Source organism: Oncorhynchus clarkii, chromosome 9 (genome assembly GCF_045791955.1).
Source record: "Oncorhynchus clarkii lewisi isolate Uvic-CL-2024 chromosome 9, UVic_Ocla_1.0, whole genome shotgun sequence".
Classification (NCBI taxonomy): Eukaryota; Metazoa; Chordata; class Actinopteri; order Salmoniformes; family Salmonidae; genus Oncorhynchus; species Oncorhynchus clarkii.
Genome location: NC_092155.1, coordinates 50,695,144 through 50,811,109, shown reverse-complemented (window position 1 = coordinate 50,811,109; position 115,966 = coordinate 50,695,144). Strand labels below are relative to the sequence as shown.

The window sequence follows — 115,966 nt, the reverse complement described above, 5'->3', positions numbered from 1 at the left end:
GGTTGTAAGCAAACCACAATATCCAGAATTCATATCAGAACGTACTACCACCCCTGTCGAGGTGGATCCAGTTGAGGATGGGTGTCAGCAGGTAGCTAATGTTACTGAACAAGCCACTCGGTCATAGAACATCAGCTTGAGAATAACTATTTATTTTCGTGTCAACAACAACTGTAAAGTTCTGTCATGGTGTGGTGCTCAGTACCTGGATGTGCAAACAACAAGCAAGAACAGTATGATGGTGTAACATTGCTTTGGTTACCTTACTAAAGAAGTCAAGCAGAGGTAGCGTAACTAACTTAGCTACAGTAGCTAGCGAACTACATTTGTTTTATCTAAACCAAATTCTAGCTAGCTTTCATAATATGCTGGCTAGATTTCCCAAAGCAAATCAATGTAATTAGCCAGCTGCTATGTATATGGCGATGTGATTTGTAACTTTGCAAGCTAACATTACATTAGCAAGCTAACTACCGCAGAGGCTAACATGACTAGCCTTTGTGTTCCCGTTCAACATATGCAGCGGCATCAACATCAAGCTCAGCACCAGGTACTAGTGTAAGTCACCTTTTCCTTCATTGACTCCATGAGCAAAAAAATTAACTGGAGCTTGGGATAAACATGGTCTGTGTCTAGCTGTTATAGTTGGTTTGTTTATAAGTAGGCAACAACTTTTCTCTGTATTATGGAGACTTTGTTTATGCAAAACTTGAAGTCTAAATTGGAGAAAAACATGAGTTATTAGTAAGGAGGGGATGGTGTGGGTGACTGACTGGTGTCTGTTGGGGGTGTGTATTGTGTGTGACAGTTAGTATGCATTATCTATTAACATGAGGAGGATAGGGAGATATAGTACCTTGTTCAAGTGTGTATTGATGGGGACAAAGTAGTGAAATGTTGGCTAATCACTGACTAGTGTGTGTTCTAAAGACTCATCCTGCAGCTGATGATCTTGACACCAGCTTTAGTAGTACAGATCCTATAGACCCATTGGATGAGAGCTTTCAGCCGTGAACATGCTCAAGCTCAACTTCATCTGACTCGGAAGAAGAAAAGACTGCACGGATCTGGCAAGAGCTCATGAAGTTCAGTCAGACCAGCTGCCATTGCCCAACACAAGACAAGGTTTACCAGATTAAGAACATTCAGGACCCTGCCTGGAACATTCAACCAACACAACATCCATATTCAGTTAGAGTGATGTTGAGTATAATATAGAATGCCTAGTATGCTCACAACTGCATTGTGATATAGATATTGCTAGCTCTTGTACAGTAGATAAACTCAGCAAAAAAAGAAAAATCTTCTCACTAACTGCGTATATTTTCAGCAACTTAACATGTGTAAATATGTGTATGAACATGACAAGATTCAACAACTGAGACATAAACTGAACAAGTTTCACAGACATGTGACTAACAGAAATGGAAAAATGTGTCCCTGAACAAAGGGGGGGTGGATCAAAATCAAAAGTAACAGTCAGTATCTGGTGTGGCAACCAGCTGCAGTGCATCTCCTCCTCATGGACTGCACCAGATTTGACAGATCTTACTGTGAGATGTTACCCCACTCTTCCACCAAGGCACCAGCAAGTTACCGGACATTCCTGGGGGGAATGGCCCTCACTCTCCGATCCAACAGGTCCCAGACATGCTCAATGGGATTGAGATCTGGACTCTTCGCTGGCCATGGAAAAACCCTGACATTCCAGTCTTGCAGGAACTCACACACAGAACGAGCAGTATGGCTGGTGGCATTGTCATGCTGGAAGGTCATGTCAGGGTGAGCCTGCAGGAAGGGTACCACATGAGGGAGGAGGATGTCTTCCCTGTAACTCACAGCGTTGAGATGGCCTGCAATGACAACAAGCTCAGTCCGATGATGCTGTGACACACCGCCCCAGACCATGACGGACCCTCCACCTTCAAATCGATCCCGCTCCAGAGTACAGGCTCGGGTGTAACGCTCATTCCTTTGATGATAAACGCACATCCGACCATCATCCCCGGTGAGACAAAACTGCGACTCGTCAGTGAAGAGCACTTTTTGCCAGTCCTGTCTGGGTTTGTGCCCATAGGCGACCTTGTTGCAGATGATGTCTGGCGAGGACCTGCCTTACAACGGGCCTACAAGCCCTCAATCCAGCGTCTCTTAGCCAATTGCGGACAGTCTGAGCACTGATGGAGGGATTTTATTTAACCTTTTTTACCTAGGCAAGTCAGTTAAGAACAAATTCTTATTTACAATGAAGGCCTAGGAACAGTGGGTTAACTGCCTTGTTCATGGGCAGAACGACAGATTTCTTTTTACCTTGTCAGCTTGGGGATTCGATCTAGAAACCTTTCGGTTACTGGCCCAACACTCTAACCACTAGGCTACCTGCCGCCATCCTGTACCTGTCCCGCAGGTGTGATATTCGGATGTACCGATCCTGTGCAGGTGTTGTTACACGTGGTCTGCCACTGCGAGTATGATCAGCTGTCCGTCCTGTCTCCCTGTAGCGCTGTCTTAGGCGTCTCACAGTAGAAACACTGCAATTTATTGCCCCGGCCACATCTGCAGTCTTCATGCCTCCTTGCAGCATGCCTAAGGCACGTTCACACAGATGAGCAGGGACCCTGGGCATCTTTCTTTTGGTGTTTTTCCAGAGTCAGTAGAAAGGCCTTTTTAGTGTCCTAAGTTTTCATAACTATGACCTTAATTGCCTACCGTCTGTAAGCTGTTAGTGTCTTAACGACCGTCCCACAGGTGTATGTTCTTTAATTGTTTATGCTTCATTGAACAAGCATGGGAAACGGTGTTTAAACCCTTTACAATGACGATCTGTGAAGTTTTCTGATTTTTACAAATTATCTTTGAAAGACAGGGTCCTGAAAAAGGGACGTTTCTTTTTTTGCTGAGTTTATGTATATAATGGAGTTTGATCAAATGTTTTATATAATATGTTTTACATGAGTACTGACAAGTGACTAAATGATTCCAGCTGCATCAGAAACCAATAAAGTGTTGACTTCTGGATCAATTCATTATGATATTCATTAACTAGCTACAATCTTACTGCTAAAAAAAATGCAGGGAGTTGCTGCATCATTTCAAATATAATTTGTTTAGAATTAAACATGTTTTAATAAAACAATAGAATAGTCTGTCAATGTGGCAAATAAGTAGACAGGGCTTTTATTCCAGACAAAGTTTAATTGCTCTGGAGACCAAGGTGAGTTTACACAGCAGTATGCAGGAACAGTTATGGCAATGTACTGTATGACATTTATACAGTAGAAGAAAAATATACTACTAACACAATAAATACTACAGTTCTACAATGGGAATACTTGCATATGGCCTGTTTGGGAGGTGCAGTGAGGTGTTCACTTTGATACAAGGGGAGATTGTTGTTATGGACCTTACAAATAAGTTGCTGACTCAAGAGGAGAGTGTATCTAACATACTGTCCGCTGTGTGAGGGATACATTGCTAATATGGCTCCAACAACACATGCAGGCAAGGGGATTCAGTGCCCTCTGCCTAGCTTCTCCCATGTAGAACAAACTCCCAGAATAATCTGTAGGCCACCAAGAGGTATTGTCTGTAAGAGAATGACAAAAACACTATTAGACTTTCATGGGCAATTGTTGTGTACTGTCTGTATTCCTACTGAAGCAGCACGATGCAGAATATTTCACATCTCACAGACGCACATTAGCTAGCTAGCTACTGAGGCTAGCTAGCAAACATTAGCTATCTAGCAAGCTACATTAGGCTACAGTACATTTTGGGTATAGCAAACAGAGCTAGTTAGCTTAACTTCGCTTGTGGTATTAGCAAGCCCTGTTATGGCCGAATCGATCACAAAACTATACTGTGCGGGACAACGATCACAAAATTATACTGTACTGAAAAAAACTGCCTCATGTGAAAAGAGAACTTAGCTAGCTACCGACAGCAAAATAACTTACTTGTTTGTCATTTGCCCTCCTGGTCCAGCTAGTCTAGGCTGCCTCCGCCAGTTGATCTTGAAGTTTCTGAAGAACGTCTCAGGCACACCAAAATCCATATGCGAGTCGAACCTTTAATGGTCTGTCACATACACATGATCCATGGAGTCTGCAGTGACCTCCTCCAGCAAGCGAATTTGTTGCAGCACAGACATTCCTCTTCTGCTGGCATGGCTGGACAGCACCCGCATAGGTGCCAGCAGTCGGAGTCTGACCGTGGCTCCCCATCGTTGCTTGCTGGTCTCGCAATTCTTGTTCTCGCTGTCTCAACTCGGCTTCAGTGTATTCCGGCTCAAATGAATAGGGCAGTGTGTCCCTGTGTTAGTATGTAAAAGAACGTCAAAAAACTTTCGTCGTCAAGCTCTTCTTGGAAAGCGGAATTATCAGAAGCAGCCATTGTAATTATTTAGCCATCTTGGATAGACAGTGCATGGTAACATAGCTCCCATTAACGTGTAGAAACTAGTACCGGCGCCATTTTGAAAAGCAAAGTAGGGCTCCTGTCAGGCTGTAGTCTTTACAAAGCCAGGGAAAATTAGTCAGCCTAGGTATCCTGCAATGTCGTGGCAGATAGGAACATCGTTGAGACCAGTCCAATGAGACTGAACAAGGCCAACCATAACTACTCGCTGCTAGCATGTATGTGTAATTGGCAAAACACAAAGGCCACAATAATTGCTACAAAACATGACTCCGTTCATTTTTAGATCAGACAGTAGGCTCAATCAAACAATGATGTCATTGGTTGAACTCTCTCGGCGTGAAAATAAAACAAAATACTGCTATGGTGCATAATTATGTCTGAAACACCTCTCACTCATAATTATGTCTGAAACACCGCTCATCACTCATAATTATGTCCGAAACACCGCTCATCACTCATAATTATGTCTGAAACACCTCTCATCACTCATAATTATGTCTGAAACACCGCTCATCACTCATAATTATGTCTGAAACACCGCTCATCATTCATAATTATGTCTGAAACACCGCTCATCATTCATAATTATGTCTGAAACACCGCTCATCACTCATAATTATGTCTGAAACACCTCTCATCACTCATAATTATGCAGGGAACTGGAAAAACTCCCCAAATATTGTCTAGTGGTGAAGTTTCCATTTACGATTTTCTATTTAAAAACACACTTCCCAATTTCTCTCTTTCCATTGCTCTCTTTTTACGACGCCACCTAAGGATTATCTGAAATAAACACACTTTCTGAGCATGCACTTTGTCCTGCCTTCAGTTCATATGTCGTTCATTGCAAAGCTCTTGAGGTAAAATATATACGTATATTTTTCTCTTAAAAAGGGAAATGTTGCTTAATGCCAAAGCACTCTTATCTCTGGATGCTACAGTACAGGGATTGGCCTGGCCATTCTAGAGGTGGTATTCATGGTGTGTGGGATTTGAACATCATGTGTATAGCTGTGCTATATTCACACACACCTGGCTGTGAAGGTACCAAAACAGACAAATACCCCAATGTTATATCCTAAACTCTCTGCTTTTTTAAAGGTGATAGAAAAGTGTTTTAACAAGCCAATGCAGCCTGACTGTTGTAGTGAAACAGATATGGCCCGTAGTTCCTTTAGTTTCCAGAAAAGTACCCTGCTTTTTTCCAGAAAAATGCTGTACTGTTCAAAGGCGTCTTTTGTGTAGTGTGTCTATGCGTCTGTGGTGTTGTTTTTTGCTTATTTATTTGACTCCTCTTATGACTCTAAGATGTAGAAATGTATTTGTTTCTCCATTGAAAGAAACAGGTGTCAGGGTCACTGTACTTGATCCTGCCCACCAACTGCAAGGTTCAAAGGCAAAAACAAAGTCTGTATGAGTGTCCATCACCTGCACACATTGAATTTGCTTGCATTGAGTCCTTTGTCTGTCTCTGTGTGCGTGTGTGTCACACAGTCTCTCTGAGACAAAGAGCCTCCACGGCGTTGCTGGGTCCCTGGGCCACGCCCCCGATGAGAAACAGCATGTTGGGGGTCTGCAGGGGTGAACAGGAGCAGCGGGGACTGGGCATGGGGGCAGCGTACTCCCAACTCCGCTTCACAGGATTGTAGCTCTCAACCGACGACAGGGGTGACGGCTGGTTACCTGGACACACACACACCGATGAGATCATGAACACCAATTTACAAATTGTTTGCCCCCTAAAATAAGGACACAGATGGATCTTCCCTGAAAAATAACAGCTATTCCCTTAACATGAAAATGTGACCGTCAATATTTTACAGTTGAGCTAACATTATAGAGAGAGCAGTAGAACACAGGATTGAAGCTTCACAAATGGCTCTGTGTTAGTCAGTGCCTGGCGTAATAGAGGAGCACAAAGGCATGTCCGGTGTGTATCCCCCTCACAGCCACATCATTAGTGTGCCTCCAAGCTACTCCATCACTCTGACCTGTCTGGGGCCGGGACTGCTGCACCCTCTCCCCCCCCCCCCCAAATGTCACATTGACGCACACACACCACAGGAGACAGGCAGACCTGTTCATCACTCTCTCCCTCTCACACACACACACACACCAGAGAAGAAGCTATAGGAGGACAGTTTCATTGTAATGGCTGGAATGGGATACATGGAAGGAAGTCTAACATGTAGAGCTTGGTCCTCTGACATACACACATGATCAAACTAACACAACCCTACTACCTACTGTTGAACAATGTGAAACACACTCAACCTATTTTACTCTGTCACACATGAGCACACACAAAAACACACTTACGGGATTACACACAAAAACTAAAAGAGAAATAGGCATGTAAGTGCTATTCTAAATAAAGGCATTTTTAATTCCACCCTCCAGTAAGGTTATATACTCAATGATAAGACAGAAATTGATGATAAGAAAAACGTGTCTAAGACTAGGGCCCCGCGAGATAGCTGTGTTGTCGTCTTGAACTGGAGGGGGGGGTACGTCTGTCTAGTTTAGCAATGGGATCTGCCTCTCAGTCTGAGCCACAGGTGGAATTATGCAGCATGTTGCATCCATCCAGATGGCTGGGGGAGTAGACTGTAGTCTGTAAAAAAAACATGTAAATGCACTAGGAGAGATTGTAAGAAGCAAATTAAAACTTGAACTTAACTAAAAAACAAAGCACATACAGTGCCTAGTGAAAGTCTACACACCCCTTGAACAGTTGTCACATTTCGATGCATTAAAATGTCATCTAAAATGGGATTACATTAGAATTTCCCCCAACAGATCTCTACAGCCTTCTCCACTATCAAAGTGAAAGAAAAAGTACATAACATTTTCTAAATGAATAAAGAATTAAAAACAATATGTCTTCACACCCCAAGAGTTAATATTTAGTGGAAGCACCTTTGGCAGCAATTACAGCTGTAAATATTTGTGACTCTTAGGGCAACATCGCCATTGTTTTTGTCAAAATTGCTCATGCTCAGTAAATTTGGTTGGAAGTATTGATGGACATCAATATTCAAACATCATTTGCTCTCACACACACGCAGTAATATGCACATACATTTATACTGACTAAACACACACCCACTCACATACAATCATCATATACGCTGCTGCTACTCCATTTATCATATATCCTGATGCCTAGTCACCTTACATATCTACCTCTATCACTCCAGTATCCCTGCACATGGTAAATATGGTACTGGAACTTGACCCTGTATATAGATAGTGTTTAATTACTTCATATTCTATTCAACACAACAATGGGCCTCAGGACCTCAGAATGATCTGTTACTGATCCAATGTTACAGCTGGTTTAGTAACCGCATCAACAACATTTTCTGTAACCTTTTAAAAACAACTGCCATTTTGACCACTATCCTCAACAAGTCAGACAAAAACTTAGAGCATATGAAATCTTCCTCTAATTTTCAAATCTGAAAACAGAACAGGAATAGCTTCTACCAATCAAGAGGTAGAGCTGTAACCCATCAACTGCTTTCATTAACCTTTTCACCATGTGTGTTCCGCCTCCTAATTAATTCACATAGAAGTAGACCATTTCACTGTTGAGGACAACTTGAGGCTTGATTGAACCAGACAAGCACATCTCCAGTGTTTCCCCAGATCAAGTATGCAGACATTTGCGCAGTCTAGCACGAACTGAGGCACATTTTCTGTCTGGCGCTCGCATTGCCTTCATTGTTGTTTTCCTTACAAATGATAACTTTGGACATGTGTGCATTCCAATCAGTCCCTTATTTTCTGTAAACCGTGTGGTCGTTTCTACTGTAGCATATCGTATGTATGTATGGAGCATTGTGTATTCACTGTTTTATTCACGTTTTCAAGTTCTGGTGACATATCATGCATTCTAATTCTTGCATAGATTGTAATGATGTTTTTTTTTAAGGTTGTACTGATTATGATGAGCTAATGCTAAGCCATCTGCCAGCTACAGTGCCTTGCGAAAGTATTCGGCCCCCTTGAACTTTGCGACCTTTTGCCACATTTCAGGCTTCAAACATAAAGATATAAAACTGTATTTTTTTGTGAAGAATCAACAACAAGTGGGACACAATCATGAAGTGGAACGACATTTATTGGATATTTCAAACTTTTTTAACAAATCAAAAACGGAAAAATTGGGCGTGCAAAATTATTCAGCCCCTTTACTTTCAGTGCAGCAAACTCTCTCCAGAAGTTCAGTGAGGATCTCTGAATGATCCAATGTTGACCTAAATGACTAATGATGATAAATACAATCCACCTGTGTGTAATCAAGTCTCCGTATAAATGCACCTGCACTGTGATAGTCTCAGAGGTCCGTTAAAAGCACAGAGAGCATCATGAAGAACAACGAACACACCAGGCAGGTCCGAGATACTGTTGTGAAGAAGTTTAAAGCCGGATTTGGATACAAAAAGATTTCCCAAGCTTTAAACATCCCAAGGAGCACTGTGCAAGTGACTGTACCAAGACCTGGCCGTCCCTCTAAACTTTCAGCTCATACAAGGAGAAGACTGATCAGAGATGCAGCCAAGAGGCCCATGATCACTCTGGATGAACTGCAGAGATCTACAGCTGAGGTGGGAGACTGTCCATAGGACAACAATCAGTCGTATATTGCACAAATCTGGCCTTTATGGAAGAGTGGCAAGAAGAAAGACATTTCTTAAAGATATCCATAAAAAGTGTCGGTTAAAGTTTGCCACAAGCCACCTGGGAGACACACCAAACGTGGAAGAAGGTGCTCTGGTCAGATGAAACCAAAATTGAACTTTTTGGCAACAATGCAAAACGTTATGTTTGGCGTAAAAGCAACACACCATCCCCACTGTCAAACATGGTGGTGGCAGCATCATGGTTTGGGCCTGCTTTTCTTCAGCAGGGACAGGGAAGATGGTTAAAATTGATGGGAAGATGGATGGAGCCAAATACAGGACCATTCTGGAAGAAAACCTGATGGAGTCTGCAAAAGACCTGAGACTGGGACGGAGATTTGTCTTCCAACAAGACAATGATCCAAAACATAAAGCAAAATCTACAATGGAATGGTTCAAAAATAAACACATCCAGGTGTTAGAATGGCCAAGTCAAAGTCCAGACCTGAATCCAATCGAGAATCTGTGGAAAGAACTGAAAACTGCTGTTCACAAATGCTCTCCATCCAACCTCACTGAGCTCGAGCTGTTTTGCAAGGAGGAATGGGAAAAAATGTCAGTCTCTCGATGTGCAAAACTGATAGAGACATACCCCAAGCGACTTACAGCTGTAATCGCAGCTAAGTTCCCTTTCCTTGCTTTGTTTAACAACACTGTCGTGATTTGACTTTAACATTAATCTGAAGACAGTTAATTAGAGAAATAACAATGTTTAATTGTGACAATTATATTAATAATGTAACAATTAACTAATTAGGATCTGGGGCACCACGAGAGCGGTTCTTTAAAGAGTTACCATCTCCCGAATTAAACTCTAAGGGTGGGTTGCACCAAGATGAATTAACTCTTAAACTGGGTTAAATCAAAGTTTATCTATTAATCTTGTTGGACCAAATTTTAAACCTAGTTTTAAATTATTCCTAGTTAAAGTAAATCCTTCCTCTCATCTAAATTTAGTTTTCACTTTAAACCTAGATTCATTTTAAGCATATTGCTCAATGGTTCTACGCAACTGGATGTTTCCAGATGGTGGATGGGAACCTTTCTGGACTCCACAAGTCAACCGTCTGCAGGATTTTAGTCAGTGTCCAGTGCTATTGCCAGTCTGAAGAATCAGTACATAAGGTTCAAGCCTACAGAGGAAACAGCAGCTGGATTTTACAGGAGAGCTAGATTCCAAGGTGTACTAGGGGCAATAGACTATGCACACATTCCTAATCCCAACCCTGGAATGGAGAACTATTCCATAATCGGAAAGGTTACCACTCCATCAACGTGCAGGCTGTCTGTTATGACAAAGGTCAGCTCACCAACATTGTAGCTAGATGGCCAGGATCCACCCATGACAGCAGAATCTTTTGGACAATAGTCGTCTGTGTGCAATGCTGGAACAAGGGGCCTAGTAGGTGACAAATATCAATATCATTGTCTTGGTGACAATGGATATGCCTGTAGTGGGTACCTTATGACCCCCCCTTTTAAACCCACAGACACAGAAGAGAAAGCATACAACACCTCTCATATCCTGGCAAGAGGTCTCAGTGAGTTTTTGGAGTGTGAAAAAAATAATGATTCCCTTACCTAAAGGAGGGGCTCTGCACGAAGATGGACACTACACTGACAATCATTATTGCAGTGCCGGTTCTGTGTAACTTGGAGACAAGGAGACAAGCTACCTGAGGAGGCCCTACCTGAGGAGAATGTAGAAGATGGCCAGGTGCAACATGCTGAGGGAAGAACCATCCGAGCATTCTGTACTAACAATAGCAATCAAGCACCCAAGTTAACTTGCTAGCTACTTCCAAACACAAATGAGAGAACAGCTGAACATTACTCGCCCTAGCAAAGCTGGTTAGGCTGTTTTCTTACCCAGAGCGTTGGTTTCTGCAACTGTGCTGTCAGATTGTCCATTTGTAAATTCAGAGCTTTTCGCTCTCAGAGCACACACTGGCCGATGTGCGCTCACAACGCTAGCTAGGTAGACAATAAACCATAATCCCAACTGTTACTACCCTGCATGAATCTGCTATCCAACCAGGTTCAATGTTAGCTAGCTAACATTAGGCTATAGCTAGCCAAGAAAATGGCTCTGAGATACGAATAATAAGATCAAACATGTAACGTTAGCTAGCGAGCCAGCAAGTTAACGTTAGCTAGCTAGCTAACAGTACACTTTAACTTGAAAGGAAAAGACTGAATTTCTAAATTAAAAACGTGTAATATCTGAAAATGTAGCTTGCTAGACTATCTTACCCATATACATCATGGATGGATGCGTCTCCTATCGGATGCCATGGTTGCCCTTAGTTTGAAGATGTAATCCGGAGACGTGTTTTTTCCATCTCCTTAGCTACCACACTCAAATTCCACTGATTTCAAAACTCATTCCTGCAGAAAGTGGAGCGCAACACTTATGCAGTTTTACTACACGATACATTAAAAAAGCTGTGTTAGACAGGATTACCTACACATACTGACCAGCTCAAATAGACAGAAGCATGCTATATGGCAGACCAATCCAAACTCTTCTCTCAGCATATCCAGGCCACTCATTATCTCAGCCAATCATGGCTAACGGGAAGGGTGCTGGCTTTAACTGTGGCTAAACCAACTAGGCTTGTAATTTAACACTTTTATTTGTATTTACAGATGGCATAAAAGTTCGTTATTAAGGCACATGGCAAAAAAACACATTTAGATTTAAAATAAATCTCTCCTGTGAAGTCGTGACCCACGACATACGCCGTTTCCTGAAACGGGTCACAAATAACGTTAGTGTTCTATAGATCACCTCTGACCATTCCCCACGTTCTATACTATAAATATTGTTCCAGTATATGCTTTTGAACGTGTTAGAGTTTCAGCGGGAAAAAGGTCTGTTGAGACAAAGCACATTCCTTTGGTGAATCTGGAGAGCGCAGGCCTGGATCTTCTCCCTTGATTTACAACAGGAAGTGATTTGTTAATCCCTACTAGTTCTTTCCTTCCCCCTCTACGGGTGAGAGGGGGTCTGATTGAAGTTATTCATTGCAAACCTGATCTGACCAATTTGGATTCTCATGGACAGTCATAACAACGCTATAATGAATCTAGCAAAGAAGAGTTCTGGGTCAGAGTGCAGTATTGATTTAGCTTCATAGCACACACGTTTGTTAGCATGTTTTTCACACTGGCTTTAGCCATGGAGTGAGCAGGCCTGCCATAGCTACATGATTTGCGAATCTATTTCGAACCGAACAGCTTGCGCGACAGATAAAATGGCTTTGAAAAAATACAATTTCAGTTAATAAGGAGAGTTATCTACCAAAATAACTACATTATGGCATGACCTGGAACGATACAGAGAAGATTTCTAATGCTTCCCAGGTCTGGACGACCTGGAACAATACAGGGAAGATTTCTAATACTGGCCTTCTCAGGATCGTGGACCGTGCTCTAAATAACTAAACTGGCTATTTTGCCTGTCTGTAAAGAGAAGGGTGGACTGTACGTTGATCCTGCTGCTCTAATTGGATCGAGCGAAAAGGTCTCCCTTCACTTACTTCCTATTTCGCCCGATCACTTCTCATCACACTTATTTCAGTTCTCACACGCAACTATTGTGGTTTAGACACTGAACACAAAGACCGACCACAACTACTGACCTCAACCACACAACTACTGACCACAACAACTGAACTAAACACCGACCTACCAAAACTACTGACCACAACTACTGACCAAACATCTACTGAACCACAAAACGAATGACCACAACCACACAACTACTGACTACAGCTACTGACCACACAACTACTAACCACAACTACTGAACCACACAAGTACTTACCAAAACTACTGATCAAACCACAAAACTACTGACCAAAACTACTGACCAAAACTACTGACCAAAACTACTGACCACATAACTATTGAATCACACAACTTGGGACCACAACAGCACAAATACTGACCACATCCGTATGTAGGGCCCAAAGAACCTGCAACACAACTACTTACCACAACTACTGATCTGGTCTGCACTAGCTCTAGTCCAGCTCTGGTCCTGGGCGTAGTTAATTAGCTCGGGTTCGCACTAGCTCTGGTCTGAAATGTACATTATAGAGTGGCAAGAAAAAGTATGTGAACCCTTTCTGCTAAATTGGTCATCAAATTTGATCTGATCTTCATCTACATCACAACAATAGACAAGCATAGTGTGCTTAAACTAATAACACACAAATTATTGTATTTTTCTATATTATATTGAATGCATCATTTAAACATTCACAGTGTAGGTTGGGAAAGTATGTGAACCTCTAGGCTAATGACTTCTCCAAAAGCAAATTGGAGTCAGGAGTCAGCTAACCTGGAGTCCAATCAATGAGACCAGATTGGAGATGTTGGTTAGAGCTGCCTTGCCCTATAAAAAAACACAACATTTGAGTTTGTTATTCACAAGAAACATTGCCTGACGTGAACATGCCTTGAACAAAATATTAAGAATTGTTGATTTGCATAAAGCTGGAAAGGGCCACAAAAGTATCTCTAAAACCCTTGATGTTCATCAGTCCACGGTAAGACAAACTGTCTATAAATGGAGAAAGTTCAGCACTGTCGCTAATCCCCCTAGGAGTGGCCGTCCTGCAAAGAAGACTGCAAGAGCAGAATGCTCAATGAGGTTAGAGTGAGGCTAGATTGTCAGCTAAAGACTTACAGAAATCTCTGGAACATGCTAACATCTCTGTTGATGAGTCTACGATACGTAAAACACTAAATAAGAATGGTGTTCATGGGAGGACAACACGGAAGAGACCACTGCTGTCCAAAAAAAACATTGCTCCACATCTAAAGTTTGCAAAAGTGCAACTGGATGTTCCACAGCGCATCTGGCAAAATATTCTGTGGACAGATGAAACTACAGTTGAAAGGAACATACAACACCATGTGTGGAGAAGAAAAAGGCACAGCACAGCACACCAACATCAAAACCTCATCCCAACTGCAAAGTATGGTGGAGAGAGTATCATGGTTTGGGGCTGCTTTGCTGCCTCAGGGCCTGAAGAGCTCTCTATCATCAGAAAAATGAATTCCCAAGTTTATCAAGACATTTTGCAGGAGAATGTCAGGCTATCTGTCCGCCAATTGAAGCTCAGATGTTGGGTGATGCAACAGGACAATGACCCAAAACACAGAAGTAAATTAAAAACAGATTGGCTTCAACAGAAGAAAATATGCCTTCCGGAATGGCCCAGTCAGAGTCCTGACCTCAACCCGATTGAGATGCTATGGCATGACCTCAACAGTGCAGTTCACACCAGAGACCAAGAATTTTGCTGAACTGAAACAGTTCTATAAAGAGGAATGGTCCAAAATTCCTCCTGACCGTTGTGCAGGTCTGATCCGCAACTACAGAAAGCGTTTGGTTGAGGTTATTGCTGCCAAAGGAGGGTCAACCAGTTATTAAATCCAAGGGTTCACAAACTTTTCCCACCCTGCACTATGAATGTTTACACAACGTGTTCAATAAAAACATGAAACGTATAATTGTTTGTGTGTTATTAGTTTAAGCAGACTGTGTTTGTCCATTGTTGTGTCCTAGATGAAGAAAGATTATGACCCATTTATGCAGAAATCCAGGTATTTACAAAGGGTTCACATACTTTTTCTTGCCACTGTAGCTACTTAAATGTGCATAAATTACCATATAATAACAACCAACAATTACTGTAATTCTTGAACCGTTCACAACTTTCACATGTTCAAGTGTATCTTATCCTATCAGCCAACCAATCAATTAATATTTTCATCCACCTACTTTTTCAACTGGTGACATTAATAAGGGATCATAGCTTTCACCTGTTCAGTCTATGTCATGGAAAAAGCAGTTGTTCTCAATGTTTGTTACACTTAGTGTACATCCTCCACAATCACACATCTTATTCTCCCTCCACCACACACACAGCAATATCTCATATCTTTAGGAGGGTCAGTCAAAGTGAGTTCTCTCCTCAAGCCTCAGGATTTGGGCTCCTATCCGTGTCATTATACGCCACCAGCTGCTGCCAAGTTTTTCTGGTTTCCATGGAGACACTCGATGAGCTACAGATGATATGGACTGGTCGGTGGGGGTTAGGCTACTGTTGTTCTCATAATTTCTGGGGAGAACAAAGTGCCCGAGCTGAATCGTCTTTTCATGGTAATCAGAGTACTGCTCAGACCTGCTCCTTTTTTATCTTCACAGGAACACACTCCGCCATAGCGCTGTACGGGAAGGACCGCTCCTCCGCTCTTCTCGGGGCTCAAAGCTTCCTGTCACACCTTTGATTTCCTAACACCTAACCTACATCTCCCCCACTCTGCTACTAGATGTTTGTTTCCCCAAGGGGGATGTTTTTACTAAATTGGATTTGACCACATATTCTGTTCTGTGTCAAATGGACCAAGATCATTTTGAAAAAAGTTTTCATTTTAGTCTTTTAGCAGACACTTTTATCCAGTGACTTACAGGAGCAATTAGGGTTAAGTGCCTTGCTCAAGGGCATATCGACAGATTTTTCACCTAGTCGGCTCAGGGATTCAAACCAGCAACCTTTCAGTTGCTGGCCCAACACTCTTCATCGCTAGGCTACCTACCACCCTATTTGGATTGGCCTCAGCAGCATGGGGGTTCTAGCAGAAGGGGATTAGGCACATTAGGACCACTTGCCTGCAATAGATTTTAGGACAGAACTGGACAACGGCACAAAGAAATGTGAGGTCACCGACCTAAAAGCAGCTAAAGAGGGTTAAGCTTTGGTGACTAAATATCACGCCTGAAATAAGCAAATCCCTGAAATGACCAAAAGACATTTAAATCATTAGACCTCTTAGGATTTGTTAGGATGTGTGTGTGTGTACACACGAGTGACATTCTATTGGGCTGTGCACATAATTGCATATCATCCACCTTCACACAGCCATCTCTTCAAAGTTAATTCAAATATTCTCTATTCATACATATATCAATGTGTCTTCTATATGTGATAAGGGGAGAGAGTGACAGTGAGGGGAGGTCAAGAGAGAAATTAAAACATTTGAGAGAAAAAGTGAAGATACTCAGAATTGTTTGGGAGACAGATGAAGAGAGAATACAGAGTTGGAGGAGGAGGCTCCAGCTTTTCAATGGCAATCTGATGTCACCCTGAAAAGCAGCCCTTTGGCTTCCACACATCCAACACTATGAATAATAAATAGGTGCTTCATCCAGCCTCAAAAGAAAAAGACAGAGACAATTCTCCCAGCTGGCTGTTAAACTAAGAGCAGATCCCTCATTTACCAGCTTTTGACAACAGTCAGAGGAAAGGGAAATATGCCATATAACATATGTGAATCAGAATCCAAAAAGATCCTTCTTGGATTAAAATGATCATGCCCAGACTGTTGACATTTCTGAGTGTAACATTTCCTAATTCTTTCTCTCCTCACGTCTCTCTGTACCAGCCCCCCCCCCCCCCCCCTCAAACTGTATTCTCTCCCTCTGCATCCTCTCTTCCCTGTGTCTTTCCTTTCTCTACATCTCTCACTCAAACTCAATGTCCCTCCCTCTCTACCTCTTGCACAGAGACAGTGGGAGCAGTTCTTTTGACAGATTCTAAGCTCGCTTCATTGTCTCCTTAAACTGTGACATGGAGACCCAAATGAACAAATAAATTAACCAAATTACACAGAATGTGTACAAAGACAGAGAATAGAATGAATTCCCACACTGTCTCATTATGAGGTAAACTCTGCTCTATATCCTACTGAGCCACGGCTATAACTGTAAACTGCTTACAATCACGCAGTGGAGGAAACCCTAACCCTCTGATTACTCATTCTAAACATGATTCATTGTTTTTTTTCACAGTATATTTATGATGCAATTCAATCAAGGGGAAAATTAGAAAGCAATGGGAACTTCATTTGCCTAAATTAACATGATTACTTCTCATGGTGTGACTGTCACACTGTGTTACTAAGATTAATGCGCAGGTGTTTTGTTTGTTCACATGAACTAGACCTTGAGGTTGTTTTAGTGTTAGGACCTGACCTTGTTGTTAGTGCTGTAAGTGGTGTTATTTGTCAGGGTCAAGTAGTTTATTGGTTCTGGGGTATTTTGCAACCCAAGCATCTATTTGGGCAGTAAAGTGCTCACCTAGTCCACCAGCAACGATGACCCTTCCACCGAGACATCCGGCCACAAAGTCTGCTCTCTTAACCCTCATCCTGGAGGTTCGGGTTGGTTTCATCCAGATACCTGCAACACACAGGGGTCAGAGGTCAAATGTCAGAGAGGAGACTAACATCAAACACTGTTTGACATAAATATTCCAAAATCCCTTTCCAAGCATCATTAACTACATGTATCCAACATACATATCTATTACAACGCAGATGGTTGACCTATTTACAGTGTGGGGGAAAACAGCACCGCTACTCTAAATCTATATCTGTTTTATGTCTTTCTCTCCTCTCGAACCCCCTCTCCTTGCCCTCTACTCTGCCTGGGTCTTACTCACCACCTCAGTGTTTCCATCATTCCCTGACACTCACTTAATATGCCATACCCTCTCTCTCTATTTGCCCCAAAATCTTTCCTCTCTCTCTATCCTCGTTCGCTCCATTTCTCACTCTGCCCCATTTTATCTCCCCCTCTCTGATCTCTCCCTCTCTTTCAGGTAGATAATGTAGATGAAGACAAACGATACTATAGATAGGGAGGCTGCCTATGCTAAGCCTGAGGGAGCTCCATGAATCACTCAGCGCAAAGAGGCCATCCCAGGTGCACTCTGCTCTGGCTATGTCTGGCGACATGTCTGCCCCACAGCAGATTACATTTTCTAAATTTGGGACAGCGTACCCTCATTCCCTCTCCACCCTCCCCTTTTCCTCCTCTCTCCTGCACTGCCGACTAAAAGCCTGACTTCAAGCGCTCCATCTTCTCTCCGTGCCAGGTCTGTCCAGTCAGGGAGAGGACAGCACTGTTCAGGTGGATGAGACACCATTTACTTCAGTGGTTTAGTCACAGCAGCAAAGTCTGTGACCTCAGGCAACTCCTGAACTTTCCCTGATAGCTCAGCAGCTCACAATAGGAGGCAAAGAGAAAACCCAACACCCTCTCTATGTGACAAATCAAGCTCTCTGTATGTGAGAGACCAGAACACTCCAAGGTCCAGACAACTCAAATGACTGTTACCAGAGTGTATGCAGCCCAATCATAACTGTCATAAAAAAAAGCGATATAATTAAACAACACCGGATTTGGAATAATAGATCGAAAGAAAATGTGTCACTAATGTTATTATTTATTATATTCCAGAATGTACAGTTCAGATTCTTTCCCTCTAAAGCCATTGCTCCAAAGCACACCCTGTGAGCTTAGAACAGACACTGTTGTTGCGAATTTGCGTTCTCCAAAACAAATTGAACACTCTTAATGAGCCTTCAGCACTTGGAGGAGTAGCCAACAAAAACAACTAGGTCAATAAAGGATGATACTAAGGTAGGGAGCAAGGAGGGTAGGAATAAGGGAGGAGGTAGATAACAAGAGAGAACATGGGTCGTGTTGATGAGGGAGGAAGAGAGAAGGAGAAATATGCATTGAGTGTACACCTTCCTAATATTGAGTTGCACCCCGTTGCCCTCAGAACAGCCTCAGTTCGTCAGGGCATGGACTCGACAATGTGTCAAACATTCCACCGGGATGCTGGCTCATGTTGACTCCAACGCTTCCCACATTTGTGTCAAGTTGGATGGATGTCCTTTATGTGGTGGACCATTCTTGATACACACGGTAAACTGCTGAGCTTGAAAAACCCAGCAGCGTTGCAGTTCTTGACACAGTCAAACCGGTGCGCCTGGCACCTACTACCTACATACCCTGTACCCTGTTCAAAGGCACTTAAATCTTTTGTCTTTCCCATTCACCCTCTGAATGGCACACATACACAATCCATGTCTCAAGTCTTTAAAATCCTTCTTTAACCTCTTTCCTCCCCTTCATCTACACTGATTGAAGTGGATTTAACAAGTGGCATCAATAAGAGATCTTAGCTTCACCTGGATTCACCTGGTCAGTCTACAATACATCAGCAAAAGTATGTGGACGCCTGTCTATGTCATGGAAAGGGCAGGTGTTCCTAATGTTATGTTACACTCAGTGTTTTTTTAGGGAGGTAGAAATTGCCACATGCAGAGAGACACACGCACGAACACACAAACGCACACACACATATATATGCACACTACCGGTCAAAAGCTTTAGAACACCTACTCATTCTAGGGTTTTTCTTTATTTTGACTATTTTCTACATTGTAGAATAGTAGTGAAGACATGAAACTGAAACCTTGAGATGAAACTGAAAATAAACTTTTGACCGGTAGTGCACACCTCTATCTACAACCTTCACCTTCTCTTGGTTGGATCCATCACGTCTCTAGTGCGCGCGCGCGCACGCACGCACGCACGCACACACACACACACAGCAGGCTGTACAGTCTAATGGAAGAGGGCAGTCACAGAGTGGCCAGAGCAATTTCCGCCCCAGAGGGGGAGAAGCAGAGGGGCCAGAGCCTCAGTAACAGATAAGCTTATTGGAACAGATTGGTTTTTCAGCACAGGCAAATGGAGGCAAGATAACATGTAAAAATAGACAGAGGGAAAAAAGTGAGGCAGTTTAGGAAGCAGGCACAACTTCCCCTGCTATCTGCAGATAAATTGCCATGGCCATTTCTTCTCCCACACAGTGTTTCTGTGCCCAGGGCTCTCTTAGAAGATCTGTCTGCCGCTCTACTGCTCCTCTACTGTTATGATGTATAGGATGATAGCTACAGCACAGAGGCTGGCCAAGGACATACTGGAACTATCTGCCAGTGGACTCGGTCTCTGTTTAAAACTTACTGACACACATTGATGGTTTGCGGTTCTAATTCAATCAAGTACAGGCTCCTTGTTGGTTTGACAATCTTAAGCCCTGAGACTTTGTTTCTGGTGTGTTGTTGCCTTTATTTATTTATATTTAAATATATATGTACATTGGGGCAAAAAAGTATTTAGTCAGCCACCAATTGTGCAAGTTCTCCCACTTAAAAAGATGAGAGAGGCCTGTAATTTTCATCATAGCTACACTTCAACTATGACAGACAAAATTAGAAGAAAATCCAGAAAATCACATTGTAGGATATTTAATGAATTTATTTGCAAATTATGGTGGAAAATAAGTATTTGGTCAATAATAAAAGTTTCCCATCATAATTTGCAAATAAATTCATTAAAAAAATCCTACAATGTGATTTTCTGGATTTTTTTTCTTCATTTTGTCTGTCATAGTTGAAGTGTACCTATGATGAAAATTACAGGCCTCTCATCTTTTTAAGTGGGAGAACTTGCACAATTGGTGGCTGACTAAATACTTTTTTGCACCACTGTATATACAAACACACACACAGTGTGTTGACTGACAGGTGAGTTAGGCAGAGAACAGTGCCCCAGCTGGAATATAGAAGCCGTGTGTTTATTTAAAGCCCAGAATCAATCCTCTCTCTCTTTCACACACTACCACTTCTGACTCCAATCACCTCGCTCAATAACCCACAGCCTACCTCTCTCTCTCTTACCCACCGCAGCATCTCCTGCCACATACTCTGACATCTCCCCAACGGGAGGATGCAATATTCCTCTCCACTACATTTCCAATGACATCAAGCGGCCGGGAGTGGAAAGGAAAATATATAGCCTAGTAAATGCAATCCCTCCATGTGGTTCCATTCACTGAGTCTCTGGAGGAGCAGAATGTGCTGTCAGAGGAATTATGGGAAAAGGATCCCTATCTTGTTCGAGATGTGAAAATGAAGCTTATTACTGAGCAGAACAGTACTTTGTGACATACGGTGGGCGATATGGCATTGAGGTCCACGTTGGTCTCCTTTGTGCCATCCATTCTCCAGATTGTCTGCTCCATCGACTGACTGACAGGAGTGTATTCATGATGGCATACAGTACAGCCAGGCCCTCATTAAAAATACACATCGATCTATGCAGTCATGTTTGAATCTCAGGTCCTCCCTCCGATACGCCTGATGGATAAATATAGCCTGTTAATCAGGTCCACTCTCACACACAAACACAGCCAGGGTCTCAGGTTTGATTAATTGCATTCTGAGATTAATTACAAAGATCAATGCGATAATCCACAGGTCTCATGAGGCGAGAGGGACTGTACCCACTCCACATGCCATTTTCACACGCTGCCACGCTTAGCTTCCTACTGTATGTGTGTAGTAGATGTACTGTATGTGTGTGCCTGTGTAGCATATGTACTGTATGTGTGTGGCTGAAATCACCCTCTTCCACTTTACACTGCAGGCAGACAGGCAGGGAGACAGGCAGGGAGACAGGCAGGGAGACAGGCAGGGAGACAGGCAGGGAGACATGGAGAGGGATTCAAGTTCATGGGGTTTGAGGTGAGATGAAAGGTAAAGAGAAGGATAATTGTTTGACAGAAGAAGAGAGGAGGAGATGGCTAAGAGGGGTGGCATCAGTGGAGTGGTGAGAGAGCGGCGAGGTGTTACTGACAAAATGTGAATGTATTTGATGGCATCATTGGACACAGCCGTAACATGCTTTTACAATACAAAGAGTGTGTCAGTGGTTGAATACAGCACAAAGGAAACAAGTTGTGTATGAACAGTACTATTACAGAGACAGCCGGGGCATAATATCTAAATAAACAGGGGTGAAAACACATATCCAAACACACTAGGTTGCACTCCCAAAGTCTGTCAGTGGACATGATCAACTCTAATACGGGCAATTAGATTTGGAAATGAGGCCTGCTGTTTGATTCTGCAGTGCTTTGTCATTAGGCTGAATAGTGAAATAAGGCACAGACACACGCGCTAGGGAGGTAGTGTAGGAATAAAACCCACAGAAAGCTTACTTACAGCTGGCCTCCTGCCCGTGAAACACACCCCATAATCTACTGTACAGTCCCTGTTCAATACCCTGAGCCCCAGAGAAACCATATCAAATCTGCCTCGCTGGCTGATTCTACAGACGAAAATTAAGACAAATAGGTAGTTTAATACGAGAGATAGACTTCTAGAAGTGCCCTAGCTTTACACACAAACGTATTTATTTCAAATTTCGTGCACAAATTTGTTTACATCCCTGTTAGTGAGCATTTCTCCATTGCCAAGATAATCCATCCACCTGACAGGTATGGCATATCAACAAGCAGATTAAACAGCATGATCATTACACAGGTGCACCTTGTGCTGGGGAAAATAAAAGGCCACTCTAAAATGTGCAGTTGTGTCACACAACACAATGCCACAGATGTCTCAAGTTGAGGGAGCGTGCAAATGGCATGCTGACTGCAGGAATGTCCACCAGAGCTGTTGCCAGAAAATTTAAAGTTAATTTCTCAACCACAAGCTGCCTCCAACGTTGTTTTAGAGAATTTGGCAGTACGTCCAAATTGGCCTCGCAACCGCAGACCACGTCAGCCCAGAACCTCTACATCCGGCTTCTTCATCTGCGGTATCATGTGAGACCAGCCACTTGGACAGCTGATGAAACTGTGGGTTTGCACAACCAAAGAATTTCTGCACAAACTGTCAGAAACCGTATCAAGGAAGCTCATCTGCATACTTGTCGTACTCCCCAGCGTCTTGACCCGCCTACAGTTCGGCCCCAAGTTGCAAGGACCTGTACACAATTCCTGGACTCTTAAAATGTCCCATGTCTTCCATGGCCTGCATACTCTACTCATCAGACATGTCACCCATTGAGCATGTTTGGGACACTCTGGATCGACGTGTACGACAGTGTGTTCCAGTTTCCACCAATATACAGCAACTTCGCACAGCCAATGAAGAGAATTGGGACAACATTCCACAGACCACAATCAACAGCCTGATCAACTCTATGTGAAGGAGATGTGTTGCACTGCATGAGGCACATTGTGGTCACACCAGATACTGACTAGATATCTGATCCACGCTCCTACCTTTTTTTTTACAGTATCTGTGACCAACAGATGCATATCTGTATTCTCAGTCATGTGAAATCCATAGATTAAGGCCTAATGAATTTATTTCAATTGACTGATTTGCTTATATGAACTGTAACTCAGTAAAATCTTTGAAATTGTTGCATGTTGCGTTTATAATTTTTATTCAGTGTATTTTATTAGTGGAGTGCTGGAGAATGGAGGATGTTGACAGACCTCTATCTACAACCTTGACCTTCTCTTGGTTGGATCCATCACGTCTCTACAGATGAAGAGAGAAGATGTAGAAGGAACCAGAGAATGACTGGTCTGAGCCCGTAGCCACAAAGCATCTCAGAGTAGAAGTGCTGATCTAGGAGCAGTTCTACCTTTTAAATCATAGTTTATAATATGACATGAACAGATCCAAGATCAGCTTTGATTGTGATTGCTGCAGAGTGAATGTTAACGTCAGCTAAATGAGACAGGGCCAGCTGTTACGGAGTCTAGTTGATAGGTAATCGACTAGCCGGACTGTTCCCCGGACTCCAGTTGTAGGGGTTTGTACAATGCACAAACAAGGCTATTGAACCTGACATTGGTGTCTGTCTTTATTCCTTTATTCAACATATCATACTGAAACATGGTATCAGAAGTGGCTCGGAAAACACACGTTTGTTAGTTTTGTAGCTAAGTAAAGTATAGGTGCAGTTACGTTCCATATGCGAACACACGCCGTTTCCACCTCACAACACTGATCAACTCGTTGTTAGCTGGCTAGCTAGCATCACTACCTACTTCGATGACTGAAGGCAAAGAAATCTCATATTCCATTGCTATGGCAGCGAACATTCCGCCACCAAATCCCATGGTTCTCACAGGGGACTGGAATACTAATTGGGACAACTTCAGGGATGAATTCGAGGACTATGCGCTGGCGACCGGTCTACATGAGAAACCCAACGAGGTACAAGCTGCAACTCTGAGGAGTTTAATGGGCAGCGAATGCAGGCATATCTACTGGCACAATCTCACCCTCACAGCACGACAACAGTGTGATGCAAAGGCTATATTGGATGCATTGGAGAATTACTTCAAACCCGCCAGAAACGTAATTTACGAGCGGTTCGTTTTCGGAAGCTGCAAACAGGAAGAGGGTGAGACAGTACACAACTTTGTAACCCGTTTGAGAGAGAAATCCGCCACTTGTGAATATGGGGGATTGAAGATGAATTGATTCGTGACAAAACAGTGCTGGGAATTGCAAATGAGGATACACGCCGGCGTCTACTGAGAGAGAGAGGCTTAACATTAGTAACTGCCATTGAAATGTGCCGCACTGCTGAAGTCACTGACATGAGAATGAGAGCAATGGAAATCGAAACCCCACGCACCGACGTTGATACTGTTCACGCTGTTGCTAGGCAGACATTCAGAATAAACCAATCGAGGCAGAGCAATTCACCACGAACGGTGAACACAGAGAGCCCCGTAGCATGTAAATACTGTGGGAATACACACACACACACACACACACGTGGCAAAGAGCACTGCCCTGCCTACGGAAAACCATGCAGAGCTTGTGGAACTAATAATCATTTTGCAAAAGTGTGTCTCAAAAGCAAAAGAAGGCTGAGTGAGGGCAAGATTCACTGTGTTGATGATGTCACTCAATGTTCAGAGCTGAACAGTGAAAGTGACATTTACATGCATGAATCCATTGGAGCTGTACACTCAAGAGGGAAGAAATGGTTTGTGACACTACGATTACACAACAAGCAACAACGTCAACTGGATTCTGGTGCTACATGCAACGTAATGAGCTACAAAGACAAAATCAATCTGGCACCTGACACACATCTATTGCCCAGCGATACTAGACTAAAGCTGTACTCAGGAGAGCTAATGAGCTCTATGGGCACCTTTGAGACCGAATGTGTTATTCGGGGACGCAAACACAAGCTGGAGTTTGAGATTGTAAAAACCAACATCCTCTCCTCTCAGGCTCTACATGCGAACGCCTGGGACTGATGCAGTTCACTGTACCAAATGACCTGCACATTGTGGATCATGTCCAGCATGGACCCCTGTCCAAACAACAACTACTCAGCAGATATGACAATGTATTCAACATGCCCGTTGAATCAGTGCCTGGGGAGGTACACTTTGAAGTGGATGAGAGCATCACTCCAGTCCAGTGTGCTCCTCGCAATGTGCCCATTGCAATGAAAGTGGCTGTGAAGGCCCAGCTGGACAAGTATGAGGCCGATGGCCACATGACATCTGTGACTGAACCAACTGACTGGATCAGCAATATGGTCATAGTGAAAAAAAACAGAGAAGCTGAGGGTCTGCATCGACCCAAAGCATCTGAACCAAGCACTGAAACGATCCCACTACATCATGCCGACACTAGAGGATGTCCTCTATAAGCATCCCAAGGCCAGGATTTTCACCTTGGTGGATGCCCGAGATGCATTCCTTCAATGCAAGCTGGATGAAGAAAGCAGCCTCATGACTACCTTCTGGACCCCCTGGGGTCAGAAACGCTGGCTCAAGCTCCCGTTTGGTGTCTCAGTGGCGCCTGAGATATACCAACGTAAGCAGCACGAGTTACTGGCTGGGCTCAAGGGCATTGAACCCATCGCCGATGATGTCCTGATCGTAGGCTGTGGTGACACAGACGAAGAAGCAGAACGCGACCACGATGTGAAGTTCCTGGCACTGATGGAGCGCTGCCGATCAGTTAAGCTTCGCCTTGGCCTGAAGAAGCTGCAGTTCAAGGTGAAAGACGTCCACTTCCATGGCCACATTCTCTCGGCAAAAGGCCTGAAGCCGGACCCAGACAAGGTCAGAGCGATCCTCGACATGCCAAACCCGTCTGATGCAAAATGAGTACAGCGTCTCATCGGCTTTGCAAACTATCTTGCAAAGTTCATGCCACACCTATCAGCAGTCTGTGAGCCTCTGCACTGGTTGCTAGACAAAGACACACCATGGCACTGGCTACCCAAGCACGAGGCCGCAGTGCAGGAGATGAAATCTCTGGCTTCATCCATGCCAGTGTTGCGCTACTACGACGTCATGAAGCCTGTCACAATCCAGAGCGACTCCAGCCAAAGGGGACTTGGATGCTGCCTTATGCAGGAAGACCAGCCAGTTGCGTTTGCCTCGAGAGCGCTCACCCCCACCGAACAAAACTATGCACAAATTGAGAAAGAGTGCCTCAGCATCGTCTTCTCCTGCCAGCGATTTCATCACTACTTATATGGGCGAGACCTGGTCACCGCTGAAACTGACCACAAACCACTCATTGCCATATTCAGTAAACCTCTCAACGCGCCCAAGAGGCTTCAAAGCATGCTCCTGACTCTGCAAAACTACAGCCTGAAGGTCATTTACAAGCCAGGACCAGAGATGTACATCAGCGACACACTGAGCAGGGCAACAACACAATGTACAGGCAGAGGCACTGTCTATGAGCGGCAGGCCATCTGTTCGCTACAGCAGGAACAACAAGATGTTAAACAGATCAATCAGGCAGACTACTTAAACGTCACAGATCACCGCCTAGCCCAGATAAGGCAACACACTGACAAGGACGAACACCTACAGTCACTGAAGTCCATGGCTCTCGCAGGTTGCCCATACCTGAAAGAGGAGACATCTTTCACAGTGAGAGAATACTGGACCTTTCGAGATGAGATCAGCGTGCAAAATGGCATCTTGTTCAGAGGTCAGAAGGTCATTATTCCCAAATCACTACGTCCAGAGATGCTTACCCGCATACACTCCAGTCACGTTGGAGGTGACGCATGCTACCACCAGGCTCGTGAAACATTATACTGCCCAAACATGCAAGCAGATATTAAAGACTTTGTCAGCAACTGTACCACATGCAACGAGTACGCTCATGAACAGCAAAAGGAAACCATGATGTCACACGAACTGCCCACAAGGGCCTGGCAAATCGTCAGCATGGACTTATTCAGCCACAGACAAAAGGACTCTCTTCTCATCGTTGATCACTACTCTGACTTTTGGGAAATTGAACTGCTCCCCGACTTGTCTGCAGAGACAGTCATAAAGCGCTGCAAGGCGCAGTTTGCAAGGCAAGGTCAGCCTGACAAGGTAATCACGGACAATGGCCCACAATTCACTGCACAGTTCAAGCGTTTCGCCTCAGAATGAGAGTTTGACCACGTGACCTCCTCGCCAAGACACCCAAAAGCAAATGGCAAGGCAGAATCAGCTGTCAAGATTGCAAAAAACCTGTTAAGCAAGGCCTTGCGCGACAGCAACAACCCATGGAAAGCGATCTTACAGTGGAGGAACACACCCACCGAAAACATGGACAGCAGCCCAGCACAACGCCTTCTGTCCAGACGTCTGAAGACTACCATCCCTGTAGCTAACAAGCTACTTGAGCCCTGCGCCATGGTTGGCGTCACGGACAAACAGCGTCACAGAAAGCAGCTCGCTAAGTGCTTCTACGACCGGACTGCTCGAGACTTACCAGAGCTGGAGGTGGGTGAAACGATAAGGATGAAACCGCTGCCGGGAGACCACACAGGACTTTGGAGGCTGGGCACATGCCTGCAGAGAGTTGCGCCACGTTCTTACCTGGTGGATGTTGGTGGCTCCCTCTATCATCGCAATCGGGTGGATCTGCGCGTAGCAGAGCAGACAAACCAGAACACGCCATACACTCACCTAGATGAGCTGGATCACAGTCCAGGCCTAAGGGTAAGGGGCGCAGAATTGAGACATGGGCCAACTGAAGGTGAGGTTTCTACCCCACCAAGCTCTCCAGCTCGTGCCCCTAATCCTACCCCTGTCAGAGCCAATACTTACTCACGGGTGGGTCGGCTGTGCAAGCCACCGGACAGGCTTACTCTGTAAGCAAGGGACTGTTAACTTGCCCTGGGTTAATTAAAATATATATTTTTTCTTAAATAATAAAATTAAAAAAGGAAGATGACAACTGAAGTAAAAAGAAAATGTTATGCTTTTTCTATTGTTATGACCTGACTTAAGAACTTAATGTTACGCCTTTATGTTTGCACTTTCTATTGAAAAGGATGATGTTACGGAGTCTAGTTGATAGGTAATCGACTAGCCGGACTGTTCCCCGGACTCCAGTTGTAGGGGTTTGTACAATGCACAAACAAGGCTATTGAACCTGACATTGGTGTCTGTCTTTATTCCTTTATTCAACATATCATACAGAAACACCAGCCAGACCCTGCTGCTGTTGACTCCAGTCAAACTGCTGTGGGCTCCTAGAATATAGTACAGGATGCATACCTCGCTACAGTAATTCAGAATGCTGTATACTGCCCAATTTGCTTTAGGAGGCCATTGGATTTAGCTGTACGGTAACATGATTTCTGACCCCTAGATAATGCTTCTGTAGTCTACACACATCACTGTTCTTTCACTCACCCCTACTTGCTTCAGTCATAGAAACATTTAACTGCCAGTGCAATGCTCTGTTTTGAATATAAATCAGGCCATCGGTTCTATTATCGTCATGGAGGAAGTAAATCCACGCTGCAGGGAGTATTTACCCTGTTTGGATGCAGCGTCCAACATCTCTGCGGCAGGTTTACTCGAGTCATTTACTTTTAAATCACAGGATTTTTCATTAAAGCAGTCAAATGACTTGTTAAACATGTATCAACGTAATTATTATTATCAAGAGGCACAAGGAGCATAGTTAATCATTTTAAATGAAATATAATTCCGTCCTAAACTACCTTGAGGAACTTCCACTGCCTTAAACTACCTTGAGGAACTTCCACTGCCTTAAACTACCTTGAGGAACTTCCACTGCCTTAAACTACTGAGGAATTTCCACTATTCAGTTGGTGAGAAAGAAATGGTTATAATAATCTGTGCAACTCTCACGTTCTATTTAAAATATGTTCTTAGGATTACAATCTCATTATCACCATTGGGAGTTAACCATGAGACTGAAAGCTGAATAACAAGCATTGATTTTTTTCCAGTGAAAATGTCAGACATTTTTCAATTTATTATTTTCACGTCCCATAATTCATTTCAGTTCATTAGTGTGTAATCTGTTTCTCTGTATTATCGGTGAATGGGCATCATGCCGGGAATACTATCAGTAGCAACAGATGGAAGGGAGAAATGGAAGGCTTTGGAATGTGATTGAGGTTATGTTCTTTGCAGGCCTTTATACACTACAAACACACAGTAGTCGGGAAAGAAAGAAAGGCAAAGTCAGTTTAAGAAGGGAGAAGAAGGTCCCTGGTGACATTAGGGTGTTTTCTGTTGGAAAATCAAAGAGGTTCCTCTCCATCCCTAGAGGGGTGACTTTGATTGACAGGTCATCTCTAGGAAACAGCTCTGTCTGAGGGTGGCACTACCCCATCTTGCACCACCAATTGAACTTTGAGAGTAAACGGTAACTGTGAGGAACCTTTGATTGATAGGAAGGAGACTGGTTCATTTTCTGATTGACAGAGGCATAGAGACAAGCTCCATTTTGATTTTTTTATTTTATTTTTATTTATTTCACCTTTATTTAACCAGGTAGGCTAGTTGAGAACAAGTTCTCATTTGCAACTGCGACCTGGCCAAGATAAGGCATAGCAGTGTGAACAGACAACACAGAGTTACACATGGAGTAAACAATTAACAAGTCAATAACACAGTAGAAAAAAGGGGAGTCTATATATACATTGTGTGCAAAAGGCATGAGAAGGTAGGCAAATAATTACAATTATGCAGATTAACACTGGAGTGATAAATGATCAGATGGTTATGTACAGGTAGAGATATTGGTGTGCAAAAGAGCAGAAAAATAAATAAATAAAAACAGTATGGGGATGAGGTAGGTGAAAATGGGTGGGCTATTTACCAATAGACTATGTACAGCTGCAGCGATCGGTTAGCTGCTCAGATAGCAGATGTTTGAAGTTGGTGAGGGAGATAAAAGTCTCCAACTTCAGCGATTTTTGCAATTCGTTCCAGTCACAGGCAGCAGAGAACTGGAACGAAAGGCGGCCAAATGAGGTGTTGGCTTTAGGGATGATCAGTGAGATACACCTGCTGGAGCGCGTGCTACGGATGGGTGTTGCCATCGTAACCAGTGAACTGAGATAAGGCGGAGCTTTACCTAGCATGGACTTGTAGATGACCTGGAGCCAGTGGGTCTGGCGACGAATATGTAGCGAGGGCCAGCCGACTAGAGCATACAAGTCGCAGTGGTGGGTGGTATAAGGTGCTTTAGTGACAAAACGGATGGCACTGTGATAAACTGCATCCATTTTGCTGAGTAGAGTGTTGGAAGCAATTTTGTAGATGACATCGCCGAAGTCGAGGATCGGTAGGATAGTCAGTTTTACTAGGGTAAGTTTGGCGGCGTGAGTGAAGGAGGCTTTGTTGCGGAATAGAAAGCCGACTCTTGATTTGATTTTCGATTGGAGATGTTTGATATGGGTCTGGAAGGAGAGTTTAGAGTCTAGCCAGACACCTAGGTACTTATAGATGTCCACATATTCAAGGTCGGAACCATCCAGGGTGGTGATGCTGGTCAGGCGTGCGGGTGCAGGCAGCGAACGGTTGAAAAGCATGCATTTGGTTTTACTAGCGTTTAAGAGCAGTTGGAGGCCACGGAAGGAGTGCTGTATGGCATTGAAGCTCGTTTGGAGGTTAGATAGCACAGTGTCCAAGGACGGGCCAGAAGTATATAGAATGGTGTCGTCTGCGTAGAGGTGGATCAGGGAATCGCCCGCAGCATGAGAATATATCATTGATATATACAGAGAAAAGAGTCGGCCCGAGAATTGAACCCTGTGGCACCCCCATAGAGACTGCCAGAGGACTTCTGCCCAGATCTAATCTCCTTATATTTCAGATAAACCTTTTCTTAACTGGAGGCTTTTAGCCGAATCAAACTAGTGGGGAATGCGGAGGTTAGAAACTAGTGTTTGATCATGAGGTACCACCTCAAAAGGCAGCCAGCATACAACAGAACATCCTATTTTCTACGATCTAGAACATAGAATCTATGTAGAGCAACCCCTCCCTCCATCGCATCCCATAAGCCCCCCCCCCAAAGCCTCTTCAGCCCCCACACAAACAGAAGTGTAGACTCACCAGGGACATAGTACAATTTGTGTAGGCCTCTAAGCCCTGTTTGCACCAAAGGCCTACTCTCATCCCCCTACTCTGCCCTAAGCACCATAACCTACACTAATCACATTAACAGCTGGCATTCAGTGAGAGAGGAGGGAAGGAAGTGCGTTAAGACAAATACAAACACAGAAAGTTACAGACCCAGATAGGGCATGATATTGAGTGGGATAGAGGGTGTACAGGGTATTACGCTGCTCTGGTAAAAGTTATTGATTGATAGCCAGTAGCCATTAAAGTTTGTCAGTACCTCTCCCCGATAACAGCAGAGTGAAAGGGAAGTGTGATGAAGTTGGCCGTTACCTCGTGCACATAAGGTTTCTTGAAATCAGAAACAGTTCCTCGACATTTTGAATTAGTCAATAAATAGATAAATACAGGTTAAAAATCTGAGCTAAAATGCTGAAACAACAATTAAAATATCATAAAATCTAGCAAAGATGCTTTCCTCTATCCTTGCTTCCAACTAACGCCTTTTTATTTAACAGCCGTTGGCATCCTATATGTTGCATTACCACCCCCAACTGAACTATAGTATAGATCCATTACACTGTGATATAAAAAGGAAACCAGGAAAAAAATATATATATACATATTTTTAATTACCCTACCAACTAACCCTATACTCATTAAAAAACTTTATTCCACTACTTTAACCCTCTCTGATCCAACCCCAGGCCGACGACCTGAGAGGACGGGACACTACCACTCAACACACCCTGTAACTCTTCTGAAGTCAAATCTCCTACCCCCAAGAACTTCTCTGCAGCTGCCACCACAACATCTATTTTCTGTGACTGTACGTTCCATCTCTGCGGTACAGTTGATAACCATTGCTATGAATGCTAAAAAGCCAACCTTAATGAAACATATCACTCATTAGCCAATCCCTCTGTTCTGTCACAAAACTACTATTCACAGGGATCCTCTCAGAATCACTCACCCTTCATCCCTCCTCTACCCTTCTTCACTACCTCATCATACGACACCTTCTGCACTACTCTGACCCTGGTCACCTCAACCTGCCTCTCTCGTACCGGACACTCCGTCTGCGTCACACCAAACGGCGGGCGTCACAAACACCAGGAACCTTCAACTGCTCCACCTCCACACTTAACGCTACCCCAGAAATCATTCCCTCCAACGGTGCCCTGTACCTAAGCGTAAAACAAGATACAGGTCTTTCCCCAAATTGCATCACACGGAGCGCCTGCTCCCTTCGACAGATTCACACCCATCCTCTGCCTCCCTCAGTCTTTTCAACCTCACCTCTCATTCCCTCCAATCCTCCTCCTTTGTCCAATTACCGACTTGACCTGACAATCTTCTACTTTTCAAGTCTAAATCTCTTATTTTTGCCTCATCAAGGGAAATCCTATGCCCTATACTCGACCTACAGTCGTCCACTATCCCCAGGTCCGTTCCATGATATAATGGAGGTCTGCAAACATACCTTTAAGGTGCATTTAAGGTCAATCACGGTTTACAACATTAGCTCCACATTACTAAATCCTCTTCCTCCTGAGGAAGAAAAAAAAAAAGAGCCCTACTAACTTCTAAAAGACCCCAAACACATATACACCTGTATTCAATCAACTCAAATTGGTGGGAGGGACCTATAATTACACAATTAGCCAATCCGTATTCTACACACATTACCCACACATTCAATTGACACTCTTAACTGCTGCAGGTGACATGGTGGGAAAACACGTTAACTATGGCAGAATATGAAATATGACTGAAAACAGGGCATTTTAACATCACTAACACAGTCACACACAAAATGGGGAATGTTCAATCTTTTAGTGAGGATGTGCCATCATTCTCAGAGAAACTATTAACCAGAGAGGCAGCCAGAGGATAAAAACTCACTCTCCACCCTCGGCCCTCTACAAACCAACCACCATAATGGCTTTTAACATGGCGCCTGAGGGGGTGCTTAAGAGGGAAGGATCTTAATATTGAGTCTTCAATAATAGCTCCTCCATGGGAACTCAAGATGATAATTCAGCCATTACCATTAAGCAGATGTGCAGTACTTAAAGTGAGACTGGGATGGGAATTCAAATGCGTGCATAATAATAGCTATAGAGCACCGGGTCAATTGGATCCCCTTCATATGGCTGAGTGGCATGTTCCCAGGCATGGCTGCTCCTTCGTATGGCTGAGTGGCATGTTTCCCAGGCATGGCTGCTCCTTCATATGGCTGAGTGGCATGTTTCCCAGGCATGGCTCCTCCTTCATATGGCTAAGTGGCATGTTTCCCAGGCTCCTTCATGCGGCTAAGTGGAAGGTTTCCCAGGCATGGCTGCTCCTTCGTCTGGCTGAGTGGCATGTTTCCCAGGCATGGCTGCTCCTTCATATGGCTAAGTGGCATGTTTCCCAGGCTCCTTCATGCGGCTAAGTGGCATGTTTCCCAGGCATGACTGCTCCTTCGTATGGCTGAGTGGCATGTTTCCCAGGCATGACTGCTCCTTCGTATGGCTGAGTGGCATGTTTCCCAGGCATGACTGCTCCTTCGTATGGCTGAGTGGCATGTTTCCTAGGCATGACTGCTCCTTCGTATGGCTAAGTGGCATGTTTCCCAGGCATGGCTGCTCCTTCGTATGGCTAAGTGGCATGTTTCCCAGGCATGGCTGCTCCTTCGTATGGCTAAGTGGCATGTTTCCCAGGCGTGGCTGCTCCTTCGTATGGCTAAGTGGCATGTTTCCCAGGCATGACTGCTCCTTCGTATGGCCGAGTGGCATGTTTCCCAGGCATGGCTGCTCCTTCGTATGGCTGAGTGGCATGTTTCCCAGGCATGGCTGCTCCTTCATGCGGCTGAGTGGCATGTTTCCCAGGCATGGCTGCTCCTTCGTATGGCCGAGTGGCATGTTTCCCAGGCATGGCTGCTCCTTCATGCGGCTGAGTGGCATGTTTCCCAGGCATGGCTCCTCCTTCATATGGCTAAGTGGCATGTTTCCCAGGCATGGCTGCTCCTTCGTATGGCTGAGTGGCATGTTTCCCAGGCATGGCTGCTCCTTCGTATGGCTGAGTGGCATGTTTCCCAGGCATGACTGCTCCTTCATATGGCTAAGTGGCATGTTTCCCAGGCATGACTGCTCCTTCGTATGGCTGACTGGCATGTTTCCCAGGCATGGCTGCTCCTTCATATGGCTAAGTGGCATGTTTCCCAGGCATGGCTGCTCCTTCATATGGCTAAGTGGCATGTTTCCCAGGCATGACTGCTCCTTCGTATGGCTGAGAGGCATGTTTCCCAGGCATGGCTGCTCCTTCGTATGGCTGAGTGGCATGTTTCCCAGGCTCCTTCATATGGCTAAGTGGCATGTTTCCCAGGCATGGCTGCTCCTTCATATGGCTAAGTGGCATGTTTCCCAGGCATGACTGCTCCTTCGTATGGCTGAGAGGCATGTTTCCCAGGCATGACTGCTCCTTCGTATGGCTGAGTGGCATGTTTCCCAGGCATGACTGCTCCTTCGTATGGCTAAGTGGCATGTTTCCCAGGCATGACTGCTCCTTCGTATGGCTGAGTGGCATGTTTCCCAGGCATGACTGCTCCTTCGTATGGCTGAGTGGCATGTTTCCCAGGCTCCTTCATATGGCTAAGTGGCATGTTTCCCAGGCATGACTGCTCCTTCGTATGGCTGAGTGGCATGTTTCCCAGGCATGACTGCTCCTTCGTATGGCTGAGTGGCATGTTTCCCAGGCATGACTGCTCCTTCGTATGGCTGAGTGGCGTCTCACACGTCCCTCCCTTCAATTCATGGTTCGGTTTGATGGAAACTAAAAGGTTTTCTCCAAAAATAAATTCAACTGAAAGAGTAAGTCAAATATTCCGTTCAACAGTGAAATCCTAAAGACATGAATACTCCGTTTAAGCACATGGTCGATAGCCAGTATTGATTGAGGTAAACACTGTGTAGTCAAGAAGGTGTATGGTAAGAGTCAGAGTGGTGGGACTAGTCCCTCTGTCTGTTCCTTCTTCTTCACCCTATTAGGCTCATAATCACACATGCTGTCACCCACCAACACACCCACAGGTTTCCTCAGCTCAGTGCTACACAGTTGTAAAGGGGCAGATAAGAGATGTGTAATTGAGGATATGGCCTGTAAACTGTGTGCTGGTGATTACTGTACATAAAACATACTGCACATAAAACATACAGTATATAAAACATACTGTATTATCTCCAGGCTGCACAGTAATAGGTGAGGTGATAATGGAATTATGGCCACCTCGCTCTCTCTCCCGCTCTCTTACACACACACATACACGTACACAACCCACACAGAGGGGGCACACTATGTTCCATTAACTGGGCATGCTGTTCTGCCTTGTGCAGCCATTCATTTTCATGATTGGACATTTACTTGCAAACTGTCTTGATTAAAACATTTGAGGATGTAAAAATGAACCGGTTACAACCTGCATAACCCTCTTGCTTCATGTAACCAGCCCTAATGTATTAGACTCAAATATATTACATTGCAGCACAGTACAATGGAATTTTCTTCACGACAGGCCTATCTTTCATAGCCTGGCTGACGCAACTCACGTGACTCACAGCCCAGGGAGAGCTGAGACACACTGGTCTGGACAGGAGGCTATTGTAAATGCAGTATTCGCTCAGAAATTGAGCGGACGCATTGATTGGTTCTCTCAAAAGTTGCATCGATTGGTTCTCTCAAAAGTAACTTTTGAGAGAACCAATCAATGCATCCGCTCAATTTCTGAGCGATTTGAAAATCCAACAGTTATAATGGAAGGGGGCAGTGCTCAGGGCTGTGTGCGGCTGTCCATGTGGGTGTTTGTGTGAGAAAGACATAAAGGAAAACCAACCAGGAAAAGCACAGCCCCCTTCATTATCCATGCATCATACCGACAACATCAAGACAGCCTTTCCAGACTCTGAAGTCAGGAGGACTTTGAGTTAGGTGTTAGCCAGACTACATCTTCATGCATTCCCCTACAAAAGAGAAACTCCATGACATGTGTAACAATTGCATTGACACCAGTAGGAAGCGTTTAAAAATCCATCAGTTCTATTTCTTTACAACAAGTTTCTCTTTCTACTATTCACTGCATCGGAATAGACACTTCTAAGATGGAATTTCATGACTATCCTACGAGGCAGAGGGAGATTGAATATAAATGCACTTCTTTGACTGGGCCTGTTTTTGAGCTGCTATTCTATTATCGGTCTGAGGCGATTGCCTGGCCACCGTGCCTTGAGTTTACCCCTGGGTCCTAGCAGGGACGCAATGAATGGAAAGGAATTGAGAGGGAGACAGAGCACACTAACCACAAAATCGCTCACCCATTAAGGACACACACACACACACACACACACACACACACACACACACACACACACACACAGGAGGTCACCTTTTCACCGTGAAAAGCTTGGGATGCTTTGTTCTTCAGAATAAATCCAGATCTTCAAAAGCCAAATGAAACTAAACTCATCTGGCTTTTAATTTCAGCAACTGCAAAGGTTATACAGTATGCCTTATATCAGGACCGGAAATGCACAGCAGGGAGTAAAATATAAAATGTTAATATGGACAGAGAATAAGATTCCCCTCCCACATGCACGCACACACACCCAAGACACACGCGCTGGGATTAATCCAGAAGTGGAAGGCGAATCATACACAGCACAGTTCTGGAATATCTGTCTCAGTGTACCAGTACGCTGCTGCAGTAGGCAAACGTGTGATCAAGACCCTATTCGACGGCTCTGTGACTCAGTAACACCCAAACCCACCTTGCCTGACCTCAAGCAGGGATATGCTTTCAAAAGTAGTGGAAAGATACAGAAGTGTTTTCTTAGTGGATGTGTTAGGAGAGTAAGCCAAGTGTGTGACAGTAGATAAGGGTTGAGTTGCGTTTATATAACTGAGGTTGATATTACACATGTATGGGTAGCATATACAGTTGAAGTCGGAAGTTTACATACACCTTAGCCAATTACACTTAAACTCAGTTTTTCACAATTCCTGACATTTAATCCTAATAAAAATTCCCTGTATTACATCAGTTAGGATCACCACTTTATTTTAAGAATGTGAAATGTCAGAATAATAGTACAGAGAAGGATTTATTTCAGCTTTTATTTATTTCATCACATTCCCAGTGGGTCAGAAGTTTACATACACTCAATTAGTATTTGGTGGCATTGTCTTTAAATTGTTTAACTAGGGTCAAACGTTTCAGGTAGCCTCACACAAGCTTCCCACAAAAAGTTGGGTGAATTTTGGCCCATTCCTCCTGACAGAGCTGGTGTAACTGAGTCAGGTTTGTAGGCCTCCTTTGCTCGCACACGCTTTTTCTGTTCTGCCCACAAATTTTCTATAGGATTGAGGTCAAGGCTTTGTGATGACCACTCCAATACCTTGACTTTGTTGTCCTTAAGCCATTTTGACACAACTTTGGAAGTATGCTTGGGGTCATTGTCCATTTGAAAGACCAATTTGCAAGCAAGCTTTAACTTCCTGACTGATGTCTTGAGATGCTGCTTCAATATATCCACATACCTTTCCTTCCTCATGATGCCATCTATTTTGTGAAGTGCACCAGTCCCTCCTGCAGCAAAGCACCCCCAAAACATGATGCTGCCACCCCCGTGCTTCACGGTTGGGATGGTGTTCTTTGGCTTGCAAACCTCGATCTTTGTCCCCATGTGCAGTTGCAAACCGTAGTCTGGCTTTTTTATGCTGGTTTTGGAGCAGTGGCTTCTTCCTTGCTGAGCGGCCTTTCAGGTTATGTCGATGTAGGACTCGTTTTACTGTGGATATAGATACTTTTGTACCTGTTTCCTCTATCTTCACAAGGTCCTTTGCTGTTCTTCTGGGATTGATTTGCACTTTTGGCACCAAAGTACATTCATCTCTAGGAGACAGAATGCATCTCCTTCCTGAGTGGTATGACGGCTGTGTGGTCCCATGGTTTTTACTCTTGCGTACTATTGCTTGTACAGATGAACCTAGCACCTCAGGCATTTGGAAATTGCTCCCAAGGATGAACCAGACTTGTGAAGGTCTATAATTTTTTTTCTGAGGTCTTGGCTGATTTCTTTTGATTTTCCCATGATGTCAAGTAAAGAGGCACTGACTTTGAAGGTAGTTCTTGAAATACATCCACAGGTACACCTCCAATTGACTCAAATTATGTCAATTAGCCTATCAGAAGCTTCTAAAACCATTACATTTTCTGGAGCTTTCCAAGCTGTTTAAAGGCACAGTCAACCTAGTGTATGTAAACCTCTGACCCCCTGGTATTGTGATACAGTGAATTATAAGTGAAATAATCTGTCTGTAAACAATTGCTGTAAAAATGACTTGTGTCATGCACAAAGTAGATGTCCTAACCGACTTGCCAAATCTATAGTTTGTTAACAAGAAATTTGTGGAGTGGTTGAAAAACTACTTTTAATGACTCCAACCTAAGTGTATGTAAAGTTCCGACTTCAACTGTATAGGGGGTGACAGAATGCTGAGCCACATAAGTTCATCTTGCAAGTCTGGCTGATTGAACTAGAGTACTGGAGCCCCAAGATACAATATAAATGAACAATATAGAGAACAATATATATTGTTTTCTTTAATTGTGTGATTGGAGCCCCTGTAAGTATGTGTCTGTGTAAACTCTGAATTGACTCACCCTGTTCTGGGTCATACTCCTCCACTGTGCTGACGAAGTGTGGTCTGGAGTAGAAGTTGTGGGGGCCAGGCTGCTGGAGCCCTCCCAGGCTGAAGAAGCCCCGCTCGGTAGCAGCACAGCAGGCGAAGGCCCGGCGGCTGGGGATGCAGGGGTAATGCGTCCAGCTCTTCATTTCCAGGTCAAAGGCCTCGAAGGCTGTGACAGGAAGCTTGCCCTGACGCCCACCTGCCAGGGAGGAATGGAGAGAAAGGAGAGAGGGTCAGAAGGAGTGGGCAGCAGGGCATGAGAGAGAAGGAATGAGAGAGGAGAGAGATGACGGGTCAGAATAGGTGGGAGGGACGAGATGTGAGAGCGAGGGAGAAACAGTTATAAAATGAATAATAATAACTAAATAAAAACAACATTGGTACTAAATGGATGGTTGGAAATGGTTGACCTTCATTAGCTGATTCCATATCTGATAGGAGCAGCCAAATATCCTGGGATGTGTTCTCAAATATAAGCTTGGCACCTCCAGATATTAAGATATTTGTATTCTCTTGTTCCATTGGTTTCTCACCTTTCTGATCCTCCCTCTCTCTCTCTGTGACAGCCCCAGGCTCTCTCTCCCCCATGCTCACTCCTGACCCAACAAAACCCACCAAACATGACAGGTACCCAGAGAGAGAGAGAGTGTGTGTGTGTGTGTGTAGTGATGAGTATTCCACTTTGGGTCTGGCTGGCAGTGTGTATAGTGAAGATCATACACCGTGTCAGTCACTCTGCTATGCTGTTGGACCTGCAGGTAGTGAGAAAGGTGTGGATCCTATTGGACTTGGGCTAAAGTTTCTATCCGTGTTTGAGTAGACAGTTTGCACTACAGCATGTCGGTGTCAGAGGCTTGATCAGCCTGGACCTGCCGACAGTATTCCCCCTGTGATCACACACTGATTGCTGACACAGACACAAACCCTGACATGGCGTGCTTCAGGTAATATTCTGGTTTTATTCATGGGCATCACATGTCACAGTCTGTGTATTCAGTTACATACGACATTATTATTCATCCAAAGAAAACAACTCAAAGGGAGGTACCAGACACATCCTACTGTAGTCCAATGAGCCAAGAAAAGTGTTTGTGCCTGTTCAATGAATCATAACACAGAGTAGAGGGACATTAGACGAGTAGCACTGCTTCATTTTTCTAACTGTGTACATTTATTAGATTTACAGTAGGTACATGTACTATATTGTACAGGGGTGTGGTTGTTATATTGTAACAGTATAACAGTGTGATTAGCATAAGGCTAATGAACAGCCCCGGCCCCTCTCCTACTCAGGAAGCTGAAACATGGGAGTCTGGGAAATGCTCTGTGGAAAATGTCACATTTACTACACGTCTTCAGTTCAGATCCCTGGTTGTCACACTGGAGTCCAAAAGTATGGGTCTGCTCTGCAGGCTGAGCCTGTTACCTCTCGCCAGCCAGCGAGCCCTGTCTGGAAGCCCTGCGGTCCTCCATCAGTAGACAGAGAGAGAGAGAGAGAGAGAGAGAGAGAGAGAGAGAGAGAGAGAGAGAGAGAGAGAGAGAGAGAGAGAGAGAGAGAGAGAGAATAAAATACAAGATAGGAGCGAAGAATAGCTACACATTCCGGGCTGTACACCACTCAGAGTAGCAGCTGATGTACAAGATGTTCTCAGAGAGAGTGTATGGATGGGCTCCGAAAAGCTTCTCACAGTGAAGATGGGCAGTATTCACATACACACCCACTCAGACAGCTTTGATGACAGACCGCCATATTGAACTGAACCTCATACACACTGGACTGGGTGAGAACTAACAGTCTGGCAGCCAGAAACACAGTCCCATATGCAAGCAAAATCATTCTGGAAACCAATGCCACTTTATGACAGTTCTATCCATATAAGGTAGTCCGCATACTACAATTTTAGCACCAATCTTATTTTGCCTGTACAACAACGTGTTTGTTTCACATTAAAGTTTATGGACTGCACTGAAAAGGCTACTATATACATGAAAAGGGCATCAACATGTAGCTAGAGTACACTATACATTGTGAACACAGGATCCTTCTCCCACACCTCAGCAGGGTGAAATTGATGAAATGACCCTCGTCCACTTACCCTCAAATCAAATCTTATTAGTCACATGCTGAATACAACCAGTGTAGACCTTACAGTGAAATGCTTACTTACAAGCCCCTAACCAACAATGCAGTTTACAAAAATACGGATGAGAATAAGAAATAAAAGTAACAAGTAATTAAAGAGCAGCAGTAAAATAACAATTACGAGACTATATACAGGGGGGTGCCAATACAGAGTCAATGTGCAGGGGCACCGGTTAGTTGAGGTAGTATGTACATGTAGGTGGAGTTATTAAAATGACTATGCATAGATGATAACAGAGAATAGCAGTGGTGTAAAAGGGGGGGGGGTGCAAATAGTCTGGGTAGCCATTTTATTAGATGTTCAGGAGTCTTATGGCTTGTGGGTAGAAGCTGTTTAAAAGCCTCTTGGACCTAGACTTGGCGCTCCGGTACCGCTTGCCGTGTGGTAACAGAGAGAACAGTCTATGACTAGGGTGGCTAGAGTCTTTGACAATTTTTAGGGCCTTCCTCTGACACCGCCTGGTGTAGAGGTCCTGGATGTCAGGAAGCTTGGCCTCAGTGATGTCCTGGGCCGTTCACACTACGCTCTCTAGTGCCTTGCAGTCGGAGGCTGAGCAGTTGCCATACCAGGTAGTGATGCAACCAGTCGGGATGCTCTTGATGGTGCAGCTGTAGAACCTTTTGAGGATCTGAGGACCCATGCCTAATCTTTTCAGTCTCCTGAGGGGGAATAGGTTATGTCGTGCCCACTTAATGATGGTGTTGGAGTCGAGCCTGGCCGTGCAGTCATGAGTAAACCGGAAGTACAAGAGGGGACTGAGCACGCACCCCTGAGGGGCCCCTGTGTTGAGGATCAGCATGCGGATGTGTTGTTACCCACCCTTAATACCTGGGGCGACCCGTCAGGAAGTACAGGATCCAGTTGCAGAGGGAGGTGTTTAGTCCCAGGGTCATTAGCTTATTGATGACCTTGGAGGGCACTATGGTGTTGACCGCTGAGCTGTAGTCAATGAATAGCATTCTTCTAGGCAGAGTTCCTCTGTCCTGTGTCTGTGTTCTTTTTCCCATCTTAATCTTTTATTTTTATTGGCCAGTCTGAGATATGGCTTTTTCTTTACAAATCTGCCCAGAAGGCCAGCATCCCGGAGTCGCCTCTTCACTGTTGACATTGAGACGGGTGTTTTTCGGGCATATCTATCTGCCAGTTGAAGACTTATGAGGCATCTGTTTCTCAGACTAGACACTTTAATGTACTTATCCTCTTGCTCAGTTGTGCACCGGGGCCTCCCACTCCTCTTTCTATTCTGTTTAGAGACAGTTTGTGCTGTTCTGTGAAGGGAGTAGTACACAGCGCTGTACGATATCTTCAGTTTCTTGGCAATTTCTCACATGGAATGGCCTTCAATTCTCAGAACAAGAATAGATTGACGAGTTTCAGAAGATTGTTCTTTGTTAGCACATATAAAGCACCCACAAGCTACCGGTGGCTGAAAACACAATCATCGTGGGATGAACGAGTGACGAATTTCCAACCAAGTGTGGTCCATTTAAAAATCACTCCTTCCTCCCCCGCCCCTTGCAAGTGTCAACTCGTCAGACGTAATGATACATCATCAGGAATGTCCACTTAATTTCAGGGCAGACGGGATAGGGTGTGTCAGACAGACAGTAACACCAGATGGATGTAACTAACAAACAGACAGACAGACAGACAGACAGACAGACAGACAGACAGACAGACAGACAGACAGACAGACATGTAGCCATGGAGAGGAGGATGTGGTTATACTATTTTGCTGGGAATGGAGATCACTTATGAATATTCATAAGAAGCCATCTTTTTCAAATGTTTTCCCTCCTACACAGCCATATATGTAGATGTCTCTACTCCTACAAGTTAAAAAGTATTCTAAAACTAGGACTGTTGTCCACAGCTGCAGTGCTGGTACCAGTGAATGAACGTGAATAATGACCTATCTGTTTAATCTTTTCTCATGACCTATTTGAAATCAGATCGAACATGTTTGCTCAGAGACTCAGAGAACAGATCTACAGCTGTTCCTCACTCCCTGTCTGTTTTCTTTCTGTCTGTCCCTCACTCCCTGTCTGTTATCTTTCTGTCTGTCCCTCACTCCCTGTCTGTTTTCTTTCTGTCTGTCCCTCACTCCCTGTCTGTTTTCTTTCTGTCTGTCCCTCACTCCCTGTCTGTTTTCTTTCTGTCTGTCCCCTTTCTGTCTGTCCCTCACTCCCTGTCTGTTTTCTTTCTGTCAGTCCCTCACTCCCTATCTGTTTTCTTTCTGTCTGTCCTCTTTCTGTCTGTCCCTCACTCCCTGTCTGTTTTCATTCTGTCTGTCCCTCACTCCCTGTCTGTTTTCATTCTGTCTGTCCCTCACTCCCTGTCTGTTTTCTTTCTGTCTGTCCTCTTTCTGTCTGTCCCTCACTCCCTGTCTGTTTTCATTCTGTCTGTCCCTCACTCCCTGTCTGTTTTCTTTCTGTATGTCCTCTTTCTGTCTGTCCCTCACTCCCTGTCTGTTTTCATTCTGTCTGTCCCTCACTCCCTGTCTGTTTTCTTTCTGTCTGTCCTCTTTCAGTCTGTCCCTCACTCCCTGTCTGTTTTCTTTCTGTCTGTCCCTCACTCCCTGCCTGTTTTTGGAACTCTTACAGAGTGAGTCAAGACTCAGAAAGTTCTGTAGAGCATGAGAGGCTGATGGGCCCGAGCCTTCCCAGACGTCTGAGCAAGAGTGTGTGTGTGTGTGTCTGTGTGTGTTTGTATGTGTGAGTGTTGCTCTCCTATTCAGCACAGGTTCCTCTGATCCTCATGGTCAATTAGAAACGTGCATATTTAAATGTGTGTGGTACAACAGCGTTTACATGTGGAGTGTGTGGCCGTACTGTAGGTCAGATCTGACCAGAGTGACACACAGTTGGGGGAGAGAGAGGGGCCAGTGTTGGCCAGTGCTTGAGCCTGTTTGGCATGGAAGACACGGTGTCCTGAAACATGTCCCGCAGGCTGCCATTTAACTACAGGCCAACAATCTAACTGTGGTCCACCTGCCTAATCTCTCTTTTGACCTCTCTCTGCATGCTGTCTTCTGAGTGGTCAGAGGCGACGATACTGCCATTCCTCTGGGAGGTGACTGGACAGAAGGGGAAGGGATGGGGGTGTGGGGGGATGGGGGAGTGGCCTACCCAGCACGTAGATCTTGTTGCCTCTCAAGAAGGAGGCGGCTCCATAGCGGGGCGTGGGCATAGAGGTCAGGGGCTGCCATTGGTCCTTCTCCGGCTCATAAACCCTCACCAAAGCCTGGGGCGTCGTGTCAGCTGCCATCCCTCCCAGCGCATATACTTTCCCATCTGACAGAGGAGAGAGAGGGAGGGAGGGAGGGAGAGAGGGAGGGAGAAATAGAGGGGGAGAGAGGGAGGGAGTGAGTGCGAGAAGGAGAGATGGGGATAGATAAAGGGAGAGAGTTAAATATTTCCCATGTTGAACTAAAGAGTGGGCGTAATTTCATCAGTTCACAATTCCACTATCCAGAGTGTTAAAAGAATAAAAGTAAAGAACCAACGAAACAAAAATGCACGTTGGTCTCTGACACTAACCTTGCTGTCATGCTGTGCACCTATTCTTGATTAAGATGTGTGTGTGTGATTCATATGTAAACACAATCCATGGGCCTGGTTTAAAAATGCAGATAACCCTGCCTGAAGAAATGTAAATATCTCTGCTGCAGTGACATTAGAATATTAGAAAAAAATAACTGGAGAAAGAAAAACGCAAGCTAAGCAAACATGGCCATCCTGCTGAAACACTGCGGTTGCCAGCCAGATTAAAAGGGAGGGAAAAAGAGACTAGCGAGAGATGGAGCCAAACCCAAACAGATGTCTGCCTTAATGCCACTGAACATTCCTGTCAGATACCGAGGAGAGAAATACAATGTATCACTCCCTGCAGAGTGTCTGGAAATAGATGGAACGATGGATGGATGGCTGGATTGATTAATATATGGATGGATAGATGGGTGGATTGCTAGAAGGCAGAGTAGAGGGAGGGGTTGGAAAGGTCAAGGGGAAAGAGGAGAGGAGGGTTGGGGAGAGAAGAGGAGGGTTGGGGAGAGGAGAGTTGGGGAGAGGAGAGGAGGGTTGGGGAGAGGAGAGTTGGGGAGAGGAGAGGAGGGTAGGGGAGAGGAGGGTTGGGGAGAGGTGAGGTGAGGAGAGGAGAGTTGGGGAGAGGAGAGGAGGGATGGGGAGAGGGGGGGAGGGTTGGGGAGAGGAGAGTTGGGGAGAGGAGAGGAGGGTTGGGAAGAGGAGGGTTGGGGAGAGGAGAGGAGGGTTGGGAGAGGTGAGGGGAGGAGAGGAGGGTTGGGGAGAGGAGAGGAGGGTTGGGGAGAGGAGAGTTGGGGAGAGGAGAGGAGGGTTGGGAAGAGGAGGGTTGGGGAGAAGAGGGTTGGGGAGAGGTGAGGTGAGGAGAGGAGAGTTGGGGAGAGGAGAGGAGGGTTGGGGAGAGGGGAGGAGGGTTGGGGAGAGGAGAGTTGGGGAGAGGGGAGGAGGGTTGGGGAGAGGAGAGTTGGGGAGAGGAGAGGAGGGTTGGGAGAGGTGAGGGGAGGAGAGGAGGGTTGGGGAGAGGCAATGAGAGGGGGGTTGGGGAGAGTAGAGGAGAGGAGTGTTGGGGAGGGTAGAGGAGAGGAGGGTTGGGGTGAGTAGAGGAGAGGAGGGTTGGGGAGAGTAGAGGAGAGGAGGGTTGGGGAGAGTAGAGGAGAGGAGGGTTGGGGAGAGTAGAGGAGAGGAGGGTTGGGGAGAGTAGAGGAGAGGAGGGTTGGGGAGAGTAGAGGAGAGGAGGGTTGGGGAGAGGAGAGGAGGGTTGGGGAGAGTAGAGGAGGGTTGGGGAGAGGAGAGGAAGGTTGGGGAGAGTAGAGGAGGGTTGGGGAGAGTAGAGGAGGGGTGGGGAGAGTAGAGGAGAGGAGGGTTGGGGTGAGAGTAGAGGAGGCTTGGGGAGAGTAGAGGAGAGGAGGGTTGGGGAGAGTAGAGGAGGGTTGGGGAGAGTAGAGGAGAGGAGGGTTGGGGAGAGTAGAGGAGGGTTGGGGAGAGTAGAGGAGGGTTGGGGAGAGTAGAGGAGAGGAGGGTTGGGGAGAGTAGAGGAGAGGAGGGTTGGGGAGAGGAGGGTTGGGGAGAGGAGGGTTGGGGAGAGGAGAGGAGGGTTGGGGAGAGGAGAGGAGGGTTGGGGAGAGTAGAGGAGGGTTGGGGAGAGTAGAGGAGGGTTGGGGAGAGTAGAGGATAGGATGGTTGGGGAGTGTACAGGAGGGTTGGGGAGAGTAGAGGAGAGGAGGGTTGGGGAGAGTACAGGAGGGTTGGGGAGAGTAGAGGAGTGGAGAGTAGAGGAGGGTTGGGGAGAGTAGAGGAGAGGAGGGGAGAGAAGAGGAGGGTTGGGGAGAGTAGAGGAGAGGAGGGGAGAGTAGAGGAGGGTAGAGGAGAGGAGGGGAGAGTAGAGGAGGGTTGGGGAGAGTAGAAGAGGGTTGGGGAGAGTAGAGGAGGGTTGGGGAGAGTAGAGGAAAGGAGGGGAGAGTAGAGGAGGGTTGGGGAGAGGAGAGGAGGGGTGGGGAGAGGGGAGGAGGGTTGGGGAGAGTAGAGGAGGGTTGGGGAGAGTAGAGGAGGGTTGGGGAGAGGAGAAGAGGGTTGGGGAGAGGTGAGGAGGGTTGGGGAGAGTAGAGGAGGGTTGGGGAGAGGAGAGGAGAGTAGAGGAGGGTTGGGGAGAGTAGAGGAGGGTTGGGGAGAGTAGAGGAGGGGAGAGTAGAGGAGGGTTGGGGAGAGGAGAGGAGAGGAGAGGAGAGGAGAGGAGAGGAGAGGAGAGGAGAGGAGAGGAGAGGAGAGGAGGGTTGGGGAGAGGAGAGGAGAGGAGGGTTGGGGAGAGTAGAGGAGGGTTGGGGAGAGTAGAGGAGGGCTGGGGAGAGGAGAGGAGGGTTGGGGAGAGTAGAGGAGGGTTGGGGAGAGTAGAGGAGGGTTGGGGAGAGTAGAGGAGAGGAGGGTTGGGGAGAGTAGAGGAGGGTTGGGGAGAGGAGAGGAGGGTTGGGGAGAGTAGAGGAGAGGAGGGTTGGGGAGAGAACAGGAGGGTTGGGGAGAGTAGAGGAGAGGAGGGGAGAGTAGAGGAGGGGAGTGGAGAGGAGGGTTGGGGAGAGTAGAGGAGAGGAGGGGAGAGTAGAGGAGGGTTGAGGAGAGTAGAGGAGAGGAGGGGAGAGTAGAGGAGGGTAGAGGAGAGGAGGTGAGAGTAGAGGATGGTTGGGGAGAGTAGAGGAGGGTTGGGGAGAGGAGAGGAGGGTTGGGGAGAGTAGAGGAGGGTTGGGGAGAGTAGAGGAGGGTTGGGGAGAGTAGAGGAGGGTTGGGGAGAGGAGAGGAGGGTTGGGGAGAGGAGAGGAGGGTTGGGGAGAGTAGAGGAGGGTTGGGGAGAGTAGAGGAGGGTTGGGAGAGTAGAGGAGGGGAGAGTAGAGGAGGGTTGGGGAGAGGTAAGGAGCGGAGAGGAGAGGAGAGGAGGGTTGGGGAGAGTAGAGGAGGGTTGGGGAGAGGAGAGGAGGGTTGGGGAGAGTAGAGGAGAGGAGGGTTGGGGAGAGGAGAGGAGGGTTGGGGAGAGTAGAGGAGGGTTGGGGAGAGTAGAGGAGGGTTGGGGAGAGTAGAGGAGGGTTGGGGAGAGGAGAGGAGGGTTGTGGAGAGGAGAGGAGGGTTGGGGAGAGTAGAGGAGGGTTGGGGAGAGGAGAAGAGGGTTGGGGAGAGGTGAGGAGGGTTGGGGAGATGAGAGGAGGGTTGGGGAGAGTAGAGGAGGGTTGGGGAGAGGAGAAGAGGGTTGGGGAGAGGTGAGGAGGGTTGGGGAGAGTAGAGGAGGGTTGGGGAGAGGAGAGTAGAGGAGGTTTGGGGAGAGTAGAGGAGGGTTGGGAGAGTAGAGGAGGGGAGAGTAGAGGAGGGTTGGGGAGAGGTAAGGAGCGGAGAGGAGAGGAGAGGAGGGTTGGGGAGAGTAGAGGAGGGTTGGGGAGAGGAGAGGAGGGTTGGGGAGAGGAGAGGAGGGTTGGGGAGAGGAGAGGAGGGTTGGGGAGAGTAGAGGAGGGTTGGGGAGAGTAGAGGAGGGTTGGGGAGAGTAGAGGAGGGTTGGGGAGAGGAGAGGAGGGTTGTGGAGAGGAGAGGAGGGTTGGGGAGAGTAGAGGAGGGTTGGGGAGAGGAGAAGAGGGTTGGGGAGAGGTGAGGAGGGTTGGGGAGAGTAGAGGAGGGTTGGGGAGAGGAGAGTAGAGGAGGTTTGGGGAGAGTAGAGGGTTGGGAGAGTAGAGGAGGGAAGAGTAGAGGAGGGTTGGGGAGAGGAGAGGAGAGGAGAGGAGAGGAGAGGAGAGGAGAGGAGAGGAGGGTTGGGGAGAGTAGAGGAGGGTTGGGGAGAGTAGAGGAGGGTTGGGGAGAGGAGAGGAGGGTTGGGGAGAGAAGAGGAGGGTTGGGGAGAGGAGAGGAGGGTTGGGGAGAGTAGAGGAGGGTTGGGGAGAGGAGATTAGAGAAGGGTTGGTGAGAGGAGAGGAGGGTTGGGGAGAGGAGAGGAGGGTTGGGGAGAGTAGAGGAGGGTTGGGGAGAGGAGAGGAGGGTTGGGGAGAGTAGAGGAGGGTTGGGGAGAGGAGAGTAGAGAAGGGTTGGGGAGAGTAGAGGAGGGTTGGGGAGAGTAGAGGAGAGGAGGGGAGAGTAGAGGAGGGTTGGGGAGAGGAGAGGAGAGGAGAGGAGAGGAGAGGAGAGGAGAGGAGAGGAGAGGAGAGGAGAGGATAGGAGAGGAGGGTTGGGGAGAGGAGAGTAGAGGAGGGTTGGGGAGAGTAGAGGAGTGTTGGGGAGAGTAGAGGAGAGGAGGGGAGAGTAGAGGAGGGTTGGGGAGAGGAGAGTAGAGGAGGGTTGGGGAGAGTAGAGGAGAGGTGGGGAGAGTAGAGGAGGGTTGGGGAGAGGAGAGTAGAGGAGGGTTCGGGAGAGGAGAGTAGAGGAGGGTTGGGGAGAGTAGAGGAGAGGGAGGGGAGAGTAGAGGAGGGTTGGGGAGAGGAGAGGAGAGGAGAGGAGAGGAGAGGATAGGAGAGAAGAGGAGAGGAGAGGAGAGGAGAGGAGAGGAGAGGAGAGGAGAGGAGAGGAGAGGAGAGGAGGGTTGGGGAGAGTAGAGGAGAGGAGAGGAGGGTTGAGGAGAGTAGAGGAGCGTTGGGGAGAGTAGAGGAGAGGAGGGTTGGGGAGAGTAGAGGAGAGGAGGGTTGAGGAGAGTAGAGGAGGGTTGGGGAGAGGAGAAGAGTGTTGGGGAGAGGTGAGGAGGGTTGGGGAGAGTAGAGGAGGGTTGGGGAGAGGAGAGGAGAGTAGAGGAGGTTTGGGGAGAGTAGAGGAGGGTTGGGGAGAGTAGAGGAGGGGAGAGTAGAGGAGGGTTGGGGAGAGGAGAGGAGAGGAGGGTTGGGGAGAGTAGAGGAGAGGTGGGGAGAGTAGAGGAGGGTTGGGGAGAGGAGAGTAGAGGAGGGTTCGGGAGAGGAGAGTAGAGGAGGGTTGGGGAGAGTAGAGGAGAGGAGGGGAGAGTAGAGGAGGGTTGGGGAGAGGAGAGGAGAGGAGAGGAGAGGAGAGGAGAGGAGGGTTGGGGAGAGTAGAGGAGGGTTGGGGAGAGTAGAGGAGGGTTGGGGAGAGGAGAGGAGGGTTGGGGAGAGTAGAGGAGGGTTGGGGAGAGGAGAGGAGGGTTGGGGAGAGTAGAGGAGGGTTGGGGAGAGGAGAGTAGAGAAGGGTTGGGGAGAGGAGAGGAGGGTTGGGGAGAGGAGAGGAGGGTTGGGGAGAGTAGAGGAGGGTTGGGGAGAGGAGAGGAGGGTTGGGGAGAGTAGAGGAGGGTTGGGGAGAGGAGAGTAGAGAAGGGTTGGGGAGAGTAGAGGAGGGTAGAGGAGAGGAGGGGAGAGTAGAGGAGGGTTGGGGAGAGGAGAGGAGAGGAGAGGAGAGGAGAGGAGAGGAGAGGATAGGAGAGGAGGGTTGGGGAGAGGAGAGTAGAGGAGGGTTGGGGAGAGTAGAGGAGTGTTGGGGAGAGTAGAGGAGAGGAGGGGAGAGTAGAGGAGGGTTGGGGAGAGGAGAGTAGAGGAGGGTTGGGGAGAGTAGAGGAGCGTTGGGGAGAGTAGAGGAGAGGAGGGTTGGGGAGAGTAGAGGAGAGGAGGGTTGAGGAGAGTAGAGGAGGGTTGGGGAGAGGAGAAGAGTGTTGGGGAGAGGTGAGGAGGGTTGGGGAGAGTAGAGGAGGGTTGGGGAGAGGAGAGGAGAGTAGAGGAGGTTTGGGGAGAGTAGAGGAGGGTTGGGGAGAGTAGAGGAGGGGAGAGTAGAGGAGGGTTGGGGAGAGGAGAGGAGAGGAGGGTTGGGGAGAGTAGAGGAGAGGTGGGGAGAGTAGAGGAGGGTTGGGGAGAGGAGAGTAGAGGAGGGTTCGGGAGAGGAGAGTAGAGGAGGGTTGGGGAGAGTAGAGGAGAGGAGGGGAGAGTAGAGGAGGGTTGGGGAGAGGAGAGGAGAGGAGAGGAGAGGAGAGGAGAGGAGAGGAGAGGAGAGGAGAGGAGAGGATAGGAGAGGAGAGGAGAGGAGGGTAGGGGAGAGTAGAGGAGGGTTGGGGAGAGTAGAGGAGGGTTGGGGAGAGGAGAGGAGGGTTGGGGAGAATAGAGGAGGGTTGGGGAGAGGAGAGGAGGGTTGGGGAGAGGAGAGTAGAGAAGGGTTGGGGAGAGGAGAGGAGGGTTGGGGAGAGGAGAGGAGGGTTGGGGAGAGTAGAGGAGGGTTGGGGAGAGGAGAGGAGGGTTGGGGAGAGTAGAGGAGGGTTGGGGAGAGGAGAGTAGAGAAGGGTTGGGGAGAGTAGAGGAGGGTTGGGGAGAGTAGAGGAGAGGAGGGGAGAGTAGAGGAGGGTTGGGGAGAGGAGAGGAGAGGAGAGGAGAGGAGAGGAGAGGAGAGGAGAGGATAGGAGAGGAGGGTTGGGGAGAGGAGAGTAGAGGAGGGTTGGGGAGAGAAGAGGAGTGTTGGGGAGAGTAGAGGAGAGGAGGGGAGAGTAGAGGAGGGTTGGGGAGAGGAGAGTAGAGGAGGGTTGGGGAGAGTAGAGGAGAGGTGGGGAGAGTAGAGGAGGGTTGGGGAGAGGAGAGTAGAGGAGGGTTCGGGAGAGGAGAGTAGAGGAGGGTTGGGGAGAGTAGAGGAGAGGAGGGGAGAGTAGAGGAGGGTTGGGGAGAGGAGAGGAGAGGAGAGGAGAGGAGAGGAGAGGAGAGGAGAGGAGAGGAGAGGAGAGGAGAGGAGAGGAGAGGAGGGTTGGGGAGAGTAGAGGAGAGGAGAGGAGGGTTGAGGAGAGTAGAGGAGCGTTGGGGAGAGTAGAGGAGAGGAGGGTTGGGGAGAGTAGAGGAGAGGAGGGTTGAGGAGAGTAGAGGAGGGTTGGGGAGAGGAGAAGAGTGTTGGGGAGAGGTGAGGAGGGTTGGGGAGAGTAGAGGAGGGTTGGGGAGAGGAGAGGAGAGTAGAGGAGGTTTGGGGAGAGTAGAGGAGGGTTGGGGAGAGTAGAGGAGGGGAGAGTAGAGGAGGGTTGGGGAGAGGAGAGGAGAGGAGGGTTGGGGAGAGTAGAGGAGAGGTGGGGAGAGTAGAGGAGGGTTGGGGAGAGGAGAGTAGAGGAGGGTTCGGGAGAGGAGAGTAGAGGAGGGTTGGGGAGAGTAGAGGAGAGGAGGGGAGAGTAGAGGAGGGTTGGGGAGAGGAGAGGAGAGGAGAGGAGAGGAGAGGAGAGGAGAGGAGAGGAGAGGAGCGGAGAGGAGAGGAGGGGAGGGTTGAGGAGAGTAGAGGAGCGTTGGGGAGAGTAGAGGAGAGGAGGGTTGGGGAGAGTAGAGGAGAGGAGGGTTGAGGAGAGTAGAGGAGGGTTGGGGAGAGTAGAGGAGAGGAGGGTTGGGGAGAGGAGAGGAGGGTTGGCACTCTATTAGCAGTCAGATTTGCGACCGCAGCATTGCACTAATCCAGAGAAGCAGGAGGATTTACTGGAACACTTTCAGACAGAAAGCTAGACCTCGGAATACAAAAACAGTTCTTGCTCTTTTCCCTATCATGCACAGATACCCCCGTGTCCCTGTAGCCTGCTGCACAGATTCTGACAGAGGTTTTGACCTGCTTACTGCTCAGAACATGACTCAGTGCCAAACACACACACAGACAAACACACACACACACACACACACACACACACACACAGAGAAACGAGGGAGAGAAGAATGAGAGTGGAGAGCATGAAGGAGGATGAGCCAGAAAGAAGAGAGAAAAGACAGTGGCAAAGCAAACTAAAAAGGAGAGATAAGTGGAGAAGAGGCCTGGCAGAGAGATGACAAAGAATAAGTGCTGAGGAAGTCAATCTGAATGCATCCCTGCTTGCTTTTTTAAGCCCATCACTGATTTAACAGTACCTGATTACAAAAATAATTCCAAAACCATTGGAGATTGTACTGCCGCCTCCTCTTCCAGGTCTCCTACAATATCCCTTTATTCCCTACTCATCTCCTTGTATCTGTGTCCACCCTCACCTTCTCTCTGCTCCACTCACCCCCCCCCCCCCCCCCCCCCTCTGCTCCACTCACCTCCCCTTTCTGCTCCACTCACCCCCCCTCTCTGCTCCACTCACCCCCCCCCTCTGCTCCACTCACCTCCCCTCTCTGCTCCACTCACCCCCCCTCTCTGCTCCACTCACCCCCCCTCTCTGCTCCACTCACCCCCCCTCTCTGCTCCACTCACCTCCCCTCTCTGCACCACTCACCCCCCCTCTCTGCTCCACTCACCTCCCCTCTCTGCACCACTCACCCCCCCTCTCTGCTCCACTCAACCCCCTCTCTGCTCCACTCACCTCCCCTCTCTGCTCCACTCACCCCCCCTCTCTGCTCCACTCACCCCCCTCTCTGCTCCACTCACCCCCCCTCTCTGCACCACTCACCTCCCCTCTCTGCACCACTCACCCCCCCTCTCTGCTCCACTCACCCCACCTCTCTGCTCCACTCACCCCCCCCTCTCTGCACCACTCACCCCCCCCCCCTCTCTGCTCCACTCACCCCCTCTCTGCACCACTCACACCTCCTCTCTGCACCACTCACCCCCTCTGCACCACTCACCCCCTCTCTGCTCCACTCTCCCCCCCCCCTCTCTGCACCACTCACCCCCCCCCTCTCTGTACCACTCACCCCCTATCTGCACCACTCACCCCCTCTCTGCACCACTCACCCCCTCTCTGCACCACTCACCCACCCTCCCCCCTCTGCTCCATTCACCCCCTCTCTGCACCACTCACCCCCTCTCTGCACCACTCACCCCATCTCTGCTCCACTCACCCCCTCTCTGCTCCACTCACCCCCCCCCCCCCCCCCTCTCTGCTTCACCGTGCCCTGGTATGGAGGGCCTCCTCTCAGTGAGCACTGTGGTCTGCTCCCTGTTAAAGATCACAGGTCATAATGGCCCCTCACTTCTCAGAGGGAAAAGAGCAGAGCCCCTCTCACACACACACAGACCTGTGATTATCTGAGATTATCTGAGATGCAGAGGAGAGAACCCTCTCTCCCCGGCCCGCCCACACACCACTCAGGATGATCATTAACATGTTACATCTAGCCAGGGTGTTCAGCACATTCAAACAGAGGAACGACTAAATAAATGACTACTTACAGATATGATGCATAACCATGGGAATGGGAGTGTGTGTGTGTGTGTGTGTGTGTGTGTGTGTGTGTGTGTGTGTGTGTGTGTGTGTGTGTGTGTGTGTGTGTGTGTGTGTGTGTGTGTATGAATGGGAATGAAAGTATCTGTGGATAAACTAATTCAGAAAAGAACAGAGAAAGTGACAGTCAATACTATTGAGAAAACTGCATTCCCAATTTGAGCTTTCACCAACAAAACCTCTTTAAATAGGCTTTGATAGGCCTATCCCCTGAGAAATGAAATGACAAGCAAATATCAAACAGCCATTCAGGAAGACCTGTGGGAACCATCGTACCACAGCAGTCTAAATTCCACACCCTGATTTTCTCACTTGTTCAATGACATTCCTGGGCTTCACTCATTATAATCCTCCACATTAGATTGTCACAGATAGGGATGATTTGGTTGTAATATTTCTGGAGGGCTTGGAGCTCTGCAGGCAATGAGACTCTACACATATCCTCTACACTCACTGTAAACAATACATGAACACAAAACGAATGATATAACATCCTCCATCCTTGCAAGTTCATTCTAATAACATTGAGAAAGCTAAACTTACCCCTTGGGTGCTAATAACAAAACAGTAATCACCTGTGGTTATCTGTTGTCTTTCTCTGTGCATATAAAACCAATCAACATATGTTTACTGGCTGTGGTTGGAACAGGGTAGAGGTAGGGAGGGGGAGGAAGAGAGGGGGTCCCAGCTTCCGCTCTTGGCCCCTGGAGCATCCACCTCCTGCCGGCCCGCCGCCCTGAGGTTCCACCGCACAATCACACGCAGTCTACTCTAATTAAGGTAACTCTGCTCTGATCTATGCCCGTCTCCCAGGGAGACGCCATGGCAACAGCCACCCAGTAGACATTTAAGGGGTGGAGCACACGGAGCTTGTGCAGGTGGTGCTGACTGGTGGACGATAATAACATACATCATCATGACCCATGACCAGTGTGACACACCAATTAAAGATGAACAGAAGAATCACCGTTACCAACACAGAGCAGAGAGCACACAGCTCTGTGTGTCACAGAGGGGCAAGACGCAACAACAATAACAGGAAATGAGATATGGTAAGTCCTTTTCTAACAGATACAGATAATCAACAGCTTTATTCACATGAACAAAGCATAAGATAAAGTCACAAACACACACGGCAGAAAATGTGATGTACTGTATACCCAATCGACACAGAAACACATCAACCCTGCATGAAGCACATCCTGTTTCTCCAAAAGGAGAACAGTCTTATTAACTGACCACCCGCTGCTCATCCAGCTCCTCCTGCAACTGCTCTCTTCATCTCACATCTTCTCACTTTGCCTCCACACCACACACACACATAAACATGCACATAAACATAAACACGCACACATGCACACACACACACATGCACACACACGCACACACGCACACACACACACACACACACACACACACACACACACACACACACACACACACACACACACACACACACACACACACACACACACACACACACACACACACACACACACACACACACACACACAAACACGCACACATGCATACACACACACACACAATCACACTCTTTTGAAGTTAGGTTGTTATGTGAAAAAGACACAGAGGCCATCGTTGTCACACGGTGCCTGTACACAGGGCTGACAGGTAACCAGACTGATAGCTATGCACCATAGTCATGGAACACAAGACAGGAACACACACTCTGGGAGATTTAAGGATTTACAAAGGAGGAAAGACACACAGCGGCGAGATTGAGGGACAATCTAAATAAGAGATAAGAGAGAAAGAGTTGCAGGGAGTACAAAGAAGGGTGATATCTAGTGAAGATGATAGGCGAGAGCCTAAAGACAGTTAAATATATGTTATAAAGGTTTTGTATAATTTCAGCCAGTAGTTTTGAAATCAGCGCTCACGAGCCAAAATGATTCCCTGAAATGACCCATCGGTCTCAGTCTCCAGTATCTATACAGCAATAGTCTATGTGCCGGGGGGCTAGGGTCAGTCTGTTTATCTCCTGTTTTTTACTGGTATTCTGTGTGAATTTAAGTATGCTCCCTCTAATTCTCTCTCCCTTTCTCCCTCCCCTCCCAGAGGACCTGAGCCCAAGGATCATGCCTCAGGACTAACTGGCCTGATGACTCTTGGCTGTCCCCAGTCCACCTGGTCGTGCTGCTGCTCCAGTTTCAACTGTTCTGCCTGCGGCTAGGAAACCCTGACCTGTTCACCGGAAGTGCTACCTTGTCCCGGACCTGCTGTTTTCGACTCTCTCTCTCTACCGCACTTGCTGTCTCAACCTCTGAATGGTCAGCTATGAAAAGCCAACTGAAATTTACTCCTGAGGTACTGACCTGTTGCACCATCTAAAACCACTGATAAATATTTGACCCTGCTGGTCATCTATGAACGTTTGAACATCTTGAAGAACAATCTGGCCTTAAATGGCCATGTACTCTTATAATCTACACCTGGTACCGCCAGAAGAGGACTGGCCACCCCTCAGAGCTTGGATCCTCTCTAGGTGTCTTCCAAAGATCCTGCCTTTCTAGGTAGATTTTCCTAGCCATCGTGCTTGTACAGCTGCATTGGTTGATGTTTGGGGTTTTAGGCTAGGTTTCTGACATCTGATGATGTGAAAAGTGCTTTATAAATACATTTGACTGATTGATTGATGTGTTCTTGGTGCATTGAGTTGATTGGAACCCTCCAGCGCGCTGATAATAAAGAATGATTCATTTAAGATGGACTTTGATTTTCCCTGAGTGTAATTTCTACGACAGTGTCAAAACAAGCAAGTATATTGTAGAAAATCATTATACTATACCATCTATATCACTGTGAAATATATTTTCCATAACCAAAAATATTATATTTTCAGCCGTTTGAAGCTGGTGTACAAAAATGAAAGTAAAAGACACAATAACTAATCTAAGAACAGGAAATATATAAATAATGCACATGGAACAGATCTACTGCTTCTAAGACATGCTTTCAATGAGAATGACAGACCTGACATTTCTATGTGAGTTGGTCGGTCGCCCAAAAAAGTCACATATAGCAACTTTAATAGACCAATAAGAAAGTCCAAAACCTCTCTGAGTCCAAAAACCTCTCTGAGTCCAAAACCTCTCTGAGTCCAAAACCTCTCTGACAATAACAGGTAGTTTTCAGTTTGTCCCTCTCCACTCAGACCACTCCCAGACTGTCCAAGCAACATTCTTGCTTGGGAAATTGCTCTTTGCTAAAAAAAGCTATTTTTGTTTCTTTTTGACCATTTTAATAGAAAACAATTACAGTAAGGTATTTAATTGTTACCCAGAAATGACTTGATATTGAGATAAAAAATAGCTGCACTGGACCATTGAGAAGTTTAGTGAAGTAAACACAATCCAGCAATCCAAATAGGGATACAAAATAAAAGGCTTTTGTATTCAAAAATGTAAAGAGGGAGAGCTAAACAGCAGTTAAGCTCTTCCAACATCTCTCATGCCAACTAGAGCATTGGCTCTGCAGCTCTTAAAGGAGAAGTATACCCCAATCCAGAAACTCCCAAGTGATTTCATACATTGAAACTAGTTCAGTGGAGTTTGACCTCTCCCGCTCTCTCTTCCTGTAGTTCTGTACTGAATCAGCTGGGGGAAAAATGGGTTGACAGTGTACAGCTGAATTAGCTATTTTTGTCAAATGTACAATAGTTTGTGTCAGGAAATGTGTTATTTTCCACCTCAAACATTTACCATTATTATATTTAGCCGATGGGCACAGCTGCGGAGATGGGTAACAACTGTATATGTGCGCCCTCGTGGGGAAGACCCTTCAGCCTCGACCATCTACATACAATACCCCATAATAAAAGTGAAAACATGTTTATAGAAATGTTTTCAAAATAATTTTAAATTCAACAAAGAAATATATAATTTACATAAGTATTTACACCCATGAGTCAATACTTTGTAGAAACACCTTTGGCAGCGATTCCAGCTATGAGTTTTCTGGGTAAGTCTCTAAGAGCTTTCCACACCTGGATTGTGCAACATTTGCCCATTATTATTTTCAGAATTCTTCAAGCTCTGTCAAATTGGTTGTTGATCATTGCTAGACATTGCCATAGACCTGAAAATGGTCAAAACTGTAACTCAGCCACTCAGGAACATTCACTGTCTTCTTCGTAAGCAAATCCAGTGTAGATCTGGCCTTGTGTTTTAGGTCACTGTCCAGCTGAAAGGTGAATTCATCTCCCAGTGTCTGTTAGAAAGGAGACAACCAGGTTTTCCTTCCTTTATTTTATCCTGAAAAACTCCCCAGTCCTTAACGATTACAAGCATACCCATAACATGGTACAGCCACCACTATGCTTGAAAATATGTAGAGTGGTACTCAGTAAAGTGTTGGATTTGCCCCAAACATAACACTTTGTATTCAGGACAAAAAGTTGTTTACTTTGCCACATTTTTTGCAGTATTACTTTAGTGCCTTAAAGCAAACAGGATGCATGTTTTGGAATATTTGTATTCTCTATAGGCTTCATTCTTTTCGCTCTGTCAATTGTGGATTATTGTGGAGGAACTTCAATGTTGTTGATTAATCCTCAGTTTTCTCCTTTCACAGCCATGAAACACTGTAAATATTGTAAATTCACTATTGGCCTCATTCTGAAATGCATGAGCGGTTTTCCTTCCTCTCCGGGAACTGAGTTAGGAAGAACACCTTTATCTTTGTAGTGACTGGGTGTATTGATACACCATCCAAAGTGTAATGAATAACTTCACCATGCTCAGAGGGATATTCAATGTCTGCCCTTCGTTTGCAAAGCATTGGAAAACCTCCTTGGTCTTTGTGGTTGTATCTCTGTTTAAGGGACCTTACAGATAATTGTATGTGTGGGGGATGAAGATGAGGTACTGTAGTCATTCAAAAATCATGTTAAACACTATTATTTCATATAGAGTGAGTCCATGCAACTTATTATGTGACTTGTTAAGCAAATGTTTAACTTATTTAGGTGTGCCATAACAAAGGGGTTGAATACTTATTGACTCAAAGACATTTCATTTTTTCATTTTTTATACATTTCTAAACATTTTGAAAAACATAATTCCACTTTGACATTATGGGTTATTGAGTGCAGGCCATTGAAAAAAAATCTAAATTGAATCCATTTTAAATTCAGGCTGTAACACAACAAAATATGGAGAAAGTGAAGGAGCATGAAGAAAGCACTTTAAATACTTCTGCAGCCAACCGAGCAGCACTGCGTGTGTATAGCCAGCTCTTCAGGGACGATGCATAAGAACAAGATTTACAATCAGAAATGATGGAGACAGAAAACCGAAGGATATTAAAAGATACAATTGGGCTAATGTGAAAACATAAACCCACTAATGATTCCGCTCAGAGGTTTATAATACGTTATCATTCAATAAAGTGAAGGTTAGCTACTTATAGTACTCTTTGGAAAGGCCCAGCTGGAACAGGGTTGCATCTCTGATTCATCCTTGGAATACAGAAAAAGAAATCCAGGACACCAGAGTTCCTCATCTGTCGGCATTGAAGCCAGTTGCCACAACTGCACCACGGTCTGTGTTGATCCTGGGGATGGGTTGGGGCTGTGGTCCAGCTGCTGTTGCAGCTTCGGTGGCTAGAGCGGCAGCGGCCATCTGAAGCTCAACTTGCCTCAATTATTCATCCGAATACTCAGGCTCAAATAAATATGGTTCGAAAACACCATCAGCACCCATCCAGTAGTTTTCTTCATCACTTGTGAGTATTTCGTCATTAGACATATTTGTAGTTTGCTGTTTACTTTGTATAACTAATGTGTAATGCTCAGTTATTATCCATCTCGGATGCTGTGGCAGTCGGCTACATAAAATCATTATTTAAAATAATCGCAAATGTTTTAGGAGGAAAGGTACACATTTCCTGACTCAAAACTGAATGTACATTTTACAAAAATAGCTCATTCACCTGTACATTTTCAATAAAACAATGAATTTGTCCATACTTCGCAGATTTCTGAATCATGAATTCACTGGCAACGGAGCAGAGCGAGGCCTGCATCCAGCAACAGCACGACTAGTTTTTGCAGCTGTTTCTGTACAGCACAGCCACGTCATCTCCTTGCTCTCAGGACGGGCTCTGGCCTGGGCCACGACCATATGGGAGCAACAATCAGACATTTGTTTTAATTGGCAAAGCTTCACCCAGGAGATGAAGAGGGTTTTTGATCACCCCATCAGTGGCAGGAACACTGCTCAAAGACTCATTGCGCTTCGGCAGGGCAGCCAGAGCATAGCTGATTACACCATTGACATTTGGACGCTCGCCGCTGAGAACACAGAGGCACTTCACTCAGCCTTTCTGAACATACTCAGCGAGGTTCTCAAGGATGAACTGGCTTCCCAGGACAACCCTGACACTCTGGATAAGCTTATCGTTCTGGCCATCCAGATTGACAACTGGCTTCGGGAACGTCGTCGTGAGAGGACGGAGGGGTTCCGAGTTGTTTCCAGCTGAGGGAGTCGATTCTTCATTTGTTGCACTGCCTTATGCTGCCTCTGCTTGTCCTGTACCCTGTCAAAGTTCTCAATTTGGCTCTGGTTCTCCTTCATATCCTTCAGAAGAGCCGATGCAATTGCGACGCACTAAACTTTCCGCTCTGGACAGAAGGCGCAGGATTAACGAGCAACGTTGTCTTTACTGTGGACGGTCTGGACATTTCTGTGCCTCCTGTCCCAAGCTGACAGGAAATGGGGTGACTCGTGAGTAGACGGGAGAATACTGGCGAGTCAGATATAGTCTCCAACTGCCGACACGGTACGCACCTTGCTTTCAGCCAACTTGCGGTGGGGCAATGAGCAGTTGGACATTCCTGCTTTCATAGGCTACCGGCTGTTTTCTGGATCGCACATTAGCTCGCCAACAGGGGCTGTCTCTCACTAAGCTGGATGGTCAACCATCCAAAAGGTCTGGGAAGGTGAAGCAATTCACCATGCCTATTCAGCTATGAGTTCTGGATTATCATGTGGAGTTTATCCAGTTACATTTGGTGGACTCTCCTGAGCTTCCCCTGGTTCTTGGACATCCGTGGCTTTCAAACCATAATCCTCAAGTTGACTGGTCCTCGGGAAGAGTTCTGGGATGGAATCCTTCATGCCAGTTCACATGCCTGCAACTCTCTCCACATCTTTACCCCGGCTGGGGATGACAAGCCTGATCTTTCCCGCGTACCTCGGGATTACTGGGATCTGGGTCAGGTCTTCAGCAAACGGAGGGCCAGTGAACTGGTCCTATAATTGTGCCATCAACCTCCTCTAAGGTCCAGAGACCGCAGCCATGAACAGTTATAATGAGGAGGGGCTGGCGGCTGGTTTTATTCGGCCGTCCACTTCACCTGCAGGAGCGGGTATTTTTCTTTGTTGGAAAGAGCGGTGGGGGATTACGTCCCTGTATCGATTACCGGGGTTTAAATAACATTACCATCAAGAACCGTTACCCTCTTCCTCTTGTCGTCAGCCTTTGAGAGACTCCTGGGAGCTACGGATTTCTCAAAATTTGATTTATGGAACACGTACAATCCGGTGCGCATCAGACAGGGAGCCAAGTGGAAGACAGCATTCAACACCCCAAATGGACATTATGAGTACCGTGTCATGCCTCTTGGACTTACAAATGCTCCAGCCTTTTTCCAGGCCGTGCTGTGCGACTTCCTTCACCAGTTTGTGTTTGTATACCTGGATGACATCCTCATCTTCACCAGGTCTATGTTTGAACACATCCAACATGTTCGCCATGTTCTTCAAAGACTCCTCTCTCACCACTTCTTTGTGAAGGCTGAAAAGTTTGAGTTTCACGTTCCTCAGATCACCTTCTTGGGGTACATTGTGTCTCAGGGCTGTGTACGGATGGACTCCCAAAAGGTAGAAGCGGTGGTCAACTGGCCGCGGGCCCAGCACAGTCAAGCAAGTCCAGCGTTTTTGGGGTTTTGCTAATTTCTACTGGAGATTTGTGAGATACTTTAGTTCGGTGGCTGTGCCATTGACAGAGCTCACAAAGAGTTTGGCTGGGCATGTAAGCTAGAAGGTGTTCTAGGACCTGAAACATTGGTTTTTGTCTGCACCCATTCTAGTTCATGCGGATTCTTCTCTTCCCTTCGTGGTTGAGGTGGATGCCTCTGACATTGGCGTGGGTGCGGTTCTGTCTCAGCGCTCGGCTACAGACCAAAAGCTTCATCCCTAGAGGAACTATGATTTCGGCAATTGGAGATTCTTGCAGTCAAACTGGCTTTGGAGGAGTGGCGGCACTGTTTGGAGGGTTCAGAACATCCCTTTACGGTTTGGACTGAATACAAGAACTTGACCTACATCCAGGAGGCTAAACGCCTCTGTACCGACAGGTTCGTTGGGCTCTTACCATCTGGGGTTTAAGAACGTGAAGCCAGATGCCCTTTCTCATCAGTTCCCCAGCTCCAGTGAGGATCGGCTGCTTGGATCCATCATCCCCAGGTTGCTCATCCTTGCACCATTGTCCTGGAGTATAGAGACTGTAGTGAAGGAGATGCAAAGTAGGGAGGCAGTTCCTGACGGCTGTCCATCTAACAGACGCTTTGTTCTTCTTTTGAGGCACAGTCCATCCGGGAGGGCAGCGAACGCTAGAGTTTCTGAGGAGGTGGTTTTGGTGGCCCTCGGTGGAGGTGGACACTCAGACCTTTCCGCCTTCACTGACTTCCTTTGGACATTGTTTCTGACCGAGGCCCCCAGTTTGCCTCCAGATTCTGGAGGGTGTTCTGTACTCCTCAGTCCAATGGTCAAACGGAGTGGGTGAATCTGGATCTGGAGACTGCCTTACGGTGCTGTGTGTTCGCTAACCCTGCCACTTGGAGTCAGCATCTTCCCTGGGTGGAGTACGCACACGACACTCTCCAGTGTTCCTCCAATGGCCTGTCACCATTTCAGGTTTTGTACGGATACCAGCCTCCTCTGTTTCCAGATCAGAAGATTGTAGTGGCGTTTCCATCCACTCAACGTCTCGTCTCTCATTGCCACCAGACCTGAAAGAGGGATCGGTCAGCACTCCTGAGGTCCTCAGCTCGGGTTCAATGACAGGCCATCCATCATCGCCATTCGAATCCTCTCCTGCATCCAGGCCAGATGGTCTGGTTGTCTACTAGGGATCTGCCTCTGCACGTGGAATCAAGGAAGTTGGCACCCCGGTACGTTGGGCCATTCAAGGTTCTGCAACACAATAATCCAGTGGCCTATCGTCTTCGTCTTTTCCGGTCCATGAGGGTTCATCCCACCTTCCACATCTTCAGACTCAAGCCTGTGGTGTTCAGTCCTCTGGTTCCGGCCACCAAGCCTCCACCAGCCAGCCTATACTGTGCGATACATCCTCTCCAGTCGCCAGTTCCAGCATGGGACTCAGTATCTCAGTATCTCGGGAAGGTTACGGTCCTCAGGAGCGATCCTGGGTTCCGGCTCGGGACATTCTGGACCCCGGGCTCAGTTCGGGATTTCAGTCGCAGTTCAGCTACCCCTGGTGGAACGTCAGGAGCCGTGACAGAAACTGTCACAGTTTCTGTGTTATTTGATTGTTGTTTCCTCAGTTTACTGCTGGAGGGCACCCTTAGCCTGTTTTCTAGTTTCCAGATAACCCTGGATATTACTTATTGGATTCACCTGTGTTTAATTACCTTCTCTGTTCACCTAGTTGCCTTGTTATTTAGGTTCCTCAGATGGCCTGAATCTTTGATTAGGTCTCATGTCTAAATAGTATGCTCTTGTGCGGTTGCCTTGTTTCTGTTAAGACTAAATAAAAGTTCTGGATTTAGCCTTACCTCTGGTTGCTGGGTTTCTTTGCACCTGGGTTCGAGTTCATACTAGCATAATTGTTACAAGCACTACAAGAAGAGAGAGGGAGAGAGGGCAAACTCCACTAGTTTTAATGACTTGGGAGCTTCTGGATTTTGGATACACTTCTCCTTTAAATATCACCTGAGAGAGAGAAAGAGAGAGACTAACAAGGTGAAAAGATGCAACAATTCCTGCCCAACAGGGATTAGGGTGACCACATGTGGGACAACAGGACGATTTTGCGGGACATTTGGGGGACAGTGGAGCCTACATGACATTTTTGGGGGGCTTTCAAAAAACCATCCTATAATGTCATAATAAAATATCTGTTTTAGGGGGGTAACTAATTACGCTATTACATTTGGTTCTGTTATGTAGAAAACTACGTAATCATTATGTGATATTCCAAGATGTCACGTTCTGACCTTTATTTCCGTTGTTTTGTATTTATTTAGTATGGTCAGGGCGTGAGTTGGGTGGGCAGTCTATGTTTGTTTTTCTATGTTTTGGGGCATTTCTATGTTTTCGGCCTAGTATGGTTCTCAATCAGAGGCAGGTGTCATTAGTTGTCTCTGATTGAGAATCATACTTAGGTAGCCTGGGTTGCACTGTTTGTTTGTTTGTGATTGTCTATGTTGATGGCTTGTTTCAGCACAGTCCATATGATTAGCTTCACGGTTGTTATTTTGTTTACTGGTTTTGTATAGTTTTCAGTGTTCACTACTTTCTTTATTAAAGATTGACCATGGACACTTACCACGCCGCATATTGGTCCTCTGATCCTTTTCGCCTCTCCTCTTCAGAAGAAGAGGAGGACGACCGTGACACAAGACTTTACTAAATCAGCCCCATTCTGTGGAAAGTGACAGAGCCATCCTTCAGTGCACACAGCACTGAATGAGCTAATTGATGCAAACCTAGACTACACTGTATGATTTTTATGCCGTGGAAAATAAGTGTACAGTTGAATTTGGAAGTTTACATACACCTTAGCCAAATACATTTAAACTCGGTTTTTCACAATTCCTGACATTTAATCCTAGTAAAAATTCCCTGTCTTAGGTCAGTTAGGATCACCACTTCATTTTAAGAATGTGAAATGTGGGAATAATAGTAGAGAGAATGATTTATTTCAGCTTTTTTTCTTTCATTACATTCCCAGTGGGTCGGAAGTTTACATAAACTCAATTAGTATTTGGTAGCATTGCCTTTAAATTGTTTAACTTGGGTCAAACGTTTCAGGTAGCCTTCCACAAGCTTCTCACAATAAGTTGTGTGCATTTTGGCCCATTCCTCCACCTGACAGAGCTGGTGTAACTAAGTCAGGTTTGTAGGCCTCCTTGCTCGCACACGCTTTTTCAGTTCTGCCCACAAATTTTCTATAGGATTGAGGTCAGGGCTTTGTGATGGCCAGTCCAATACCTTGACTTTGTCGTCCTTAAGCCATTTTGGCTGATTTCATTTGATTTTCCCATGATGTCAAGCAAAGAGATATTGGGTTTGAAAGTAGGCCTTGAAATACATCCAAAGGTACACCGCCTGGAATTATGTCAATTAGCCTATCAGAAGCTTCTAAAGCCATGGCTTCATTTTCTGGAATTTTCCAAGATGTTTAAAGGCACAGTCAACTTAGTGTACGTAAACTTCTGACCCACTGGAATTGTGATACAGTGCTTAGACATTTCCAGAAAATGATGTCATGGCTTTAGAAGCTTCCGTTAGGCTAATTGACAGAATTTGAGTCAATTAGAGGTGTACCTGTGGATGTATGTCAAGGCCTACCTTCAATTGCAGTGCCTCTTTGCTTGACATCATGGGAAAATCAAAAGAAATCAGCCAAGACCTCAGAAAAAAATTGTAGACCTCCACAAGTCTGGTTCACCCTTCGGAGCAATTTTCAAATGTTTGAAGGTACCACGTTCATCTATACAAACAATAGTACGCAAGTATAAACACCATGGGACCACGCAACCGCCATACCGCTCAGGAAGGAGATGCGTTCTGTCTCCTAGAGATGAACATACATGGTGCGAAAAGTGCAAGTCAATCCCAGAACAACAGCAAATTACCTTGTGAAGATGCTGGAGGAAACAGGTACTAAAGTATCTATATCCACAGTAAAACGAGTTCCATATCGACGAAACCTGAAAAGCCGCTCAGCAAGGAAGAAGCCACTGCTTCAAAACCGCAATAAAAAAGCCAGACTACGGTTTGCAACTGCACATGGGGACAAAGATCGTACTTTTTGGAGAAATGTCCTCTGGTCTGATGAAAAAAATAACTGTTTGGCCATAATGAACATCGTTATGTTTGGAGGAAAAAGGGGGAGGCTTGCAAGCCAAAAAACACCATCCCAACTGTGAAGCACAGGGGGTGGCAGCATCATGTTGTGGGGGTGCTTTGCTGCAGGAGGGACTGGTGCACTTCACAAAATAGATGGCATCATGAGGAAAGAAAATTATGTGGATATATTGAAGCAACATCTCAAGACATCAGTCCGGAAGTTAAAGCTTTCTTGCTAATGGGTCTTCCAAATGGACAATGACCCCAAGCATACTTCCAAAGTTGTGGCAATATGGCTTAAGGACAACAAAGTCTAGGTATTGGAGTGGTCATCACAAAGCCCTGACATCAATCCTATAGAAAATTTGTGGGCAGAACTGAAAAAGTGTGTGCGAGCAAGGAGGCTTACAAACCTGACTCAGTTACACCAGTTCTGTCAGGAGTAATGGGCCAAAATTCACCCAACTTATTGTGGGAAGCATGTGGAAGGCTACCTGAAAGGTTTGACCCAAGTTAAACAATTTAAAGGCAATGCTACCAAATACTAATTGAGTGTATGTAAACCTCTGACCCATTGGGAATGTGATGAAAGAAATAAAAGCTGAAATAAATCATTCTCTCCACTATTATTCTGACACTCTTAAAATAAAGTGGGGATCCTAACTGAACTAAGACAGGGGATTTTTCCTTGGATTTAATGTCAGGAATTGTGAAAAACTGAGTTTAAATGTATTTGGCTAAGGTGTATGTAAACTTCCGACTTCAACTGTATTTTGCCATGGCGCTCAGAGAAAATGTTGCAGTTTTAAAGCGAATTTCCTGTATTTCTATGCATTTTGCCATGGCATATAATGTGATCTTTTGCTAAAAAATTACATCAAAATCAATAATGCTAAATTAATTGTTTTTGGAATTTTCAATTCTCCCTGACTGTCTAGCTTCTACTTTGGTATATACAAAATAATGTGCACACCCCTTCAAATTAGTGGATTTGGCTATTTCATCCCCACCCGTTGCTGACAGGTGTATAAAATCGAGCTCACAGCCATGCAATCTCCATAGAGAAACAGTGGCAATATAATTGCCTTACTGAACAACTCAGTGACTATCAATGTGGCACTGTCATAGGATGCCACCTTGCCACGGTCAACTGTAAGTGCTGTTATTGTGAAGTGGAAACGTCTTGGAACAACAATGGCTCGCAGGCTGACTAGACCGGGCAGGCGTCCATGTGCGCCATCGAGCACATGTTGATTTTGTCCATCCACACCAGACGTGATCTGAACACGCAGGTTGAAATATCAAAACAAACTCTGAACCAACTATATTAATTTGGGGACAGGTCAAAACACATGAAACATTCATGGCCATTTAGCTAGCTAGCTTGCTGTTTGTCCTGGGATATAAACATTGGGTTATTTGACCTGAAATGCTCAAGGTCCTTTTTCTTTGGATCTTCTGGATCTTTTGAGTCACACAAAATTGTGTGTTCTTTACTCCGACAATTAATCCACAGATAAAAGGGGAAACCTAGTAAATGTGTGTAATCTCTCCTCCATCAATCTTCTTCTTCTTCTTCTTCTGTGGACTTTATATGGTGGTTGGTAAACAACTTTAAGGTGCATTACCACCACCAACGGGACTTTAAATGACCCACATGGGTATATGCTCCTAAAATCCAATGAGGAGATGGGAGAGGCAGGACTTGCAGCGTCAAAAATACGACAAAGTTCTATTTTAGCGCCTGGCTACACACACGCTCATGGACGTGTTCGAGCAGTTTGGATAAAATGATTGAATAACATGAATGTGTACATTTATTTTGCAATTCTTGCACACGTAACGCGAGCGGTGTGGTCAGCATGTCAGCGGCAAAGTGGTAGGCCACACAAGCTCACAGAACGGGACTCACTACCGAGTTCCAAACTGCTTCTGGAAGCAACGTCAGTACAAGAACTGTTCGTTGGGAGCTTCATGAAATGGGTTTCCAATGCTGAGCAGCCGCACACAAGCCTAAGATCACCATGTGCAATGCCAAGAGTCAGCTGGAGTTATGTAAAGCTCGCCGCCATTGAACTCTGGAGCAGTGGAAACACGTTCTTTGGAGTGATGAATCATACTTCACCATCTGGCACTTCGAAGGACGAATCTGGGTTTGGCGGATGCCAGGAGAACGCTACCTGCCCGAATGCATAGTGCCAACTGTAAAGTTTGGTGGAGGAGGAATAATGGTCTAGGGCATTTTTTCATGGTTTTAGCTAGGCCCCTTAGTTCCAGGGAAGGAAAATCTAAACGCTACAGCATACAATGACATTCTAGACAAATTCTTCCAACTTTGTGGCAACAGTTTGGGGAAGGCCTTTTCCTGTTTCAGCATGACAACGCCGTCATGCACAAAGCGAGGTCCATACAGAAATGGTTTGTCGAGATCGGTGTGGAAGAACTTGACTGGCCTGCACAGAGCCCTGACCTCAACCCCATCAAACAGCTTTAGGATGACTTGGAAAGCTGACTGTGAGCCAGGCCTAATAGCCCAACATCAGCATCCGACTTCACTAATGCTCTTGTGGCTGAAAGGAAGCAAGGACCTGCAGCAATGTTCCAACATCTAGCAGAAAGCTTTACCAGAAGAGTGGAGGCTGTTATAGCAGCAAAGGGGGGACCAACTCCATATTAATGCCTGTGATTTTGGAATTAGATTTTCAACCAGCAGGTGTCCACATACTTTTTGTCATGTAATGTACACTGCTCAAAAAAATAAAGGGAACACTAAAATAACACATCCTAGATCTGAATGAATGAAATATTCTTATTAAATACTTTTTCCTTGACATAGTTGAATGTGCTGACAACAAAATCACACAAAAATGATCAATGGAAATCAAATTTATCAACCCATGGGGGTCTGGATTTGGAGTCACACTCAAAATTAAAGTGGCAAACCACACTACAGGCTGATCCAACTTTGATGTAATGTCCTTAAAACAAGTCAAAATGAGGCTCAGTAGTGTGTGTGGCCTCCACGTGCCTGTATGACCTCCCTACAACGCCTGGGCATGTTCCTGATGAGGTGGCGGATGGTCTCCTGAGGGATCTCCTCCCAGACCTGGACTAAAGCATCCGCCAACTCCTGGACAGTCTGTGGTGCAACTTGGCGTTGGTGGATGGAGCGAGACATGATGTCCCAGATGTGCTCAATTGGATTCAGGTCTGGGGAACGGGCGGGCCAGTCCTTAGCATTAATGCCTTCCTCTTGCAGGAACTGCTGACACACTCCAGCCACATGAGGTCTAGCATTGTCTTGCATTAGGAGGAACCCAGGGCCAACCGCACCAGCATATGGTCTCACAAGGGGTCTGAGGATCTCATCTCGGTACCTAATGGCAGTCAGGCTACCTCTGGCGAGCACATGGAGGGCTGTGCGGCCCCCCAAAGAAATGCCACCCCACACCATGACTGACCCACCGCCAAACCGGTCATGCTGGAGGATGTTGCAGGCAGCAGAACGTTCTCCACGGCGTCTCCAGACTCTGTCACGTGCTCAGTGTGAACCTGCTTTCATCTGTGAAGAGCACAGGGCGTCAGTGGCGAATTTGCCAATCTTGGTGTTCTCTGGCAAATGCCAAACGTCCTGCACAGTGTTGGGCTGTAAGCACAACCCCCCACCTGTGGACGTCGGGCCCTCATACCACCCTCATGGAGTCTGTTTCTGACCGTTTGAGCAGACACATGCACATTTGTGGCCTGCTGGAGGTCATTTTGCAGGGCTCTGGCAGTGCTCCTCCTGCTCCTCCTTGCACAAAGGCGGAGGTAGCGGTCCTGCTGCTGGGTTGTTGCCCTCCTACGGCCTCCCCCACGTCTCCTGATGTACTGGCCTGTCTCCTGGTAGCGCCTCCATGCTCTGGACACTACGCTGACAGACACAGCAAACCTTCTTGCCACAGCTCGCATTGATGTGCCATCCTGGATGAGCTGCACTACCTGAGCCACTTGTGTGGGTTGTAGACTCCGTCTCATGCTACCACTAGAGTGAAAGCACCACCAGCATTCAAAAGTGACCAAAACATCAGCCAGGAAGCATAGGAGCTGAGAAGTGGTCTGTGGTCACCACCTGCAGAACCACTCCTTTATTGGGGGTGTCTTGCTAATTGCCTATAATTTCCACCTGTTGTCTATTTCTGTAACGGCTTTCTTCTATCTCCTCCTCTGATGAAGAGGTAGAACAAGGATCGGACCAAAATGCAGCGTGTAGAGTGCGATCCATATTTTAATGAACAAACGTAAAACACGAATCAATGCAAACACTACAAAATAAAGAACGTGATGAACGTAACGAAAACCTAAAACAGCCTATCTGGTGAAAAAACACATAGACAGGAACAATCACCCACGACCACACAGTGAAACCCAGGCTACCTAAATATGGTTCCCAATCAGAGACAATGACGAACACCTGCCTCTGACTGAGAACCATATCAGGCTGAACATAGAAATAGACAAACAAGACATGAAACATAGAATACCCACTCAGATCACACCCTGACCAATCAAAACATAGAAAATACAAAGTAAACTATGGTCAGGGCGTGACAGTACCCCCCCCCCAAGGTGCGGACTCCGGCCGCAAAACCTGAACCTATAGGGGAGGGTCTGGGTGGGCATCTGTCCGCGGTGGCGGCTCTGGCGCTGGACGTGGACCCCACTCCATGACAGTTTTAATCCCCCTCCTAAACGTCCCTAAATAGGTTACCCACCACAATGATAACATGGGACAGAGGGACAGCTCGGGACAGAGGTAACTCGGGACAGATAGGTAGCTCAGCACTGAGAGGAAGCTCAGCACTGAGAAGAAGCTCAGCACTGAGAGGAAGCCCAGGCAGGTAGTAGAAACTACCAGAACCTGGCTGGCTGGCGGTTTCAGCAGATCCTGGTCGACTAGCAGATCTGGGAGAATCTGGTCGACTGGCGGATCTGGGAGAATCTGGTCGACTGGCGGATCTGGGAGAATCTGGTCGACTGGCGGATCTGGGAGAATCTGGTCGACTGGCGGATCTGGGAGAATCTGGTCGACTGGCGGATCTGGGAGAATCTGGTCGACTGGCGGATCTGGGAGAATCTGGTCGACTGGCGGATCTGGGAGAATCTGGTCGACTGGCAGATCTGAGAGAGTCTGGACGACTGGCAGATCTGAGAGAGTCTGGACGACTGGCAGATCTGGAAGAGTCTGGACGACTGGCAGATCTGGAAGAGTCTGGTCGACTGGCAGATCTGGAAGAGTCTGGTCGACTGGCAGATCTGGAAGAGTCTGGTCGACTAGCAGATCTGGAAGAGTCTGGACGACTGGCAGATCTGGAAGAGTCTGGACGACTGGCAGATCTGGAAGAGTCTGGACGACTGGCAGATCTGGAAGAGTCTGGACGACTGGCAGATCTGGAAGAGTCTGGACGACTGGCAGATCTGGAAGAGTCTGGACGACTGGCAGATCTGGAAGAGTCTGGACGACTGGCAGATCTGGAAGAGTCTGGACGACTGGCAGATCTGGAAGAGTCTGGACGACTGGCAGATCTGGAAGAGTCTGGACGACTGGCAGATCTGGAAGAGTCTGGTCGACTGGCAGCTCTGTCTGCTCCATGCTGACTGGCTGCTCCATGCTGACTGGCAGCTCTGGCTGCTCCATGCTGACTGGCTGCTCCATGCTGACTGGCAGCTCTGGCTGCTCCATGCTGACTGGCTGCTCTGGCTGCTCCATGCTGACTGGCTGCTCTGGCTGCTCCATGCTGACTGGCTGCTCCATGCTGACTGGCTGCTCCATGCTGACTGGCGGCCCTGGCTGCTCCATGCTGACTGGCGGCCCTGGCTGCTCCATGCTGACTGGCGGCCCTGGCTGCTCCATGCTGACTGGCGGCCCTGGCTGCTCCATGCTGACTGGCGGCCCTGGCTGCTCCATGCTGACTGGCAGCTCTGGCGGCTCCTTGCAGACTGGCAGCTCTGGCGGCTCCTTGCAGACTGGCAGCTTTGGCGGCATCCTGCAGACAGGCAGCTCTGGCGGCTCCTTGCAGACGGGCAGCTCCATGCAGACTGGCAGCTCTATGCAGACTGGCAGCTCCATGCAGACTGGCAGCTCCTTGCAGACTGGCAGCTCCTTGCAGACTGGCAGCTCCTTGCAGACTGGCAGCTCCTTGCAGACTGGCAGCTCCTTGCAGACTGGCAGCTCTAAGCTAACTGGCAGCTCTATGCTAACTGGCAGCTCTATGCTAACTGGCAGTTCTGAACAGGCGGGAGACTCCGGCAGCGCTGTAGAGGCGGAAAGCTCTGACAGCGCTAAACAGGCGGGAGACTCCGACAGCGCTGGAGAGGAGGAGGGCTCCGACAGCGCTGGACAGGCGAGGCGCACTGTAGGCCTGATGCGTGGTACTGGCACTGGTGGTACTGGGCCAAGGACACGCACAGGAAGCCTGGTGCGGGGAGCTGCTACCGGAGGGCTGGGGTGTGGAGGTGGTACTGGAAAAACCGGACCGTGCAGGCGCACTGGAGCTCTTGAGCACCGAGCCTGCCCAACCTTACCTGGTTGAATGCTCACGGTCGCCCTGCCAGTGCGGCGAGGTGGAATAGCCCGCACTGGGCTATGCAGGCGAACCGGAGACACCGAGCGCAAGGCTGGTGCCATGTAAGCCGGCCCAAGGAGACGCACTGGGGACCAGCTGCGTAGAGCCGGCTTCATGGCATTAGGCTCGACGCTCAATCTAGCCCGGCAGACACGCGGAGCTGGAATATACCGCACCGGGCTATGCACCCGCACTGGAGACACCGTGCGCACCACTGCATAACACGGTGCCTGTCCGGTCTCTCTAGCCCCCCGGTAAGCACAGGGAGTCTGCTCAGGTCTCCTACCTGGCATAGCCATACTCCCTGTTAGCCCCCCCCCAATAAATTTTTGGGGCTGCCTCTCAGGCTTCCATCCGCGTCGCCGTGCTGCCTTCTCATACCAGCGCCTCTCTGCTTTCACCGCCTCCATTCTACGGTAACCCTCCTCGCACTGCTCCAGCGAATCCCAGGCGGGCTCCGGCACTCTCCCTGGGTCGGCCGCCCACCTGTCGATCTCCTCCCAAGTAGTATACTCCATACTGTACTCCTCCTTGGGCTGTTCCTGTTGTTTCTTCTCCCGCTGCACCTTAGTGCGGCTACACTCCCCTGGTTTAGCCCAGGGTCCTCTCCCGTCGAGGATTTCCTCCCATGTCCAGAAATCCTTATTGCGCTTCTCCTCGCGCTGCTCCTGCCTGTTGACACGCTGCTTGGTCCGTTGGTGGTGGGTGATTCTGTAACGGCTTTCTTCTATCTCCTCCTCTGATGAAGAGGTAGAACAAGGATCGGACCAAAATGCAGCGTGTAGAGTGCGATCCATATTTTAATGAACAAACGTAAAACACGAATCAATGCAAACACTACAAAATAAAGAACGTGATGAACGTAACGAAAACCTAAAACAGCCTATCTGGTGAAAAAACACATAGACAGGAACAATCACCCACGACCACACAGTGAAACCCAGGCTACCTAAATATGGTTCCCAATCAGAGACAATGACGAACACCTGCCTCTGACTGAGAACCATATCAGGCTGAACATAGAAATAGACAAACAAGACATGAAACATAGAATACCCACTCAGATCACACCCTGACCAATCAAAACATAGAAAATACAAAGTAAACTATGGTCAGGGCGTGACAATTTCATTTGCACAACAGCATGTGAAATTTATAAGTCCATTATCTTTTCTACATATTTTATATATTCATTTAAAGTGTATTTCCAAAAATAGTATTGTTATTATTTAAAAAAAATGTTTAACACTATTTGGACTTTGGTGACCTGAAGAAACGTTTAGGCGGCCTGCCCAAGGATTACAATAGCAGAAAACTCCCTGCACAAATACTGTACACAGACACAAACAGCCACCATAGAAAATGAGTCCAAACCCTCTTGATATGAGATCTGAGGGGAATGATAGGAGGTGACAGAGAGATATTTACTGGGTGACTTTGCAGGGGTTTTCTGGGACACTTCTCCTTTTGATACCATGAAATGTCACTTACAGAGGGCAACACTGTAAACATCTTACTTACACACCTTTACAGTACAGTATGTTGACTCGTCTAGACTAGATCATCCTAGCCTGTTTGATCTGTGATACAAGATCCTACTAGCTCATTGTGTTGGTCCGCGTCTCTTGCTCTCTCTCCATACACTCTGTCTCATCTCTTTAATTGCTACTGAGATGGACAGTCTTTGTTATGTTGGCTGTAAAATAACAAGGCTGGACTGCATAAACAAACCCATGATGATGTTCTTTCTTGAATGATCAGTCTCTCGTTAGAACCACTAAATTAGAACGCAGAGCCTCACAGTCGTTCAATTTCACTTACTGACCTTTCCTCACCCCTCCCTGTCACCCAGGTGCATAATGCAATCACTAGGCCTCCACTGGCATTTCAATGCCTGGCTGTCTGAGGAAAATAATGAATCAAATAATATCACAATTAACTACGCCTAACACTGAACCCACAGGGTGGTACCTCCCTGGGATATATATGTCCTCTCTCCATCACCAAAGTCCCGTTTGTTTGTCTGTCTGTCTCCCTCCCTCTCTTTCTCTCCCTATTTTCTGTCCTCTTGGCCCACAACAGCAGCCTAGACTCACCTCATAGTATCATTGTCAGAGGGAATCTGAAAGGGAATGACATCTGAGCCTCCCAAGAACGTAGGAGCTTAAACATCCTTTGGTTTGACTACAGACTGAATTAAAATGACGAGAATAAAGAGAACGAAAAATAGGATATCTTATCTTGTGGGTCATTTTCTTCAATTGAATAGGTCACTGGGTGCAAAGAGTGGAGGAGAGAAATACAGAAGAGCATGATACTCTGTCACAGATGCTGGACATTTGGCTCCTGTATGGATATGATGGATATGTCTACAGTAATAGCCTTGGTAATGCTTCTTTGTAAGACTAAAACTGGTCCAGTATAATCAGACTTCCCCAGCCTGTTTACCAGGTTATACACACTAATTAAATTACGTATAAGTAACCATTAAACTGACAATTAGCAGCAGTAACGATGGTGAATGTTTGAAAAGAAGACACAGTTTGGAAGCCTCTCTAGAACAACAGAGTGCTGCACAATCCATCTCAGAGGAAGCATTTACTAATTATTTGTTTCTCATTAAGGGCTCTTGTTGCGTTTTTCCCCACCACTCTCTTGATGGATTCTCTATCAACATAAGTGCTAATGTGATTCTCCTGAAACTGAAATGAGCATCTTGAGAGAAGTGTGTGAGAGAGAGAGAGAGAGAGAGAGAGAGAGAGAGAGAGAGAGAGAGAGAGAGAGAGAGAGAGAACTGCAGAGGGAAACAGTTCTGCTCCAGGCAGGACGGGGGCAAGGATGAGGTGGAGCGAGACAGGCTGGCTGAGAGATTGTGTGGGCTTGTTTGTCAAACACAAGAGTAGGAACAGAAACCTGAAGTGACAGGCTGCTGATACACAGCAGAGGCTAAAGCAGCAGAGTGGACCAACAACAACACCAATACACACCACCCAAGCGCACACACTGTACACACACACATTACTGGATACACAAATAAAAACAAATGTGCTGAATACACTTCAAACCACATACACACATTTGACTGCATAAACATTCTGATACAGGTGCACGGACACATGGATGGATCTGCAGATAGAAACACACGCACACACACTGTACTGCCAACACACTGTTCCCTGTTCTCGCGAGGACACCAGCTGAAATAAGGTAGCTTGTAAAGCTGTCGGCTAGGCTGGGTGGTGACAGATCTGGGTTAATCAGAGAGAGGTTAGAAGAGCCTTCACTTCACACACTATGAAAACACAGACCCATCACATCATTCTCTTCTGATGTATCACTGACTGAACAAACCCCTCAAGCAGACAAAGAAATCAAGCAGACAAAAACAACAGCTCACAGCTTGGCCTTTGCACGAAAGGTACTGTAAGTGTCTCAAGAATTAATTGAAAAGTGATTATTTTTAACAACCAATGAAGGCTCCATTCTGTCTGTCTGTCTGTCTGTCTGTCTGTCTGTCTGTCTGTCTGTCTGTCTGTGTCTGTGTGTGTGTGTGTGTGTGTGTGTGTGTGTGTGTGTGTGTGTGTGTGTGTGTGTGTGTGGTGAGCGAACGACCATGCATCTGGCTGTTTGTCATCACACAAAGCGTTCACTGTGCCAGATCCTTTTGTCATCACCTCCACAGACACCAGTCTCTGACAGACAAATGTAGTGTACAAATAGACAGAAAGAGACAAGACCATCAAAGATTATAGGGGAACAGCTCCTCTTGCATTAGGTTGCACTCCTTCCCCGGCCTAGGAGATTTATTTGTGCCTTGTGTCCCAGATTGTGTGACTGCCTCCCTTAGGATATGGTGAGTGTCCTGGCATCTAACTCCTAGGCAGCCAGAGTCAGGAGCATGGCCGTTCTGCTGGTTTCACCCGTCATCTCCCCAGGCTCCCCAGCCAGAGCCAGGAACCAGCGTTCCACAGGCAGCCGCCGTGTGTTTACTTTGAGGACTGGTGCTAATCGCAGGCTTGATGGAATCGTCAGCTGATATTGTAGAGATAATAGAACTCTGATGTAGCGGAACGAGACAGATGGAAGGGATTCACAGAGGAGAGGGAAGAAAACACATGGCATTTCCTCTGCATCTTGCGTTATCCTAAAGACAGCATTTGGTGGGGTGGGTTGGACAGGAGAGGAAATGGAATGGATTGAGTAAACTGTGCAATAATTGGCTGACGTTGCCAGATGCATTGTTCGTAAAACACCTGACAACCCCCATTGGGCCACTGATAGATCTTTCTACTTGATTGCAACTGTTCTTTAGTTACACAAGCTCTCTTTCCACCCACACAAACTGATGTACAGCTTTACCAGGTATAGACATGTATTTATTACAGATGACTAAAAAAGGGAACACATAAAGCCTGATGAAAGTTACCACCCACAGATATATCCTTTTGATCGACCTGACAGGAGAAAGAACACTTGAATGAGATAAAAAAAAAATAGCAGCAACCAAAGCAAATGAATGTTAAGAGGTGAAAGTGTTTTGGAGGGCTTCTGGCATGCAGGTCTCTGTCATTCTGAAAGCTGAGTGGATTTGCAGGTGCTTTGTCTCCGTGGACACTATTCTCCTCCTCCCAGAGAGGAACGTCTCCAGCTCTTGGGTTTCATCTGAGCAGCAGGCAGCCAATTTGAAGCCTTTTGTCTCCTTAAGTGTTTCTAAGGAGTCGAAGGACATGGTGGTTTTATTTTGTTATTGCGAGTAGAGGAGACAGAACTAAAGACAGAGGAAAAAGAGGAGAGAATGGGGAGAGGGGGAAAGGCAGAAGCACACACAAACCTGATGCTACACACAGCCAAAATACCACCAGGTACAGTAGGATACAATACGGACTCATCCGTGTTCTAGATAGACACATAAACATAGACAAATTAAAGTCACATTTGTCTAGGAAAATGCTTTGTAGTAGATAATAGGTAATAGACAATACTGTTATTTCCTCAGCAGCTGCATTGAAACCAGGGAGACCGTTCAAGATTGACGTTGAAATTGGATGTCTACAGTTGAAGTCAGAAGTTTACATACATCTTAGTCAAATACATTTCAACTCAGTTTTTCACAATTCCTGACATTTAATCATTGTAAAATTTCCTGTTTTAGGTCAGTAAGGATCACCACTTTATTTTAAGAATGTGAAATGTCAGAATAATAGTAGAGAGAATGATTTATTTCAGCTTTTACTTCTTTCATCACATTCCCAGTGCGTCAGACGTTTTACATACACTCAATTAGTATTTGGTAGCATTGCCTTTAAATTGTTTAACTTGGGTCAAACTTTTCGGGTAGCCTTCCACAAGCTTCCCACAATAAGTTGGGTGAATTTTGGCCCATTACTCCTGACAGAGCTGGTGTAACTGAGTCGGGTTTGTAGACCTCCTTGCTAACACACGCTTTTTCAGTTCTGCTCACAAATGTTCTATAGGATTGAGGTCAGGGCTTTGTGATGGCCACTCCAATACCTTGACATTGTTGTCCTTAAGCCATATTGCCACAACTTTGGAAGTATGCTTGGGGTCATTGTCCATTTGGCAGACCCATTTGCAACCAAGCTTTAACTTCCGGACTGATGTTTTGAGATGTTGCTTCAATATATGCACATAATTTTCCATCCTCAAGATGCCATCTATTTTGTGAAGTGCACCAGTCCCTCCTGCAGCAAAGCACCTCCACAACATGATGCTGTCACCCCCGTGCTTCATGGTTGGGATGGTGTTCTTCGGCTTGCAAGCCTCCCCCATTTTCCTCCAAACATAACGATGGTCATTATGGCCAAACAGTTCCTTTTTTGTTTCATCAGACCAGAGGACATTTCTACAAAAAGTACGATCTTTGTCCCCATGTGCAGTTTCAAACCGTATTCTGGCCTTTTTATGGCGGTTTTGGAGCAGTGGTTTCTTCCTTGCTGAGTGGCCTTTCAGGTTATGTCGATATAGGACTCGTTTTACTGTGGATATAGATAATTTCGTACCTGTTTCCTCCAGCATCTTCACAAGGTCCTTTGCTGTTGTTCTGGGATTGATTTGCACTTTTCGCACCAAAGTACGTTCATCTCTAGGAGACAGAACGCGTCTTCTTCCTGAGTGGTATGATGGCTGAGTGGTCCCATGGTGTTTATAATTGGGTACTATTGTTTGTACAGATGAACGTGGTATCTTCAGGCATTTGGAAATTGCTCCCAAGGACGAACCAGACTTGTGGAGGTCTACCATTTGTTTTCAGAGTTCTTGACTGATTTCTTTTGATTTTCACATGATGTCAAGCAAAGAGGCACTGAGTTGAAGGTAGGATTTGAAATACATTCACAGGCACACCTCCAATTGACTCAACTTATGTCAAATAGCCTATCAGAAGATTCTAAAGCCATGACATCATTTTCTGGAATTTTCCAAGTTGTTTAAAGGCACAGTCAACTTTGTTTTTTTGCTAGGGTGTTGAGGCCAGGGGTGGTGGAAGGGGGTAAACTTAAACCCTTAACTTCAAAACATAATGTTTAGGCACTCATTCCCGAATGGTTAAGGTTTGGGATAGGGTTAAAAACAAAACAAAAAAACAATGTCCACGAACACGTAACCTTTTGATCCAGAGTCATGGGCTTACCAGTGTCCACAACTTTCTTATTTTTTATTTAACCTTTATTTAACCAGGTAAGCTAGTTGAGAACGAGTTCTCATTTACAACTGCGACCTGGCCAAAATAAAGCAAAGTAGTGTGACACAAACAACAACACAGAGTTACACATGGAATAAACAAGCGTACAGTCAACAACACCATAATGAAAAAAAAGAAAGTCTATATACAGTGTGTGCAAATGGCGTGAGGAGGTAAGGCAATAAATAGGCCATAGTAGCGGAGTAATTACAATTTAGCAAATTAACACTGGAGTGATAGATGAGCAGATGATGATGTGCAAGTAGAAATACTGGTGTGCAAAAGAGCAGAAAAGCAAATAAAAACAATATGGGGATGAGGTAGGTAGAATGGGTGGGCTATTTACAGATGGGCTATGTACAGCTGCAGCGATCGGTTAGCTGCTCAGATAGCTGATGTTTAAAGTTAGTGAATTAAATAAGTCTCCAGCTTCAGCGATTTCTGCAATTCGTTCCAGTCATTGGCAGCAGAGAACTGGAAGGAAAGGCGGCCAAAGGAGGTGTTGGCTTTGGGGATGACCAGTGAGATATACCTGCTGGAGCGCGTGCTACGGGTGGGTGTTGTTATTGTGAGCTGAGATAAGGCGGAGCTTTACCTAGCATAGACTTATAGATGACCTGGAGCCAGTGGGTCTGGCGACGAATATGTAGCGAGGGCCAGCCGACTAGAGCATACAGGTCGCAGTGGTGGGTGGTATAAGGGGCTTTGGTGACAAAACGGATGGCACTGTGATAGACTGCATCCAATTTGCAGAGTAGAGTGTTGGAAGCTATTTTGTAAATGACATCGCCGAAGTTGAGGATCGGTAGGATAGTCAGTTTTACGAGGGTATGTTTGGCAGCGTGAGTGAAGGAGGGTTTGTTGCGAAATAGGAAGACGATTCTAGATTTAATTTTGGATTGGAAATGTTTAATATGAGTTTGGAAGTCTAACCAGACACCTAGGTATTTGTAGTTGTCCACATATTCTAAGTCAGAACCGTCCAGTGTAGTGATGCTAGTCGGGCAGGTGCGGGCAGCGAACGGTTGAAAAGCATGCATTTAGTTTTACTAGTATTTAAAAGCCATTGGAGGCCATGGAAGGAGTGTTGTATGGCATTGAAATTGAAGCTCATCTTGAGGTTAGTTAACACAGTGTCCAAAGAAGGGCCATTCTGTACACAGAATGGCCCTTGTCAGGTGGATCAGGGTGACATCGTTGATATATACAGAGAAAAGAGTCAGCCCGAGAATTGAACCCTGTGTTACCCCCATAGAGACTGCCAGAGGTCCGGACAACAGGCCATCCGATTTGACACACTGAACACTGTCTGAGAAGTAGTTGGTGAACCAGGCGAGGCAATCATTTGAGAAACCAAGGCTGTTGAGTCTGCCGATAAGAATACGGTGATTGACAGAGTCGAAAGCCTTGGCCAGGTCGATGAAGACGGCTGCACAGTACTGTCTTTTATCGATGGCGGTTATGATATCGTTTAGTACCTTGAGCGTGGCTGAGGTGCACCCGTGACCAGCTCGAAAACCAGGACACCCCAACTGGAATCGAACACACAACCTTTGACCCAGAGTCATGGGATCGATCACGCAACCTTTTGACTCTGGATCAGAATGGTTGTGTGTTCGTTCCCAGTTGTGGACACTGTTTTTTTGTTTTAACCCTATCCCAAACATTAATCCTTACTTTACGATTCGGAATGAGAGCCTAAACTGAACCTTATAGCAACTCTGAAATGTGACGCTTGGAGAACGTGGATGAACGTCTAATTCTGCAGCGAGACGTTGAGTGCTTGTTGGCCAGGCAGGGGGTCCAGACAGAGTAATGACGTCATTATGGGCCGGTGTGTGCTAAAGGTAACCTTAAAAAGATAGCCTAATGCCAGGACACTCTAATTTTTTATTTTACCTTTATTTTACTAGGCAAGTCAGTTAAGAACAAATTCTTATTTTCAATGACGGCCTAGGAACAGTGGGTTAACTGCCTGTTCGGGGGCAGAACGACAGATTTGTACCTTGTCAGCTCGGGGGTTTGAACTTGCAACCTTCCGGTTCCTAGTCTAGTTCTAGTCCTAGTTCCTAGACTCTCTAACCACTAGGCTACCCTGCCACCCTGGATGTATCTAGAAGGCCCTGGAACAGCTGAGAGGACTGAACTGAAGTGAGATCTATGGCAAGGACCCGACACAGCTTAAAAAGGTCAGGATCTCACCTTGGGCCAGTGCCAAGTCCTGAAAATGTGTCTGTCCTTCAGGGTGAGGGTGGATGAGCTGCTACACAAGTGCTGAACGGAGAGCTGGGAGGTGAGAGGGTAAAGAGGGCCCTTGTTACAGACACACACTCCAGAGGTGGGGAGTTTAAAACACTGAGTTACCATCAATATATTGACTTTTCTACCAATGTGACCAGGCCTTTCCCAGGTGAGGGGTGGGTTGAAGAGGTAATAACACAAAATCAGTCCACACATTCCTTTGCTAGGAGAAGCGACAGGGGTGTCATTATAGATGACATTTTCTACATGCCTGGACAAAGCTCAGCTTTATTAAAACTACAGCTAGTTGGCATCAGCTGCAGCCCAGAGAGTAGACACTGTGCCATCTAATATGATAGCAGTGTGCATGTGGAGCTAGAATCGCTGAGCCTTGACCTGTGTAACGCCTCAATGACAGAATAACTCTGAGAAATTGAGAATCCCCTCATTAATGCAACTCTTTTCACTTTCTAGAACCCTCTATGATCTCTTCCTCTCTATCTCTTCTCCCCCTCTCTCATTCAACTGTATCTCTCTCTGTCTACCCCCCCCCTCCTCTCCCCCTCTCTCATTCTACCGTCTTTCTCTCTCTCCCTCTCTCCTCTCTGTACCAGGGCTCTAAAAGGCACCATATGGTCTGTGATTCTTCTGTATATGAGAAATGGCTTCCACAATATTTTATTCTACAGCCATGCCACTCAGAGACAAGGCCGGTGTAGGGAGGACAATGCGGCTACAGCTAATTGATTGGGTGTGGGGTAGTAGGGTAGGGTTGGGTTGGGTTGGGTACACTATACAGTATATCAAACCGAAGATGTTACACCACTGTGCCTCATTATGGCTGTGCTTCCGCCTTCCAACTTCCAACCTTTAACAGTGACACTGATGCTTTAGCAAACTGGGCTCTGTTCACCAATTACAGACACACTAAATATAGCTCCCATAATGAAAGGAGAGAGGGGTTGACTCCACTCAAGAAACCATACAGCTGCATGTTAGAGGATCTGCGTTTGTGTGAATGTGGAACGGTTGTGTCTCCATTTGTGTGAAAGTGAGTATGTAACTGTAACCTATATTTATGTAAATTGCCTGACCAACTGTAGAGGGTATTCATGTGTGTACGCAGTTTGGAGTGAAATCTATCCTCCTACATTGACAATCGGTTGTTGCAGGTTGTTGAATAATTAAGGTAGAGACTGTATTAATTATACTGTATATCAGAATTTTTAAGCCAATTTCCTGCAATTCAAACATTTTCTCCATGGAGCTGAGAGAGAGTTTTTCAGTTTTACAGCTAAATTCCAGAAATTCTACATAATCTGCTATGGAGCTGAGAAACAATTGTTTTGTTTTAAATGTTCTCAATAACTATGCATTTTGACATGGCTAATGCCTAGTTCTCATGCTCAAACATAACAAAATCAATACTGCTAAAGTCATTGTTTTTGGAATTATCAATTCTCCCTGACTGTCTAGCTTTTATTTTGGTGATTGTTAGTTATCAAATATTAAATTATGCAGAAAATGTACAGTGCCTTGCGAAAGTATTCGGCCCCCTTGAACTTTGCGACCTTTTGCAACATTTCAGGCTTCAAACATAAAGATATAAAACTGTATTTTTTTGTGAAGAATCAACAACAAGTGGGACACAATCATGAAGTGGAACGACATTTATTGGATATTTCAAACTTTTTTAACAAATCAAAAACTGAAAAATTGGGCGTGCAAAATTATTCAGCCCCTTTACTTTCAGTGCAGCAAACTCTCTCCAGAAGTTCAGTGAGGATCTCTGAATGATCCAATGTTGACCTAAATGACTAATGATGATAAATACAATCCACCTGTGTGTAATCAAGTCTCCGTATAAATGCACCTGCACTGTGATAGTCTCAGAGGTCCGTTAAAAGCGCAGAGAGCATCATGAAGAACAAGGAACACACCAGGCAGGTCCGAGATACTGTTGTGAAGAAGTTTAAAGCCGGATTTGGATACAAAAAGATTTCCCAAGCTTTAAACATCCCAAGGAGCACTGTGCAAGCGCTAATATTGAAATGGAAGGAGTATCAGACCACTGCAAATCTACCAAGACCTGGCCGTCCCTCTAAACTTTCAGCTCATACAAGGAGAAGACTGATCAGAGATGCAGCCAAGAGGCCATGATCACTCTGGATGAACTGCAGAGATCTACAGCTGAGGTGGGAGACTCTGTCCATAGGACAACAATCAGTCGTATATTGCACAAATCTAGCCTTTATGGAAGAGTGGCAAGAAGAAAGCCATTTCTTAAAGATATCCATAAAAAGTGTTGGTTAAAGTTTGCCACAAGCCACCTGTGAGACACACCAAACATGTGGAAGAAGGTGCTCTGGTCAGATGAAACCAAAATTGAACTTTTTGGCAACAATGCAAAATGTTATGTTTGGCGTAAAAGCAACACAGCTGAACACACCATCCCCACTGTCAAACATGGTGGTGGCAGCATCATGGTTTGGGCCTGCTTTTCTTCAGCAGGGACAGGGAAGATGGTTAAAATTGATGGGAAGATGGATGGAGCCAAATACAGGACCATTCTGGAAGAAAACCTGATGGAGTCTGCAAAAGACCTGAGACTGGGACGGAGATTCGTCTTCCAACAAGACAATGATCCAAAACATAAAGCAAAATCTACAATGGAATGGTTCAAAATAAACATATCCAGGTGTTAGAATGGCCAAGTCAAAGTCCAGACCTGAATCCAATCGAGAATCTGTGGAAAGAACTGAAAACTGCTGTTCACAAATGCTCTCCATCCAACCTCACTGAGCTCGAGCTGTTTTGCAAGGAGGAATGGGAAAAAATGTCAGTCTCTCGATGTGCAAAACTGATAGAGACATACCCCAAGCGACTTACAGCTGTAATCGCAGCTGTCCGCAGTCCCCATACTGCTTGGAGAGGAGTCACCTTGTGCCACAACCAGAGAAAGATAGGATAGACATTGCAGTTGTTAGTTTCGTTATGTTTTGTCATGTTCTCTTTTCGATTTGTTTCCTTATTGAATTATTTTACTAATTTCATGTCTGTACATACACACAACACCTCATGTATGCACTCTAAACACACATGAAATAATACATCAAGTAACATGTAATACACTTATCCACACACTCCCATATGTACTGTACACACACCCATATGTACTGTACACACACCCATATGTACTGTGCACACACCCATATGTACTGTACACACTCCCATATGTACTGTACACACTCCCATATGTACTGTACAGACACCCATATGTACTGTACACACACCCATATGTACTGTGCACACACCCATATGTACTGTACACACTCCCATATGTACTGTACAGACACCCATATGTACTGTGCACACACCCATATGTACTGTACACACACCCATATGTACTGTACACACACCCATATGTACTGTACACACACCCATATGTACTGTACACACACCCATATGTACTGTGCACACACCCATATGTACTGTACACACTCCCATATGTACTGTACAGACACCCATATGTACTGTACACACACCCATATGTACTGTGCACACACCCATATGTACTGTACACACTCCCATATGTACTGTACAGACACCCATATGTACTGTGCACACACCCATATGTACTGTACACACACCCATATGTACTGTACACACACCCATATGTACTGTACACACACCCATATGTACTGTACACACACCCATATGTACTGTGCACACACCCATATGTACTGTACACACTCCCATATGTACTGTACAGACACCCATATGTACTGTGCACACACCCATATGTACTGTACACACACCCATATGTACTGTGCACACACCCATATGTACTGTACACACTCCCATATGTACTGTACACACTCCCATATGTACTGTACACACTCCCATATGTACTGTACACACACGACAGAACAAGATCATCCACATGTATTGATCACATTTTTACTAAAACTGTAGAACTCTCTAAAGCTGTATTACCCATTGGATGCAGTGATCAGAACATAGTGGCCATATCCAGGGAAACCAATGTTCCAGAAGATGGGCCTAAAATAGTGTGTAAGAGATCATGCAAAAGACCTTGCTGTGACTCTTATGTGGTTGATGTTAAAAACATTTGTGATTTAAAAGGAGCATCCAGACGCTGCACTTGATGAATTTATGAAATTGCTTCTTCCAGTTATTGATAAAAAATACATATGTTAAGAGACTGACTGTGAGATTTGTTAAGGCTCCATGGATTGATGAGGAATTGAAAAACTGTATGGTTGAAGGAGAAGGGGCAAACGGGGTGGCTAATAAGTCTGGCTGCACATCTGACTTGCTGACTTACTGCAAATTGAGAAATGATGTGACTAAACTCAATAAAAAGAAGAAGAAACTATTATGAAGCCAAGATCAATGATATAAATGGGGCAGAAAGACAAAAACTCCAATTTTTCATCGAATCAGATGGCTTTTTCATCACAAAACCATTGGATGATGGCAATTATTTCAATGATTACTTTATTGGCAAAGTGGGCAAATTTAGGCAGAAAATGCCAACAACGTATGGTGAGCAATCATATGCAAAAAAATAAAGAAAATACATTAAAAAAGCATTGCAAGTCAGAATTTTGTAAAGTTAATGTGGGAGAGGTGGAAAATGTATTGTTATCGATCAATAATGACAAACCTCCCGGCATTGACAACTTAGATGGAGAGCTACTGAGGATGGTAGCTGACTCTATAGCCACTCCTATCTGTCATATCTTTAATCTGAGCCGAGAGGAAAGTCTTTGTCCTCAGGCCTGGAAAGAAGGAAATGTCATTCCGTTACACAAGAGTGGTAAAGCGAACCTATCAGCTTGCTGCCAGCTCTTAGCAAACTGTTTGGAAAAAATTGTGTTTGACCAAATACTATATCTCAGTAAAAAAAAATAACAACAGATTTTCAGCTTGCTTTTAGAGAAGGGTGCTCCACATGTACTGCACGTACACAAATTACTAATGATTGGTTGAAAGAAATGGATAATAAGAAGATTGTGGGAGCTGTACTGTTAGATTTCAGTGCAGCCTTTGATGTTATTGATCATAACCTGTTGTTGAGAACACTTATGCATTGTGACTTTTCAACCTCGACCATATCATGGATTCAGAGCTATCTATCTAACAGAACTCAGAGGGTTTTCTTTAATGGAAGCTTCTCTAATGTCAAACATGCAAAGTGTGGTGTACCGCAGGGCAGCTCTCTAGGCCTATTTTTTACCAATGACCTGCCACTGGCATTAAACAAAGCATGTGTGTCCATGTATGCTGATCATTCAACCATACATACATCATCAACCACAGCTAATGAAGTCACTGAAACCCTTAACAAAGAGTTGCAGTCTGTTATGAAATGGGTGGCCAGTAATAAACTAGTCCTGAACATCCCCTAAGAGAATTGTATTTGGTACAAATCATTCCCTAAGTTCTAGACCTCTGCTGAATATGGTAATGAATGGTGTGGCTGTTGAACAAGTTGTGGAGATTAAGTGACTTGGTGTTACCTTAGATTTTAAACTGTCATGGTCAAAACATATAGATTCAATGGTTGTAAAGATGGGGAGAGTTCTGTCCATAATAAAGTGATGCTCTGCTTTTTTGACACCACGGTCCACAAAGCAAGTCCTGCAGGCTCTAGTTTGATCGTATCTTGATAATTGTCCAGTCAGATGGTCAAGTCCTGCAGGCTCTAGTTTAATCGTATCTTGATAATTGTCCAGTCATATGGTCAAGTCCTGCAGACTCTAGTTTGATCGTATCTTGATAATTGTCCAGTCAGATGGTCAAGTCCTGCAGGCTCTAGTTTAATCGTATCTTGATAATTGTCCAGTCATATGGTCAAGTCCTGCAGACTCTAGTTTGATCGTATCTTGATAATTGTCCAGTCATATGGTCAAGTCCTGCAGACTCTAGTTTGATCGTATCTTGATAATTGTCCAGTCATATGGTCAAGTGCTGCAGCTGGCCAGAACAGAGCGGCACATCTTGCTCTTCATTGTAATCAGAGGGCTAATATTAATACTACGCATGCCAGGGAAGACTGTTTCTTATAAAAACAACAAGTGACACAGTCAATGTGTTGGAATTTCCAAATTGTTTGCATATTCAACTTATATACAGCACTGACACACATACTTACCCCACCAGACATGCAAACATGAGTCTTTTCACAGTCCCCAGGTCCAGAACAAATTCAAGGAAACAAACAGTATTATAAAGTGCCATGAGTGCATGGGACTCCCTTCCATCTTATATAGTGCAAGTGAACAGCAAACCTGGTTTCAAAAGACAATAAAGCAACACCTCACGACACAACGCCTCTCCCCCATGTGACCTACTTGTTATGTGTATGTACTGACATGTATGTGTAACTGATAGATGCGCGTGCACACACACACACACACACACACACACACACACACACACACACACACACACACACACACGTTCATGTTTTTAAACGTATGTAAATTGTAAAGTCTTTTGTCTGTAATGTATTTTTTGTTGGACCCCAGTAGGACTAGCTCTCACCATTGACGTCAGCTAATGGGGATCCTAATAAATCAAATCAAACAACCTCAGACCACATGTAGGGCATCGTTTGGGCGAGCGGTTTGCTGATGTTGTGAACCGTGGTGGTGGTGGGGTTATGGTATGGGTAGGCATAAGCTACGGACAATGAACACAATTGTATTTTATCGGATCCTGAGGCCCATTCTCGTGCCATTCATCTGCTGCCATCACCTCATGTTTCAGCATGATCATTTAGATTTTTTTTATTTCATCTTTATTTAACCAGGTAAGCCAGTTGAGAACAAGTTCTCATTTAAAACTGCGACCTGGCCAAGATAAAGCATGCAGTGCGACAAAAACAACACATAAACAAACGTACAGTCAATAGCACAATAGAAAATAAAAATAGAAAAATCTATGTACAGTGTGTACAAATGTAGAAGAGTAGGGAGGTAAGGCAATAAATAGGCCATAGAGGATAAATAATTACAATAGTGGAGTGATGGATGTGCAGAGGATGATGTGCAAATAGAGATACTGGGGTGCAAAAGAGCAAGAGGGTAAGTAATAATATGGGGATGAGGTCGTTGGGTGTGCTATTTACAGATGGGCTGTGTACAGGTGCAGTGATCGGTAAGCTGCTCTGACAGCTGATGCTTAAAGTTAGAGAGGGAGATATAAGACTCCAGCTTCAGAGATGTTTGCAATTCGTTCCAGTCATTGACAGCAGAGAACTGGAAGGAAAGGCGGCCAAAGGAAATGTTGGCTTTGGGGATGACCAGTGCAATATACCTGCTGGAGCGCATGCTACGGGTGGGTGTTGCTATGGTGACCAGTGAGCTGAGATAAGGCGGGGCTTTTGCACAGCACATGTTGCAAGGACCTGTACACAATTTCTGGAAGCTGAAAATGTCCCAGTTCTTCCATGACCTGCATACTCACCAGACTTTGAGCATGTTTGGGATGCTCTGGATTGACGTGTACAACAGCATGTTCCAGTTCCCGCCAATATAAAGCAACTTCTCACAGCCGTTGAAGAGGAGTGGGACAACATACCACAGGCCACAATCAAAAGACTGATCAACTCTATGCGGAGGTGATGTGTCACGCTGCATGAGGCAAACGGTGGTCAGACCAGATACTGACTAGTTTTCAGATTAACTTTTTTTAAAGTTATCTGTGCCCAGCAGATGCATATATTTTTTTCCAGTCATGTGAAATCCATAGATTAGGAATTAATTAATTTATTTAAATTGACTGAAATTGTTGCATGTTGCGTTTATATTTTTATTCAGTATAGTTTATGAATGCTTCATTTAGTAACTCAATTTAGCAGCATGTCCCAAATGTGCTTTAAATGGTTTGTGTGGTTTGTATTTTACTGTTGGAAAAGCATCGTTTTCTCTAGACAAACTGTAACATGCTTGAAGTCAATGACAGGGTCCGCTGAATATCTCTACTCCATGTTAAATCATGTCACAAAATAATCATGGCAAATATGAAAAGTTAACAAGGTAACACTCATAACAATAGCAATTATGCAACACCTTATTCTTCACTTTGCTCATTTGATTGCTGATACTGGATGAAAACGCTCTGCTGTGAAGACAGATTTTAGAAGTGCAGTGGCCTAACGATATGAGCCTAGTGCTTAGATTCCTAGCCTCAATTGATTACTAAACCATCACTGCCGTGTATTTCATAATCAAGACATACACTATATTTTATATGCTGTATGCTGTATGCTGTAGCGTTGCTCTTCACTGGAACTAAGGGGCCTAGCCCGAACCATGAAAAACAGCCCCCCACTCATTCCCTCCTTCTTCCATGCCTTCGGTTTATGGTTAGACTGCTTCCGCTATAACTTCAGATTATAGCGGAAGCAACTTCAGATTGCTTCTGCAGGTGCTCAGGATGGAGGGTAAACTTAAACCTGTTCCCCAATGAAGAGCAAGTCTACCTGTTTCTCCCACCCAGAACAGCAGTACAGCAGGAGGCTGAGTACTGTACTGGCTTAGCTTCAGAGAACATTAAAGGAAGTTTGGAGGCACATTAAAGGGACTGTTTGGTAATAATGATATCCTATTTTAAATTAAGCACATCCTTAGTGTGTTTAGGATCATTAGTGTGTTGTGTTTATGATGAGAGCTTAGAAGTTGAAGGTAAATATTATGGCCTGTTTGGCTAGAGGATGTTTGGTTAGATTCTGTCTCATACACTCACACACGCGCATGAAGGCATGCACACACACCATATTAAAGTCTTTGAACTCGCAGAACGTTCCTTGGTGTGTGGTTCCAAATGATCCCCAGTGCGTAACGCTATGTACTGCCAGCTAATTAAGGCTATTGTACGTGATGCACATGTGTATTTATATGCCTGTCATTCTGTGTGTCGTCTTTATACTTCAGAATCCAATCTGAGATCAAATAATCCCAAAATATTATCCTGATTTATTTGAAGATGTCTTGCAGATTCTCTTCATAGATGATACACTGCATGCATCACATTTTCAGAAAGCTGAGAACGGCTGTATTGCTGCTGTCATGTATGTGAATTAGAGATCTTCACTGGTCCAAAAAGTTGTTTATGACCAATAGCCGATGAGCGCCGATACGTTTTATCTATAATTTCTCTTCATATGACAAGGATTGAAAAGGATTTGCCAGTAGATTGTCGACTTGATTCATGATGATGACTGCAAGCTTGCTAGCTAAGATTTTGACAGTCCAAGGATGATGATGCAGACCAATTAAAGCTACGGTAGATATTAGTGATTTGATGTAATTTTATCTGTGGCCAATGTACTTGAGCCTATTTGGATGGGCACTTCTAATGTAACTCTATGGCAGCCCCCCAAGGGGCTTGAATTTTTGGGCTCCCCCAGTAGATTTTGCAGTGACGTAGTGTCCCCATGAGTGACAGAACATTGAGCCAATCACGGCTCAACTAGAGAACCAACCACTATGATCAGTATTTTCCGCTGGCTGCCCACCACCACAGAAAGCACTGTCCTTGGCTGAAGCTCCTGCATTTTAGAGCTGCGTTACTCAAGAAAGCAAAAAAAGAGGCCATGTTTGTATGCGGCTTTATTAACTCAATTAATATTTTTTGGGGGGATTGTTTGCAAACTGGTATGTGACATGCAAAACAGGCAACAAAAAAAATATATATATATATCTATACTTTTTGTTTAGCTAAACAAGTGGGGCACAAAACAATTGGGGTCCAGATCGGGTCTCAGGTATTAAGGTACAGGTGGATCCGTGAAGACCTCTAATGTGAATCCATCTCAGTAACTGTGGATGAGTGTGGATCTCTTCTATTGATCCAGACAGGGGTTAATAGGCCCCTGGTCTGTACAGTAGTAGTGTCAGAAAGCCCATGGAAGGGAGTTATTGATGAAGTTGTGACCCTGCCACCCTCCCTGTCTGTCTATGGTCCCTGTGGACATATTCTTTGTATCTCAGATTGTTCTGGCAATTGTCACATATAAACTTTATTGGGAGGAAGTATGCTTTACATGATTTTTACATTTATATCACAAACATATATTTTTTTAAATCATGATGAAAGTGGCCATTTTAAACCCTTTTTAGACCTTCTATCAGTGTTGAAGCGGAGGAGACAGGTTGAAAATCAGATTTTTAAGCCTTAAGACAATTGAGACATGGATTGTGTATGTGTGCCATTGAGAAGGTGAATGGGCAAGACAAAAGATTTCAGTACCTTTGAATGGGGTATGGTAGTAGGTGCCAGGCACACTGGTTTGTATCAGGAACTCAAACGCTGCTGGGTTTTCCCACTCTCAACAGTTTCCCCGTGTGTATCAAGAATGGCCCACCACCCAAAGGACATTCAGCCAACCTGACACAACTGTTGGAAGCATCGGAGTCAAAATGGGCCAGCATCCCTGTGGAACACTTTGTAGAGTCCATTCCCTGACGAATTAAGACCGTTCTGAAGGCAAAAGGTTGTGTGCAACTCAATAGTAGGAGGGTGTTCCTAATATTTGGTATACTCAGTGTATATGCCTCCTGTAAGACCCTATGATCTGTGAACAGTACTTGATACATCTTGGTGCCATTATACTCCTTATAGTGTGTTCTAAAATATAGTGTATGTCTTGATTATGAAATACACAGCAGTGATGGTTTAGTAATCAATTGAGGCTAGGAATCTAAGCACTAGGCTCATATCATTAGGCCACTGCACTTCTAAAATCTGTCTTCACAGCAGAGCGTTTTCATCCAGTATCAGCAATCAAATGAGCAAAGTGAAGAATAAGGTGTTGCATAATTGCTATTGTTATGAGTGTTACCTTGTTAACGTTTCATATTTGCCATGATTATTTTGTGACATGATTTAACATGGAGTAGAGATATTCAGCGGACCCTGTCATTGACTTCAAGCATGTTACAGTTTGTCTAGAGAAAACAATGCTTTTCCAACAGTAAAATACAAACCACACAAACCATTTAAGGCACATTTGGGACATGCTGCTAAATTGAGTTACTAAATGAAGCATTCATAAACTATACTGAACAAAAATATAAACGCAACATGCAACAATTTCAAAGTTATAGTTCATATAAGGAAATCAGTCAATGTAAATAAATTCATTCAGCCCTTATCTATGGATTTCACATGACTGGAGAAAAATATGTGCATCTGCTGGTCACAGATAACTTTAAAAAAAGCTAGGGGCGTGAATCTGAAAACCAGTCAGTATCTGGTCTGACCAACCGTTTGAGTTGATCAGTCTTTTGTTTGTGGCCTGTGGAATGTTGTCTCACTCCTCTTCAACGGCTGTGAGAAGTTGCTTTATATTGGCGGGAACTGGAACATGCTGTTGTACACGTCAATCCAGAGCATCCCAAACATGCTCAATGTCTGGTGAGTATGCAGGCCATGGAAGAACTGGGACATTTTCAGCTTCCAGAAATTTTGTACAGGTCCTTGCGTCATGGGCTGTGCAAAAGCCCCGCCTTATCTCAGCTCACTGGTCACCATAGCAACACCTACCTGTAGCATGCGCTCCAGCAGGTATATTGCACTGGTCATCCCCAAAGCCAACATTTCCTTTGGCCGCCTTTCCCTCCAGTTCTCTGCTGCCAATGACTGGAACGAATGGCAAAAATCTCTGAAGCTGGAGTCTCATATCTCCCTCTCTAACTTTAAGCATCAGCTGTCAGAGCAGCTTACCGATCACTGCACCTGTACGCAGCCTATCTATAAATAGCCCACCCAACTACCCCATATTATTACTTACCCTCTTGCTCTTTTGCACCCCAGTGTGGAAGAACTTGAATGGCCTGCACAGAGCCCTGACCTCAACCCCATCGAAAACCTTTGTGATGAATCGGAACGCAGACTGTGAGCCCGGCCTAATCGCCCAACATCAGTGCCCGACCTCACTAATGCTGTTGTGGCTGAATGGAAGCAAGTCCCCGCAACAATGATACAACATCTAGTGAAAAGCCTTCCCAGAGAGTGGATGCTGTTACAGCAGCAAATGGGGGACCAACTCCATATTAATGCCCATGATTTTGGAATGAGATGTTCGACAAGCAGGTGTCCACATACTTTTGGTCATGTAGAGTAATTCTGTCACAGTGCTTCAGAAACAGAAATTAAAGGGAATATGTTTAGAGAAGAGTCAGAGCTGAGCCAAGAGCGGTGGGGGATCGATGGCGACAGGACACAAAGGGTTCTGTGGGCAGGGCCCTCTGTGTAAAATTGTTTGGTGGGAGCTGGCGTGAAAGCACTGGGCTGTCTGCTCACTAATGACATGTCACTGTGAGGATCTATGGAGGGAGAAGGAGGGGACGAGGAGAAGGGAGAAAGATAGAAATAAGGAGGTAGGGAGAGGGCAGAGAGAAAAGAGGACAACAAAGAGAGAGAGAGAGATAATTGAGAGAACATTGAGAAAGAGAGCAACAGATAGAATGACAGAATAAGAGAGAGATGGACCAGATGACTCAGGAGTGCTGTCTAATTCACCTCATTAATGAGAATGTTCCCGTCATTCTGCCAATTTGTCTGCCCCTGCTTCAACAGCATAACGACAGCCGTCTCACATTTCCTCTTCCTGCTCACAGCACCACTCCAGACTCTAACAGCCATGGATGCCGCCACTGCTCTCATCTCCTTTCTCCCAGTCTAACAGAGCATCCTCTCACCTCAGAGAAACGAGGCAGACAGAGAAACGAGGCAGACAGAGAAAGAGCAGCCACAGGCAATTTCCTGAGACACACACAGAATAAAAACTACAATACACACCAAACCCAATAGAGCAGATTTCATAAGAGAGCAACAATTCTCCAATTCTCCTAGATAAGCTGAGAGGGCTGTGTGTGAGAGAGAGAAAGAAAGATCATCCCGACTATCCCAACAAGTGAGCGACACATTCTCTCCTCTCTCTGAAATTAATCAGCTTATAGTTTGGGGTGTCTGGGTGTCATCCTTGACTTCAGGAGGAGAAAAGCAAGGGGTGTTGACAGCTTGTGGGTGGCTCCCGTCACTGCCATCCCCCTGCCTCTCTCTGCTGAATTACAGAAAGCAGCTTTCCCTGCCACTCCAGTTGTTTACTTTTCTCATTCCCTCTCCTGACATGGAGATTGCCACCAAGGCACCTTCTGCTCCTGAGGTTTCCGGGGTTGGTTTCCTTCATTTGCAATGCAGATGAGTCTGAGGAGGAGATGAGCACATCTGACACCTATATAGCTAGATCTGAGGCTAACACTAAAGTCTCCTGTGATGCACCACTCAATGTGTGCTCTGGGTGGAGTTTGAATGGGTGGAGAACAGCTATGAAGCTAAAAAGCTCTGATCTAAATGTGAACACTGAAAGATTAGCCCATCAACATCTACAGGTGAAGGGTGTGGGAGTGATTTAATGTATTTTCCACTGCTTTTTAACACTAAAGCCAAGAGATTTTCAGCAAGAGATTAAACTTCATACTTGAGATAAGAGTAGGTACCCCAGACTCAGGATGATAAAGTTAACAGACCAGTCTCCTGCTACCTCTGAGACTCGGTCCCTGATTAAAGCATGTGTGCAGTTTATCAAACAGTTTGGATCAGAGCAGAGGATGTCTACCGCAGCTACTCAGAGTCAGGATCAAAAGAGAGCAGGGAGTTGAAGGGCTGGGCTCTTTCTGGCTGACTGCCATCAACTTGCTCATGTCCACCAAGGACAAGGTCTCTGAAGTACTGGTCAGTAACGACTAGAGTCTAGACTGGAGTAGTTGGTCAATACTGACTAGTCACTGGAGCACTAATAATCTCTACAGGACTAGGAGGTGCTAGATTAGATTATTGGTCTAAGGCAGGCCTAGGCAAATTTATTCCATGGAGGACCACATTTGAATATATTTTTGCCATCGCGGGCCATGATCATATTGCAGGATTACACATAATGTGTTGACAGACATACACTACCGTTCAGAAGTTTGGGGTCACTTAGAAATGTCCTTGTTGTTTTAATAAAAGGACATTTTTTGTCCTTTAAAATAACATCAAATTGATCAGAAATACAGTGTAGACATTGTTAAAGTTGTTGAATTGTTAAAATTACTATTGTAACTGGAAACGGCTGATTGTTAATGGATTATCTACATAGGCATACAGAGGCCCATTGTCAGCAACCATCACTCCTGTGTTCTAATGGTACATTGTGTTAGCTAATCCAAGTTTATCATTTTAAAAAGATAATTGATCATGAAAAAATCATTTTGCAATCATGTTAGCACAGCTGAAAACTGTTGTCCTGATTAAAGAAGCAATAAAACTGGCCAAGTACATTAGACTGTCTACTTTGAGAAACAGACGCCTCACAAGTCCTCAACTGGCAGCTTCATTAAATAGTACCAGCAAAACACCAGTCTCAACGTGAAGAGGTGACTCCGGGATGCTGGCCTTCTAGGCAGAGTTCCACTGTCCTGTGTCTGTGTTCTTTTGCTCATCTACCCAGAAATGTGTGGAGTGGTTGAAAAACAAGTTTTAATGACTCCAACCTATGTGTATGTAAACTTCCGACTTCAACTGTACATAGGTTGACCCAAACAGTACAAACATCTTCTGAGCATGACTCCTAATCTTTGTAAAGTTTTGTTCATCGAGAGACGCATATAACCTCGCCAGTGACATTATTTTGAATAGTTCTCCAATCACTGCATCAGACTGAAGATTGATAAGCTCAAGTTGCAGGTCAGTGGGAGCGTTATCTACATTGAAGGTGAAAGGAGAGGAAACCAACAGCATGTCATTTTCCAACACTTTGAAATCCTCAAAATGATGATAAAACTCACCGTTCAAAGCACGCAGCAGCATCATCTGATAAGGAACAGACTAGTAGTGTCGGAAGGTGGGTGAGACTGTTGCCTTTTACTTGGAGGGCCAGGAGGAGTAATTTTCCCTTAAAGGCTTTGACAAGGCTGAACATCTCATGTGCAAAAAAAGGTACTTCCCTTGTACTTTGGAATTCAGTTCATTCATGAGGGCCATGATGTCCACGGTGAAGGCAAAATCAGCCAACCATCCTTTATCTTTCAGTTGAGGGAAATCCACATATTTTCATTTCATTTGCAAAAACTCAGCAATCTTCGACATAAGGTCCCACACCTTTTTAAGCACCTTCCCCAAACTTAGCCATCTCACGTTTGTGTGGTAGGGGAGATCTGCATGACCTGACTCTGTCTCTTCCAACAGTGAGATAAACTACCTGTGGTTTAAAGATTTTGCTCTTATGAGGTTTACTACTTTAGTGACTGTATCCACAACATGGCTCATTTTCAGAACACATTTACAGAGCTCCTCCTGTTGAATAATGCAATTTTCTGATCTGGGTTCAGCTCTGCTACTTGATCTCGTATCCTTTTCAAAAGGCCAACGTTTTTTCCTGTCAAGTTTGGGCACCCATCAGTGGTCACACTGAATACCTTTTCAAAACTCAGTCCCAGCTTTGCCACACACTTATTAACCTCCTCCAATAAATATTTCACTGTGGTTGTGCTCTTCATTGACTGCACTGAAGCAAGCTCCTCTGTAATTTCAAAGTCTGGGGTTATGCCTCGTAAGAATATCAACAACTGCGCCATGTCAAGTGCATCTCTGCTCTCATCCACGGACAAGGAGAAATAGGTGAAGTCCTTTAATTGTCTTTCAACCGTATTCTCTGCAATGTTCTCAACATCTGTTTCTCTTGACAAGAAAACATTTTCAAGCTCTTTCTTTTCGGGGCAAAGTGTTGCTGCAGAGTCAATTAAACATTCTTTAATGAATTCGCCCTCAGCAAATTACTTGCTTTTTTTTTTTGCTAAGCAATTTTGTGGAACAGTACATAGCTAGCTCTCGCAATTCCGTTGTTTGCTGAATGCAGTTTTGTGAAAAGTCCTTGCTGCTTTTGCAACTGAGAAACTGAGAAAAATCTTATTTGTGTGGAAGCAGCATCACTCTTTTATTGTCCAAAAAAAATGTCCCCTCTGGGACAATAAAGTGCCCTAGCTCAATGAATTGGCAGCAACACAAAGAACTTCGGCCATGCCATTACACACTAACCACTCCATTTCAGCGGTGGTCTAAACAAAATAAAGGGAACAAATCAAGTCTGTCTTCACAACAAATGAAGACTTTTACTGTGGAGAGAACATGCTGCTCAGAATTACTTCCCAAAGACAGGAAGATGGTTCAACATATATATATCCATGAGGGACGACACTTTCTTTCTTTCATCTTTCACCACTATTACATTATTCATTTGATGAGCTTCTCTTGGGCAAAACCCCTCTCTGTAGATTTCACATAGTCTTGTATTTATTCCATTTACAAAACCTTATCTTCTCAGTGGCCGACTTTTGAGGCAATCTGGCTGCAAGTAACCTTATGTGCTTTAATTTAAAAAATTATACTACATTTTTTTTAACCTTTATTTAACTAGGCAAGTCCGTTAAGAACAAATTCTTATTTACAATGACGGCCTACTGGGGAACAGTGGGGGCAGAACAACAGATTTGTACCTTGTCAGCTCAGGGATTCGATCCAGCAACCTTTCAGTTACTGGCCCAACACTCTAACCACGAGGCTACTTGCTGACCCAAGAGTAATAGCCAGCTCGGCACTCCCTCTTGTCAGTTCCAACATATACATTCTAACATACAGGCTGAATATAACTGGCACTGCCAGTAAATGTATACACTTCTGAGATGTCTTCTATGCCTTACTCATATGCCCCCCCACCCCACTAACCTTCCATTAGAAACCGCTTTGCATAGAAACAGACATCGCCATAGTAACTAAAGTAAAAGGAAAAGCTGCCTGTGTTTTGATAAGTGGGTAACTATTAGTGATGGTAGCAAATTATAGTGAGTCAACATGTTTTCAGAACCTTTATGTCCCTGACTGATCAAAACTCGGTTTCTCATGCTCTCTCGTCTCTCTGCAGCAGACATATAGTGAGCAATATGTTTGGGACATTAAATCGCTATCAAATCGCAGTATCGAATCGCAATAGATATAGAATAGTGAGAATCACAATACATATCGTATCGACACCTAAGTATTGTAATAATATCGTATTGTGAGGTCACTGGCAATTCCAAGCCCGAGTCACTATGTGATTACAAAGTTAAAAAACAGAAACAAGGTTTTGCTCTATGGTATCGTATTGTATGGCTCTACATTACTTTGTGACAAAGTCCTTGGAGGATCTGTATAGTCTGTGACATCAGGGAGGACATTAGTTGGAGAAGGTGAAGGACAGATGGCAGGACAGAGGTGACAGAGGGATGGATTCATCTTCGTTTCTCATTCAGCCTCTCATCACTTAATGGTAGATTTCAGATCGAGTGGTGTGCCAGTGAAGGCATTAGCTGAATTGCTAATGAAACTTCCCCATGTAGGGCCCACCGCAATCCTCCCTCTGCTTCCGAACACCCTTCAGCCAAGTGAAATAAATGAGAGAAAAGCAGCTCAGAGGAGTAGAGGGTAGAGGGAGAGAGACACAGAGGGAGAACATGAGAGGGGGTTGAAATGTGTGGGTGAAAATAGATTTTGGAAAGTTATTTTCTGCAGAAGCATGAGGCAAACATAACTAATGAGAAACTACTGTAGCTTTGAAATAACATTTCAAATGTGTTCTGCAATCTTCATGTGCTCAGGAAACAGACACCAACAGGACACTGGACTGCATGCTGGGTTGAACTTCCTTTCAGTGTCATTCTGTTGGAATTACAAGCACTATGAACATTTGTGTGTTTTGGGGGGACTTGCTGCTTAGAGAAAGGGATTGAGGAGTGGGGCAGGAGGGTTGGTGACAGGGGCGGGGTGCTGGTCAGAGTGAGACAGATTAAATCAGCAGATGATCTCAATAAGCTGTCTTAATGAGACATTCATCCATATTCATATCCTAGTTGCTAATTCTCAACTCCAGGGGGTATTTGCTTCTTATCATTATGCGTGTGCGTGTGTGTGTGTGTGTGTGTGTGTGTGTGTGTGTGTGTGTGTGTGTGTGTGTGTGTGAGCCGCTATGTTGGTTGAAAGGAATACTGGATGGTGATATTGGCTATGCTCTGTGCATCCACATCATAAAGCCCTGTAGCTTTATCTATTCAAGCAGAGAGGAGGAAGAGGAGAGAGAGAACATAGGAAACATCCAACTTTCTTGGACCAGAGCTCTTTCCTGTAGCTGGCCATCAATCTATTATGTAGCTTATAAAGCAGGCATGGATTCTACTTGAAAGCAGTGATCCTCATTCCTACTCCTGGAAAGCTTTAATACTGCATGTTTTGTCCCAGCTCAGCAGTGAAACACCTGATTCAAGTCTTACCTGCTAATATCAGCCTATTATTAATCATTGCATACAGAATACACTAATAGACAGGAGAATCAGCCTCTGTGAGAGAAGTCGGCCCCTCAGATTTATTTGTGGCTCCCACCCCCATCAATGTTGCCCATACCTGAACTAGACATTAGGCAGTGGCAGATGAGGACCAACCTGTCTGACTTGACCTTGTTCTGTAACAAGAATATCTAGTGGCACGAAGGTCAAGTATTGACTACATTATCGAACAATAGGTTAATCTTCTGCCCTACTGATTGATACACTTGAGTTTACTGTATGTAGGCCTACTTTTAATCTAAGGTGTCCTTGAGTGTTCTGAAAGTCATCTGCCTTGCAAAATGCATTTTGCTTTAATGATTATTACTGTTACTATATGTCCTGTCAGATAAATCACCAGACAGACCCTTTTTGTATCAATAACACAACTACAGTATGCAGATACAGTATATAGAAGTAGGTTCACAGAGAACTAAATCTCTATGCAAATCTATAGAATCTTCCATGACTTGTATGGGTGCTAAAACTGGCATTTCTTGGTAAGCACCCTGTTTTCATAATAGTTTTACTATGGTTGTTGCAACAGTGTCTGATCTCAAGATCTCATAATATGTTAAACAGTTGGCCCTCGAGGACAGGTTTTACTACGGATGCTTCCCATCCCATTTACTTTAGGGGATTTTCAGGCTCAGTAGTCTACAGTTGATTGGTTTACATTACGGATAATTGGTAATTCTATAGCGGGCCTAAACTCATAGGCCTAGAGACTGCATGTTGCACACTAGGCAAATCACATTTCAGGCAACTCATTAAAATCAGCACAACTCTTCATCCCAACACAACAGTTTTATTCTCAATACTAAGATACCTGCTACTTCCTATTCTACAGCATATGCTCCCGGCCCCCAGACAAGGCGGTTTCTCTCTGCATTGACGTTTTGGTAAGGCTATCTTCTTACTGTTTTCTTATGGTTTCCTTCAAATGGCGCATTCACAACTCCTATCACTTTTATTCCTTCACGTGATCTAGGTTTTTTCTGATCTGGTCTTTTCACCCCAATCAATCACAACAGCTTCACTCTTAAGCATTCTAAATCGGGTTCCTGGTGTACTATCATAACAGCTCGAACTACCACTCAATCCTTTCTCATGCTTTAGGCGCTAATATATCTTCACGCTCGACCCTGTTCTGCTCATCATTCTTTTCTCATCTTCAACCCTCATCTGTTTCACTTCTCAAGTAACACAAAGGTGTTTTCTTTCACCTCAACGCCTTCTGTAATATGTCCCTATTGCTTTGTATTACTGCATACATGACTGGGTTTGAAGCAAAGCAAACGTCCCATTATATCATACAAATCGCATTACAGCGTACATGGTTGGGTTCTACGTATAAGCATACATAGCATTTTGTCTAAACACAACAGCAAATGTTTGATTCTGGTGCCAGCGTGCCATGCTTTATTTACAAAGTTCACATAATACTTATCCAATTACACTCATGCATATAGCGGTGGCAATCACTCATCATTGCACCTTCTCAAATTGTAACAACGCAAGGGACTCAGCAGATCAACATTGGGCCGGGACTCTTGGCAGGTGCCCATATCTTCCCGCAATTTGCTATGCACTATTGGGGTCAACACTAAGCTAGCATTTGATGTTAATTATATAGGTACAGTACCAGTCAAAAGTTTGGACACACCCACTCATTCAAGGGTTTTTCTTTATTTTGACTATTTTCAACATTGTAGAATAATAGTGAAGACATCAAAACTATGAAATAACACATGCGGAATCATGTAGTAACCAAAAAAGTGTTTAACAAATCAAAATAGCCACTCTTTGCCTTGATGACAGCTTTGCACACTCTTGGAATTCTCTCAACCAGCTTCATGAGGAATGCTTTTCCAACAGTCTTGAAGGAGTTCCCACATATGCTGAGCACTTGTTGGCTGCTTTTCTTTCACTCTGTGGTCCAACTCATCCCAAACCATCTCAACCGGGTTGATGTCGGGTGATTGTGGAGGCCAGGTCATCTGATACAGCATTCCATCACGCTCCATCTTGCTAAAATAGCCCTTACACAGCCTGTGTTTTGGGTAAATGTTCTGTTGAAAAACAAATTATAGTCCCGCTAAGTGCAACCAGATGGGATGGCGTATAGCTGCAGAGTACTGTGGTCCCCATGCTGGTTTAGTGAGCCTTGAATTTTAAATAAATCACAGACACCAGCAAAGCACCCCCACACCATCACACCTCCATGGTTCACGGTGGGAACCACACATGCAGAGATCATCCGTTCACCTACTCTGCTTCTCACAAAGACACGGTGGTTGGAACCAAAAATATCAAATTTGGACTCATCAGACCAAAGGACAGATTTCCACCAGTCTAACGTCCATTGCTCGTGTTTCTTGGCCCAAGCAAGTCTCTTCTTCTTATTGGTGTCCTTTAGCAGTGGTTTCTTTGCAGAAATTTGACCATGAAGACAGTTGATGTTGAGATGTGTTTGTTACTTGAACTCTGTGGAGCATTTATTTGGTCTGCAATCTGAGGTGCAGTTAACTCTAATGAATTTATCCTCTGCAGCAGAGGTAACTCTGGGTCTTCCATTCCTGTGGCGGTCATCAGCCAGTTTCATCATAGCACGTGACGGTTTTAGCGACTGCACTTGAAGAACATTTCAAAGTTCTTAAAATTTTCCCGGATTGACTAACATTCATGTCAAACCTCTTAAGGATTGGACCCTTTGTTTCAATTTTCACCTAAAATGACATACCCAAATCTAACTGCCTGTAGCTCATGACCTGAAGCAAGGATATGCATATTCTTGATAGCATTTGAAAGAAAACACTTTGAAGTTTGTGGAAATGTTAAATTAATGTAGGAGAATATAACACATTAGATCTGGTAAACGATAATACAAAGAAAAAACATGTGTTTTTATTTTTTGTACCATCATCTTTGAAATGCAAGAGAAAGACCATAAAGTATTATTCCAGCCCAGGTGCAATTTAGATTTGGCCACTACATGGCAGCAGTGTATGTGCAAAGTTTTAGACTGATCCAATGAACCATTGCATATCTGTTCAAAATGTTGTATGAAGACTGCCTAAATGTGCCTAATTGGTTTATTAATACATTTTCAAGTTCATAATTGTGCACTCTCCTCAAACAATAGCATGGTATTCTTTCACTGTAATAGATACTGTAAATTGGACAGTGCAGTTAGATTAAAAATAATTTAAGCTTTCTTCCCAATATAGAAGATAGTAAAAATAAAGAAAAATTCTGCAATGAGTAAGTGTGTTCAAACTTTTGACTGGTACTGTATGTTGCATAATGGCATGCGTGGTTGGGTAGATGTACAGTGGGGCAAAAAAGTATTTAGTCAGCCACCAATTGTGCAAGTTCTTCCACTTAAAAAGATGAGAGAGGCCTGTAATTGTCATAATAGGTACACTTCAACTATGACAGACAAAATGAGAAAAAAAATCCAGAAAATCACATTGGAGGATTTTTTATGAATTTATTTGCAAATTATGGTGGAAAATAAGTATTTGGTCACCTACAAACCAGCAGGTTTCTGCTTCGATGCCAGCTGTCCAGCAAAGGGCTATGTGTCATCAGCACTTGGTTCCGAGGAGCATTCCACGGAGACGAGGCCATACCCCAAACTATTTCATAAAATTCCATATTGCATTCTGCCTCTGTTCGTTCAGTTAAGCCTGTACTCGATTGAAGTGTGACTGGAGGGAATAGGTTGTGCAGGATGAAGCTACAATCCTAAAGATGAAACTGCCTATGAGAATGTAATGTTCTATTAGCAAGTCAGCATTATCCTATTAGGCTATGATTTCAGTTAATGGTAATATATATCCCTAGAGAAAGGAATAGTGGGTTGTTTAAGTCACTGTGAATATGAAGGTGTGCTGAGAGGTTCAACAAAGTGACGAATAGGGAGGTAATTATACAGTGTGTTCTGGATCTGTCAGCTTGACACTCCTTCCCACCCTGGACAATAGGGTCTCTCTGTCTCCGGCAAAGGCAACCTGTCGGACTCTTGCTGTCTACTCTACAGTACAGAAACACAGCATAGTCATCCCAAAACCCTCCCCTCTCCCCTGGGTGGAGGCAACTTCCTTGTCCGGAAAGTGAAGTGAGCCTGAGAAACTGCTCTACACAGCCTGCTGTCTGCTGCCAGGCTTAAGACACTAAGCTAGCAAACTTTCTCTTTGTGGCGGGTTTATTTAATTGTCTCCCTTCCTGACATCACATCAGCCACAGCAAAGCCCTGGGTTTTCTAATATACTATGAGTTGCTTTACTGTGTGTGAGAGTTTGTCAGGATGGGGCAGCCAGCCGCTAAAGATAAGAGAAAGGGAGAGACTCCATGTTTCATTAAATTTTACCTAATCTATATACAGCACTATCTATTTGCCAAAGTAATGAAATTCTACAAGTTTTTAGTCACAGTGGATCAGCTTTCAAACACAGTGCAGTAGCATTCAGAATCTGTGCAACAAACAATTACATCTCATGGGAATGGTGTACTTTGTTTTTTCCCAGAATAGCAGTACAAATAGCTTCAGCAGCATAAATTGAATGTTTTCCTGTGAAGGTACAGTGTACAGACAGACTATCAGACATGGGAGGCGGGTGGGCGGTGGGACAGAGTATAGGCAGGAGGACTTCACACACAACACACACTACTGGGCACAGGGATAATGAGCTCCGATGTGACTCGTGAAAGAACCTAAACCGACTCCATTACTGCTGCAGGCAGATACGCATTTCTGAAAGCCCGAAAAACACCCCCGTTTGTACACCGCGTTAGTGAGTGTGTGTCTGTGTGTTGCTCTCCTATTCAGCGCAGGTTCCTCTGATCCCCATGGTCAAACAAAAACACTGACGCACACTGGGGTCACACTCGCAAAATAAAATCAAACGGCCATTACACAATAACACTGAGAGAAGGAGACTAATGGCTTGGAGGCCTCAACGGGTTTCATTCAACTGTGTGTGTGTGTGTGTGTGTGTGTGTGTGTGTGTGTGTGTGTGTGTGTGTGTGTGTGTGTGTGTGTGTGTGTTCCTACATTATCTGGACCCCAAAGTACTAACATTTCACCTGAATATCATGAAAAGGGTAGTCTGGCCCTTTATCAGGTCCTGAATTTGTTCAAATGTTTAAGGCATAGATTTAGGGTTTTGGAGTTAATGTTAGGTTTAGGGTTATGTTTAAAGTTAGGTTTAGGGTTTTGGGGGTTAAGTTTAGGTTAAGGTTGGGGTAAGGGTTCAGGAAAATAGGATCTTTAATGGTCAAACATTTTTACACCACAAAAAGTCCTGAAATTTCACAAAAACAAAGTATGTGTGTGTATATATATGACTATGTGCATGCATATTAGGCATGCCTTAAAAGTCCTGCTGTGCTTAAAAACGTAAGTATGAAACAGTGTTTTCAGGCTGAAAGATATAAAGACCATCAAAATGTTAATTCATTACAATCTCTTTTGTATTGTTGAGTGTCCCAGGGGACAGTGCCATAGTGGGTTCATGTCCTGTTGGGTTTGCTATTTGATTGAGACAGGAGGGTAGCTAATAGCGCTGTAATCTTTGTCTATTTCTTCTTACAAGAGAAATTCTACCATTTCCTGTCTCACTTCTTTGTGTTTGGATGTTGTTGTTGTTCACATAATAGTGACACTGCAGCTGCAGAACATAGATACAAACAAGTCATGAAAACGTTCGATGTGTTCAGATCAACCCAAAAAACAGGCTATTAGCATATCATACAAAGTGTTTCAGAGACCCTGCTTGCTCTGGAACTATTTTGCATAATACATTATTCTCTAGCAAGACCTGAAGCTTGGTGCGACCAAACGAGGACATAAAAGACTATTTAAGTGAGCCAAGCTCTTGGAAGTAATTGGCAGAGGAAGTTCTGAGACATGGTTGTAATAAAACCTAAGGAGATGACAACACAGTGGAACTGCTTTTTAATCAGGCAAGTAGCAGGTCAGCCAACAGGGAAGGCTTGACAGCCCATCAAAAGACTACAGCCACTATTTGGAATAATCTTAGATATGAAGCACATATTAAGTTGAAAGGGACATTTACCAGGCTTGTTCCTGCTAAATGTGAAATTAAAAGCTTAAACCTCCATTTGCAAGACATGGGTGGCTGTGGTAACGGAGCTGGTTGAACAGGAGGAAAAAACAGGAGGAAAAAACAGGAGAAGACGGATTCAGTTCAGAGGAGGAGAGGAGGAGAAGGCAGGGCCTAACCCCAGCCATGCATGCCATTCACAAAACCGACAGAAACAGCAACAGAAGAGAAGAGGGAATCAAAGGTTGGCACGGTGACGCAAACATGGTTAAAAACGATGATGTTGTGCTCTCTGGGTTGTGTCACCACAGTTAAAAATGATGCTGTTGTGCTCTCTGGGTTGTGTCACCACGGTTAAAAACAGTGCTGTTGTGCTCTCTGGGTTGTGTCACCACAGTTAAAAATTATGCTGTTGTGCTCTCTGGGTTGTGTCACCACAGTTAAAAACGATGCTGTTGTGCTCTCTGGGTTGTGTCACCACGATTAAAAACAGTGCTGTTGTGCTCTCTGGGTTGCTCTTCGCCCCAACACACACACACACTCTCGCTGTCACACATCTAAATACAAACATACACACACACACACACACACACACACACACACACACACACACACACACACACACACACACACACACACACTTGTTGCTAAGCAACAGCAATGCTCGCTTGATCAGTTGACTGCACGACCAAGAGTGTGAGTGAAGGAGTGAGAAGGAAAATGGTTAAAGAGAGAAAAACAGAGTTTGATAAGAAGAGTGAGAGATGGGGAAGAGGTGGGTAAGAATACAACTGTCTATTCTGCATGATGTGATGTGCTGAGGGGCTGAGGGGCTAGCCTCAGAGCCAACTGTCACTCAGCTGTCAGAGAGACATCAGGAAGTATCAGTGGAGAAGCTGATAGGTTGGGAAGTTTAGAGCACAAGTCAGAGACCAGAGGGGTACACTACAAAGCAAAATCAATGAGTTAGCCAGCTAATTTTGATAAGCAACCAGAAATAACTATTGATTTTATGGTTAAAATCATAGCTCAACTTAAATATGTAATTCGTTTGTTAAATTAATTAGACCATGCTCATTTCAAGTTTATCTTTCTACAAAATCATATCACAAATATTCTGACGAGTTAGCTCGCTTATCCTGCTTTGTAGTATACCCCTCTGGTTTATCTTCATTAGTTCATTAGAACGTGCGTTGAAGATGTCGTTCCCATAGCAACAATTAAAACATTCCCTAACCAGAAACCGTGGATTGATGGCAGCATTCGTGTGAAACTGAAAGCGCGAACCACTGCTTTTAATCAGGGCAAGGTGTCTGGTAACATGACCGAATACAAACAGTGCAGCTATTCCCTCCGCAAGGCTATCAAACAAGCTAAGCGCCAGTACAGAGACAAAGTAGAATCTCAATTCAACGGCTCAGACACAAGAGGCATGTGGCAGGGTCTACAGTCAATCACGGACTACAGGAAGAAATCCAGCCCAGTCACGGACCAGGATGTCTTGCTCCCAGGCAGACTAAATAACTTTTTTGCCCGCTTTGAGGACAATACAGTGCCACTGACACGGCCTGCAACGAAAACATGCGGTCTCTCCTTCACTGCAGCCGAGGTGAGTAAGACATTTAAACGTGTTAACCCTCGCAAGGCTGCAGGCCCAGACGGCATCCCCAGCCGCGCCCTCAGAGCATGCGCAGACCAGCTGGCCGGTGTGTTTACGGACATATTCAATCAATCCCTATACCAGTCTGCTGTTCCCACATGCTTCAAGAGGGCCACCATTGTTCCTGTTCCCAAGAAAGCTAAGGTAACTGAGCTAAACGACTACCGCCCCGTAGCACTCACATCCGTCATCATGAAGTGCTTTGAGAGACTAGTCAAGGACCATATCACCTCCACCCTACCTGACACCCTAGACCCACTCCAATTTGCTTACCGCCCAAATAGGTCCACAGACGATGCAATCTCAACCACACTGCACACTGCCCTAACCCATCTGGACAAGAGGAATACCTATGTGAGAATGCTGTTCATCGACTACAGCTCGGCATTCAACACCATAGTACCCTCCAAGCTCGTCATCAAGCTCGCGACCCTGGGTCTCGACCCCGCCCTGTGCAACTGGGTACTGGACTTCCTGACGGGCCGCCCCCAGGTGGTGAGGGTAGGCAACAACATCTCCTCCCCGCTGATCCTCAACACTGGGGCCCCACAAGGGTGCGTTCTGAGCCCTCTCCTGTACTCCCTGTTCACCCACGACTGCGTGGCCACGCACGCCTCCAACTCAATCATCAAGTTTGCGGACGACACAACAGTGGTAGGCTTGATTACCAACAACGACGAGACGGCCTACAGGGAGGAGGTGAGGGCCCTCGGAGTGTGGTGTCAGGAAAATAACCTCACACTCAACGTCAACAAAACTAAGGAGATGATTGTGGACTTCAGGAAACAGCAGAGGGAACACCCCCCTATCCACATCGATGGAACAGTAGTGGAGAGGGTAGCAAGTTTTAAGTTCCTTGGCATACACATCACAGACAAACTGAATTGGTCCACTCACACAGACAGCATCGTGAAGAAGGCGCAGCAGCGCCTCTTCAACCTCAGGAGGCTGAAGAAATTTGGCTTGTCACCAAAAGCACTCACAAACTTCTACAGATGCACAATCGAGAGCATCCTGGCGGGCTGTATCACCGCCTGGTATGGCAACTGCACCGCCCTCAACCGTAAGGCTCTCCAGAGGGTAGTGAGGTCTGCACAACGCATCACCGGGGGCAAACTACCTGCCCTCCAGGACACCTACACCACCCGATGTCACAGGAAGGCCATAAAGATCATCAAGGACATCAACCACCCGAGCCACTGCCTGTTCACCCCGCTATCATCCAGAAGGCGAGGTCAGTACAGGTGCATCAAAGCTGGGACCGAGAGACTGAAAAACAGCTTCTATCTCAAGGCCATCAGACTGTTAAACAGCCACCACTAACACTGAGTGGCTGCTGCCAACACACTGACACTGACTCAACTCCAGCCACTTTAATAATGGGAATTGATGGGAAATGATGTAAATATATTACTAGCCACTTTAAACAATGCTACCTTATATAATGTTACTTACCCTACATTATTCATCTCATATGCATGCGTATATACTGTACTCTATATCATCGACTGTATCCTTATGTAATACATGTATCACTAGCCACTTTAAACTATGCCACTTTGTTTACATACTCATCTCATTTGTACATACTGTACTCGATACCATCTACTGTATCTTGCCTATGCTGCTCTGTACCATCACTCATTCATATATCCTTATGTACATATTCTTTATCCCCTTACACTGTGTACAGGACAGTAGTTTTGGAATTGTTAGTTAGATTACTTGTTATTACTGCATTGTCGGAACTAGAAGCACAAGCATTTCTCTACACTCGCATTAACATCTGCTAACCATGTGTATGTGACAAATAAAAATTTGATTTGATTTGATTTGATTTGATCTTACCACACACAGCTTACAGCTGTCAGTCCACACAGTACAGGAAGCCATGACTACCTCACTGACAAACCTCACTGCACAGTAGGAGCACTACTGAGACAGGAAATTAAATAGAGTACTGTTGAAACAGAGCTACTGCTCCGCATAGTTCACCTTTACACTCAATACTTTACAGAATACAATGATAATCCATTTAGCCATATCCTGTCTCAAAGGTACTTGTTGCCTGATTTGTGAAAACAGCATTAGATGCTAGCAGGCACATTGAAACGGAAAACTCTACAATTAATTATTTGTACACCGGGATGTTTTAGCTTGCACCTGTAACCAAGATGTTATGTCATGCCAGACAGTCAATTAAACATGACATGTAATGTCTGTGGATGAAGATAAGGTACAGTGCCTTGCGAAAGTATTCGGCCCCCTTGAACTTTGCGACCTTTTGCCACATTTCAGGCTTCAAACATAAAGATATAAAACTGTATTTTTTTGTGAAGAATCAACAACAAGTGGGACACAATCATGAAGTGGAACGACATTTATTGGATATTTCAAACTTTTTTAACAAATCAAAAACTGAAAAATTGGGCGTACAAAATTATTCAGCCCCTTTACTTTCAGTGCAGCAAACTCTCTCCAGAAGTTCAGTGAGGATCTCTGAATGATCCAATGTTGACCTAAATGACTAATGATGATAAATACAATCCACCTGTGTGTAATCAAGTCTCCGTATAAATGCACCTGCACAGTGATAGTCTCAGAGGTCCGTTAAAATCGCAGAGAGCATCATGAAGAACAAGGAACACACCAGGCAGGTCCGAGATACTGTTGTGAAGAAGTTTAAAGCCGGATTTGGATACAAAAAGATTTCCCAAGCTTTAAACATCCCAAGGATCACTGTGCAAGCGATAATATTGAAATGGAAGGAGTATCAGACCACTGCAAATCTACCAAGACCTGGCCGTCCCTCTAAACTTTCAGCTCATACAAGGAGAAGACTGATCAGAGATGCAGCCAAGAGGCCCATGATCACTCTGGATGAACTGCAGAGATCTACAGCTGAGGTGGGAGACTCTGTCCATAGGACAACAATCAGTCGTATATTGCACAAATCTGGCCTTTATGGAAGAGTGGCAAGAAGAAAGCCATTTCTTAAAGATATCCATAAAAAGTGTCGTTTAAAGTTTGCCACAAGCCACCTGGGAGACACACCAAACATGTGGAAGAAGGTGCTCTGGTCAGATGAAACCAAAATTGAACTTTTTGGCAACAATGTAAAACGTTATGTTTGGCGTAAAAGCAACACAGCTGAACACACCATCCCCACTGTCAAACATGGTGGTGGCAGCATCATGGTTTGGGCCTGCTTTTCTTCAGCAGGGACAGGGAAGATGGTTAAAATTGATGGGAAGATGGATGGAGCCAAATACAGGACCATTCTGGAAGAAAACCTGATGGAGTCTGCAAAAGACCTGAGACTGGGACGGAGATTTGTCTTCCAACAAGACAATGATCCGAAACATAAAGCAAAATCTACAATGGAATGGTTCAAAAATAAACATATCCAGGTGTTAGAATGGCCAAGTCAAAGTCCAGACCTGAATCCAATCGAGAATCTGTGGAAAGAACTGAAAACTGCTGTTCACAAATGCTCTCCATCCAACCTCACTGAGCTCGAGCTGTTTTGCAAGGAGGAATGGGAAAAAATGTCAGTCTCTCGATGTGCAAAACTGATAGAGACATACCCCAAGCGACTTACAGCTGTAATCGCAGCAAAAGGTGGCGCTACAAAGTATTAACTTAAGGGGGCTGAATAATTTTGCACGCCCAATTTTTCAGTTTTTGATTAATTAAAAAAGTTTGAAATATCCAATAAATGTCGTTCCACTTCATGATTGTGTCCCACTTGTTGTTGATTCTTCACAAAAAAATACAGTTTTATATCTTTATGTTTGAAGCCTGAAATGTGGCAAAAGGTCGCAAAGTTCAAGGGGGCCGAATACTTTCGCAAGGCACTGTAGATGTAGGTCAAGGCTGATATTGGACATGCTTTGGGACAGAGCAGGAGTCAGGTATGCTCTCTGTCTACTGTCTCAACTGATAACTCATTGGCGTCCTCTCACATCACACCCGATGTCAACATCACACTCTTAACACACAGAGACTAATTGACATATTCCAGAATGAGGCCATCTCTCAGCCAGCTGTGTGACACCCCTATCAAACACTTTTGATGAATCATTAAAAACAAAACAAACAAGAGGGGGAAGTCAGTCACATAGGCCTGAAAAGGTAACAGAAGTATATTTCCATAAGCTTTACCAGTGATGATTCACAGAGTTTAAAACCATAATCGCTCCCACTCATAGTACACTGAGAGTGTTTTAACAAAGTTCCACTCTCTCTTGAACCCAGGGATACTTGTGGAACCCAGAGGCCTAAAGTAGAAGCATGTTCACATTCAGACAGCTGTGCATAAACAAACTGAAACCGCCTACAGAAAACACAATGGAAACAACACTTCACCTATGCTGAACAAAGTCACTTGTCTACCTGTGCCGTTTCCTATCTTCAGTATGACTCTATATTATGACCTTGAAAGGTCATAGTGATGCAGCCGTCTGGTAAGTAGTAATGTAAACAGAGAGCAACAGGAAACTGCAGAGGAGCACTTAAAGCTAAACATCCATATATCTTCTCTCTCCAGCAGCTCTTCAAACTGCATAAACATACAGTACCAGTCAAACATTTGGACACATCTAGTCATTACAGGGTTTTTCTTTATTTCTACTATTTTCTACATTGTAGAATATTAGTGAAGACATCAAAACAAAGAAATAACACATATCGGATCATGTAGTAACCAAAAAAGTGTTAAACAAATCAAAATATATTTTGCATTTGAGATTCTCCAAATTAGCCACCCTTTGCCTTGATGACAGCTTTGAAAACAAAATGTTAGTCTAAAAGAAATGTGAGATAATGTAGTGGAGATCAAGTTTATAAATTACCTGGCTGGGCTGACGAGACAGTGGATTGAGCAGTCAGATGGAACAGAGTATATAGGCATTTTAACATCATAGATTTAGCCGGTGGTAAATGGTGGAATAGACACCATTTACGGTTTTAACTAATCAGCATTCACGATTAAACCCTATAGACCACGATATATCAGCTCGGTAGAATTCATTGGTGATAGTTCATCCTTAAATGTTCTGTTTGAGCTGCTTTTGAAAGCAAAAGTTGAATTGAAAACATTCCTACCAGCAAATTAACACATTTCTAGTGGCAAATGTGCTAAATTATAACCCTGGTATGAAAGGGATAATCAACTCAGGGCTCTATGCGTTTTCTGGAAAATAATGCAACTCAGTGGAAGGTCAGTTCCACTCTGCGTGTCGTGGAACACACCTTGCGGGTCCTTCATTATTTTCCATATAACGCAGAGCCCCTCATTGATTATCCCTTAGAATGCCCTTCAAGCCAATCAGAAACAAGTATTCAACAACGCCGTGGTATAAAGAATGTTTATGCCTCATATCTGTTCTGACCTTTTTGAAGAAAGTAAAAACATAAGAAATCATGTGTCGTTATTAATGATACCTTCTTATCAAATGTACAAGTTAAAATGACAGTATGCGTATGTGTCTGCTGTCTACCTTTCCTTTTTAAAGATCTATATAGTGTATTTACAGTAACAGTCAACATTTTGGACACACCTACTCATTGCAGGGTTTTTCTTTATTTTTACTATTTTCTACATTGTACAATAATAGTGAAGTCATCAAAACTATGAAATAACACATATGGAATCATGTAGTAACCAAAAAAGTGTTTAGCAAATCAAAATATATTTTGTATTTGAGATTCTTCAAAGTAGCCACCCTTTCCTTGATGACAGCATTGCACACTCTTGGCATTCTCTCAACCAGCTTCATGAGGTAGTCCATATTATGACAAGAACAGCTCAAATAAACAAAGAGAAATTACAGTCCATCATTACTTTAAGACATGAAGGTCAGTCAATGCGGAACATTTCAAAAACGTTGAAGTTTCTTCAGGTGCAGTCACAAAAACCATCAAGCCCTATGATGAAACTGACTCTCATGATGACTGCCACAGGAACTGAAGACCCAGAGTTAACTCTGCTAAAGAGGATAAGTTCATAAGAGTTACCAAGCTCAGAAATTGCCGCCCAAATAAATGCTTCACAGAGTTCAAGTAACAGACACATCTCACCATCAACTATTCAGAGGAGACTGTGCAAATCAGTCCTTCAAGGTTGAATTGCTGCAAAGAAACCACTACTTAAGGACACTAATAAGAAGAAGAGATTTTTGGTTCCAACCACCGAATAGTTGAACGGCTGATCTCCGCGTGTGTGGTTCCCACTGTGAAGCATGGAGGAGGTGGTGTGATGGTGCTTTGCTGGTGACACTGTCTGTGATTTATTTAGAATTTAAGGCACACTTAACCAGCATGGCTACCACAGCATTCTGCAGCGATATGCCATCCCATCTGGTTTGCGCATAGTGGAACTATCATTTGTTTTTCAACAGGCCAACGACCTAACACACCTCCAGGCTGTGTAAGGGCTCTTTGACCAAGAAGGAGAGTGATGGAGTGCTGTATCAGATGACCTGGCCTCCACAATCACCCGACCTCAACCCAATTGAGATGGTTTGGTATGAGTTGGACCACAGAGTGAAGGAAAAGCAGCCAACAAGTGCTCAGCATATGTGGGAACTCCTTCAAGAACTTCAAGCATTCCAGGTGAAGCTGGTTGAGAGAATGCCAAGAGTGTGCAAAGCTGTCATCAAGGCAAAGGGTGGCTATTTTGATTCGTTTAACACTATTTTGGTTACTACATGATTCCATATGTGTTATTTCATAGTTTTGATGTCTTCACTAGTATTCTACAATGTAGAAAATAGTAAAAAATAAAGAAAAACCCTGCAATGAGTAGGTGTGTCCAAACTTTTGACTGGTGCTGTACAAAACTTGAGACAACTCTCAGATGACAGGGAAAGGGGAAATGGTTTACTTAATCAGGATGAGGTATTCTTCTAAACCACAGCTCGAGACAACAACTAAACGCTCCTCAATATGCATAACAGTCTTAAAGGTCTTAGTGACACTAGTTAATTAGAACTAAAGAGAACCTGCTCCTGAGAGAACTTGTCAGGGCGGTGGAAAGCCTTTCCCAGTACAATTCACAGTTCAATTATTAAACTGCAGAGTGAGAGGGTTGGAGCTCAACATTATACTATCCTGTTGCAGCAGTAGTACAGTATGAGGTGGACTCTTACCTTTCTCTAATGAGGTGATGCCCATGGAGGGTTGTCCTAGGCTGGCCTTCCTCTCCCACTTGCCCTCGTCAGGGTTGTAGACCTCCACGGAGGACAGGGGGCTCTGCTGGCCATCCATGCCCCCCATTACCATCACCTGACCCCCCAGGGCCACCGCTGATGCCCCCGCACGGGCTGTAGGGAGTGGAGGTAACTGGGTCCATGTCTGGCTCTCTATGTCCAGCACCTCGGCAGTGTCTAGAGGCAGGCCTGTCTCACTGCAGCCCCCGAGCACATAGAGCAGGCCGTCATGGAACACAGGGGTGCAGTAGACCCTGCACGAGGACATGGGGGGGAACACTTCCCAGTACAGGGACTTGACTAGGCTCACTGCCATCTCGAGTATAGGCATCTCTCCTGAGGCTGACGAAGGTGATGGGTCATTACATGCACAGACGGGTGGGGGGACAAACAAAAACACAACAAACAGAGAAGCAGGGGCACTGCGGATCAACCTCCGGTCTTTCTGCTCTGCTACCTGATCCCCTGTCTCAAGTGAGAGAGGGAACGTGACAGAGAAAGAGAGATGGGGGGGGGGGGGGGGGGGGGAGAGGCTACTTCAGCACTTTGCCAAATGCCTCTACCACCCAATGTTGTATTAATTAATTTGTTGATGTTTTAAAGCAGGGTTGCCATCTGCCCTTTTTTCTCATTTTACTCCATTCAAGGGCCTTTATTTTGGTAAAAAAATCACCGCAGTTGATTGTTGTGCAGCTGTGCGCTGCTCTCTAGAGAGGAATACACTAAAACAAGGTTTTTTGAAGGCTTCCTATAGCGAACACACGCAAGAAGGTGTGCCCGGCTTTATGCACAATCCCTGTGAAGTGTTAGCGTCAAGTGGAAGATGGAGCTGGATCAAACAACGAAGGAGAAAAACCTACAGGGTGTGACCTTAACGGTAATGATAATTCATGATAATCCACTGCAATGACTTGGAAGGAACCTGCATTCACATTCTCAGCCAAAGGCAATTATCCTGGGCTTCAGCTGTTATTTGAATATGGTGAAGAGGGTAAAAACCAAAACCGAACAAAGGCTTCAAATGAAAACTCTCTCCAAGTATAATAGGAATAAGCTCTTGAGGTCAGACAGAACGTTTCTAATTAGACCAAAACACTCAATTCCAGAAGGCAGCTGTCAGGGCCCAACTGGGGCTGAGGAGTAACTTTTGTTCCCCTGAGACACAGTGAGGCTCTCACAGAGATTCCTG

General features: G+C 45.2%; 1 protein-coding gene and 1 pseudogene across 1 annotated transcript; both read right to left on the bottom strand.

Annotated features, from left to right (window-relative positions):
- Positions 1 to 5,905: 5,905 nt before the first annotated feature.
- Positions 5,906 to 115,108, bottom strand: LOC139417281 (kelch domain-containing protein 8B-like). The gene is made up of 5 exons (XM_071166541.1): positions 114,718 to 115,108; positions 44,232 to 44,396; positions 38,934 to 39,158; positions 17,263 to 17,364; positions 5,906 to 6,102 (listed from the first exon to the last, which is right to left on the bottom strand). Exons 1-5 carry the CDS (start codon positions 115,106 to 115,108, stop codon positions 5,906 to 5,908), a joined length of 1,080 nt encoding a protein of 359 aa, XP_071022642.1.
- On the bottom strand, positions 61,846 to 102,061 carry LOC139416995 (general transcription factor II-I repeat domain-containing protein 2A-like; annotated as a pseudogene).
- Positions 115,109 to 115,966: the final 858 nt, after the last annotated feature.

Bases quoted from the DNA above. Each gene is read 5' to 3' on its own strand.
- LOC139417281 (XM_071166541.1), bottom strand. From the start codon at position 115,108: ATGCCTATACTCGAGATGGCAGTGAGCCTAGTCAAGTCCCTGTACTGG. The intron at 39,159-44,231 runs GTAGGCCACTCC...CCTCCCTGGCAG, and splicing joins CAACAAGATCTACGTGCTGG to GTGGGCGTCAGGGCAAGCTT. The intron at 17,365-38,933 runs GTGAGTCAATTC...TGTGTGTTGCAG, and splicing joins GGAGTATGACCCAGAACAGG to GTATCTGGATGAAACCAACC.